General features: G+C 32.6%; 12 protein-coding genes, 1 long non-coding RNA gene and 1 pseudogene across 16 annotated transcripts in view; 7 read left to right on the forward strand and 7 right to left on the reverse strand.

The window, feature by feature from the left end:
* The first annotated feature begins 10788 nt into the window (after positions 1-10788).
* Positions 10789-16714, forward strand: LOC130820945 (eukaryotic translation initiation factor NCBP). The gene is made up of 6 exons (XM_057686508.1): positions 10789-11094; positions 13779-13874; positions 13970-14074; positions 14223-14300; positions 16194-16313; positions 16394-16714. The coding sequence occupies exons 1-6, from the start codon at positions 10957-10959 to the stop codon at positions 16523-16525; spliced, it is 669 nt and encodes a 222-aa protein (XP_057542491.1). The 5' UTR covers positions 10789-10956; the 3' UTR covers positions 16526-16714.
* Positions 16715-18799: 2085 nt separating this feature from the next.
* On the forward strand, positions 18800-21753 carry LOC130808861 (uncharacterized). Its single transcript, XM_057674391.1, has 2 exons — positions 18800-19670; positions 21221-21753. The coding sequence occupies exons 1-2, from the start codon at positions 19026-19028 to the stop codon at positions 21335-21337; spliced, it is 762 nt and encodes a 253-aa protein (XP_057530374.1). The 5' UTR covers positions 18800-19025; the 3' UTR covers positions 21338-21753.
* A 3013-nt stretch (positions 21754-24766) lies between these two features.
* LOC130810683 (uncharacterized) lies at positions 24767-27359 on the reverse strand. Its single transcript, XM_057676823.1, has 3 exons — positions 26979-27359; positions 26911-26937; positions 24767-25195 (listed from the first exon to the last, which is right to left on the reverse strand). Exons 1-3 carry the CDS (start codon positions 27285-27287, stop codon positions 24857-24859), a joined length of 675 nt encoding a protein of 224 aa, XP_057532806.1. The 5' UTR covers positions 27288-27359; the 3' UTR covers positions 24767-24856.
* An 875-nt stretch (positions 27360-28234) lies between these two features.
* On the forward strand, positions 28235-30686 carry LOC130815387 (uncharacterized). The gene is made up of 4 exons (XM_057681849.1): positions 28235-28977; positions 29049-29243; positions 29322-29759; positions 29839-30686. Exons 3-4 carry the CDS (start codon positions 29661-29663, stop codon positions 30178-30180), a joined length of 441 nt encoding a protein of 146 aa, XP_057537832.1. The 5' UTR covers positions 28235-28977; positions 29049-29243; positions 29322-29660; the 3' UTR covers positions 30181-30686.
* Positions 30687-30706: 20 nt separating this feature from the next.
* Positions 30707-33842, reverse strand: LOC130815368 (superoxide dismutase [Cu-Zn] 2). Of its 3 annotated transcripts, none has more exons than XM_057681828.1 (7): positions 33615-33842; positions 33443-33544; positions 33258-33353; positions 32840-32871; positions 32290-32365; positions 31678-31731; positions 30707-31025 (listed from the first exon to the last, which is right to left on the reverse strand). In XM_057681828.1, exons 1-7 carry the CDS (start codon positions 33697-33699, stop codon positions 30997-30999), a joined length of 474 nt encoding a protein of 157 aa, XP_057537811.1. In that variant the 5' UTR covers positions 33700-33842; the 3' UTR covers positions 30707-30996. The 3 variants fall into 3 exon arrangements, with proteins under 3 accessions (XP_057537811.1, XP_057537803.1, XP_057537820.1); XM_057681820.1 differs by having other exon boundaries at positions 31627-31731; positions 33615-33794; XM_057681837.1 differs by lacking the exons at positions 32290-32365; positions 32840-32871 and having other exon boundaries at positions 31627-31731; positions 33615-33795.
* A 912-nt stretch (positions 33843-34754) lies between these two features.
* LOC130815359 (mitochondrial dicarboxylate/tricarboxylate transporter DTC-like) lies at positions 34755-39528 on the reverse strand. Its single transcript, XM_057681808.1, has 6 exons — positions 39114-39528; positions 38862-38945; positions 38487-38548; positions 37177-37538; positions 35312-35526; positions 34755-35112 (listed from the first exon to the last, which is right to left on the reverse strand). Exons 1-6 carry the CDS (start codon positions 39231-39233, stop codon positions 35056-35058), a joined length of 900 nt encoding a protein of 299 aa, XP_057537791.1. The 5' UTR covers positions 39234-39528; the 3' UTR covers positions 34755-35055.
* A 3757-nt stretch (positions 39529-43285) lies between these two features.
* LOC130826558 (alpha-mannosidase I MNS4) lies at positions 43286-72878 on the forward strand. Its single transcript, XM_057692142.1, has 18 exons — positions 43286-44215; positions 44945-45093; positions 46857-46976; positions 47653-47745; positions 52323-52409; positions 55972-56062; positions 57319-57374; positions 57628-57700; positions 60862-60971; positions 62301-62351; positions 63921-64009; positions 64097-64178; positions 64317-64430; positions 64836-64915; positions 69470-69605; positions 70415-70485; positions 70653-70905; positions 72129-72878. The coding sequence occupies exons 2-18, from the start codon at positions 44965-44967 to the stop codon at positions 72453-72455; spliced, it is 1962 nt and encodes a 653-aa protein (XP_057548125.1). The 5' UTR covers positions 43286-44215; positions 44945-44964; the 3' UTR covers positions 72456-72878.
* A 7622-nt stretch (positions 72879-80500) lies between these two features.
* Positions 80501-81636, reverse strand: LOC130825600 (uncharacterized). Its single transcript, XR_009046907.1, has 3 exons — positions 81507-81636; positions 80796-81239; positions 80501-80711 (listed from the first exon to the last, which is right to left on the reverse strand). It is a non-coding gene; the product is annotated as an uncharacterized LOC130825600 (long non-coding RNA).
* Positions 81637-82027: 391 nt separating this feature from the next.
* On the forward strand, positions 82028-84932 carry LOC130820849 (GDSL esterase/lipase At5g08460). The gene is made up of 5 exons (XM_057686392.1): positions 82028-82542; positions 82851-82978; positions 83332-83571; positions 83901-84156; positions 84550-84932. The coding sequence occupies exons 1-5, from the start codon at positions 82179-82181 to the stop codon at positions 84768-84770; spliced, it is 1209 nt and encodes a 402-aa protein (XP_057542375.1). The 5' UTR covers positions 82028-82178; the 3' UTR covers positions 84771-84932.
* Positions 84933-88666: 3734 nt separating this feature from the next.
* On the forward strand, positions 88667-92428 carry LOC130822081 (tubulin alpha-5 chain-like). Its single transcript, XM_057687635.1, has 5 exons — positions 88667-88986; positions 90140-90354; positions 90439-90638; positions 91054-91562; positions 91857-92428. Exons 1-5 carry the CDS (start codon positions 88874-88876, stop codon positions 92167-92169), a joined length of 1350 nt encoding a protein of 449 aa, XP_057543618.1. The 5' UTR covers positions 88667-88873; the 3' UTR covers positions 92170-92428.
* A 5182-nt stretch (positions 92429-97610) lies between these two features.
* On the reverse strand, positions 97611-98517 carry LOC130810687 (ethylene-responsive transcription factor ERN1-like). The gene is made up of 2 exons (XM_057676826.1): positions 98233-98517; positions 97611-97715 (listed from the first exon to the last, which is right to left on the reverse strand). Exons 1-2 carry the CDS (start codon positions 98515-98517, stop codon positions 97611-97613), a joined length of 390 nt encoding a protein of 129 aa, XP_057532809.1.
* Positions 98518-121345: 22828 nt separating this feature from the next.
* On the forward strand, positions 121346-124215 carry LOC130820987 (zinc-finger homeodomain protein 3-like). Of its 2 annotated transcripts, XM_057686584.1 has the most exons (3): positions 121346-121588; positions 122242-122754; positions 123689-124215. In XM_057686584.1, exons 2-3 carry the CDS (start codon positions 122244-122246, stop codon positions 124078-124080), a joined length of 903 nt encoding a protein of 300 aa, XP_057542567.1. In that variant the 5' UTR covers positions 121346-121588; positions 122242-122243; the 3' UTR covers positions 124081-124215. The 2 variants fall into 2 exon arrangements, with proteins under 2 accessions (XP_057542567.1, XP_057542559.1); XM_057686576.1 differs by having other exon boundaries at positions 121375-122754.
* Positions 124216-129977: 5762 nt separating this feature from the next.
* LOC130823214 (uncharacterized) lies at positions 129978-141454 on the reverse strand (annotated as a pseudogene).
* Positions 141455-143802: 2348 nt separating this feature from the next.
* Positions 143803-144179, reverse strand: part of LOC130814730 (transcriptional repressor ILP1) — a 14847-nt gene continuing 14470 nt past the window's right edge. Inside the window, exon 8 of the mRNA XM_057680902.1 lies at positions 143803-144179. This exon is cut by the window's right edge and continues 576 nt beyond it. The gene's annotated coding sequence lies outside the window, so the exon portion shown is untranslated.

Consider the following 144179-nt stretch of genomic DNA (forward strand, 5'->3'; position numbering starts at 1 on the left):
TTTTATAATATTTTAACCAAATTTTGTTTTCAAGGGAATTCAAGAGGAACTTTTAAGTATGAGTCGATTTATGGTCTAATTTTGGATCAAGTTTGATTTAGGGTTAGAGCTAATTCGGATTTAGGAGTAGTTTGAAATTTGAGTTATTTTCAAATTGTAGAAGATAAAATCAAAGTCAACTTAACTTTTTAATTGAGGATGATTCGGATTAGGGAAGATCATAGTAGATAAAATCAAAGTCAACCTAGCTAGACCCGAATTTCGAATCCGTTATTTTTTTGTGGATTTATATCTGAATATGGATCCTTAGGGCTGGAGAACCATGACTCAGACCCGTATGGTCTGATGGGTCTAAGGTTCTAAATATGTCTTGATTTAATTATTTATATTTCAACTTTTTTTTTAAAATTTGAAGGTTTCATTAGTACTAAAACGGAACTATGAGTTATATGTAAGTCTAAATTGAGTCCATATAAATATAAAAATAGATTTAAAACGAATTTAAAATTGCTATTGGGTCTAAGTCTTAAATAAGTTTAGAGAGACTTTGGATTTGAAGACTATAGAGCCAGACAATTATTTATTTTTGAAATTGGAATCGGACTCAAATCTGCTGAATTCCAAATAATTAGACCCAAACACTAAAAATAATGACAAATCTAAAACGAGTCCAATAATATCTTGAACCATAATTATCTCTAATTAAGACTTTCTTAGCATATTTCAAGTCATTACTTTTTTATCGTTTTATGTTTCTTGTTCTAAAATAGTGTTCTTTATTTGACTATTTTAATCATTTGGTCTTGTTTCAACTTATTATATTTTTTTTACATATTTTTCAAAACTCAATGATTTTCTTCCCGTTATTCAATTTATATACAAAATCTCACTTTTAAATAAAATAGATAGATTGCATAGGAGCAAGATATAACAAAATCCCCGACATGTATAAAATGTTCAAATATATAACGTCTCAAAATTAGAAAGTCTTGTAAAGTAGATGATACATAATATATTCAAGTATATTAAGAAAGAGCATGCTTTTAAAAAAAAAGATACGCAAATTGTAAAAGCCGTTAATATAACATAATAAAGGTCATCAAATATTAAAATCGTATAAATTTTTAAAATATTTATTAATTTTTACTTCGTCTCTAATTAAAATCTTGAATATAAAAAAAAGGAGTATACCACCATCTTACCCAACAACTCTTAAGCTATTAGTCATTGATTATTATTCACTAAAACAACGATGTTGAATTGTGACGCGAGTCTTGATAAATGATATATTGGAGTCGGTAATACTAATCTTGACAGAGGACAACTGAATTTGGGTGCATTATAATATTTACTCTAATCCTATGTTTTCATAAAGAATAATATACACAGAAATTAAGAAAAAATACTGAATTTTTTTTACTAGGGAAAAATTAAGGATTATATATATATATATATATATATATATATATATATATATATATATATATATATATATATATAAAGTTTGTGGCATGTGAACACCATAAACATTATAAACATATTAAAATAAAAGTAGTGGAAAATATGTAGGTAACATAACATAAATATTAAATTTAGAGTAATTAAGGTAATTATGTCTAAAAAAATATAATACTATAAATATAAAGATTTTATTTTGGAAACAACAAATGAAATTGCCAAAAGCAGGGATAAAGTAGTTGTTTATTATGTTAGAGTGTATAACATATCCTAGGGCTTTAACCATCAGCTTAAGCATTTGGTTAAATTGGTTTCTTGACATGCGCTGAATATTCCACTTTAATGAGGGGTGGTTGAGATTCGAACCCGTGACCTCTCACGTTGGTTTCTAATACCATGTCAAGGAACCAATTTAACCAAAAGCTTAAGCTGATGGTTAAAGCCCCAGGATATGTTATATACTCTAACATATTGTAAGTGATTTGTAAATTGTAACTACTCTTTTTTATCTTAAGAAATGTCTTTTTTTTTTCTTTTTAATTCATCCCATAAAATTTGCTTATTTTTTTTATTGATCATTATCAACATTCTTTTTTATTTACATCCTTACATTTAACTTGTTTTTTCTTTTCATCTATACATTTTTTCTAGAATCTCTTTTTTTTTTTTTTTTATCAAATGCTTTTGAGACATATTGGATGAAATAGAGGTGTAATTGTTAAGAAATTAAAAACTTCTTTCGTAGGGAAAGTGTTCAAGATTTGGCAAACATGACCCCACCTAAATAATTGAATTTAGTTTTGAGGTGTTGGTTAATTACGGTTACATAATTTGAGCATACTTGTTATATTAACAGTCGGATTGAATTGAATATAAATATTTAATGTGGTAAATAAAAATTAAATTAGGATAAATTAATGATTAAGGAAATTTAATTGTTAGAAAGGTAGAAGAATTGTTTCTAAAGTAATAACAAATGGATAAATTAACAATTAATTTCTTTATTTTGGGTATAAATTTACCTTACGAGATGGTGGAGGAATTCCTTTTCTCCAAATGAGAAAATTATTATACCTATTTGACAATTATTTGATTTTCATCTCTAATTACCTTTGTTCCATTAATTTGATTTTTTTACCCTTTTAAATATTTATTCTCAATTCAAGTGAGCCTTAAAAGTAATCTGAATATAGTATAATTTATAACTAATAATCAGTAAAAATTATTTACAGTAATTAAAAATCAATTGTCATCAGTTCAATTAAGTTATAATTTATAATTAAAAATTAATTACACTAAATTAAAATTAATTTCAATTATTAATCCACTACAATTAATAAAAATTAATTTTAATTAATTTTAATCAGTAAAAATAAGTTGAATCGTGAAAATAGGGACTAAAACAAAGGATGATATTGTGATAGAGCATTTTGCTTCTTTGTGAAAGGTTTATGATTTGGTGTGTCATGACGATTTAGGTAAATTCAACTTTGAAGGAAGGAATCCCATGAAATTAGGTAACAAAGAAAGGTTCTATTGGATGGGTGTTTAATGGGGTGGGCAATGGCTCATCCTCCCTTGGTTTTTAATGAAAAATTAACATAATTTCGTGATTAATATAATTTTTTGTTAATTTTTCTATAATTAATAACAATTTTTGATTAATAATGAGTAATATCAATTTAGGACGGTTTTTTATTAAAATAATATCAACTTTTAATTTATTAGTTAAGGGAAATTGCATATGGTAATATCGAATTTTAATAAGGTTAACTTAATGTATTTTATGTACTTAAGCACTGAAGCACATTACATAAACCTTAATACATATGTACTTAATGTACATAAGCCATAATGTTAATATCATGGAAAAAGTGTCCTAAGCTCATGACATAAGCTATAATGTTTACTTAGTGTATTTAACTAGGATTATAAAGTTTAAAAGACGCATTTCAAGCACTAATACATATGTATTTAACTAGGTAAATTATAAAAACAACAATTTGAATGAAAATAAAATTGTTACAATATTTGAGAACGTTGATAAACTAAACGGTGAATTAAATATAAAAAATGGTAAATTAAACATTTGAGAACATAAAAATGATTTAGGGCAAATTATAAAGACAACAACTAACACTTAATAAGGGTAGAAACATCAAAATGGTGAATTAACCGGAAATTACCAAGAATTTAACGAAAAATGCTACGACAGTTAGATAATGCATAAACTGGATGCTACCATGTGGAAAACTCTTACAAAAATGCTACAATTCGCGTTTCATGAAAGTTCGACGCTACCATTGGAATTTCCCATTAGCTAATTTACTAATTTTTTGTCATATAATCTTCTATAGTTTGATTTTTAATATGTTAGGAATATTCTAGGAAAACACCTCCTTATTAATATTATTGACGATTAATCAAAAGTTGATATTATTATTGTAAGAAAATAAACAAAAGATTATATTATTTTTATAATTTTTTTTAGTAGTGAGCTAATAGTATTAATACATTATATCGATTAGAACAACATCGATAATACACATGGGATCAGTATTAATACATTATATCGATTGGCACCCAATTATCGAAAACCCAAATATATTTGCAGAAGTTGACTAATACAAAGATACAGAATAACTAAGAGTACTATAAGAATTTGTGTGTTAAGTTTGTTTTTCAAAACTTGAATATTTACTATTTATTATTACTATTATAATAATAATAATAATAATAATAATAATAATAATAATAATAAAATTAGATGCCTAATACGAGTAATCATATACTAATTATATACTAATACAACTAATATTATACTAATGATACACAAAAACGACTAATAATAATAATACTAATAATAATCTTAATAATTATAATAATAATAAATACGACTAACTACACTAATACAACTTATACGATTAATTACATACTAATACTACTACTACTACACTAATACGACTAATTACATACCAATACAACACTAAGACGACTAATCATACTAATACTATTAAAATACACTAATACGACTAGTAATAACTTATAAAGTACTAATAATGTACTAATACGAGTAGTAATATACTTATACAACTAATAATAATAATAATAATAATAATATAATAATAATAATAATAATAATAATAATAATATGATAATAATAATGCACAAATACAATTAATACGAGTTATAATATATCAATATAACTAATAATAATACTAATAGTACACTAATACGACTAATCCATACTAATAACATACTATTGGTATACTAATACAACTAATAATACACCAATCCAATAATAATAATAATAATAATAATAATAATAATAATAATAATAATAATAATAATAATAATAATAATAATAACAATAACAATAATAATAATAATAATAAAATATACTAAGTGGTAAAAGTGTTATGTTATAAGTATATTAACATTATTTAAAATATCATATATTAACATTATTTAAAATATCACAAATTAACAAATGGCCTATTGCTTGGAATCTTGGTCTTAAACCAAGAGGTCAGAGGCTAAGCATTTGTTGAGGGAGGTAATTGTGCTGATCGTTGAGGTATGGTGTTGGTGCCACGTGAGTGCCAGATGGACGCCAATTAGGCATAACGTGGCACTTCCATTTCAACAATAACTTTTTTTTTCAACCAATCAGGTGGTAGTAATTTGGCTGGAAAAATTTTTAAAAATCTTTTTCTTGTCATTTTAAGATAAATTATGAAATAGTGTTTTCCAACTAATTTTCTGACTATTTATTAGCAGGAAATTTCTTACTAATTTCAGACTAACTTTTCGACTAACAAATGTTAGTCGGAAATTCCGACTGTTTTCCTACTAAAATGAAATTCTAACCATTCTGAACCGACTATCCCAAAATAGTTGGAAATCAGTGGGTATAGCTCTATACCGACTGTTTTGGGTGGTCAAAAATGTGTCTTTTTTTTGTAGTGATGATGAAAAGGAAATGGATGAAGGGAAAGGAAGGAAGAAGAAATGATAGAAAGGAAAATAGAAAGAGATGGAGTAATTATTTGTTTGGTTAGAAGGAAAATGAAAGAAAGAGAAAAGAAATGAGGAAGATGAAATTTTGGAATAAAAAATCGTGAGGAAAATGAGTAAATGACATAGTTTCATCCAAATTAAAAAGCAAAATGATAAGAGAATGTCTTTTTCATTATTTTGATAATCAATGTACTCTTTTTCCTTCCAAATCATTCCAAAATTAAAGAGATTTGATTATTAACAAAAATAAAAGACTAAACCTCTTCAAACCCGATTAAAATTCTTTCTTCCCAAATCCTTTTGCCTTTAAAATTGCTATTCAAATAAAGGAAAAGTCATCCTTTCAAATCCTTTCCTTTTCTTTTCTTTTAATTCTCTCAATCCAAACATAATATCAGTGTTTTATATTATCATGAATAATACAAATTTTTCCTAATTTCTTTACAATAATAATAATTCTTAATTAACCATGAATAATAATTCATCTGACCTTTAATAGCTGCTACAGTCACTACAGCAACTAATGTTCATCAACAGATCTTATTTGACATATACTTATCTATGTATAATGTAAAACATAGTCAAGTGAAATTTGTTTGATTCTCCTTAATGCCTATTTTTATAATATTAAATTTTTAGATTTTTTTATCACATGAAATTTAAGATATTAAAAATTAAAATTATGCATTATAGTGTGAAAAACAAAAATGTAGCAATTATTAAAATCAGAGGAAGTATACACTAAGGAGTATTTGCCTAGAATAATAGTACTTCATACTTTTTTTTCATAGTAGGTTATTTGACAAAAAACAAAGATAAATTATGGGTTAAATAAAAGTTTATGGAGTATTATTCTAGAAAAACATCTCATAAGTTGGTATTATCTATAGTTAATCAAAAGTTAGTATTATTGTACTCCTATTTATTTTCAACCTCCCCTCAAGTCTTCATTCAACTGGGCTAACATATCATGAGCCTCAAGTCTCAACGATAAGCTTAAACTTTTAATGAAAATTTGAAACAATTAAGTAATTTTAACAAAAGATAAAAAAATGAGCTTCGGGTAAACTTAATTTAAAAAATAAGCGTCTTCATATCCAAGCCTAAGGCCAGAGACGTTCGCACTTACTAACATCAAACAAAAAAATTGGTCAAAATTGTTTGTTCGTAGTTATTAACTGCGAACAAAAGAGAGACAACGTCATAATGTTAAATGGGACAAAAAAAATCGGAAAACCTTGTTCACAGTTTGTAATTGTGAACAAAACATGACTTTCATTTTTTTTGTTCCATTTAACATTATGATGTTGTCTCCCTTTTGTTTGCAGTTAATAACTACAAACAAACAATTTTGACTTTTCTTGACCGATTTTTTGTTCGCTGTTAGTAACTGCGAACATACCTGACCCGAGGCTCGGATATGAAAACGCTTATTTTTGGAATTAAGTTTACCCGAAGCTTAATTCTTTTATTATTTTATTGTTAAAATGACTTATTTGTTTCAAATTTTCAACTTTTAATTGAGTTGGTTTTTCACAAAAACGTGGACGAGACGGTCTCATTATGAGACCGTTAATTTGGGCCGGCCAAATTTGCGCGTGTAACAATATTTTAATTTTCTAGATATTTATCAATTTTGAACCTTAAAGATATCAATTTTGAACCTTTAAGATCAAAATTGAAAAATGCCCAGGTTGTCACACGCACAAATTGCGCTGATCTAAATTGACAGTCTCATTATGAGGCCGTCTCGTTCATAATCAGCTTAATTATTGGTTTTTTAACAGTCTCAACATAAGATTTATCAATATCAACGTAATTTTTTGTGTTATATACTCCCTCCGTTCCTATTTGATCTTTCTATTTGGGTTTTTCACAAAGATTAAGAAAAAGAGAATCTTTGGTGGTAGTGGGTATTATTTTAATTATATAATAGTGGGAAGTAATGATTGTATTGGAATAATGAGAGAGCAAATAATTGTAGATATAATTAAATAATCATAAAAAAAGTCTGATTTTATTATAGAGAGAGAAATTACATGGAGGGAAAGTAACCACTTTCCAAATTGAGAAAGTTTACATTTTTGGTTCTAAAAAAAAAGGAGGGAATAATTACAATTACATGGACCAAGTACATAATAACAGCCATCCAGAACAACAAAATTTGGCCTTGCATTGGCCAAATTAGAAATACATAGATTACTAAAATGAATAATTACAAGTACAATCTCCAAAAAAATGACCTTACAAATTCCTAATCATCTTATTTAAGCTACTGATTTAAGGCTTCAAGCATCAAAATCAAAACAGTAACAGAACAGCAGCTTCAAAGAACCAAAATAACACTGTCCAGCCACGATATTAACCCAAACAGCAGCCTCACAGTACCAAAAACAACTGTCCAGCAACCTCATTTGCATCATTAGCCTTGTAATGGCTTCAATTAATAACGATGAGCTACAGGGGGCTTGTTATTTTGGATCAAATGCATACGATTCACAGTCTAGCTCCAATTCTAACGAGGAACTACAAGAAATTGATACACAACAAATAGAACAGCAAGATCAACGTAAACCAAGGCTTACAAACGAGTTGAGGCATCTCATTTTACATGAAATGTTGTCACTTAAAGTAAGTGACTCACTCCCACATGGTACATTCGTACGAATAGCAAACAAATACGGTTACACACCAAGATCAATTCGAAACTTATGGAAACGTGCAATTGAAACCAAAGAAGAAAACAAGCCTTATGTTGTCGATTCAAAGTACAAGAATTGTGGAAGAAAAAGAGTTCAAGTGCCACCAAACGTACTTGAATCAAAACCAATGGGTGAACGTACATGCATAAGAGATGTTGCAACATGTTTAGACTTGGCACATTCAAATCCATTACACCCTTCTTTAACGGATGCAAACAAGGCAAGAAGGGTTGAGTGGATTTTAAGTCTCATTCAAGAAGATACAATTCATCATCATCCAATGTATAAAGGTATGTATGACTTCATACATATTGATGAAAAATGGTTTTACTTAACCAAGAAGACACAAAGAGTTTATCTAGCACACAAAGAAAAAATTCCATATAGGGCGGGAAAGTCATCAAAATTCATTCCAAAAGCCATGTTTTTAGGGGCGGTTGCAAGGCCTAGATGGAATCAATATGGCCAATGCACATTTGATGGGAAAATCGGAATTTTCCCTTTCGTAAGTAGGGTTGCAGCACAAAGAAATTCAATTAACCGTCCAAGGGGGTCTATAGAAATTAAACCAACTGAGTCGGTTACTCAGGAAGTTTATAGGAGCATGCTCATAGAACAATTAATTCCAGCAATTCTTAGAAAATGGCCAAGTGATGGTCCATCGATAATTTTCATCCAACAAGATAATGCAAGGGTTCACATAACAAATGATGATCCAATTTGGCAACAAAACAACAGGCAAGGGGGCTTTAGATTCATTCTAACTCAACAACCACCAAATAGTCCCGATTGTAATATTCTAGATTTGGGTTTTTTTAGGAGCATACAATCACTTATGCATAAGAAAATGCCAAAGAACATGAATGAGTTAATAAAAGCAGTGGAAGATGCATTCGAAGAGTTACATCCAAAAACTTTAACAATGTTTGGATTTCATTACAACACCACTTAAATGAAATCCTAAAGGTTAAAGGGTCTAATGACTATGTTCAGCCACACCTAGGGAAGAAAGTTCAAGAAGACAATGGAAGGTTACGAATACAAGTGCGAGTACCATCACAATTGGTTAGGGAATGTGTACGTTTCCTTAACCCAAGCACAAATCAGCAAGGCACACAAACAGAAAATGAAAACGCTGCACAACATAATCAACAAATACTTGAAGCATATGATGAAGCAGTGGAAGAATCTCAAAGATGATTATAAATTACAGCCCCTCAGTTTATTTTTTATCATCATCAAAATTGTTTCTATAAAACTTAGGAGCAACTAATTATGAAATCAACATCAAAATGGAAATTTAAGGTCATGCATATGTATTTACGTCATTATATAATGATCATTTCAGTTTTTTTGCCCCCTGATTCATCATTGAGGTCTTTGAACCTCTCAGCTTTTTAAAATTTGAACAAGAAATGACGCAAATTACGGTACATGAAAAAAAATATCATATGATGTGTCGATTGTACACAATTGCTACTCAACCAAGTAATTATAGATAATTTTTCAGATTTTAAGTCAAGTAATTGCATAAACACATCACAGGGGTTTAAAAAAAATTTCAAGAACAGACTTCCAAAAAAAATAAGACGAAATCAAAAAGGTTCAGAACAAATCCAACATCAAACATCACAAAATCAAACAAATCCAACAGCAAACATCACCAGCACTTATCATGAGTGTACAATTAAAAGGAAATTCAAGAAAACCTTACATAATTCACGTGCGTTTTTTAGGGTTTTTTTTACCCCTTGAAGCAATAACTTCCTCAGGAGTGTCAGGGACAACCAAATTAACTTGGTCTTCATGAATCTTAGATGGAGTTGAAGGATTAACATGAGATGTAGACTCCAAATAATACTCAAGAACACTTTGTGGTAATTCTTCTTCAACATTAGGAGAAGGGGTAGAATCACGAAACCTAGATATAGCATCATCCTCCATGGCCTTTTGATATGCCTCAAGATCTTTTTTAGTCCATTTAAGAATTTCATTTGAATAAGAGTGTGACCTCCCATTAATGGAACAAGAACAAAATTCTTCACGGTCACACAAACCGTCATAAAGGTATGATGGTATGGTCGAATCACTCTTAGATTCGACGGTTTTCATGGACAAACAAAAGCTTCAAACAGTAACAATGGAAGTCGAAGAAGAAAGCAAAACAGAGGGCTTGAAAAAATCAAACTCAACCAAAATTCACAAAACGAACATCAAAATGAAGACCAAATTCCGATCTACATTTTAATGCAATAAAAATGGAGTAAAAATGAGGAATGAACAGGGGATAAAAGCTAAAAAAGCCATGGAAGAAACTCAAAGAAGAGAGAGAAAGCAACCACTGCTTTTGGGAGAGGAAGCAGAATATTCAGTAAATTAAATGACACACGCTGCTCCCAAGGGGAGTAAAAGAATCCAAAGGGTTAAAACAGATTTATTTAGGGTCAAAGAGGGTATTTGAGGGGTACAAATGGGAAAAAACTTTTCAAAAATGAAAAGTATTTTAAAGTGGAAAAACTTATGGAACTACCCGTTTTAGTAAGGTGGAAAAACAAAAAGGAACGGAGAGAGTAGTTCTTTGAGGATAAATACACTTTAGTAACTCATAAAAATCCTCCGAGTTTCCGAGTTAGGGAGTGAACTGGAAAACGCGTCACTCGTCTTGTCCTCCTCGTTAATTTACCTTCTCCAAAAATCTCTGTCGTCCATTTTTCTCCCGATTTTCAAAATTGGGGATTCAGTGAATTAGGGTTTCAGACGAAATTGCTTCTGAGAAATGGACATGGTAGAGAAGAAGGATTCACAAAACAACAACAATAATCAAGGTGCTTCTGATACTTCCCTTATCGATCGTGAAGCCGAAGATCGTGAACGCCAAGCTCGCGACCTCAAAGCTGGACTCCATCCTTTAAAGGTTTATCTTTTTCTCTTCCTCTTTTTTATTGTTTCAATTTCTTTTATTAAGACAGATAATTCTAGTTTGGTTTATGATTTGGGAAATTATTTGTGTTGTTTTACGATCAATTTTTTGTTTCAGTTCTGTGGTAATTTGGTCCAGTGTTTTACGACATATAGGTTTTAACACTTAGTATTTTTTTCTTCTTATGTATCTGGTTTTTAAGTTGTTGCTTATTGGAACGGATGTCTAGAGGTGGTCTGTGTACTATGTAAGCATTTCATTTTTTTGTTTTTTGGATTACACGCATCTACTGGTCTAAATGATACTTATTAGATACCAGATGGGTGACTGCTAAAAGATATTATCATGTTCTTGAAATAGTGATATTTTACTTGTTTGGAGATATTGAAATAGTTGTTATAAAAGATAAATGACACATAGGTTACAACTTACAAGGTTGGAAGCTGCTGTAATGGAAGTGGATATCAATGTTTACTTCAGATATGCTGAAAATACTGGAGAGCGCGTCTTATGTTAAATGTACTATATAGTTCTTGATCGATGTGCAAATCAGATTTTATATGTAGGATATAAACCATACCAGTATTATTACCCAGTCGTCAATGTTGTCTAAGACTCGTGATGTTAACTTATTTCCACCTTTGAGGATGCGTTATGGTTATGTTGGATCTTGATACTTGAGGAATAGCTGAATAGGATTAACCACCACAATGACTCGATGAGATTTTAATGGCTACTTGTTATATTGAATACAACTTGAGGTTATGAGGGTAGTGTCTTCTCATCAATTGCTTTGAGTTCGGTCTTCTGTATTATAGGATGTGATAACTTTTTTCTCCTAGTGGAACAATTTATCAGGAACATAGAAAGTTTCTTGCAAGTTTATTCTGATGAGAATCATAGCTATCTTAATTTATTTTTTTTGGCAATTAAGTTATCTCATGATTTCACGTGATGAAATGGTTGAAATCACAACGGAAGAAAACTTGGTATAGACAACCATCTACAATTCTTTACATAGAAGAGCTATAATCATGTACAGATTTTGTGAAATTACTAGTTAATGCTGCCGTTTTTTGTGGTTAGTAATAAGGCATTTGTATGAAAAGACACCAATGTTAGCTACATAAACAAGTCCTTAGTTTCTAACAGGCCTTAAAATATTTAGGGTAGCTAGTAAAAGTTCCTTTTGATTTCTGAGCGACTTGAGCTCAAATCCGGAACAAATAGTAACAACAAGGCTTAGGAACAAAGGTTACAAGCATATCAGAGAAGCATAACTTGTCATTTTAATTAAACTTTGGTCGTCAATATTTTTTGTGTGTGATGATGATAGAAGGGAAAAGTTTACTGAGATGTGAACTTTACCATCTTCTTAGTTAATTAGTGACCTATCAGCAATCCTGTTTGGAAGATGGGGAGGCAAATCTGCTGTATATTTATTACATTGAGTAATTTGAAGAGTATAAGTTTCATTTGCACCATTAATAGGACTATGCATGGGTATCATTGGCATGCTTTGTAGACTTAAGTATATGAAGTTGTCAATGGGAGTTTGATTTGTTTGTCACAGAGCTTGTTTTTGTGAATTATATTGATGCAAGTTTTGTTTTAGATGAAAAGATTTGTAGACTTGTGGTACACTTGTTTGGTTTTGTGTAAGTGAGATGTGATGTTATGTCATGGGACTTTTCAAGTTTTTGAAGAAGTGATGTTAAGAAATGCTATTGAAAATTGGTTTGAATTATTAACCATAAGGAAAAGGAATAGCTACTATTGAGTTGGTTATTACCATGCTTCCCCTTTGTGTTGAGGATGGGCTGGCCAGTGATGGGGGGTAAATACTCTAATATATTGAATTAGTGCCACCTGTCACCTGGGTGTTAAATTTGATTCAATTCCGTCATTTTTGCTTCTTTCTGTTGCAGTATGTCATTTCCATGTTTAGGCTTTTCCTATTTTTAATTTGCTGTTGATCATAAACTCTTGAATCTTGATTTTCAAATGTAGGAAGTTTTTTCTTGGATTACTTAACTTTCCCCCAATAAATTTAGCAAAAGCATTATTAAAGCAGTAGATTTACTAAATGTTTCATTTGTTAAGAACTAAGAATTGTAGAAATAGTATAGAGCAAACCTAAAGTTCTGTAGATGATTTAAATTGTCCACCACAAGTATTTTCTCATTCTAGTTTTGAGGTTGTTAGCAATTCACAGTCTTACTAAAAGGTTTATTTGTGTGCAAAGTAGTTAGCAATGCTGCAGATCTAACCAGGTTCCTCAGATTACTTGACTCATCTATCTTAAGTATTTGTTGTTTTATCATATTTATAAAAGTAAATCATCCAGTAAACTGCACAGGAGTTCTTAATTAAGCTTATAGGTCAAGTCTCAATATTGGAATTCATTATTTCTTCTTGACAAGTCAAATCTTTTTTACTGCGGAGTCATTTAGTAACAATGAGGCCATAAGCATATCCTGGATTTGAGAATATCTTATTCAACATTGCGTTCTTTTACTTTTCCATTTGTGCACTATAAGTGCGCAAAGGAATTCTTTTGTTGACTTAGTCCCATGTACTTTTCTCCACCCATTCTATAATCCATGAGCGTACTTCTTTGTATTATTGTTTATTATTCTACATTATATTATGACTAATGCGCTGAACTCTGCAAGCAGCACAAGTTTGTATTTTGGTATACTCGTCGAACCCCTGGTGTGCGTACACAAACAACTTATGAAGAGAGCATAAAGAGGCTTGTGGATTTCAGCACTGTAAGATTCTTACCTGAAGTTAATTGAGTTGTATTAAGGGTCTTTAATTAGAAGGATATATGTTGTTGATTCTTGATTTTTCTTGATGTACACAGGTAGAAGGATTTTGGATCTGTTATTGTCATTTTGCCCGTCCTTCTAGTTTGCCGAGCCCCACTGATTTGCATCTTTTCAAGGAGGGGATTCGCCCGTTATGGGAGGTAGTTTCTTGATGCCCTATTTTGAATAATTATCTTATGATCAAAGTTCATGATAGTGCTCCATAATTTGCCTGTGCTTTTTGTTTCAGTGTATCATTGCTAGGAATTTTTCCTTTTCTGTAGTTGACAAATGTGGCCATATTGTCAGGATTCTGCTAATTGCAATGGTGGCAAATGGATAATCCGATTCAAGAAGGCTGTCTCAGGGCGATTCTGGGAAGACCTGGTTAGTAGTTCAATATTGAAGCTGACTTGATGCTTTTTCTCATTTATTAGTTACTTGATGATTTTGATGATTGCGTTCTTTAGACTGCTGCGATGAAATGAATCTTGGAACAAATTGCAGGAAAGGGAAATTAGTGGAGACTTTGCTTTAAAGGAATTGTTGAGATTGTTAAAACCCTAGTCTCTTATTCAGTCTATCGTAATTATGATATAATTTTATTGATGGACACATTACTTTAGGGGCTTTTGGAAATTTCAATCTATAATCAATATTGACTACTAGGACTAAAAACTTTTTCTTTGCCTTGGACCAAGGTTAGCCAATTAGTAAAACTTTCTACTCACACAGTCGCTAGAGCAGAACACCACAAAAACTTGTAAGAATGGATTTACAGGACAGGCAGGAATGCTTGCAGCAGAGGGCATTTACATTTTCTTCATCTCTAATTAGTACATTTTTCTTATAAAGAAAACTTTAATAGTTAAAGGCATCGATACAAAGCAGATAAGGAATCCCACTGCATTATCTTTTAGTTACAATATAATCTTCCTATCACTTATTAATAGCAAAGCTCTCGAACAAACAATTGGCCTTAACCCATAAGCTTGCTTAGTATTTTGCCTTATCCCAAACATCTAATCTAAGGAAATGATCGTTGAAAATGCTCCTAGACCATATTGCCCAAAGTGTGGCTAAAGATGCAGCAATGCCATAAAGTCTTGAGCTTCGTCTACTTTCCAAAGCCACAAAATTTAATCTGAAGGACCAATACTTACCGGCTCAATCCAAGACTCACCAATGATATTAAACAAATTAATCGACATCCCTTTTGCAAAATTACAATGTACAAAAGATGGTCGTTATCCTCCTTATCCTTGGAACATATGATACCCTATTGTGGGTGAATAGAGTGATATAGTTTGCCCAAAACCATTAGTCAAGAGAAAGCTCTTAAGTTGCAAGGAATTTTAGCCTTTTAAATAAGCTTGGCCAAGGGAAATGTTGTGGATTTGAAGGAGGATAACAAGAAGGGAATTGAGTGAGGCACCTAAAAAGGATTTAGCAAGCCTTGTACGAGAGTATGAAACTGTCTCACAATGAGACGAGCCCATACAATTAGCCTATTTCTTTAATTGATCACTTTAACATTGTAAGTGATCACTTTAAGGTTAAAGTGATCACTTTAAGGTTATAAGTGTACATTGAGTCACCCAATAGAGATGGTCTCACTGCTAAACCGTCTCATTTGAGAACTTGTGAAAAGTTTTTTGAGGAGTCAGGGTTTCAAACTCTCCTATCAGGATCGAAATTGATCGGTTAGTTATTAAGCAAGGAAAACAGTTCTTTTAACTGACTCAATCTCTTTTTCTTGCAAACAAATATCACCCTTCCCTATTTTCATGCAATCTCTTAAAGTCCTATATCTTTCAATTCAGAGAAATAGGAAATAGAAACAGGAGGACAAGGGAAACGAAAAATTGTCTCTATACCCAGAAGCAGACTTTTGAGCAACAAATTAGGACTTTATTGCCTTCATAATTGAATACTGTAGAGGCAGGTAGTTGGATAGGAGTATTAGTTTCCTGTTGGAGTATCAAGGAAATTGCTTTGGTACAATTTTAACGGTAATTGAAGATATTATGGAGGATAAAATGGTTTTATAAAAGGATGTTCATGTCACCCACTTTAGGCTTTTGGCTAATTGGTCACCTGCACTTAATTTTGAAACTTACATGTCGCCTGGGTGTCTCATTAGACCAGTGTGTCTCTGATTCTCTGTCTTATCAACATGGTCAATTGAGAAGCAATAAGCTTGTTTGAATTTCAAAACTGCGTATCACATTGAAGAGCATTTTATCGTGCTCACATTTGCCTTGTTTGTTTAACTTGCAGGTTTTAGCGCTAGTAGGCGACCAGCTTGATTATGGGGATAATATATGTGGTGCCGTACTTAGCATACGATTTAGTGAGGACATATTGAGTGTCTGGAATAGGAACGCGTCTGATCATCAGGTTTGCATTTTAAATTCTATATCTGTTCTATATTCCTATGTGGGTAACCTGTATGACATCTATTTTCGTATCGGTTGTAGGCTGTGATGGCATTAAGAGATGCAATAAAACGTCACTTGAAACTTCCACATAGCTACGTGATGGAATACAAGCCCCATGATGCATCGTTACGTGACAATTCTTCATACAGGAACACATGGTTGAGGGGTTAACTTAGGTGTGACTCTTTCTCGCAAGAAGGAAGTTTATCTTGCCTTGTAAGAAAAATGCTGGATGTACTTTGATATTTTTGTAATTCAGAAGTTGCGCTTTTCTTAGTTCCTCTTCATACTTTCATAGTGTATGAGAGCTACTCCTTTGTTATTATCAATCCCTTCAAAATAGTGCTTCTACTTTGGTCATCTCTTTGATCGTCTCTTTGATTTTGCTTTCTTCTACTCCCTTTGTTCATATGAAGTTGCTTTTTATGTGTTGTATTTGTATATCAATAGTAGTTGGAAAAGAAAACAAAATGGAATAAAATAGCAGATTAGATGAATTAAGAGACGGTCTTATCGTTTTAGAAGAACACAAATTCTTGTATAAGACGGCCTTATCGAAAAAATGCGCTTTATAAATTAGTAGCATATAAATTTATTGTTTGAGGTCTTTTCACTGACAGGCAGTCTTTGCTTTATACTTGAAAGCAGCTTTTAAATTGTGAAGCATGTTAAAACATTAATGCGTTTTACTCCAACAAAAATAAATTTGTTAAAGAGTATAATAATTGCAATTATAATTTTATCTGGCCTCATCTTTAACAAATTTAACAATTCACCATTAACTATAGATACGTATATATAAAAAGATCGAATATATCTTTGAGACGTAAAGAGTATATATAATTTAATTTTATGTACAATATTAGATTAATGTATTAAAAAGAATTTTATTTATAAAATAAACAATGTAAGTTGGATTGATGATTTAATTTTATGATTATTTGACTTGCTAATCCCAAAAATAATCTAGATATAAAGCAAGAGATAAAGATATATAAACTTGCTAATAAAATATGCGCTAAGCTAAAAAACTATTATATCCTTAATACATTTTACCCCAAAAACCAACTTAATGATCCAATCGCCAATCTTTGCAAATCGTACTTCTATATGAATTCAATTTAAGTTTTTATTTATGAAATGAGTAACCACATAATTTGATTCAAATTCAACATTATCCAATTCAAACTCATTGTAACTTCATATGACTAATCCTATGTTAATCTAAATCCAAAATGATCAAATAAAATTTTATCCAAAGGGAACTTATGCTTGGTTTGGCTTGGCTTGATATGACTTTGAAATGGAATCAAATATAATAACCAAATAAAATCATCTGTCTTTTAGTACAATAATGTGATCAAACTATATAAAATAGCTAATTGTATATTCTTTTTATCCTCGAGTTTAATTTATATGCTAATATTAAAATATTTTATTAAATCTATTACTTTTTTGTTAAAAAATTAAGCTCATAATTTTTTCATATATTTCAAATTTTCAATTTATTTTTTCTAAATTATACAAAAGATATTAAAAATTCAAATTCTAAGAGACATCATATGAAGGATGAGTATCTAACCAAGATATATAATTGATGGTATCAAACTTTGACACAAAGCTGTCCCTTTACTCGAGTGCACAAAGGCCCCTCTGAGGGCAAAAATATTGGGAAAGAACATCATAAATAAGTGATTTAATTACTCCTATATATTCCATTATTTATCTGTCTCATCCAATATGGATGATTTTGACTCATAAATCATAATATGAGTTTTTTCTTCTAAATAAGCTAAAATAAGTGGAATAAAGAATGTACTATTATTGAAATTATCATTATATAAAAATTAAAAAAAATTGATCCATTTAAATTGTGTGAATAATATTAAAAAAAAGTTTAAATATAACGCAGTTTAAATAAGAATAAAATAGAGTATTCGAGACATTTTCATCCTTCCTCCATCCCATAATTCTTACTATATTTTCCATTTTCATCCATTTAACACTACTTGCTACATTACTATTTATATATGTCATACATAATTTATTTTGTTCTTTTCACCACTACTTTATTTTTACTTCATAGGTCAAAAACCCTTACACTTTTATCATTATTTGAGGACTAATAGCATTTTAATGTTAACTAATCATTTATCAATACGTGTGTCAAATCAAAATAGTGCAAGTATTACGGAACGAACTCAAATTGTAACAAATTAAAATGGACGAATTAAAATTAATACAAATTTTTGTATGAGACGGTTTGATCGTGAGATGTGGCTCATACTTGGTATAAATATCCCAATAATAAAAACTTTTAACATAATAACCTTTTCATATGAACTCATCTCACGATAAAACGATCGCATACGAAAGACGCCCTAAAATTAATACCTATTTAATTGTGATGGGCCTTAAATGGACCAACCTATGATGTGTATCTTTTGCCAAAGATAAGCTTCAATTTGCCAATAGTCTTTAGATTGTGACAAGAAATGAATCTTCTCTTTACACAACTTAATTAGTAAACAAAAGGGTCCACTCTTACCCCCATTCACTACCCTTCTAAGTTCTAAGTTCTATGTTTTAACACTACACTCCAATGACAAATCCCTCTCTTTTTTGAAGTATATGATCTAATCTTCTCTTCTTTTTCTTATTGATCAAAAGAATGGATCTTGAGGAGTGGGATCTTCTTTCTGATGATGGGTTTTTTGATCAAAATAAAGATGATATTGGGGATAATTTCTGTTTAAAATCTATCCAAAATACTACCACTATAATTGACATGAACTATTTCCAAAAATTTGATGAACCCCAAGAAAAAAGTGAGGAAATCCCAGAAGAAGTAACTAAGTTTCCAATTGAAACTGTAAAAACTGATTATCAGGAAACAGTTTCCCAAATTTTCTTCAAAAAATTAAAGGAAAATGAATTTGCCGACATGAAAATGGACTCACCCAAGTCTTTAAATATGGGTAATTTGCCTCAAATTGATGTGGGTACTTATCAATTTGAGGAATTAGAGAAAAAAAGTGTTGATTGTGAAGAGAATGAATCACAATTAGAAGAATTATCAATCATTAACAAGGAGGAGAAGATCAAAATTGGGGATGAAGTTTCAGGTGATTGTGATGATGATAAAGTTGAAGGTTTGAATATTTGGAAATGGGCAATGACTGGAATTGGTGCCCTTTTCTCTTTTGGGTTTGCTGCTGCTACTGTTTCTTTCATTGTTTTAGGTAATCATCATAAGGGAAGTTCCTGCAATACAAACAAGCAAGAAATTCATTTCCAGATTTTCTCCCATGATAAGGTCTGATTTCTTTACTTAATCCTGCTTCAGCTTTTTTGCGTATTACAATCTTAATCTTTGTTTTTTCGAATTAGGGTTATCAAAGTATTAAGTATACTAAGTTCAGGTTAAAACACAGCATAAGTAATCGTGGTTACATCTTTTGTCTGAACTTGTAAACTTTGATACATTGACGATCGTAATTCGAAAAAAATAAACATTGACACTATAATTCGCAAAAGTTAACGCGGTAATTTACAAATTATTTTTTTCCAATATTATTTTATTGATATTTTTTTTTTGTATTGATTAGTTTGGTATACATAATTCGCCTTTTAAATTTGCAATTTGCTCAAATTTGCCGATAAATAGCCTAAAATCTATCATAATCTTTTTTATTTAGTTTAGTGACGATGGTTTGGTTCTCTACTTTCATGGTTTTGTATTTTGTGGTACTTCAAGGAAAAATGTTGCTCTTAAAATGATCCAAAAAATAGGCAATTTATATGATTTGATTTGGTAAGTTTTGAGAATTTAGAACATGAGATGACCATAATGCCTACAATGTGTCTATTCAACAAATACGTCTCCAACTGATATATCGTGGTGCTACAAGAAATATTTAGTTTTTGGTTAAATTGGTTATTTGACACGGTATTTGATAGAGTATGTAACAGATCATGGTGGTACAACTAGTAGTTGTAGCATCGGATATATTATATGCTCTATCAGCATTATCCCATTTGGGATAGGCACTCGGTATCTGATAGAGTATGTAACATATCATGGTGCTACAGCCAATGGTTGTAGTATCGGATGGGATATATTATATACTCTATCAGTATTATCCCATTTGGGATACACATGGCCAGGGAGGGATGAAGACAAGTAGACTTATCCTTACAAAAGGACCTTTTTATTAACCTTGAAGCTATTTGGTTGATTTGTGCTTAGTTGGTTTTGCATTTATTGAGGATATGTAGTATTTAAGATGTTTCATGGGGTTATTTTGATCAACATGAGTAGATATTTTGCAAATTTATTGTTCATCTAATGTGGATAATAGACTTTTTTATCCGTATCTACCAACTTACTCCTATGGAGAGATTCAATGATTGTATAGTTGGCAGACTAAAAATACATATTAAAATCTATGGTCCTTTAGAATTTTCATGTTTTTGTAATTTTGGAGACTAAAAATAAGTTATTGAACTAAAGCAAAAGTGATTTAACCTATGTAAACTAAATTGATTTGAGGCCCTTTAGTTTAGAAGGTCTTGTGCACTCAGAAACCTTAGATAATTCAGATAGGCAAGTAACAACACTTTAAAAAGTGAACTTGATTAAGTTGGTTAGGTAGTCACCTTCTACACAAGGTGTCGGTGCTCCGCCATGGCCCACGGCCCAGAATCATCGTTGATTCTAGGTAAAGTTGTGCATTAGTTTCTCATATCTTACTCTAAAAACTGTCAAGCCACTTGACGTTAGGATAATAAAATTGTATTGTTGATTTTGAAATTTTCTAAACATGATATCGGAGTCGAATGACACATCATTTCGCATTTCATCAGAGAATGAAGCAAATGGTGCATCGTGCCACAAAGCTAAACGAAGCCATCACAGTAATAAGAGGAGGACCTGGAACAAGGGCTCACATAACCATTGGTGGGTACTACGAAGGTCTTTGAAGGGGTCATTCGCCCTCTACTAAGTCAGGTTCAAATGCTCGGCAAATCTGGAATCAAACGGTAAATGTTTCGTTGTGTTTTGTTTTATTATTAGTACTTTTCCGATCTTATACCAATTATAGTCCATATGAAAAAATATCGGTGTTTGTACATGCTACTATAAAATCATACGTATAACGTATTCGGGATCCTTACTTGTACACTCTACTTTAGTAGATTATATAGCTTCATCGGACACCCCGTTGAAATAGTTGGGTTCAAACTGCAGGGAAGATTGTGGTCCTTTGTAAATGTACTAGGCATTATATGCTTGTTTTCAGTTTATACTGCAAATTGTGTGACCATGAAAGAAATACGTGCTTATAATTTGGATTTTGTTGTGATTCAATATTCAATGTTGTTGGTTTATTGTGGGCGATGGCGACTCGTGTGTCTTTCGTGTTTGATCGAAACACCTTCAATTGTAAGTCCTCGTATATTCATTCTTTTCATTATTAAAAATGAAAATTTCTCGTGTCTTAAAATATTCTATTAGCCCGATGCTATGAGCTACGTTAAATTGAGACTTTTCGTGGCTTGTTCTGCTTGTGCATTAGCTATCCGAAATCTTTTCTCAAATGGGTTGTGTTTCGTCATGCCCATGTTGATTTCCTCGAATGAGTTATGTTTTGTCATGCTCGTGTTGCCTGTGTGCTAGCTCGGCCTGAATACGCCTTTTTTCAGATCAAAGGTGGGCACTCGACGCAACTTTAAATGAGACATATGTGTATATAAGTTACAAACATGTGGTTTTTGTAGCAAACACATCAAGGACTATATGCAACAATGAAAAAAAGGAACGAACACAATTATTGCTACAATTTCATAACCTATGTTAATGTGATGTTTTTTATTAGTATTATCATTTTAAGAAGTGTGTTAGGGATTTAATATCTATTGATGCATTTCATTAAAGAATATAAAAAATATATATTACAATTTAATATCTATTTATATTTAAACTTGCAAATATCTATGAAAAATTATTTACAAGTTTATCTCTTAAATTTTAAAAAATTTTAGTGGGAATATAAATTGAGAACAAGGGAGTTTTTATCATTACTAGTTTGACAAAGTTTTTGAAGGAAATCTAGCAATTGCGAGTATTTTGCTTTAAAATTGAAAATTAATTACTTTACATTGTTTCAGTGCCAAGATCGTGCTTTTTACACGTCTTAGCATGATATTTTTTCAGTAAACCAAACAACATTAAAAGATAACTTTTAATTATCAATAGTATTTCTAAATTTTTGTAATTTATTAATGGTATTTTAAAGTTTTTTCGATTATTATGGTACTCTCGTGTTATTAACTGTCTTATAATCGTAACTTTTCTATTTTTTTCATATAATATCGTCCAAAACTGGTAACTTTTTCTTTCTTTTATTTTTTTAATGTTTTGAATTGAAAAATAAATGAAAAAGGAAAAAGTTAACTATTTTGGACAGAAAAAATTAGAAAAGATTACGGTTTTAAAACGTTCAATGACACGAGGGTAGCATTGATAATCGAAAAAACTTAAGAGTACCATTAATAACCGTACAAAAATTTAGAGTTACCATTGATAATTTGCCAAAAATTTATAATTTAGAAGTATATTTTTTGTTAGAAAATAATTTTCATAAGAAATTGGTTTGGATAGAACGCTCTTCGTCAAAGATCCCTAAATGTTCATTGCTACTTAATTGTCTTTTTAATTTTGTGATATTGCAAAAATTGAAGAGAAGCAGAATAAAAAAATAGACGGATTTATAGATAAACAGTCAACTTTGATCTTTCCCATAAAAAGGTGTAATGGTTATGTTTCTTTTTTATATTTTGAAATTGTAAGAGTTTTGAAGAAATTAGTAATAAATGAATAAAGAAAATAAATTGTACTGACGAAATTAGAAAAAAGTCAAAATGTATAGATAAGATTAAAAGAAAATAATAGGACATCGTCCAAAAATTAAAATGATGCAAAATGAGTAGAATGGATCAAAATGACAATTGATTACAAATTTAAGATGTTAGTGAAATATAATCAAATTTACATTTATATGTGTAAAAATTCGGTTATTTTTTTGTATTATAAGGTACAATTCAATATTAAATGGGTTATTAGCCTAATAATTAACTAACATGAACAATAAATTAACTTTCTTCTTTAAATGCCGGGTATTTCCCTTCTTATTTATATGGATTCTTTAGCCTACCCTCAAATCAAAATAAATGAATTGGAGTTTATAATGACATAATTTGGTCACAAACTAGGCATATCTAAGCCTAAATTCTTATGTAACTTACATCATTCACTTGTAATATGAAAATTGAAATTGGAAGATTTCAAACTATTACATAGATAGTACTATTGACTTGTTCACTAGTCTATTATAATCACTGAAGGCCAAGCGGATAATTTTTTATTTTTGAAATGTGGTCATTCCAAGGTATTAAAAATAATTATTTTCTAATTTTCAATAATAAAATCCTTTTTAAATAGTTTTTAAAATATATTTTAAATTTCATCACTATACTCAGTATATTTCATTTATAAGAAACTAAGACCAAAGTCTTAACGACTCGTTTAGTAGATGGTAAAATAGTGGTAATAGGAATGAAAAATTAGTATAATTTTGATTGAAAAATCTCTTGGCTATTTTAATGGTCATGCTTATCCAACTTCAATCATCTTATTTTCTTCATAAAATTCACTTCATTGCATTATCATTAAGAAAGGTGGTATAAGGTAATAATAAAAATTTGTAAATAAAAAAACTTTTTTATGGTCAAATTTTCATTACTATGAAAATGATATAAAGTTTTACACTATAAATTATTTTCATTACTATTTAGTACCATTAACCAAACATGCTATAAGAGTTATAAAGTGGCAAGCTCACATCTCATATACATGGAAATAGTGTGTTATGATGTGATGGCATTTGCTAATATCTTATTGATGGAATTATGTATTTTGTTCGTTGTATTGCTGGATTCATCAACCACTCTAAATTATTTTGTTTGATTCGTAATTTTTGCTATTCAATATAGTTCTAATTGGCATTATTTCCTTAGTTTAAAATCAAAGAAAGAAAATATTGAGAAAAGAAACGTTTGAAATTATAGGTTTTGAATTGAATTGGTCATTTAGCAAATTCAATTCATACACAATTATAATTTTAATAGTTGATGGTGTATGACCAGTTGACCATTAATAATTACTCATATTTTATTTTACTTTATTTTTTTCTTTTTCTGTTTTACAATATTATCATATGCATAAAACATGATGTTGTATCATAAATGCTGCTACAATGCATTGCGTTTCAACATTCCATTGATGAAGATGTAAAATGTTGCAAATTCTTGGAAGTGCTACGCAGTTATACACAAGAAACACATATTTCATACGATCGATCGAATCAGCAATATATATCATAAGATCCAAAATCTTTATCTAACTACTACAAGATTTTACAAAAATTCAAAAAACAAGATCTAACCACCAAAACCATAGAGAGTCCTGCCCTGTCTCTTGAGAGCATATACAACATCCATGGCAGTAACAGTCTTCCTCCTGGCATGTTCAGTGTATGTAACTGCATCTCTAATCACATTCTCCAAAAAAATCTTCAAAACTCCACGAGTTTCCTCATAAATCAGGCCACTAATCCTCTTAACTCCTCCTCGTCGAGCAAGACGACGAATTGCAGGTTTAGTAATGCCTTGAATGTTATCCCTAAGAACCTTCCTATGCCTCTTTGCTCCTCCCTTTCCCAGACCCTTTCCTCCCTTACCTCTTCCTGACATTTTTGAATTTTCGTTCTCTATCCAATTCTTGAAACTTCAGGAAATTGATTTTTAAGATAGTGAATGGTTGATTTCTGAATAAAGTGGGAAATCCAAATTTATATGAGGAGGCTGATTCAACTTTTGAGGTGTTCGGAAAATTTTGATGTTTTACTTTTGGCGGGAATTTGTTTGAAGTATTAAATGACTGGAGCCGTGGGATGTGCTTTAATCTAACGGTAGATATAGTCAATCCGTGTTAGTCCCTGTTAGTTGTGTAAGACCGTCGATGATTTAATCTAACGGTCATTTTTAGCAGATGTAGTTGACAAGGGAATCGAAGAAATTCTCGGTTCACAATTAGCTTTGGTGCTAAACTATTGGTTTTTTTTATAATCATGTTATATACAGAGTACTACTTCTATATGAAGTACTCCTATTTTATAAAGAATGTAAAATTATTTAAATTTATGAAGAATATAATAAATAATAATAATAATAATAATTTTAAAATAAAATCAATTAGGTAAAAAAAAATGGTTGTGTATAAATTAACTCTGGATATATAACAATTTGAATATATTTATAGGCTAGCAAAAATACCTCCTCTATTTCATAAGTTCATAACACTTGCACTTATTATCTTATTTTAATTACTTTAAAATACGTGCACTCCGTCACTTATAACAAAAGGGAATTATTTATTCTCTAACTTGGCCTTATTTTATTATCATTCATTACATCACTAATTTTTCAAAATATTACCAAAAAAACCTAATAAATTTTTCTTTTTCAAAAGGTATCTAATAAAAATTTATTGGCTAATACTTCCTCCTATTTAGCTTATATGTCCCATTTACTTTTATGCTCAAGTCACCTTAGTTGTCCCATTTCTATTTTTAATGAGTTTTTGACTTTTATGCCCTTAGTAGCTTTATCCTATTTTTAATTATACCCTCCATTACCCATACTAATTTTTCTCGCTTACATTAAAAATCTATAATAACACTCTCTTTCCTACCCTTAAGGTTTCACTTTTGACTCTCTTTAAAATCCATAAAAAAATCAAATGGAACTCTTAAGGTGAATAAGAGAAGTAATTACCTAAAAAAAAGCTTCAAACTAAATTTGACATCATTTGACGGTCATTTTTATGATTGACTGGACATGTGAGTCATTAAGATGATCCTTTTTTCTAACTCGCTCCATTTGCATATGAAGGATGCTTCTTCTTTTCAAAGTTATTTCTTCCTCTAAACCTCAAATTGATAATTTGACATTTAATTGGGCATCAAATCAATTGAATTTTTAGGTAAGTAATTAGCATCCTCATTTAAATTAAATGCATGCATGCCTCTAATTTAATGTATTCTATGCTGATCATAATTAAATGTTTTGAATCTCATAATGATCCTACTTACTTTGATGAAGAATCATAACTAAATTAGATTTAGAATGGTAACTACTACATTAAATTGTATGATTTAACAATCAAACCCAGAAAACACTTTCAAATAAAGAATCAATGAAACCAATTTAGTTATGAATGTTTGTCAGTCTTAAACATAGCCACTCTTGAAAATTTATTACTCTAAACTCTACCAGTTTGTCAGTCTTAAACATGTCTCAGGTATGATTGTGTCATTATTAAGAAATATCATTATGCATTAAAAGAAGAAACAAAATCTACAAATTAACAAAAACAACAGATCGAACAGTTAAAAACCCATATATTTCAATTCATCAATCCATTATGCAATTACATTCATAAGGTCATAATCTTCAGCTACCTACAACCAAATTATAAACCAAGATCCAGAAAACAAGATTAACCACCAAAACCATAAAGAGTCCTGCCCTGCCTCTTAAGAGCATAAACAACATCCATGGCGGTAACAGTCTTCCTCCTAGCATGTTCAGTGTAAGTAACTGCATCTCTAATCACATTCTCCAAAAAGATCTTCAAAACTCCACGAGTTTCTTCATAAATCAGACCGCTGATTCTCTTTACTCCTCCTCGTCGAGCAAGACGACGAATTGCAGGCTTAGTAATACCTTGAATGTTATCCCTAAGAACCTTCCTATGCCTCTTGGCTCCTCCCTTTCCCAAACCTTTTCCTCCCTTTCCTCTTCCTGACATTTTTCTCTCGCTGTGATTTTAGGTTTTCTGAGATTTGATTTTGATTATGGTTGTGGTGGGAAATAGAATGGGGGATTAGGGTTTATATAGCGAGGAATGAATGGGCGAGGTTCAAAGTATTTGAGTTTTGGTTTTGGCGGAAGTTTTTGGATGTTGTGCCTGACTAATTGTATTCGTTGATTTGTATTTAATCTGACGGCTTAAAATTTCGATCCGTGTAACTGTTCTTTAACGTTTTTGGACCATAGATGGCTTTAATCTAATGGCTCTTGATGCGCCCTAAAAAAGTAAGTTTCTTCTGCTATTTGGTTTGGATATTAATTAAGCAAATTAATATTTAAAATATTTTGATTTAATCATTTCTATTAAAATGAAGAAATTAAAGTAAGAGATTGTGTACAAAGTGAACCTAATATAGATTGGGGATTTAATCATTCAAGAGCAATTTTTAACGTCAAATAAATATATAACAATGTCACATTTTATTATTAAACTATTGATTGGATTAATTTAAAAGCGATTTTTAAATATATAATCGTTTTGATATAAAAATTATAAGGAAATTGAGTTATGTGTTTCTAAATTTTTATTTTTAAAAGTTAATTAATAATTTGAAAACGAATATATAAAAAAAATTATATGATATTGACTAACTTGATATTCGTAAGTACATGATTAAAATTATGATTTTTAAACTTATTTACTATTTACAACATATAACATTGTATGATTTCATTTAATAAAAACTTTTTGAAGCTTACCTTAAATACTTAAATTATAATTAATGTAATAAAATTATTGAGTATCACGTAATCAATTTGAACCAATAAAAATGCTCAATTTGGCAAAACTCTATAAAATCGCCACTTAGATTTTTTCAATTCTTTTATAGTATTGTACGATCTAAATATATGATCATTTTGATGTAAAAACTATGAGGAAATCGAGTTATGTATCTCGAAAAATTTATTCTTAAAAGTTAATTAATAATTCAAAATCAAATATATAAAAAAATTATGAAATTGACTAACTTGATATCATTAAGTAGATGATTAAAATTATGATTTTTTTTGCATGAACTGTAAACTTACTTACCATTTACAAAATATAACATCTTATGATTTCATCTAATAAAAACTTTTTAAAAACTTACCTTTAATACTTAAATCATAATTAATTAATAAAATTTTTGAAAATCACACAAACACATTTGAACCAATAAAAATGTTCAATTTGGCAAAACTCTATAAAATCGCCATGTGGAAATTTCCAGTTCCTTTATATTATTGTATAATATAATATGATTGTATGCTATGCTATGATTTTAGTTACTTATTTTTGTCAAATATAATTAGACTATTGTCAATTAAAAAACTTTAGTGATGTATCATAATTCAAGAAAAAAAGCCTGTTTAAGGCCTCATATAAAGCTCGTTTTATATTAGCAAATGAAGGCCAAGTCAAAATCGAATTTTTGAAATTGTTGAGCGAAAAAAAAAAAAAAAGTAATTAAATAAGCGAAATTTTAAACAAATCCCAAAAGTAAGCGTCCAAACCCCAAAGATGTGCTTTTGAGCGCATCGCCGAGTATAGCTGGGGCTCCGCAGCCCTAGGATACTTGTACAGGAGGCTTTGTGGTGCTGCCCATAAGAACGTCAAAGAGATTGCAGGACCACTAGTCATATTACAGGTAATAACAATAACATTTAATTCTCATCCACATTTGGTTAATTACATATTAATAACATTTGCGATCGTTAGTTGTGGGCGTGGGAGCATATTCTTATCGGCCAACCTTACAGAACCGTTGGTCGTGGTGATACTGCTCCTCCACCACAACCAGCCCCAGATGTTGCGTACGGTTCGAGGTGGAATTTTGCCCGCCGGACGCGCAAGCACACCGGCTGCGGTCTTGGATTCTACCGAGATCAATTAGACCTGCTACGACCCAACCAGGTAAACATTTCAGTACTCATTAACATTAGTACAATTTAATCAACATATCACTTACCTTTTTCATAACATGCATTTTAGTTTTTGTGGGACCCATACCCAGCGGAAGCCTACGCAGCTGTACCCGAACACTCGGGGATTCATTCCGGGGCGTGGAGGGCTTTTGTGCCACTCATATGCTTCGACATTGTCGAAGTACATCTACCAGAGCGCGTAATGCGCCAATATGGGTTGGTACAGGGCATTCCACCGCCTTGTGACACTGAACCCCAGCTGCACCTAATTTCGCGAAGAAATCAAGCTGGGGCAAACTGGATGGAGATCAACGGGCGCCACATCGCTCGTTGGGATCATAGACTTGAGCTGCTGGCATAAGGTGCGCCGATCGATGTTGTCGGTGCACCTACTACACCTGACTATATGCCATGGTTCCTCTCCATCACGCGCCGATGGATGACACCACGTGCCATCTTGGAAGCAGCACATTACGCACCTGCTGCGCCTACGATGACCCAATTTGTAAGTCTTCATTTGCATTTATTTGATTAAGTTGCCAATTAAATAATAAAATGTTACATTATCTAAATATTAATTGCAGGCACAAGGTGCGGCAAACGTGATGCAGTACAGCCAGGAGGAGCCGATGAGGGAGATTGCGCATGGCATGCTCTTCGGCTCGCAGTTCCAGCACTTCATACCGGAAGTCGCTCCACAGCACTCACCGACTACCTCCCATACGCACATGGCATGCTCTCCTTCTTATGACTACAATTTGAAGGAGATGGATCATTCATATCCCGTTGACGCTGCGGGGACCTCGCAGGCTGGGCCATCACAGTATCAGTCCCCTCCACTGCCAGAGCGTCACGCGAACGCCTCTTTCTATCGTAGGAGGCGAAGGAGACCAACTCAGTTGGATAAGGTAGATGAGGGTTCGTGAGCGTTAACGATTACCTTTTGTGTATTTGGATCGACTATGTACATATATATATATATTTTTTAATTGACTTGTATATTTCAAACATTTGTATATATTTTGTTGTATATACATGTTTAATTACTTTATCATAGCCCCCAAACTTTGACTTATGAATGATCGGAGTTTTGGCGATGAATCATGCCGCCTTAAAGATACATCGACTTGTAATTACCTATTCTAATGTCTCTAGTGCAATTACAACAAACAACAACTCAAAAATAAAGGAAAAAAAAAAATTAATTAGCTGTTCGCAGTTAGCAACTGCGAACAGATATTTTGTCTTTTATAGCTGTTCGCAGTTACTAACTGCGAACAGCTCTAAAGCACAGCTTTGGGGTTTGGACGCTTACTTTTGAGAAAAGTTTAAAATATCGCTTATTTGATTAATTTTTTTTATTTTTTCGCTCAACTTTTTCAAAAATTCGTCAAAATCCGACCTATTCAAGGTCCAACTTGTATAAAGCCCACATAATTAAGATTCGGTCCATACCCCAATGCAACCCAACCCGTTGCACAACTCTAATCACAACCAAACTATCATACATTTATCAGTAAAATACAATGCCTCGTACAGCGGAACTTCCCTAAATCACAGATTACCGGCCACAATGCTATACAAGCTACTTGCATATTTGAAGGATTAAGCTCATACATATAAGAACAGAAAATGATGACGATGATGATGATAAGCGGGATACACTGACTATGATGATGAAAATATAAGAACATCAGATGGGCCATCAACCATCAAGACTTAACACCGTATATGCGTAGGATCTAAACAGACGATTGCAGTCCGATTATACCTGCAATATGTATACAGCATGAACATCAGTCTCGCATCAATACGTTTACAACATGAACGTATTTGTAGTTGCTTTAGATTAATGTTGTTATTGAACCAATTACCGAACAGGGAAGGAGCTAAATAATCGAGTGTTAATTGTGACAAAAACTTTGGCTTTAAGATCCGTTGGTATAGGTGAAGTTGTACAGATGATATTTGCCACGGAAACAACTTTAGTTTACAAGTGTAAGGTTGCATATTGCATTGATCCGAAACCAAATTATGTCTAAGTGAATGCGTAAATGAGAACCACAAAGGTCGTGATAAGTCGGTTAACATATCTGAAACGAGTGAACTAAGTTGGCATTATATAGGCTACAATAAAATCAAGGCTGTAACCAGGGTTAACTTTTCGGTATTTAAACTTTAAGGTTATAAGTGATCACTCTAAGACTATGAAAAGTAATCAATTTAAAACTACAAGTGATTATTTAAGATTATACAACCCAATAGAGATGATCTCACCGTAAAACCATCTCATTTGAGAATTTGCGTTAAACTTTTGAATTTGGAAAAAACATCATGCATAAACGTAAATCTTGTTTCTTATCATCTTTTACCAGATTAAGACAGAAGAGCAAATACGAATAGCAAGAGCCGACGATAATTACCACATCCTACTCTAGCACCGGCATTCCCTGTTGTCTTGCTGAGTTCATGTCCGCCTGTTGCATCGGTGAATACCATTAGCAAAGTGAAGATTACATATGAAAGTCTAACAAGAAGAATTGCAGTACAATCTGTTTTTAAGAGCAACTGCCCGACCAGAATAGGCGAGCAGCCGAGCACATAGCAAACACTAAATTTATATATTTGAAGCCTTTACAAAACGAATCCATGGCTGCTACTGCAAGCGATTACCAAGTATTTCAGAGATTACTAGCCATTAGATCCCACATGAAAACAAGATCTTCAAAGATACAATGAGCTTAAAATTATCGACTAAAATCATCCACAAATGATTGTAAACATCATCATTAGTTTGCTCCAGTGAAACATAATCGCTACTTAGTTCACCTTGATTCACGATTTGCTCAAAATCGTTCAAAAATAGCCTAAAATCGACATTGATTTGCTTTTTTCGATTAGTTACTAACAATTTCCAGACAATGTTACATTTCAAGAAGACATAGGAAACGGAGTATTGCATAGCAGGAAAGTGAACTGCAATCATTTAAAAGGGGAAGTAGGAGTCATTCACACGAGCCAAGACCCACGCTCACCTCGTCCAAGATCATCGGGATCAGCATGTACCACAACAGCTCTCCCAAGTATCGAGTGTTGCCCACTAAGTGGTATCTAGAACACCAAACACAACAAGGTAGCTTATAAATGGCTCATCCTAACTAGGTATAGCTCTACCACAATGGAATGTTGGAAAGCAAGAACATTGTAACAAAGGAATTTCACTGAAAAGTAGATACATATTCCAAATGGCCAAAATCAATAAATTTGAATAATTGAATATAATGTTAAATACCACCAATTCTAAGTCATACTCCATCTTTTACATTATCAACTTCTTATTGTGTTTACAAAGCATAACTAAAGATACTAAGTCGAAAGTTTTGGCGAAACTATCATGCATATCCTGGAATACGACCAACAGCTTAAGCCGATGGTTGCACCATGAAATCATGATTTGTTATATACCCTATCATCAAACAACCAATTATTTTTCATAACCCACCTAATCTATCAAATAATATTGCAAATTCAACTAGTGCAAGAATAAGAACAAGGGCATTTTAGTTAGTAATCACAAACAATTACCTGAGAATCACTAATGGAGATATCAGCAACCCCTAATAATAAAAAATAAATATATATCCCACATTACAATTATAAAAAAAAGGAAAAGTTATACTAAACAATCACACATATTGCCCATATCTGCCGTAAATAATTCATACTATAGATTATTTCTTAATATTAGAATCTTTGTATATTTTTTGCTTGACAGCAACCGTGTCAAAGTTTAACCGGCTACGGTCGTTAACTATTAGCCGTTATATTCCCTTCTTCATGAGTGGTGGTACCTATAATAACCGGTTTAAATGGCAAATGGTGTTGTATGTAAAAATGGGATTATTCACGGTAGATGGACAATCATTGGGATTATTTAGATAATTTTTCCAAAAAGAATATAGGTTTTGCAATATACCCACTAAAGAACAAATAGTAAGCCTACCATCTTTGGCGGCAACAATGTTTCCCAGGTCACCCGCATGGCGTTCGGCATCAAACGGAGCTCCATGGTCCTTCTTCATCGGATTAAAATGAGGCCCTTTTCCAATTTCCACCATTACATCACACCACCCATAATCAATTTTCAAAAATAAAAAGCAAATTGAAAAGGGGGAAGTGAGAACTAACCAGTGGAGTTGCAACCATTAGTGGTATCACCAAGAGCATGGATATGAAAACCATGGCGGCCTGGAGTGAGGCCTGTAATCTTGCCTTTGACATGTGTAACCCCTGTAATTTCATAACAGTTAAGTGAATCGAATTCGGGATTAATAATTGAATGGAATTAGGGAAGACAGACCAGAGGAATCTTGAATGAAGTGAAGAGAGCCTTTGATGTTATCAGAGCCAGAGATTACAGCCACTGCCTTCAAAGTGCCTACCATGGCTGATGTTGCAAATTGCTAGTCACCAAAATCGGATAGAGATTCAAAATTGTACAAAAATTCGAGGAGATATTGATTATTTTATCGTTTTATTGAGACTGTAATATTTTAGTTTTTATCCTAAAAGCTTTTTAGATATAGGTATTAGACTAACCTCAAAAAAATATAGTGGAATAATTAAAAATAAGAGAGAAAATATAAAAAGTAAGTCGTAAGATGATAAAATAATGTCTAAGTTTAAAAATATAATATAAATGTGGTAAATTCATTAAAATAAATTAATATAAATGTTATGGTAAACTCCTTATAATATTATTTACATAATATATTCTATCTCTTTATATAATATCACAATTTTACAACTTTTTATACTTTTCAAAAAAGTTACTCTCTTTCCTTTTGATTCAATCTCACTGAGACACTGGAGTAATTTAAAAAAATTACGAAAAAACTGGCCCGTTAAGAAATCTCATGAGAGAAAGATTAAAGTAGCAGAGATGCAGATATCGAAATGGATGTGCGACCATATAAGGATGAATATGATTAAGAATCAGGTAATCAAAAATAGGTTAGGGGATTTGTTTAGATGAATGAAGGTAGATTGAGGTGGTTTGACCATATGCAAAGGAAGACTAGTGATGCACCGATAAGAATGGTAAAAAGAGTTATAGTAAATCTAAGAAAACTAGGGAAGAACAAATTGCCAAGGACCTAAATGAATTGTGGCTCTCGACGGACACGATTTGGGATAAAGTAGTGAATACGCCAAATTCTTACCAAAAGTCTCGTTAGCTTCCTTATAGTTACTCAAATTTTCCCTAGTGGTATTATAGTTTTGCTCTTTTTATTTTTTTTTTTTAATTTTTTTTTATTTTGGTAGTTCTTATTTCCTAGATTGTGCTTTATTTTGTGTTCTGTATAGGTCCTCAGTCCTCACTTAATTTGCTGGGCGTTTTCCGAGTCGAGGGGCTCTATTGAATCCCGACCTTGACCACTCCTATAGGCAAAATAACAAATATAACATACCATGACAAGTATTTTAGATAACAAATTAGTAAGAAGGCAAAATAACAAACCATACCACTATATGGTTGAGGTTACAACTTACAATTTCCAAAATATCCTTAGGTCTCCAACTCCTCACAAGTCTACCATAATATTTGGTAACAAAACCAACTACCATTAGGATACTTCATTCTACCCCAAAAGAATCATGTAAATAATCTAGTACAAATAGTTTTTGCTAATTTATTTTAATTTCAGCAAAATTTGGTAGTTTTGATGCGAAAAAAAAGACTCATGCTAAGGCTCGAAACCAGCAACCAGAGTCGTAAATCATGAAACCTTGTCGTTGATCTACAATCCAATCTTCTTCTCGAACTTCTGAATTTGGTTCAGGAATATCCATGTCATCTGAAAGCAAATACCCGAAAAGTATTAGTTTATGTGGTCGAAAAAACAACCAAAAAACGTACCACAACCTATCAGTGTGCCTAGTTCCGTTCTTTTATATGAAAGTGAAACGATAACCAGAAAAGCGAGATTCAACAAGCAACAATTTCGTCTACAATATATCAGCCGGGGAGGGGCGGGTGAAAATGAGAGATTGTACCATGACATGAGGGGCGATTCTAACACAGTAGACAGGAAAGCCTGTGTAGAATTTGAAGGGTCCACCAGCTTTCAGTGTTTTCATGGCACAGTCCAATGAACCAGTATATGGGTACTTTCCATCAGCATCAGGCTGCATTTTCTGAATTTGGGTTTTTACATAATCAAAAGGTAGACTGCAAGCAGAAGCGAAGAATCCAGAAACGGCACTAGCACCTGTGAGGCAAGATAAAGAAAGGGTTAGATGATGTACATATGATATGACACTTCATACATTTTGGTTCAACGTTTATTTCAATTTTAGCTAGACAAAGTCATGAATTGTTGATAGCTGAAAACAGTGTAGCATAATTCACCAGTTAATTCGCTTTTTGCCCAAAATGATCCTAAAATAGCCCAAAACTGACCATAATTTGCTTATAAAATTCACAAGGAGAATAGTGAATCATGTGATAGTGGTTGAGAGCATATTAGTGTCCCATTTCAATAGCCCCAGTTCATAATTCACTGGATGAGCCACAAATTCGGCCAAAATATACGTACTGCAATGGATAACAAGGGAAGAATGGATAAAGGGTGGTAGAGATAAACATACAAGAGCTAATGAAAGAAATTATTAAGTATTAGGGAGATCAATCATTGCATCCACAATCTACATAATAGTACGAGACAAGTTATTTGGACTATTATGAAGAAATAATTTCGAAGTTTCGTTGGACTAATTGCAAGGTAGGAGGAAGTTTCTATCATCAACCAAAAGCTTATAGTAAAACAAAACCGATGATACAAAAATAATAATGAGCGAAAGAATGCATATGCATTCTATAAAGACGAACACGTAACAGCCATACGAAACACTATGAAAATCCTACCTAAAGTTTACTTCCGTCCATAATAAATTTTGAGAGAGCCTTTGGTTAGTTGAACCAAATTTCATATATTTTACTTGCCCATCACTTATGATTTTATACAATTCATATATTACTTTTATCCGATTTTCCATACGAAGGCCGAAGATGACTTGGAGGACAGGTGTGGAAAAGAATATAAAGATCTAGACTTACAAATTAAGATTGTAGAAAATCAAAATGAATGAAGAATTTATGTGACGATCATTGAAACTGATATATTGGTTAATGGAGCCTCGATCTTTGGGGATTAAAGCTATGACATAGTTGTTGTACTTTATCTTATTAGTAACTAAATTTGTATATTTCTCATAGCTTATCATTTTTGTACTTATATTTTGATTAATAAGATCTACACAAAAAGTAAGTAATAACAGTTGAACAATTGTTATGTAACATTTGTCAAATAAAGCAAACATCAATGAAATTGTCTACAACGTGATGCAAAATTTTTGAAAATAAGAACCCGTTGAAGACTACAATAAAAAATTAGTCAAGTTGTTTAATGAATCAAAATTTCTTAATTTTTTTCTTTCAAAAAAAAAAATCTTCATTTTTCAACAAAACACACACTTAATAATTTTGTAAATAAATTGCACGCATACACACACATATGAATTATTTTTGATAAGAAAATTGGATAAGTAATTTATTTAATTTTATTACTTTTGACCCTAATCGACAAAAAGCTTAGCCTTACGCAAACTCCAATCAAATTAATGTGACTATAGACAACACTACCAAACCTTCACTTACCCATAAGACAGGGCTCAAAGCAAAAGCACTACGACAAAGCCAATGCCTTGGTCCTAACAATATGGGATTGGCTAAATTGAACAAAATCAACTCAAAAAATGCAATGAAGTGATAACGACTTAAGCCAACCATACATTTATAGCAAAGATAATAATGCTTCGGTGCAAAAGGCTCAATAACAAAAACGAGCAAATAATCTTACCTACAACAGTAGAACCTTCACCCAAGCCACAAGTATCCCTAAAGAATTCCACAGATTGATCATACGAAGCAAGCATTCCCATGTTCAGTGCCATAGCTCTTACGACTGTTGGACCTGCACCTTTCCAGAGTGACAAAACTCCTTCATCGGCAACAATTCTGTAAAGAGCATGAAATGCGTTCTTGTAGTTTCTCCGTTGTGCAAGTGGCAAAGTCGCATCAGCTTGCATACGAATAAGGGCAAGATCAGCAGGACTACCAAAGGATGCACCAATAGCACCAGCAGTTAACCCACAAAGAGCCTTTTGGTACAGCGGCAAAGGCTTCCCATCATTAGCAGCTACAGCTTTGTTGGTCAAAATCCTGAAAGGAAAAAATATTTCTATACCATGAATATCGACACACGGATAGAATAACAACTCTCCAAACAATGAAATCTGAGACACTCGATAACATGTACAACAAAGTCTCTCATCATGAAGGCATCATATACACATTTCCTCTTCAAGGGATTCATTGCTACACTTCTTGTTTTCACGTTATCCAATGCTCTATTTTGAACCTTAATATCTTAAATTGTGCATAGTTAAAAACTACGTTACTTGGACTCGGAAACTGATGTCGGATACTGGTATGTGTCCAAGTGTCGGATACGTCTAATTATCCAATTTTACGCCTAATACCAATGTCTGAGCATCAAGGATAGAACACGGGTACGTGAAGCAAAATGAAGAGTCCGAGTAACATAGGTTAAAAATAACAAGAAGTTGACATTATGAAAACATACATCGAGATATGAGATGAATCAAGCAACAACCCTCTTGGCTATGTTTTCTCATACAAAAATAATAAAAAAGTTAAACAATACGGATCAACGAATAATAGTTACTACATAAGTGTAACAACAGCCAATATAATGGAGGTGGGACACAAACTCGCCAATATCATTTGGCTCTAAGTGTTTCATATTCATCATGAGAGAAGGGATGTCAACCATCAAAGGGATCGTATTACATGGTGCATACATCAAATCCTTACAAAAGAAATTCCAAGTTCCAGCCGATGCCAATAGTAACCACACAACATTTCATTTCCCCCGTTTTTTATGTCATTACCCCAATGCCATTAGTAGCTCAGCTCCTACCTAGTTTGGATTTAGGAGGTCAAATATACGCAACATAAGCCCAGTTATTGATAATAACTACAAGTTTGTTTCCGATTGACCCTAATAGAAAACATGTCCGCACATGACACGTAAAAAAAAGTGCACATGAAAATAGTAATAACACATCAACCTTAAAATAGTCTTACTTGAAAGTCCCAAGTCTGGCCGTCGTATATGTGGCTTGCCTGAGCAACCCAGCAGACAAACCCTGCACCCAAAAGAGATCATAATGTTACAAAAGCCAAACAAATAAACCCCCTAACAAGCAGATAAATCACATCTACAATGCAAATGAGGTCTATTTCCATCATAAACCCATGTCCCAATCGTCTCAAGAACCAATCTTTGTTAGTATATAAAGCCAGACAAGATCATTTCATCAATCACTATTACTAAGCAGCAATACAACAGTGTAATGCACAAAATCAACAAAAGCAACCACTTTTCTAACCCATTATTTGAAAGGTAGATCTAAAATGACTTTCTACATATTATAAAGCATAGGAAGGAAGAAAACAAACCTTGTAGAAGGCACCCATACCCTCATTTGCAAGCATGTTCTTGGTAACTTGAGCAGCTGATCCCTGACCCAGTTGAATTCTCACCTACCCAATTCAAAAATCAATCAAAAACATGAAATACAACCCTCGATCACAAAATTTCAGCTGAGAAACAAAATACAGAAAACAATTCAACATAAAATTGAAAAAACATCGAAATATGGCGTAAAATAGGAAAAGAAAATGCAGAATGAAAGATCCAAAAAGGGGAACCTTGATCATATCGATGGGTTGAATGACGCAGGTAGCAAGCATACCGGAAGCACCTCCATTGACAAATGGCTTAACAGTGGGCCAAACTCCGGCAGGACTAGCTGATTTCTGATCTGCCATTATTGATGGTTTAGTATATGTTCTCTATCTCTCTCCTCAGTGTAAACCCAGGTAGAAAACAGAGATCTAATGAATCTCTCAATGTATGGATGGAAATTGGTAGGAAAAGGAGAGAGAGGAAGAGAGTAGTTCAGAGAATCAGAGGAGATGGGAAGAAAAACTACGCTTTCTTGCACTTATAAAAAGTGTGACGAAACGAGTAAGGGAGGGATTTGAAATATGTGTAAGGAATCAAAAGAGAAATTTAAGATGTTGATAGAAGTTGAAGAAAAAATAAGGTTATTTATTAAAATATTGAAAATTTAAAGAGATGGATGGATAAAAAAATTAGCTTAGCACATATTGTAGAAAAGTTAAGTTACTTTTCTTTAAGGGTTGGTTGGTTTTTTAATGAGAAATTAAGATAAATATTTTCAATAATTAGATAAAGTTTTTACTCAATTAAAAAGATAAAATTCATTCGGAAATGAAGTAAAGAAAGTGGTGACAAACTTATAAAACAGCTCGTCTTGTATGAGACTGACTTATATAATTAGTCTATTTATTTAATTGATTGCTTTAATATTATAAGTGATCGTTTTAAATTTATAAGTAATCACTCTAGGATCATTAAAAATGATTATTTTAACATATTATAAGTGATCACTTTAACGTTATAATTGATCATTTTATGACAGAAAATGTATATTGGACCAGCCCAATATAAATGGTCTCACCGTAAGACCGCCTCATTTAAGAATGAGTGCTTTTAATATTATAGCAAATTAACTCGTATAATTAAAAATTATAAATATAATAAATTAATAATAATATATTCTCATTGTTCCAATCAATTTGTTTTAGTTATTTGGAAATGGATCTCATTGTATTCTTTTATTCATATATAAACTCTTCTTTAGTATCATCATCATAATTTATCTTTACTATCATTTATTACAAGTTTTTTAAAATTTTTCTTAAAAATCACCTCATTTGCAATTAATGTAAAATAATGGTGTTTGGGAGCCTAACTGGAACAGAAGTAAATGAATTCATCTACAATTGATGCATATTCATGATTTGATATCATGGTTTGAAGATGCACTAATGAATTTGACTAATTTGCATGTATTAAAATGACTTAACATGTGAAATAAATGCGGACAATAACACAAAGATTCAAGCACCATAAGTCCGTAGCAATTTGTAAGAGCAGCCAGGTTTTGGTGCCTTATGATTTTGATGCTTGCTCTTCCGTACATAGTCTTGCTCCCTCTTGCGTCCTAAAAAAACCCATACAGGTAGGGGCGGAGTAAATATTTTTGAGACCCTATTTATTTTTGCGAATTTTTTTAAAGAAGATAAAAAAATTCCACTTCAAGAAAAATTGTTCAAAATAATATATTGTAACAATATCAAAAATTACTTAAAATATAGAAAAAAATTTACAAACAAATCACTTAAAGTCCAGATTTCTGATTTTGCATTTAACCAATTAACCCATCTGATTCATAAAGTCCAGATTAATAAACAAAAAAAAAAAAAAAAATTTTGAAAATTAAATCTTACAAGTTTTAATCAATTATCAACAAAGAATTAAAAACAAAATCAAATAAATAAAATACCTTTAGTTGAAGATCTGAAGTAATTTTCTCTTTGATAATTCAATTTTGGGATCTAAAAATTGTAATTTGTAGATCTTAACAAATATATGGAGTTATAAAATAATTCAAATGGTTTAAAAACTGATTTCATGAAGAAATCAATTATTAAATTGGAGATATGAATAAAATTCTCCTTCATCTTAAATAAAAGTTGATTTACCAAAAAAATATTATTTTGTTAGATGGAGAAATTAATGGAGAAGTGGAAAGGTTAGAGGGAAGAAGATGAAGGTGAGGCGTGAAGCATTAGTGACTGCAGAGTTCAGAAGACAAATATTACATTTACCAAAAATAAAGTTGTAGTGTGATTTATCAGTGGGGCCAATCGTGATTGATTTGCATTTACCAAAAATAAGGCCGGGCGTGATTTATAAGTGGGGCCCACCTAATTTATTTTCCAAAAACAAAATTTTTGTCTTTAGTCAAACTTGATCCCAAGTCCCATTATAAAACATATAAGTCTTTTATCAACTCTTCCAATTATATTTTGTTTTACTAATACCATTATTTAATATTTGAGGCCCCTTATTTATGGGGGCCCTAGACGGTTGCCTACCCAGAATGAGCTCAGAACCGGACCTGCATAGAGGTGTTTTATTGTGTCATGCATGTCTTGATCACCAAGGTTTAACCTATACTCTAACCAAAGACATACTCTTTACCAAGTTGTGTATGCTCAAGACTTGCCCATTGCCACAAAGTTACTACACTAACCATTAGTATCCAAAATTCCTTTTACCATAACATGTCATGTAATCATTATGATCAAAACTACTAATCTCAAACCACACTCCTATCACATTGAGACATAGTAGTAGAGGAAATAATGAGAGTAAGCCAAATGACCATGTAAGGTAGGTAGTGATTTAAGGAAGGTGGCATGCGTTTTATGCAAGCTACTTAAGGGAAACTAAAAGGAGTTAGTTGGTGAAGCTAACTTTGGGGTAGTTAGCATATTAGATTGCACATGTTGGCAATGCTTCACGTTCCCCACGGGGGCAATAATACATACTACTATACTTCTCTGTCTATGTCAAATACAGGGTGGAGACCGCCATAAAAAGGTATTCACATGTACAAATTATCAAGGATCATTACAAAAAAGTGTTCACATGTAGAAATTGTAGAGGAACTACAATAAAAAGGTGTCAATATGTGTACAAAATCATTACTAAAAATAGAAATAGGGTGAATTGACCTAAAAGAAAATGAGATATTTGTTCTGAATCGGATAAAGTTGTAGTCTTTTTTTTTTAAATGGTTTCACTATCTTTCTTTTAATTTTATCTCCAAATTTATTTTCTCTCCATTTTAATCTCTTATTCATATCATCTACTTATTTTTGTTTTATTCTCCAACCCAATTTTTCTTTCACTGATTTTCACCTATAAAACAAATGATGTTAATTTAAATGGATAAAGAGAATGTTACTTCATCGATTATAGTCAATATTCTCATTGTTTTCCCCATGAATTTTCCGATATTTATATTTTTACATATTTTACTTTGTAACACTTTTTTTTATTCTAAATAATAATATCCTCACAACTCTCTTTAATTCATAAATACACATTTTCTCTATTTTTCACAACTTAAATCATATTCCAATAATTTATTGTTCAATACCATTTCTTAATCTTTGTACTATTTAGTCTACATTGCTAATTCACGGGGATTGAGATAGTGCACAGTTCCAACCATTTACATGGAAACAATGTTGGTTCGTATTTTAATGAATTATTTTGAAGAATCGTCGCCTATCATAGTAATTTTTAGATTAATAAAAAAAATTAAATTTAGTCATCCATGCCTATGCTCGCTTGTGACTTATAGAATAATATTCGGTCAACGAGGGTGGGGTTCGAGAAATTCATATTTGAAATTGAATTAGTGTCAAATATTTCCTTAATATCTTTGTCTCGGGCTCTCAAATCGACCACTCACATTACAAGTGGGTTTCAGACTTAAAGCACCAACCCAAAATACTCAACGTGATCCACGATCTGTACAACAGTTAGTGACTTGTCAACCAATGTCCAACAGTACCAATAATAAAGACTAAAGACGATAACACATATATGTAGTATGTACCAAACATGCACCTGAAACACAAAATTGTGCTTCAGTATGAACACACAACAAGGTAAACATTACTTTTGCCTCTTTGATAAATAATTAATTAAATAAGATTCAAAGATGTTTTAGGATAATTCTATATAGTGATTTTAAACTTTTAAAATACGGAAAATCACAATAATTTAAAATCTATTAAAAATCAGAAAAAATTGTTGAAAACTACCTCTCACTTTTATGAAAAACTACCTAAAATAAATTTTTTTGTCAAAAAATACCTAAAAAATTTAATTTGTTTCTCAAAATACATACTAACAGAATTGTTGTTTTTTCCATTAGTTTTTTCATATACAAGTTACGTGCCCAATAAAGATCTCTAATAAGTAGCCCTCTCATCATCTTCCCCATTTAACAAATAAGAACCATAGGTTTGGAAAATAATTCTTCACAATTAAAAACTTGCGAAAATCTTCCTAACTAGGTTCAATTGCAAAATCAAGCTTTCAAAAACAATTGTTTTTGTGGTGTTTGAAAATCAAGCCTTCAAAATTAGCTTCAACACAAGAACAGTAGCTTTTGAAAATACCACATTGTGCAAAATCCAGTAGCTTTTTCAAATAAAAATGGCGTTTATGGCTTGATTTTGAAGATGGAGAATAATGGGTTTATTTTACTGTTCGAAACCCTAAGTTAAAAGCTGTATGTTTGTGTTTGATTTGGGGAAAATGGTTTTGGGAAGTTTCTAACATTTGCATTTATTATTATTTTTTCTGTTATTTGAAAAACTAACGGAGATAACAACGTTTCTGTTAGTAGGTATCTTTGAACAAACAAATTAAATTTTTTAGGTATTTTTTTTAAAAAAATTTGTTCTAGGTAGTTTTTCACAAAATTAAATTTTTTAGGTATTTTTCAACAATTTTTCCAAAAAATTAATGTGTTTTCGATTGTTGATTATCATCAAGCCGATCTCATCACGACCTTCTTACTTAATTTTTTTTATTAATAATATAATCTGCCATCATTTAACTCTTTTTGAAAACAGATCATAATTTTTATGAGCCTATCTACCTAAACTATGTGTTAAATTTGCGGATCACCAAAAAAAATTATTTTCCAGTTGAAAAAAAAGTGAATTTCAAAAAAATTGAAGCTAAAGTGTTAAGACGCTTACTTAGCAAGTGTGGAGTGAACTAAACGACGTTGCTCACTGGCCGCCGGACCATTTCCGACACTTTGGACTTTTTCCGGCGCTTTCATTCTCAGGTAAACATTTCTCAATTTCTCCATTTTTAGATCTGAATTGTTTCGCCTCCATTAATGTCTTGTTTCGGCAAATGTTTTTGTGCAAATGTTGTGTTATGGATCTTTCAGAAGTCTTTGATCCATAACATGTTAATTCGTAGTAGAGGACTTTTGAAGTCTTCTCGGTACTTTTGCTTCATTGGTTCTAATTGAAATTATTATAATGATGAAGTTGTAATATTCTTTTAATTGCTCTAGTTTTAATTCGATATGAAAGGAACTTTTAAATGCTTTAGTTAAGCAATTGTGATGTTATGAAATTGATGTGCTAATCCGGATTGGTATGGTTGGAAATAATCCATGGCCCAACTCATTTAATTAAATCCCCAATTAATATTGAAATGTGTAACATATAATACATAAGAATGACAAGAATGACAACCAGCTGGTTTATGAGTGTTCGACCCATCTGGATTATGTTGAATTCACCACTGATTCTACTGGTTGGGCTGGTAACTAATATGCTGAATTCACCACTGAGGCACTGATTATGTTGGTATCTTGATTTTATTTCATGTGGAAAATACCGGAGAAAAAAATTGAAAAGTTTCTCTATTGGATGATCATTGTGCTGAAATTTGTACATGGACTTGTTATGCTCCAGCATGAGTTGTAATGAAAAGCATATGAATTGGGAATATTGAGTATAATTTTGCAGTGGCACAACTGATTATGTGTTTTTTTTTCAAGGAAAGAGAGGCCTACAAGTCATGCGAAGACCAACAGTCATGTGTTTCAGGTTATACTTATGGGTTTTGATATCTGTATGTGGCATTTTCATTGGCACATGTCTTGCAGAAAGCGTAACTCCTGATGAAGCTAAGCAGCTCAGAGATGAGGTATTAATTTTCTAAAATTTTGAATTATTGGCCACAATCCTTTGCAAATTTAGTAGGCATTCTTGCGTAATATGCATGTGTGAACCCTTGATACTGAAGGTATCATTAAACATCCTAACCATTTAGTGTGATAGTATGAGTTATAAATGTTCTGCTTTATGAGTTTTGGGTGTTGATTAGAGGTGTTTATTGGGTGGGCCCGTTAAAAGCCCATGAACTAGCCCGTTTTGCCCGTTAAAACGGGCTTGATCCTTAATTTTTAAAAAGTGGTGGGCCTTTAAAGGGTCGTTTTACTAATGGATATTTAACGGGTCGAGGCGGGTTTCTAAAGGGTCAAAGGTATTATTTACAAGATGTGTTGACATGAATTTACAATTAGCTCGAGTAAATGTTATCCAGCCACCACAAAGAGTATGCATTTTAGAATGGCATTTTATAGTTGGAATAGAATTTACAATCCAACAATCTCGATTCAGATTCATGAGGGTCACTTGTATTCGCGAATTTGGAAGGTGCAAAGTTGAAAATTGAGTAGGATTTTTCAGCATGGTAGAATCACACAGAATAATAACAAGGGTAAGTTGCAAAAAATTAGCAATAAATATTTATAAAATTGATTCATAATTAGTTAATGAAATGAGAATTTTTATATAAATGGTTCGGGTTGAGGCGGGTCAAATGGACTTTTGGCCCTGCCTGACCCACTATAAAAATAATGTGACCTAGCCCGACCTGACTCGTTAAGAAATTGCCCCGCCTCGGCCCGACCCGCCCCATTGAACATCTCTAGTGCTAACGAACTCACTGTTGTTATTGAATGTATTACTTAATTAATTGGGATTTTAAAGCTACCATTGCTTGATGTCTTTTTGAGTTTTTCAACAAATGAAAATTAAAATTCATAGTCAATATGAGGTTGAGAGGAATACTCATAGGGATTCCATATGTAACATTTCCAATTATGCAGTAAAGTAAATATTGTTATCTTAATTTGAACAACTTTATAATATGGAATTCAGACATTGATGTGAATAATGATAGCAAATTTGTGAAGGTCTAAATGTCACACAGATTTGATGAAGAGGGGAGGCGTGGTGCAACTTATTTTGTGCACTAAGGAGCAATGTTGTTCGGCGCCTAGGCACATTTACGATTTTTTAATCACATCAATGGTTTTCAAGAGTATATTATGTTTTTCAATATATGACATGTAACGTATGGAAAGCACTAATATTCTTTTAAAATCAATTGGCTTGCCTTTGCACAACAATGCTTTGCGATGCATTAAATAGTTACTAAGAGGCATGGAGTTGATGTCATCAAAACAATTGTGCGTTTTTTCTTAGCCAAATATTAGCAATAGGCATTGTAGAACAAGTGAGTCATCCAAGCATTAAGTTGCAATTACGACTTATATTATAGGATCGACCAATTTTGATGTTTTTTTGAGTGATCCCGTGCGATTCCATTGTGATTTGACTAATCTTGCATTCTGTATATTGATTCAGACAATATCTGATCGTTTACTATATTTCAATCTTAGTATTGTAAAACTCTACAATCTAGATCCACAATTTTAGTAGCTTTGACTTATTTTTTAAAGTGCAGAATATCACTTCTTAATGCTTAATATGTTTATTTTGTTTTTTGTTTTTATTTTTGACATATGTTTTTACAAGTGTTCTATCTGTTCTTTATGTTGAATTTGTTATTAATATTCTTACCTATTGGTTCACCAATTATATTGTATGTTATATTTTTAGGTTAAGGGGATGTTTTTCCATGCATTTAATGGATATATGGATTATGCTTTTCCACGAGATGAGCTGAAGCCGTTGTCATGTGATGGGGAAGATACTCTTGGTGGTTACGCTTTAACTTTGGTAAGAATATGAACTCTCCGGTATCTCACTTGTAGGGATGGAAAAATGGGCAAACAAATATGGATACGTCTCCTCCATACCCCTACCCACCACCTATGGCATGGGCGAAACTTTGTGGCCATGCCTTCCCACGTAGGTTAGTATCGAAACCCATCCTCACACCACTACCCATCATGGTTATACACATTTTATACTAGCATAGCCATTCTTTACAAATTTGCATTTCAATCTTTATCAAATCATGAAGTGTTATAAGACAAAATCAAAACTCGTAGCCAATGATTCACCATATCATTTGCAACATTTAGACTTAATTTTAGAAAAGTTTTCATATATAATTAAAATAATATACTTATTAATTTGGCCATCTTTAAGAAATTTGATACTTATGACATTTTACCAATAATATTTGTTAAATTGTATATAGAAATATTATGATGTAGTGTATTGTAGGTATAGAGGGGTTAAGTATGAAGCATACGAGTGGATATGAGGTGGGTGAGAGCCATCTACCCACCGGTAATTTCATACCCATACTCGCCTTAACTTGGCGGATGCAGTGTGAAACTCGATAAATTTTACCCACCTTATACCTACTCACATGCTAATATTAGATTTGTACTTGTAAACTTTTATGATATTTAGTGGTAGACTTTGAATTTTCTTTTTGTTGTAGATTGACTCCCTTGACACATTGGCTTTGCTTGGCGATAAAGAGCGTTTTGCTTCTTCTGTCGAATGGATTGGGAAAAACCTACGATTTGACATTGTGAGTTGGTAATAATTTATGCTAATTTTTAAATTTTGAACTACAAGTCTTTTTTCTATGAAAAATCAATTAAAAGACTAACCTTAGTTTAACAATTTGAATTTCTTTATTGTTGATTGACTATTGTTAGTTTATTAGGCCTAAAAGTTAGTTGAAATTAAGAGTACAGTGCACCAAATAGAGAGAGAAATTATTGATTCCTAAGCTTGTATGAGCAAGTATGAAAATGAAATCTAAAAAAAATGTATGGTGTTTGACGTCAAAGTAACCTTGTTCCTTCAAACAGTGTTTGGAAAGTAAGGATTGTTACCCATCGGAAAAAAGAGATTTGGTTCCAATTAAATTAATTAACAAAAAGGGGTTATTAAAGGTAAACAAGGAACACTTAAAAAACAGAAAAGTGAAAGAGTTGAAAAACACTAGTTGAATTAAGACAATCTATTATTTGATCATTGTAATATTTCTTTAGTAATTTTTTGAGTAACTTAACGTGGAATTAAGACAATTATAATTCCTATTACTTCTTAGATACTATCTTAGAATCGCGATTGCATAATCCTAACACTAGAACAACGTAAACAATCGTATTAAATTTAATCCTAGTGTTACATTAGGTGGAGCCGTGGTGTAAAATCATTAAGAACAATCAGATCCAATACAATCATATATTACCAATAGAGCCTAATATTTTGGTATGATTAATTATCTCAATATTGTTCAATTATTAATTATATTTACCACTCATACTTCGATTGGTCATATCCTATGTTACTCGGACCCTCCATTTTCACCGACTTACCGGTGTCTGGTGCGGCTGGTACGGATACCGGTGCCGAACACGTGCCCGGTACGCTGGATTGCACATGGGTACTTCACGTTGTCATTCAACAGACATTGAAGCTTCAAGGTTTTCTTCTGTTTTAGAAATGGCTTTATCTTTTGTTTTAGAAATAAAGAAGAATGGGTTGAAGGAAGACATGCGTTGAAGCATGTAAAAATTTGATGCTTAAATAATTACAAACAAAAAATTAAGAAATGAATTAGAAGATGAAAGTAATGAAACAAATTTTCTTGAAGATGAAAGTATGTAAAGGGAAGAAGAATAAGAGAGAAGAAGATGAAAGGTTACCGTTCATATAAGATGTAATTGTACAATTTTAATTTTTTTACAACCAGTACATGCAATGATGCAAGAAAGTGATAACTCAATTTTGTACTAATAAAAAATGCAAATTAATCTTACTATACCAACTACTAAAGTGTAAAGTGTAATCAAGAGATAATGGTGTGTTGTCAATTGTCTGACATGCAACAAAAAATGTGTACAGCTAGTAGATTTAATTATTAGTTAATAAAAAACTCACTTTTTAAAAAAGGAAGCACATCTCAAAGTTTCAATATAATAGCTAGTAGGTGTGTAGTAAAGTAATAAAAAAACTTTAATTTGATTGAATATTTACATTTTAGATAATAGACTATTTTAATTATATTTAAGTATATTTAAGCCGTATCCCCGTACCTGTATCCAGTATTAGGACGGTATCTGCATATCCTACTATTCTAAAATTGGTCTACTGGATCCTAGGATCCACACCCGTATCTGATACCCGTACTCGAGTCCAAGTAACATAGGTCATATCAGATTCAGAATCTGATATGGCGGTAGCAAAATCTAAATAAGTTCATGACTCTAGTAGAAATCTATACTTAGGAATTTGAGAAAAGGAAAATAACATACTTAACAAATAGAGATAAAGAAATAAAACTCACAGTTTTGTTTAAGAGAACCTTTGATTTCCTTCACCAAGAATTCAAGAAAAGAAACTTAGAACAAAAGGTAGAGAGAAAAAACTTTAAAAATTATATTACTTTGTGACAAAGGATTATTTACATCTGATAATCAAATGACCTTATTTATACTAAAATTCTTTTGAACTAATTAGGATAGATAATCCTATGAAAAGTAGGAGATTTGTGCATAATATGCATGGATTATTGATGTGGTGAAATTTTAAGACTTGTTGGTCGAGTTGTGCGCGCACCCACGCGTGGTAAGGATAAATGCTTTAGAATGTCGACGTCATGTGTGGATGTGGAATCTTGGGCTTTTGAGTGGTGCACGCCCGCGCATAGTATAGGAGATGTGGGGACAGTGAACTTCAAACGACCATATCTCCCTATTCGGTTGTCTTATTTGGACTTGAAGTATACTGATTCAATTGTAAGATCCTGAATTTTAATCTCCAGTTGAAATCTTGGAAGGAGCTTTGACGGTATGAGAGATATGCTTGTTTTAGTGAGACCTTTTGATTTCTCTTCTTAATTTTCCTGTTTCTTTGTTTTTGATCATCTTCTTTTCCTTCATTTTCAAAAGTGCTCTTGATTTTTATGCCCGATTATCATTCAAATCCATATAAATGTACTTAGGGATCCTAAATAAACTAAATATAACATTTACTCAAAGAAATCCTTTATACAAAATATCTAATAAGGATTAAAATTTTTACTAATACATGCAGTAATAAAACAAAAAAACTACTCTTATGTAGCATAAACTAATGTCAATCAGTGTTGGAAGCAAGGAATAAATGAAGTGAGGGTGAACATTCCTCCGTTATTTTAAACTTGCAACTCAATTTAGGTACACACTTTGAGAAAGAGCTTATACTTAGTAAAAGGACAAACTGATCAAATAAATCAAACCATAATAATGAACAATTTTCTCTAATTGGTGATTAATTGAGATGGAAGAAGTATACTTTATTGCTGTTGTGTTCTTGCTAAAAAAACTATAATTGGGAACAATGTCAAAACTAATAAGCATTAATTCCAAGCATTTACTTGAAGTAATGAGATTTGTGTCTTCACTAAAAGAAAATAATTTTTGGTTATGGGCCGATGAATACCCTATAAAGTGCTCCCACTTTAAACATGAATTGTCATTATCTTTTGTTACTCTTTTTAATTTAGTTTTTCGATAACTATCACGATGTAGCTCAGTTTGATTGAAGTTCTAAAAGATGGAAAAAGTAAAGGTGATGTTTACTTTCTAAATTGTAGGAAGTTTCTCGTGTTTTTAGTTTGCAATTGTAGTTATCATTTAAGCTTCACATTCTTGTCGTTGAATTTGCTTTTCTTGTCTTTGGTTAGCAAACTTGTGAAATGAGATTTTCCCCCGCTTATTTTCATGGACTTTCTGAGTAATCATTGAGATGTAACACTCACATTAATTTTCCTCCAATTCTTGAATCTCTTTTTCTACTTGCGGTTATGTTTTCTCTTTCCCCTTCATTTCTCTTATGGGTGCATAATACAATTGCAATAAGGTGATGCAAACTAATTTCTACCCACCGTAGTTGTTTTCATTCCCTCCTTCTATTTTGATGATTGCTAGTGTGATTCTGAATTTGAGTGTATGGTGAATTGGTGATTATATAGATTAATAAAAAGGGAAAGAATAAAAGAGGAGGTAGGATTTTAGGAGGGAAGTTAAAGGGAAATGCCTCTGAATAAGTACCAAAATGGGGGAGGGGGAGAGAAAGAAAATAGAAATAGAGGAAATGCACCTTAAACTACTCAAAAATGCATGAAAATTACCTAAATGCAACTAAGCACAAATAAAAAAATGTGCAAAAACGGGCCAAAAATGTCTTAAACGTTTCAAAAATAGTCTCATTTACTACCTTAGGTGTGTTCCTTTTTGAAGATCTAAGCATAACAAGCTCTTGAGGCCCCTATTCACCAATGCCACAAATGCAGGGTTTAACGACCATAATCTCCATTAGTCCTTCAATAAGCTAAAAAAGCCTACATATGTTTTTACCTAACAAACCTCCAATTCCTTTTGATCTTTATATTCTAGTGCTTCACATTATATTTTCTTTAAACAATCTCAAAATTGTGCACATACATAAGCGAAACATTTACTTGGTTGAACAAAGTTGAGCTAAGGTTGCTATAGGTATTACACCTTGCATGTGATGATAACTTTTCATTTCAGAAAGAAAAAAGCAGTATAATGTTGGTGTTGGGGCCGACACTTACGTAGATGCAAGACAATGTTTAGGTGTTCTAAAATTTGAGTCATGATGAGTTGGACTTTTAGATATGTACTTATATTGACACCTTAATCCGAGTCTAGATATCATATATTCATAGCTTATACCACGTAAAATTAATAGATAAATTGCTTTGAATGAATATTTACAGCCAATCCAAAGTATATTTTCATTCTCTATCTCTTATTTAATTCTTTTATGTATTTGTAGACAATTATTTTGACGAAATGTACTACAAAACATGTTGTGGAAAAAATGTTACTTTTTCTAAGAACTAGTAAATATTGCATTTGTTTTGATGTAATTGATTTCATTCCTGACTACATTTTGCAGTATGTAAACAATTTTTATTTTCCATGGTCTTGTAAAATGTGTTGATAATCTTCTAAGCTTATTTCTTGTGGTCCCATATTGAGCAAAATACAACCAATTTTGGTTTTTTCGTGTTTTTTTTTTATTTTTTTTAATCTAATTTTAATATGAAATTTAATCTTTGACAATTTGTTGTAACTCATGTAGAACAAAACTGTGTCCGTTTTTGAAACTACAATTCGAGTGCTTGGAGGTTTGGTATCTGCGCACCTTATTGCAAGTGATTATGCTACGGTATTGTTTTCCTTTCTTGGGCTACACAGTTGGAACATGCATTATGTATTTTTGAATGTTATTCATTTGCATTTGTTTGCGATTATCAGTAGGATTGTGTGCTTATATATATTTGGTGTATTTTGAGCAGTTTTGATTGAATTTTTTCTATGCTATATGTTGGTGATCAAGCACTTAGAATCTAGACGAGTTAAATTTTTGTTGGCATGTATCTCACTAGACAACTTTGATGTACACCATGGTTATACCATGTTTGAGAGAATGTCAGCTGATAAAGCAATGGTCTATTTTCGTCCTAAGGGAATTGTAATGGATTTATGCCCATTGCAAAGTTATGGGACTTTTCGCACTTTGTTTGTGTGGGAAACTAATGTGGGTTTTTAGATCAAATGGACTCTCTCACCTGCTAGACTAGTCTTTCGGGATGAACTCTCATCTAATTAGAGTCCTAGAAGGAGGATTTAGGAAATAGAACGAAACTGTAGTTGTGTTTATGTCGGGTATAGCAGCTGTAGATGTAGATATGACGGTATTTTGCGAGTGTCGCACCATAAGTCAAGCGTGTTTATTGTTTTAGCTTGTATAGACTTTTTTGCTACCTTTGATGTTTGGGCGACATCATATTCAAATAGAGATCTAGGATGACTTCTCCTTTCTTGTAGGGAGGGTTGAGGCCATAAATCAGATTTGTGGTCATGGTGTGTTTGGGGTTGCAGAACTGCATAAGAATGCCTTTTGTTGCAAGTGTTTACTATTGTGGCATGAGCATGGCAAAATTTGGAACTTTTTCCCGGACTTGTAGTTAGTAGTGAATGTAGGATTTTTATTTGGGACTGGAATATTTATTTATTTCTTCCATATTTTCTCTGTGGCACCAATAGGAGAAACTGTGCAACTGTGGAAGTATTATTTTTCATCTGAAACTTGAATATGCATGATACAAAGAAATATTCCATTGAATACTCAAAAAAGGAAGGAGTGCCATTTTACTATACGCATAAAGGCTTGCTCACAACTTCTAGGTGTTATCCTCTTAGCACTTTAAAGCATTGTTAGAGGCCACATAACTTTGTTCCACTATTCCAAATTATGTCTAAGGAAATTTGAAGTATGATCGATAAGTTGGGCAATTGTTCCTCTAAAAAATTATTTCAATATCCAAAATAAGTTCTGTAAAAGTTATTTTTGGAATGTGTACAATGTTTTGAATTTTTATTATGAAGGATACACATTAGAAGATGACTGTTTAACACTCTGTTATTGAAATTAACCTAAAATAGTGGTTATGTTTTGCAAAACATTGATCTTTTGGTGGTAAAAATATGTAATTACTAAATATACTTTCCCCATGACATGGAGGTGACAAGATATTTAGATTTAAGTGAATATATGGTAAAACTGTAGAAATTCTTTAAGGATTTTGCGAATCAAATTTACAACCTTTTTACCAAAAAGATTTTTAGTAAATGTTATTCCATTGCTCTTTCTAATCCCAAAATAGATCAACTTCTTGGGATAAGGGTAAATTTACTAGTTGAAGAGTTTTTGATTTTGATGTTTCCAATAGAATGCACTTTGACAATGGGTTCCTTATAAGAAATCTTGATTATTGTTTCTATATATGGCTTTTGAAAAGAAAGGGGTGTAATATCAGAAACCTTTGAAAGATTTCATTTTTTTATCCGCTTGGAATAATTGTGGCCAATTTTTGTTTATAGCACAACACAATACAGTTTGGCCCTTGGCATGGTTGTCAAAATCTAGGTTCTTTGAATCGTATCGTAAAATATAACACGGTTCTATGAACACACATAACCAAGATATCTAGTCAAGAGAAATTTCTAGAATCACAGAAATCAATCGAATCATATGCCATATTTGGACTCTAAAATCGTACTATCAATAATGTCTATTCCGTAGCAGTTAATGATTACTCTGTAGGATCACATTTGGACTTGAAAAATGCTACTGCTTTCTGATGTTTTGTCTAGCTGAAACTTGTTGTGGAACAACTAAATCGAAGTTTGTAACAGCCTTGATTTTAATTCATGGTATCAAACATTTTGTTTAAGGTCATGTACGTTGAATTTTTTGTTGTGTAAATGGCATATGAGGCCATGTTTTTATGGGGTATTTGAGCTGTATCTTGATGTGTGTCTTGACGCTCATAAAAATGAAGTAGTGTCATCCTTACTTAAGATAATTCCATAATCTGATACTGTGGCTTGCTGAGATATAGCATAGAAGATGCATTATCATGAGGAAATTAAGTACATTATTGCTTATTTTCATTAGATTCTTTGCAAAATTTTTGTTAAGGAATGGTTATTTTAATTGGGAATTATTTTTTATTTTTGTAAACATGTACTTCTCCCTGTATGCAATGATGCTTACCTTATTCCATGCCTTTTGAATGTTAAGCTACTTTATCAATTTCAAGTTGGTTCTCGAGCAAGTAATTTGTTCCCTTTCACCAATTTCTTGGCGCTACCCTTGTTCAGTTTGATGTTGGTGCTGAACATGTATAATTTTTGTAATGGGATATCCACAATCCTTATAGGTTTTGGATGAATGGCAGGAGACTATTGGGTGAAAATAGCTAGGCATTCTTAAATGATATATGTTACAAGGAGCTATAATGGGTTTATGAGGTGAAATTAAATTCCAAGACTTGATGGGTTTTCCTTTCAAATTGTAATAATGTTGTCTTAGTAGGGGACATGGGATTGAGGATCATCCTTCATATGAAGAATGGGAAGAGTTCTCGTTCAATGCCCATTTACTTGTGGAGACATTTTGTTTCTTTTGCTTCAAAGATTTCATAAGTGGACTTCCTAGATGTTCAAAGTATCTATAGTGTTAAGGACACTAACATTATTTAAGTGAAAGGTGTTTGTTTGGGAACCTAGGTAGGTGCTTGAATCCTTAACCTAGAGACTTCTATCCGTATTGAGAAAGATGAGATGCGTTTTCCACGGCCAGCGGACTGATTGAATCTCAGTGATGGGTAAGAAAAATGATGAACTTACTAAGTTCTTCTACTAACGCCAGCAGTCTTTGTTCATTCTAAGATTGGTTTTCAAATCTAAACTCTGGTCTTCTGATTGAATTCAGTGATGACTTTTGCTTTTTTGTTAGGACTAATGAGTTGATTACTTGTTTGTGGAAGATTTTTTATTCTTAGGTACTTCTGGTTGTATACTTGTATCTCTTTCATAAATCCTTTATTATCTTGAAAGAAAGGAAAAATTAAATAGAAGCCTAATGCTAATACTTGTCTACTTTCTCGCTCCTCTTACTTAGAAAGTAAAACTTCTAATAATCTTGTAAACGGTAGACCTGAGCTTGCTCCCACTGATTTGCTCTTAGCACACAAAAAAAGCACTCATAAATTGGAAGGATTAGTAGGCAGGACTCAGGAGGAGTATAACATAGGCTTTTCATTTAAAGATATCCTCTTTTTTCTTTTCCTTATTCTACATCCCGCTAGTATGCAAAACTAAAGGTCTGTTTTCATTTTTTCTTGTTTATGATTAATGATTTGATTGTTTATTAATTTCAGGGCATGAGGATTCCATCATATGAAAACCAATTGCTTCTTTTAGCAGAGGATCTTGCCAATAGAATGCTGCCTGCGTTTGACACACCCACAGGTTTGCAATTATTTTTTCTCCCATTTTGCAAATTGTGAATGCTTATGTTGAAGTAGTTTGTTCTCTTTGCTTAACTGGAAACAATTGATGATACGGATTTAAATATATTAGTGTTGAACTAAAATGAATTGTAGTGAACTTATTAGTGCGGGAATGAACTTAATTGAATTTGACAGTTTGACTTATAAGTATAGTTAGTGTGAGAGTATAAGTATTGATCTACCAATTGGTTGCACGCTAAATATACTATGATTTGTTAAAAATATCAAAAGAAAAGTATTGAACTAAACTAAACTTGTTAGCAACGATGTGATATTAAGTACACTTAAGTTGAAGAGATTAAACCATTTGTGTGCTACTGAAGTTAATTTGGTCTAAGTATACACTTGGCAGTTGGGACTAATATGCTATACTTCTTTAGCTGGACTTTTAAAAGCGACATAGTGCTTTTGTGATTGGTAACCAAAACTTTGTCACAACCCTTGTATTCCCTTTAAGTGAGTTGGATTATATTGGAGGAAAGGCGTTTGTTTTAGATCTGTAACTTTTTGAATTTTGTTTTTTTGAAACATTTGTGTCTAAAATGCGAAGAGATACAATTGATGTCTCAAAAATAGGTTATATAGATCAATACTTGTTAATCAGTATAGAAATATTTTACCCTCATAATATGTCAAAAACAGCTTTTGTCATTTTTTTTGTTGGAAATTTCTGTGTATTTCACTCTTAATCAAGTCTTACAAAGTTTAAGTCTTGGACTAAACTTTGCTAGAAATTCGCAGGCGTTGTTAAAAATAAGTTTCCAAGGAATTTCTATGTGTGTGAGGCTTCCACTTTCATTTAGTTGGGTGTTTTTTTGTGTGTAAATGCATGGATGTGCTTGTTCTTGGGACATGATGCTAGGTTTTTAGGAAAATTGTTCTTCCCCAGATGAAACGTATCTTTACTAAATGATACCCTAGAAGAATTTTTTGATAAGAAAAATTAGATTAATGGAGCAAAAAAGGTACAACAATAGGAACCTTAGCTTTCTGAATTAATCTTTCCACCGAAAAGAAGGAAGAGCATTAAAGGAGGAGGCCAAACAGGAATAAAAGGTACATGAGAAAGTGTTTGATGGGTCAGGAATCTACACTCTTTCTGAAGAAATTAGTTTTTCTGTGTTCATGTTTCATCTGTTGAGGATCAGTTTTTTGACTATTATCCCCAAGAAATTGAGTACTTCTCTATTATGATCAATTTACTCTATGTTTCAGGCATTCCATTTGGATCCGTGAATTTATTGGATGGAGTAGATGAAAATGAAAGTAAGGTGAAGTCTCTCTGCACCTTCTTGCGCTTTAAAATAGAAGTATCTAAGTTTTAATGTGCCTCGCGGTATGGTGTCGTAGCGATAATAATATCTGAGTGATCATGGCTATGAATCTGATTACCAATAGTGCGTTGCATATAGTAACACATTTTGTATATTTTTGTTCAACTGCCTTTTGACTGTTTCTCCATCTATGATGATTTTTTCATCTTATTTATATATGCTAAAATTGATGACACATGGACTTCTTCAGATAACGTCAACTGCAGGTGGTGGGACTTTGACCTTGGAATTTGGTATTTTAAGCCGCCTAACAAATAATCCTGGTAAGTAAAAATTGTTACTTTTGTAGTATTTCAAACTTCAGTTTTTCTTGAGTGTCTAAAGAGCAGAATATAGAAACTGAAAGTTATATTCAAGATGAATTAAATCCATCTGGTTGGAGTTTGGATAAATGACTTCTTCAGTGATAAATGATTTCTTAGAAACATATTGCCCGAACAAATCGTTGTTGATCAATCCTTTTTTTGTGTGGTTCCTTACAAGAAATGTTAAAATGATGCCCTAAACAACCACAGCATAAAAATGGAAATCACATTTTCACCAACCAATTACTCTCTGAGAATGCTTGCTGTATAAAGGCAACATGGGTCTTGATGTTTACCTTTGTAGGACTCAAATGGCCTTCTATTGTGGCTATGCCTATGAGGCTATGACTCATATTATAAGTTTTCCTTCTGACTATATTTTTGCATATTATTTGTTACTTTGCTATGTTGATGGAGTCAAAGATTTACATTTCTTTGGTTTCGGATTATAATGGACTATAGTAAATGACTCATTAAATCATGTGCACTTATTGTTTATGCGAAGTTGTAGATGATATTTGCCATCAACTATCAAGGGTCAATAGGAAGTACCTCTTTGTTGCTACAAGGATATTAGGTTACTGTGCCTAGGATGGTTGTGGGAGCCACTAAGTGGCATCAATTAACATTATGGATTTGAGTTTCCTACTTTCCATCCTTGAATTTTTAAAAAATTTGGATCAAAACAACCATTTTCCACGAATTTCTAGGGTTGTGAAATAGATGCTTAGGCAACATTAGGCTTTTATGTTAAAGCAATAAGTAGCTAGCTATTGACAAGAAATTTTTTTCTGTTGAGAAGGTTGTTATTTTTGTCATTCTTTAAAAATTCCCTACTTTAAATATGCATATGCATCCACGTTTGGAGGCTTGGTCATTCTATGATATACTTGAATTTCATATGATATGCAGTGTTGAGTATGCATCATGGATATTTGAGTGTATCTCAATGTAGTGTCACATTTCCATTGTTTCTAGAATTACTTGTTTTGATATATTTGTCCTTGTTTTATTTTTCCCCAAAACCTAAAAATTCATGTCTTTTGATTTCAAATATTGATTTATTTTCGTTTACAAGTAAAACATTTGGTCACACCGAAAATATTGATTGTTGTAGAATATCCATTCCATTAATGTTCTATTGTAAACGACTTACTTTTTGTGTATGATCTTGTTTTGAATACTTCAATTAAATGAGAATCAAAATAATTGCATATCTTATAATTTAAATTCAAAAAGTTACCTTGATGACCATTTAGACAAATGCCTTTTGAGTTTTGAGCGGCAACAACACTTGTTGCCAACAATAACCAATGATCTCTTTGGGGGGGTGGTTCGACTACAATAGGGGGTTGTGATCATCATTTTCATCATCATCTTATCCAGTGTATCCCGCCCATAGGAAACTATGATAAGGGTTTTGGGAAGGAAGCAAGGCGACAACCCATACCGATAAAGGAGGATATGACCAAAGTCTCTCGGTTCGAGAAAGATCCTCAAAAAGAGAGATTCCTGCAACGAAAAGGACCGAGTGAAATAGGGGGTGTTGTTTGAAATTACAGATGTAAAAGTTGACCCAATAAACCTTGAAGGTTGTTCCGAGGTGTGCGGCCTACTCAAGCCTAACCCGCTTTATAGTGAAAATGACCTCAGCATATAAATGACTCCGAATCAACTTGTTATCAGTTTCTCTTGATCTCGACAATTGCCTGTCTTGAAACACTGTCACCCAAGCATGACCCCACTCGAATGCCCACCACTAAAACTTCATGTAAACCCTTGTAAGACCCAACATGAACTTAACTCAAGCCTAACATAACTGGAATCAAACTTAATTACAACCTGATATGACTCTGATGAAAAGACAATCTGACAAAAAAATAACCGAACCAAAATTCAACTCGATCTTGTATGTCTATGAAGTGTAAACAACTCTGCAGTTTCGTCTTGATTTGAGTTGACTTGAATTTGACAGGAACCAATTACAAATATAACACAACTTGGTGACTTGGCTTAGTCTCAATTCCAAATACGAAATCACCAAATCCTTGGGTTAAACATTTTGTTCATCCAACATGAGCTCGACATTTCACATATCCAAAACAAACTGAGTAACCAAATTTAAAAAGGTGATTATTCCAATTACTGCCCAAAAATTATTAGCATTTCAACTGCCCGAGGTATGATGACTCTTGATGATTTTTGACGTCACATATCCCCGACTACTTGGGTCTTGAAAAGTTATATTGACGTGCCTCTAACGTGGGAATGACCAACACATGAAATCAATTCATTAATGTGGATAACCAAACTTGACCTGATCGATTAACCTGCCTATCACTTGATATAAGTTTGAGAAAGCCTATCTCAAAGTGGCTAAGATTCGATTGATCTATCTTGTAATCGATTCACTATCCAATCACTTGACGTAACCCGACTGTCTCAACTCCACGTAAACCTCATATGCCTCGACTTGAAGTATTTGAATCCTTAATAGCCCAAATTGGAACAAAATTTTACCTGAACCTAATATGGCCCGATCATCGCAACACATGACATAATCCAACATGAATTTGTTCCAAACTGGACCTAAAGTCAATACTAACTCTAAAATCATTTGAACTCAATTTAATATTAAACATAGCTGACTTGGAGGCATAAATTATTATATTGATATAGACACGACTTGGATTTGGCTCAACTTAGAACATAACTTGAACTTGATCCAATAGCGCAAACCCCAACCCAATATGATTTGGACGTGATTTGACCCAAGGTAGGATGAAAGCATGCATGTCTTAGGCTTTATCCTTGTGAGATGAAGATATACAAGGCACATATCATATAACATTTTAAAGTAATTTTACTTTGTCAACTATGGTAGTATTATGTATAGAGCATCCTAAACTTCCGTTGAATATTTCTTCTGCTTTGCTATCCTCCAAAGTCCTACATCATAGGAACACAGAAAAATAAGTAAATTTGAAACTAGGTTTCTTCTTAGTATTTAAATGCTCATTCATTTGGTAGGTTCAACTGTGAACCTTAATTATGAACCCGTTTTATTTCTTGCATATCTTTTTATTGAAAAGAAGCTAACTGCAGTCTGTTATATGCAGTATATGAGCAAGTGACAAAGAATGCTGTTCGTGGATTGTGGGCCTGTCGTTCTAAGCTTAATCTTGTTGGTGCTCATATTAATGTCTTTACTGGTGAATGGACACAAAAGGTGCTAATACTCTGAAAGATCAAGGATCTAAATTCTGTCTCTTTGATACTTCTTTTTGCACTGTTTTTGAATGTCCAATGTTATTTTGAGCTTGTTGGTATTCTCACTTTCTCATAACCAAAGCTTTTATTTTCCTACAAATCCATATTCCATCTACAAATGTCGGAATAGGGGGCACAAATTAATGGAGCTTGGTGGATATTTTATATGGTTAATTTGGTGGTGGGAAGGTAGGTGGGATAAGAATGTGTCATGCGTACAAACATCAAGGAAAACACCAAACAATTGGTGGTGTATCAAAGGCGCCACTAAGGAGCCTTAAACCAAACTTAATAATTCCATCTTTGTCTAAGTTGAATCTGCATTCCAACTAGCTTCTTCAATGATCGGATTTACATTTTTTTTGGCATTTCTTCTTTTAGGTTCCACCATTTGATGCTTCCTTATAATTTTTTTTTATTCTTGCGCGGAATTGATTGTATAGAAAATCAAGAACTAGGAGCTTGGTGCTATATGACTACACATACACCTAAAATGATCATGGAATTCAGACAACTTCTCTTATCATTTTTCTAGTCAATAAGTGATCGATTTGTGTAGCATTTGCTCTAGCTCTATATGTCACTAAATGATTTCACGCTTTCTATACCACTTGTTAATTACTAACAACACTTAATCAATTCAATGTGGATTTATCCTTTATGTCTCAGGATCCTCTGATGGATCACTTGCATGTTAGGTTTTGTTTGTGGAAGTGTTCTCTTAGTTTTTGTCTTTAGAATCCTATTCCCAATAACCAAATACAATTTTTAAGGCTAATTTCATAGCATTCTGTTCTATGGTCCTGATGGAATATATTGTAAGCAGACTTTTAAAACCACTATCAACATTCAACTCCTTTTTTCACATTAGATAAACATATTCGAACTAAGAAAGTTCTTGACATTTCAAAAGATTTATCTTTGCTTATTCTTTCTTTTCTTGATGGAAATCTACGAATCTGTGCAGGCAGACTGGCTGTCATCTTTAGATGTTAAATGAGCGTAGAAAAATGTTCTTGCTACTATCACTTTACCTGTATGACTTACTTGGTAAACATTAGTCTCTATCAAGTCTGACAGTATCTTGGGCTAGGATCAAAGCTCCTTGTTACCCATATGGCCAGTCTTTGCATTAGCGATTGGATACATGAGTACATCGTCCTCCCTTGTTAATTTTGACATCTTTTATCTACAATTACATTAAATCAATATTTGTATTGTTCTGTTAATTGCATTGGACCATGAGACACAATGGTGACAACATATTAAACACACTCTTCCGTTTCAGGATGCTGGAATTGGAACAAGTATCGATTCATTCTATGAATATCTTTTGAAGGTTGGTATGGATGATGTCTTCAAAGCTTCTAATGTCGTTGAACTTGTTTATTGAAAATAATATGGTTGTTCAGCAATTTACGTCTTATATGTGGTTAATTTATGAACTTGGAAAATTTATGCTGTAACATTGTTCTATTATTACAAAGAGAAAGTGTGAAATCACATTTGCATCCTGCTAACCTTTTTGTCTAAGGAAATGTCTAGCATTGAACAGTGTTTATTGGAACATGATATGCTCCAGTTCATTGAACAGTTTAAAACTTGTCCGTACACCATTAGTGTGCCCAGGTGCCATATATATACCAATTTGCACTGCAATATGTGATACTGAAGTCTTATGGTACTTGTGTGTGTTGGGGTTGGGGTCGGGGTCATACCGTCATAGTGCAAAAACAAGGCCACACCGCATCACATCAATTTCGTTGTAAGGTTTTCATAAAAAAATCGAATTGATGTTTCCCGCGTAATAAAGATGTAAAAAAACTGCATTTTGGGCCGTATCAAGGATATTTCATGCTTTTGATTGATATTTAGGCATTACGCTAACCGCATCACTCTTGTAACCGCATCACCGTTCCGTTGCCGCATTTTCATTTTAGTTGGGGTTGGGAGGGAGAGTTGATTGATCAGGGAATTCGGATTTCATACTGGAGTGTATACCGTGTTAGAAATCTTGTTAGTCATATACTCAAGGGTTAGTGTATGTTAGCACTTTGTCATGTTGCAGCCTCAGATATTTGCCTAAACGGTATAAACTACAGATGTTGGCCTGTGAACTATGTAATCCAAAATGTTATGTTGTGATATTGTTGTAGAATTCTATAATGCCAAAAGATGATTGTTTGACTGTCAATTGTTTCAAAAGGCTTATTACTAGCTGTCGATCTGCCAGAATTTGTTAACAAGAGAGTGTAAAGCTTTCAGAGCGCGCATGAGAAAATCATGGTATTTATGAATATGAAAACATGTTGTACCTCACTATCAGATTTTTAAGAAAAATTATATCTCACGTAGCATAAGAAAGACACTTGAAATCTCCTGCATATAGTAGATTTTGGTCAGAATTAAAACTTAAGTAAGGCATCGTGATTCAGTTTTCCAAAATTCTGGGAATAACAGAATTTTTCTGTTGGCGAGTGCCATCTTCGATTTTCTTTCAAAGCTGTTGCTTTTTTAAGGTGTGGAAATTAAGCATTAATGCATGATTACCTCTTGAAATGAAGTATGGCCTTAAATATTGATAAAAAAATTTGTAACTTTTGCTGAAGAACTTGTGCTCATTGTTGCCTTTTCCATAATATATGCGAAGGTTTTAGTTTTGTATTTAGTATTTGGCATTTGTATTGTAGATTGCTATCATTCTGTATGGACCAATATTTTTGTAATATTGACTTTTGTCGAATATATAAACGTACTTTCCATGTGATGTCAAATAGCCACCTTTGAACCTTTATAGGACTTAATGATTGATGATTTAGTAAAACTTTGAGTAAGTGCTTGTTGATTACTTAATTATGAAATGTTTGTTGATCAAAACTGCTAACTTACTGACAACCTAAATTGTCAGGCATTTTTACTGTTTGGAGATGAGGAATATCTTTTTATATTTCAAGAAGCTTATGGGGCTGCAATGCAGTATCTCTTCGCTGATCCCTGGTGGTTTTCTACAAGTTTGGCTTTGATTCAACCTGAGTTATTTTCTAGCATTGCTGTCTTGCTGACATGATGCGGAAATCACTGCAGGTATGTCGAAGTAAATATGGACTCTGCTGCTATTGTATGGCCATTATTCAATAGTTTGCAAGCATTCTGGCCTGGCTTACAGGTAAGATTTTTATTTAATTTCTTTGTTCTGACTTGACAAGGATTTAATATCTTTATAGATAGGTGGTTTTATTCTTCTCCAAGTTGAAATTGCTTTGATCATATGGCTACAAAGGATTTATCTAAATTTTGTTGGAAGGTATTAGCTGGAGATATTAATCCTGCTATTCGCACACATGCTGCCTTCTACAGTGTTTGGAAAAGATACGGATTCACCCCTGAGGGCTTTAATCTTGCTACCCTTAGTGTTCAGGTAAACTCTCAAAGCTTCTAGTTCTAGGTCTGCTTGATTACTTCAATGAGTTTTCTTTAAAAATTGAGAGATTACCAATTCAAATTATTTGCAACACTTCCATATTGGGCACTGTTATATTGGAATGAAATTATTTTTGGAATGTGACCCCACCTACTCACTTTTTTTCCTATCCTCTCAATTGCTCTCACATTTTCTTCTCTCTTTTCACTTGCCTCACTTGGTTCTGCTCTCTCTACCTTTCTTAATGTTTGTGCAACTCCTTTGTTTGCCCTCATTAGAAATTGATCAAGTTTTTAAAAGAAAAAAAAATTAATTCATAGTTTAAGCGTGCCAAAAGTATGAAGATTGTTTTTGGGAAAGAGGCAGATGTGGCAGTGGCCTGATTGTGAATCTTTATTTCAGCAAGGTCAGAAAAGTTATCCATTGCGTCCTGAGCTAGCTGAGAGTACATATTGGCTTTACAAAGCTACCAGAGATACCAGGTTAGCATTCAGTAATATTCCTGTTTTAGTGTCCTTATTGATCTTATCCTCCACCCGATAAATGCTGTTCCTTTCCTCTTTCTTTTATTTTCCAATTTGCTGCATGTTTTGATACATTTTCTTCTTTTTCGAACACAACTGCTGCTTTTAATGGTATTTGTTTCAACTATTGTTTGTATAGTGACAATTAGGTTTATGAACAACAATATTTAACAGAACCTTTTCTGGATTTTTTGTTTTTTGCTTACCTGTTATCCGAAGAGCTTTTCTGGAATCTTTATCCTTTTGCTGATAAGCAGTGGCTTATTTTTACTAATTAATACTTTTCATTACAGATGCAAGTTTGATTTTAATGATAGACTATATTTGCTTATCAATTCTGCTGTTTACTGATTAACACTGTTTGTTCATGAGTATTACACTCTTGAAGAGAACTGGGTATAGTGAGGTGAAATGCACACAGGTTACAGCTTTATTGTTTTTTGTTTCTTAGCCCAGTGCTTAAGCTGGAGCACTTAATCAAATAAGATGTCTTTTAGTGATAACTAATGAGGGTGAATCAGTAATGTATAAATCATTAGTAATTTGTTTGGGAAGATCATGATAACCAGTTACTGTGCAATCATCTTATCTTTCTGCCCATATATATCAAAGATCTTCGCAACTTCATTAGTGTCAAAAAGTATCTTGAGTTTACTTCTTTGTTAAGAGACGAGGTTCTGTTTGGTACTATGATCCGGTACAAAGAAGTCCGTTGAAAACAGACTAAGGATTTTTATTAGCTTCATCATTCTATGACGTTTGAGTCCTCAGTAGAACTTCTTATAGTCTTCCCTTCTTAATCATGCTCTGCTTTCACTTTCATTTGTTGTTCCAAACCTCTACTCATTAACTGCTCCAAAAGTCAAGTCTGTAACTATTCAAAGTGTAATAGGATAACATAAATTGCTAAGTAGATGTAAACAGATTGGATTTTGTCTCAATTCCAAAATGTATTGGTGTCTGACTCTCTTAGTGTTTTCTCAGCAAATTATTTTTTGCGTCCAATCTTGTTATTGTGTCATGTCAGAGATTGCAGTTGTATTTAAAAGTGCAGACACAACATAAGCACATGACTTAGTTGTTAACGCCTCAAATCTCATGTGCAGTATATAACGATTGCCTTTTTGTCCTTCTAACTGTTCCTAACTTAGTACAGTTTTATTTCATGGCTCCTTAAAGTGATTCTTGGATTTGTACACGAGCTTAATCTCCTTGCCATTTCTGAGTCAATGCTTGTCCATGTTAAGTGGTCGAGTTCTTTTTCTGTAAATTCAGAAGTGATTTTAAGACTCTAGGATGGCTGAATTTGGAGTTAAAATTGCCAAATTATAGTTGTTAAGATTACAAGTGTCAAAACATCATAATTTTAATTCATGAACCTTTTTACTTTGCTCTTGCATTTGGATCAGAGAGAAAAAATGTATCACGTTTGTTTTTTGGATATTAATTTGTGGAGTAAAAAAATGGAGGCGAAGGATCACAAGAAATATGTTTTCCTTTTGTAAAATATATAATCTCTCCATAAATGGGAAGATTTAGATGAAAAGAAAACCTATGGATTGTCGTCAGATCAGTGATACATAATTTGCTAGCTAGTTCTCTTTTGAACTCACAATTAGCTCAAAATGGCCTAAAAATTGCCCAAAACCGACCACAATTTGCTTTTTTAATTTGCGATTTAAGAGAAGAGTAGCAAATCATGTGAGACTGCGTCAGGTTCATAAATTGATGAGCTTAGCCGTACATATGTTGAATTAAGAAGGTTGAAAATAAGAAGCTTGATAACTTCATATTAATGAAATAGCAGTTAGCAAGTTGAACTGAATATTAAAATTCTGATTGGCATACGGGAATTGTATGTTTGAACATAAATAAAAAAATTTCCACTTCTTGGCCAACATATTTTCTTTATTAGTTATTACTTCTCTTCTACCTCTTTTGGTAGAAGCACAACATATTTTTCTCCCTACTCCTTAGTCTCCTTATACATCTAAATACTGAAAGCATGCTTTTCCACTTTCACGTCCATATTTACTGTCACAGTATCACTTTTCAGTTGCTTTTAGTAGTTACATTTTGTTGACAAGAAACAACATAATATCCATCAGATTGGGCTAAAATGTAATTAAGTGGTTTGTTCAAATTTTTGGGGGTTCATTAACCAATGTTCCTTCTACATTTGTTTTTAAAGAGCACAAATATCAAATTTGGTCCCTTTCTACTTTTATTTGGAGAATTATGGTTTCAAAGTGGGCGAAAACTTTTGTTTTGATGTGCATTGTTCTTGAGGAACAATTTATATTTTTGATAATACATTGGCTTCGAAACTTACAAGGCTTTTCCGATATTGTGCTTTCTATTTGTTGTTATTTGTCAATGATTAGACATGGAATTTTATTCATTTTCTCGTGGCAATGCTTTGGCAGAGGTTATTTCTTTTACTTTGGATGGCCCCTTTTATTTGAGTCATATTCAAATTCAAATGCAATATGTTAGGTTAAAAAGTAAAATCATTGGGTTTTTTGGCAGGTTAAGTTTTTCTTCAATATGTGAGTGCTTAGGTTTGAGGAATGTGTTCAGAAACTTTTGTTGATTGCTAATATATAACAAAATTGATTGGTGTATCCAGCCTCCCTGACGTATTGAGAGGTTGGAGTTTCTTTAAATTTTTTTGCTTTCAATTTTAAAATTCTGGTCTTGGTACTTTGTAACATTTTCTTTTTCAGTTAAATGAAGTATATCTACCTGTAAAACGAAACTATTGAGTCCTTGTCACTTGGAACTTGTTGATGTGTTGGGTTACTTCTATTTTGCGTTATGTGCCTATTGAGGAATTATGACTACTTACCTTTCTTGTTCCCTTCTTATTTCTTCCTATCTCCAAGCACTGATATTATCACACTGAGACAAAATAAACATTATCTTGCTTATCAGTAACAATTGATCAGTGTGACATGGGTCTCTAATCTCTTCGCGAATCGCGAATTGAAAAAATCGAATTATGGTTGATTTTGGGCTATTCTTGGGCAAATTTGAGCAAATCGCAAATTCAAAAAGCGAATTAGCTAGCGAATTATGTTACACAGCGTGTGACTTTTGCTGGAATAGGTAATGAAATTTTTGTCGATTAGTTCAAATGTAATATTGATTGTAAGCAGGCATATGCCCCCTTTGGGTGGTCCAAATTTGAAATATTCGTCCTGACATTCATTTTCTTAAAATCCCACCTTACATTACATCTTCCCTGAAGGTGTAAATGATTTGCAACTTGTGTGATTTAATTAAAGATCCCATGTGCTTGCTCTTGGTTTTGCTCCGGTCTGCATTATAATTATTTGGATCACTTCAGCCAAACCTTAAAACCTTTATGGAAGGTATGTTTTAAGTAGGGTTTTAAAAGATAAAGGAAAGGTGGTTTCTAGATTATTTTTCCTAAAACTATTCTTTCTCAGAAGGATGGGAAAAAATTATTGTTTGCTATGTATGAATTGCTTTGCAAGTCTTAGGCGGATAACATTCAGAAAATCGTAGCAAAAGCTGGCATCTACTTAACCTTTATGATTATGTACAAAAGTTGCCTGTTTTTACGTACTTTTATAATTTTGCATAATTACACATTGCTTTTTGAAGTACTTTTAAGACGTCTGCTGTGAAAAAAAGAGATAATGAGATGGTCAAGTGTTAGTTGTCATGTAAAGGAGGTCATCATGTATGAAACAAATTAAAATGTATGTTTTCTTGAGCTTCTATAGTGAGAAATTTTGGGCGCTGGGCCTTCCGCTCTCTGCATTTCTGAAAAAGTTGATCTTTCTCAAAAAATGGGGTGCAACTGACTGAAAACTTACTGGTATGATTTTACTTGTAAGTTACGAAATGGTTAATATTGTCTAAAAATAGAGTTAGGCATCTACAACAACAAAATTCCATTACTCCAATGCCATTAAGTGGCTCCCACCTAGGGTTTGATTTTAGGGGTTGTCAGGTGTACGCAACCTTACACTTGTTCGTGACAATACTAACAAAGAGGTTATTTCCAATTGAGTATTGACTTTTGGTAGCAAACATTATGTGCAACTACACATAAATAAGAAGTGCACATGATTTAATGAATCATTTTACTATAGTTCACTATAATATGAAACCAAAGAACTATATATCTTTGGCCCTATCACAATAAAGGACACAGAGTCAGGCATCTGCGTAACTTTTTTGGTTATGTATTGGCTGGTATTTTTTTGCGTATGAGAGATGTGATTTGCTAATTGTAGTGTGTGTAAGGCACCTTTTGTGAAAGAGTTGAGAGAAGATAAGATGGTCAAGTACTTTTTATCATGTAATTTAGGTGAGTATGTATGAAACAAATCGTAGCCCTACCTGTTTTCTTAGTGAATTATTTGATGGATAGTTTTTAAAAAAAATGCCAGTTGATGTCTTGGCTGTGCTTTTTGTACCATTATTGCAATGAATGTTGGTTGGTGCTTATCTATATTTTAATTTGTTTTATGCTTGAAGGTATCTCGACGTTGGACGTGACATTGTTTCCAGTTTGCAATACGGGGCACGTTGCCCTTGTGGATATTGTCATATTACAGATGTTGAGGATCACAAGCGTGAAGATCACATGGAAAGCTTTTTCCTAGCTGAAACTGTGAGTTTTAAATCTTGTTCAGTGTTTGTAGGCTGCCATTAATTTTTCTCTTTTGTATGTTCTTATCAATATGCTCATGTGCTTTAACATGTGTTTTTAAAAATGTAAAAAATTTGAAGTATCATATTATATTGGTGCTTGAAAAAAATAAAAGTTCAGTACTGATAGTTTCTGCTTGTTTCTTGAGGATAATTGTGGGCTGTTGCGTGAATTTGACCTGTTTCCCTTCAGCTGTTTATGTGGGACAAGAGGGTGGGTTTATTGTTTTTTGTGCATGTCTCTACAAAATCGTCATTATTGTATTCTGAATTTTTTTATCAAGTCCAAAAGAGAATAAGAGATAAACTTTACCATGTAAACAAAAATGTTTCATGCTTGCTGTCAATAAGGCTCAGTGGAAATCACTATTGTAAGGACGCAAATTACAATTTAAAGTTTTGTAAACAAAATTATGTGTATTATCCAGATGAAACCCTTATACAACTGAAAATTGCGATGGTAGTTTAACTCGTGGGGCATTGGTAAAAAAATGAAGTATCACATCTGAGTTTGCTTTTCTTTTTTTTTTTAATTTTATTTTTAATAAAAAAGGGCCTGAGGTTCTTATCATGTTTGTATTCTGTAAACCTCTATTTTCAGTTCACTGTATTATAATGTGATATCCTTCTAAACACGCGGCTGTGAGACTGCAACCACCTTTATTTTAGGCTAGGCTGTGAGATATGTATGATTCATTCTGGCGCTTCGGCATCATGTGTGGCATTGTGGAATTTTATCTCACATTTAATGAAATTAACAATCATTCACAGGTTAAATATTTGTGGCTGCTGTTTGATTTAGCTGTGGGTCCTGATAATCTTGTTGAAAGTGGGCCATACAAGTAAGTTTTCAGGTTATTGTACATTAAAGTTAATTTGGGGGGATAAGTTTGACTGAAATATTAGTTTTTCCAGTTCATAATCAAATAGGAGTATAAAGGTGATAAGTTTAAAAGTTCCATTTTTACTTTTCATTTTACCCATTGCTTTGTTATCTGCTCTTTTGCAGGTATATCTTTAGCACTGAAGGTCACCTATTACCTGCAACCCCACAAATATCTCTAATACGTGAACATTGCTCATATTTTGGTGCCTATTGTAAGAGTCATAATAGCAGCTTGAGACAGGATCTACATTCTCCAGATATGTACAGGAAATACCAGGACTCAAATGGTAGTGCAGTCCATAGAGGTTGGGGGCCCAGTGTATTGTCATCTGTTCCACCTGATATGAAGGCCAGCACTAGTGCTGGTTTGGTTAAGGTTAGTTTGGTTTTTTTTCCATTCATATCTTAGACTTGATGCTTGTCTAGCCTATACACTCATTTAAATTAAATCTTTAATAATTATCAAAGTCTAGAGATTCATAGTTCTTTGGTTCCGATGGGCTATATTAGAATGACTCATTAATTCATGTGCACTTCTTATTTATGTGAAGCTGCAGATTATGTTTGCTACCGAGGTTTAATAAGGTTAAGGTTGCGTTTATCCGATTCGCCTAGATGGGAGCCACACAATGGCATTGGGGTAATGGAATGTTGTATAATCAAAGTCTAGAGTGCACTCAAATTAAATGTTGAGTGAGGGGGGACCAGGATCATGCTCCAACTCTGAATTTTTGGGTGAGCTTGTATAATAGGCTGGATTGTTTCAGCTCAAACCTAACAAAACTTGAGCTTAGGATATGTTTTAGAGAACAAAATTTGGACAAAAGTTGTCTTGGAATTGGACTAGCTGGGCTCTTTGGACTAATGTTTTTGATTACTTCTACAAAACGGCGACCCTAATATTTTGGGGATTAAGGCTTTGGCATTGTTGGATAACATTTCTTGAGCCTTGATGACATTTCACTTAAAAGAGAAAATTATTTGTATAATAAGAGAAAAATATCACTAAAAGGATAAGGTTGTTTATATCCGACCCACCAAAACCCCGCCTAGATGGAAGACACTTAAAGGTCGGTTGTTTATTTATGAAACAAAGTTACATTGAAAGTGAGACAATCTTTTAGGGGCAAGGGGCAAAATATCAATGGAATAATATGATATTTATTCTATAAAGAACTATGCATATTATTGCTGGTAGTTCTAACCCATGGAATAATTTGAGGTTGTTGCGTTACATAACGACCGCTTTAGAGCATATCAAACCGCAAAGCCCTGTTACTTAACCCACGATTCAAAATTATATAGTAAGAACCATTATATGTTTTTATTTGAACATATTAGCCATTATTATCTTTTCTTTAAATTCTATCTATGAGGTTCCAAAATGTTCATTATAAACTTTAATATAAATATATGTTCTAAAAAACATGAAAAATTATGATAAAATGAATTTTTTTTTTCAAGTTGACGATTCAGATTACGATGTTGCAAGACGAGTCGTAACACCGCAAGGTTCCGCGTCCACATTTTTTTCTGTGCTCTAACCCCACTTAACAAGATTCAGATATCTGTTGTTAAAAGTTCTTGTATTCTTTACAGGGTGTTTGTCCTGGACTAACTCATGAACAAAAGATTGGTGTATCATATTACAAACCTCAGTATGAGACTCAAGAAACTAGCTCTGTAAATAAAAGGCCTGCTTCTCCTAAGACTAATGTAGTGGTAATTACTCCTGATGCAAACCCTCCAGACCTGGTAAACGATGGGTCTCTCGAAGAGTCTAACAAAACTGAGACGGGAAATCTGTCTCCTAAGACCGATGTAGTGGTGATTGCTTCCGATGCGAATCCTACATACCTGGTAAATAACGAGTCTCTCGAAGAGTCGGAAAAACCCGAGAAGGGAAATCCGACTTTTGAACAATAACAGTTGGTTAGGAGGATACCAATGTGCCGATGTGTGCTAGATTATTTGACTGTTCAATCGTTGAGATATCGAGTAACTCGTTTGAGTATGTTGGGAGTAATTGGCTCATCGATATGGCATGGTGGATTATAGTACTTGTAAAACGACTCGCTCACCAGTAAACCGAGGATAGATTACATCATTCACAGTATTGATTACACAGATCCAACAGAAGAAATAAGGAATGTAACTTTATTTTGTAATTCTCACAGATAGTCATTTGTGTTATAGTGTCAAGAAAATAAGTTTTTTGGTGGGTTTTTATGTGTAATTTAAACATATTTTGTGTTTCTTGTTTTAAAATCTTCAAATGTATATACCAGATTTAATATTTTGATGAGTTGAATAGCATTTATAGCCAAAAATTGCATCTTTTTGACTGGATAATTAATACAGTAAGTAAATGTAGTCTACTGTATTCTGTTCTTGAAGATGGAATTGAGGGAGGGAATAGAAGAAGATAGACAGACAGAAAGGCGAAGGATGAGACAGCAAGAAGAGAGAAGAGAGGAGAATAAGAGGAAAAAGAATCTTGTTATTTCATTCACTGATTTTCAATACAAGCTGGGAAAGATATATATAGGTTAGTTATAATAAACTAACCAACTTTTCTGCCAAACAAACAACTTAGAAACTAAACAACTAAATCAATTAAAACAGCATGTGCCCAGCACATGACACCAGCATAACCTCCATTACGATCCATCCCCCTTAACAAATGACTTGTCCTCAAGTTAGTAAGAGTTCAGGCAGTCAAAGTGTGGATAGCGTTGCTTAAAGTCCACTGCATTTTCCCAAGTGGCAGCCTCCTTGCCTAAGTCCTGCCATTGATCTAGATATTGAATTAGACGGGAGTTTTGATGCTTGATTACTCTCCTATCCAAGATAGATTCAGGGGGAATAGGGGTAGAGACATCTTGACCATGGAGCTAATCCGGTATGTGAGGGACAGTAGGCAGTTGAGCTCTGAAAGGCTTTAGCTGAGAGACATGGAAGACTGAGTGTATCTTAGCAGAAGTAGGAAGCTTGAGTTTGTAAGCAACTGCCCCAATCTTGGCTTCGATTTGAAATAGCCCATAAAACTTTGCTGAAATCCTGTCATTAAGGTGAACTCGGATAGATTGATGTATGTAAGGTTGAAGTTTAAGCCATACCCAACAGTCCACCTCAAGTTGTCTCTTGGTCCTGTGCTTGTTACCTTGCACCTTCATCCTATTTTGAGCCCTCTGCAAATGGAACTTCAGTAGCCTAATCATCTCTTCCCTTTTGGTCATAGTCTTATCCACACTGGGCTTAAGGCTTTCCCTTGGTAAATAAGGCATATGATGTGGGGGAGGTTGGTTATACACCACCTCATATTGTGTGATCTATGCAGAGGTATGAAATTTGGTGTTATACCAACACTCAGCTACTAATATCCAAAAGCTCCACTCTTTGACACATTCCCCAGTCATGCATCTCAAGTAAGTCTCTAGGCACTTGTTGACCACCTCTGTTTGGCCATTTGATTGAGGATGGTAGGCTAAGGACAATTGTAGGGTAGTGCCCTACAAGGTAAACAAAGCTTTCCAAAAGTCCTTATAAAAATAGAATCTCTATCAGATACAATTGACCTGGGCCACCCATGTAATTTAAATACATGGTCAAGATAGACCTAAGCCACCTCCTTAGCTGAGTGAGGGTGCTTTAGGGTCATGAAATGAGCATACTTGCTCAGTCTATCAACAACTACAAATATAACAAATTTACCAAAGGAAAGTGGTAATCTTGTGATAAAGTCCATGGATATGTCCACCCATACTTCCTCAGGTATGGGTAGGAGTTGCAGCAATCCAAGGGGAGACTGAGTCTCATGTTAGCTAGCTTGACAAGTAAGGCAATGTCTAACAAATGGATGACAAACTTGGTCATGCCCCTCCAATAGAAGAGGTGTTTTTGAACCTCCTTAAGGTGGCATTCCAGAGTGACCCCATGGGAAGAATTTTGCAACCAGTCAAGGATAGCAATTTTAAGATCCTTTTCAGGTCCCACAACCAGCTTTCCTTTGCTTTTCAATAATCCATTATGCAAAGAGAAGTTAGACACAGATTGGCCTTGGAGTAATGCACTAATCATATGAGTCCGGTTGACATATTAGCCTTTGTTCCATATCAGAATGCAGGACAGAGATGGCCATCAAAAGTAATTCAAAATTGGTAACTCTTGAGAGAGCATCAACGACCTTGTTTTCAAAACCTGATTTATACTGTATTTTATAAGAAAAGCCCATTAGTTTAGACAACCAAAAATGTTGGAAAGGGTAGAAATTTTCTGCTGTAGAAGCCCATTAGTCCAGAGAGGTATTGATCCCGTTTCTGGACAGCTGCTACCACATTCAATAGTTCGTCTCATAAACTGAGAGCTTCTTCCATTTTGGTCCTAAAGCTTTGCTTAAATAAGCTAAGGGGTGATCTTGCTGCATTAGAATAGCTACTATGCCCTGTTGAGATGCATCTGTTTCTATAACAAAAGTCTTAGAAAAATCGGGTAAAGTAAGAACAAGTGCTGAACTTAGAGCCTGTTTCAAGTGGTCAAAAGAGTCCTGTGCAGTAGGTGACCAACTAAATTTCCCTTTTTTTTAACAATTGGGTTAAAGGTTTACTTATCCAAGTATAATGCCTAATGAATTTCCTATAGTAACCAGCCAAACCTAAGAAACTTCTGAGTTGTTTGATGCTTAATGGAGTAGGCCAGTCTATAATGGCTTGTATCTTCTGAGGATCAGTTCAACCCCCTTTCATGAAATGAAATGACCTAAATATTTCACTTTGTCAGAGGGAAAATAACACTTACTTTTCTTTGCAACAAGGAATTGTCATTCATCATTTGGAATACTTGCAATAAATGTTGAGCATGAGATGCGATGTCAGGGCTGTATACGAGTATATCATCAAAGAACACAAGCACGCACTTTCTCAATAGAGGTTTAAAAACATGGTTCATCCATGACTGGAATGAAACTGGGGCATTGTTCAATCCAAATGGCATAACTAGAAACTCAAAGTGACCATTGTGAGTTTTAAAAGCAGTTTTGGAAACATGCTCAGGGGCAACCCTCAATTGATGATACCAGACCTAAGGTCAATCTTGCTAAAGACCCAACTACCTGAAAACTTATCAATTAACTCATCAACCACAGGTATAGGAAATTTATCCTTAATGGTATTATTATTTAAGGCCCTATAATCCACACACAGCCTCCATGAACCATCTTTCTTACCAATAAGAACCACAGGGGAGGCAAAAGGGCTTGAAAACTCTTGAATGATCCCATTATCTAACATTTCATAAATGATCTGCTCAATAATATCTCTTCGTTGAATAGGATACCTATAAGGTTTGACACTAATTGGGTTGGTGCCAAATTGTTAAGGTATTTTGTGATCTAAATGTCCTCTAGATGGGGGTAAAACCTTAGTTCCTTAAATATATGTGCATACTGGCTCAATAGCTTAATGATACAATCTGGCATAGTCTCAGGGTTAGAATTCATCTTCATAAACTTCATTGACTCATAGAGAACATGTTCCTTAGGGTCCAACAAATGTAACATGAATAAGTGTGAAGAGGAATCTTAGAGTTTCTTGCTTATTAGTTCAGTAAGTGTTCTAATTTTCTGTGTATGCAATCCTGTCAAAACATGATGAGTGGATCCTATATCAAATTCCATGATGAGTTTATCAAAATCTCATTTTACAACATCCAACCCCTTTAACCATTTGACTCCTAACACCATGTCACAGCCACCCATAAGGAATAACCCAAACATCGGATTTGAAGGTAGCATCTTGCAACTTCCACTCAAAGCCTCTACATATAGACTGACACTTAAGATGATTGCCATCTGCTATGGTTACCGACCGAGGTATTATATATAGTTTCTTAAGGCAAGTGCAGTTTAGTGGCCAAGGGTTCATCGATGAAATTATGTGTACTACCTGAATCAATAAGGATATGAATAGGTTTCTTTCCCACATACCCCACTACTCTCATAGTATGGAATCCACTGTTACCAGTCAAAGCATTCAATGAAATGCAAGGCTCATCCTCAAAGGTTTCGTACACTATCTCCTCCTCATGTTGTGCATACTCAATCACTTCCTCATTCTAGGTTTTAACCGATCAATGAAGCTATCAAGAAAGTAAGAATCAGGGATTTGGGGATTTTTTTGAATCATAAGGGCCATAAGTTCTTCAAATCTGTCAAGATAGTCTTCTAGGGTGCCTAATTGGGTCAGTTTGTTAAATTCTTCCACTACATTTTCACACCCATCATCCCTAAATCTAACACTAAGGTCTAAACATAAGGTACCCCAATCAACATTATGTCTGGCAGTGGTGTAAGCATCAAACCATGCCTCAGCTTTCTCACACATGTAAATAGAAACACAACTCATTTTTTGGTCATCATTAATTTTACACAATTGAAAATATTTTGTTAGCCTTTTTAATCCATGCTCTAGTATGATTCCATCAAAAACAGGGAATTCTAGTTTAGGGAGATAGCCCAAGGGTCTTGAATGTATACCTTGATTTGGAGGAGCATCAAGAAGACTTACCTCACCATGATTCTTTGAAGATTGCTGCTCCTCCATACGCCTCATCTTGTCTATTAGTTGGTCAAATTTGGCCTCCAAACTCTTCACTGATTCCTCCATGGCACTCAGTCGCGTTACCATAGTTGTCTTGGACTTAGCCAGGGCTAACGTGGTCAAGAATCTTGATGATTCTGTGGGTCAGATTCTAGGCTAACCAACTTTCACGCCGAACAAACAACTAAATCAATTAAAACAGCATATGCCTAGCACATGACACCAGCATAACCCCCCATTACAATAATATTGTTGCTAGTAATGTTTGGCATTACTACATTTCTCTTCTACAGTTTTATGAATTTTGAGGAATATATGCACATAATTTCTTAAGAACCCATGCATCCTTTTTAAAGTTACATTAGGAAATTGCACAATTATTTCTAAATACATGATCTTAGAAGAAGTAAAGAGTCGGGTTTTATTTTGATGTCAGCAAGTAGCGATGGCCACGGTCCGGGTTGGGCCGGTTCCGTCCCGGTTCCATGTGGAACCTGATTCGAACGTTCCGGGTGGTTCCAAATGGTTCCTTGGTGATTCATGAGGCGGTTTCAGCGGTTCCAACTCTCGGGTTGGGCGGGTCGGACCATCGGTTCCATTCTTATTTTTCCTTTAAATATAATATAAAAATACTATAATAATGCGGACGTACCTTTGATGATTACTTGATTATTAGCGAAATTCATTGCTTGTCATCGTTATCAAAATATTTACTTAAAAGAAGAAAAAAAATAAATTAATAAGAAACGATAAAAATGATTAATAAAAAAAGAAGGAGAAAATGAATTTGAACCTAGTACCCGAAGGAAAACTAAGCTGCCTACGTATCCCGAAGGAATCAAAGCCCACGTAGTTCTTTGTCATACCTTGAACCTAGACTTGAACGGTTCCGGGACGGTTTCAAGCGGTTCGGCACCGGTTCGGTTCCGGGTAACTCGCTCTGTGGCCATCACTAAGTATCATCATGCGAATGTTTAAGAAAATGATAAAAAATAGTTATACATTCACTTATTACTAAGTGGACGTTTGGTTCGTAAACATATGAAAAAATGTTTGTTAAAAGATCCCGTACCACCACCTAACACGTATTCACAAAACACAATAAACGAATTTTTAATACATTCTTGATTTACAAAATATAAAAAAACTTAAAAAGTATTTACCTCTGCTGAAATTGTATAAAACTAAGGGCTTTACCCCTTGACTTTCACAAATTTGACAAGTGCATAAAAAAGCATCCGGATTGTCGGTTGGTTCTTTTGTAAAATACGACCACACATGTGAAACAACTCTACCACTAGGAAGCGACATCGTCGGAAAAGGTTGTCTTACTAGTTCATCTTCATCTAAATTTGAATATAAAGACATACTCAAATACCACAATATATATATAAATAATAATTTAAAATTTAATCAATTTGAAGAATAAAATTATAAAACTAACCGATATTTGGAAATTGACTCGTTTACCACGAGCTTGTCTTTGTTGTTGTTGTTGTTGTAATTGTTCTTCATGTGATCTCGTTGATGACTGTCGAGATCTATGTATTCCAATAGGGGTCGTTGGTTCCTCTTCTTGTTCTTCTTCTTCCATTTGTATTTCTCTTTCCACTTCTTCTGCATAATCGTGTAATTCTTGGTCGTACCCTTCTGGATAATTTGCTTCAAAATTATAATTACTAACCGAAGGTGTTGTTGATACCGACGGAGTTGAAGTGACCTTTCTTTTGGAGCTAGAACCTCCCAATGATTTTGCCACTTTAATAACTTTTTAGAGGCTTTTTTCAAAAAAGAAGACATGATAATATTGAAATAATAATGGAATTAAGAAATAAATAAATAATTAAAAGACTAATTATGTAATTAAGAATAATTAAAACACTAATTATGTAATTAAGAGAATAATTGCATTTGCGTAATTAAGTAATTAAGTAGAGAGAGTAGGAGAAGAGATGAATTGTGAATGAAAATGATTGAAAGTGTGGAGTATTTATACAAAAAATCCCCAACGGCTAATTTTTGACAGGTTCCAAAGAACCGTTGGGCCGGGTGAACCGCCCGGCTCCGGGTCCGATTTCGGTTCCGGCTCCAAGGAACCGTTGGGCCGGGTGAACTGGTCCAGTCCGGTTCCCGATTCCGGGGCGGTTCCTTGGAACCTGTGGTCTGGGTGAACCGGGCCGCGGTTCTTTGGTCCGGTTTAGGCGGTTTTTTCCGGCGGTTTCACGGTTCCGACAATTTTTTCCCGGCGGTTTTACGGTTCCGTGGTTCGGGCCGGTTTGGAACCTGTCGCAAACAGTTCTCGTTTCGGGACGGTTTCAAGCAGTTCGGGACCGGTTCCGTTCCAGGTAACCCGCTCCGTGACCATCACTATCAGCAAGTATCTAGGTGAGACATGAGTTTGATTTTTATTGAATCTTCCTTTTAGCCTATCCTGCAACTAAAGAAAAATGAAGTTAATTTGATCATGTAGTTGCTAATTTTTCTTTTTTATTATTTTGTGAAATTAATTAAAGTTAATTTTGAATTTATTTTCTTAAATAAAAAATCATGACCAAGTCGCACAAAATATGCAAAATGTGTTGGCACATTTTGTGTGACTTGGCCATATTTTTTATTTTAAAATTTAATTTAAAATTAAATTGATCGACATTTTTAGATTAATATTTATATTGTAACTATGTTAATCAAAACGAAAATATTTTTTTCATTTTTTAAATAAATTAAAATTAATCGATCGATTTTAGCTTTGCCAACAATACCCTTAAATTGATTTAAGCGAAATTATTTTTTTTTTTATAAATGATTCGAAATTAACATTAACATTTTTGATTTGTTTCTACGTTATGCTCAACTTAATTAAATTGAAATTAATATATTTTTATTTATTTAAGTAACTTAAAAGAAATAAATGAATCAAGATTTTAAATTTGTGAGTCTAAATTTAGAGAATTTTTTGAAAAGAAAGTGCAAAAATCAAAATTTCATAAATTGAAAACGTATTGAAAAAAGTGGAATCTTTTCCCATAATATTGCTTAAAAAAAATTAATTCCCACTTTGCATTATGTGGGAAAGTATTTTACCACATTACCGTCCACGTGGAATTTTTTTAAAAAAATTTTTTTTTAGACCAAACCGCCACTTGAGATGGCGGTTTGCCTTAAGCAGTAAACCGCCACATGAAGTGGCGGTTTGCTCAAGGCAAACCGCCATCTCATGTGGCGGTTTGGTCTTGGTTTTATATTTTTTTTTTGTTTCATTTCCCTTAAATAGTGAACGCAACGTGCATTAAACTAGTTCAATACCATTTATTCTATAATAATCAATTACGAACCAGCTTGATTTGAAAAAATTAATTATGAAAATAATGCGAAGATATATTATAATCATGGAAAGTCATACAAGAAGTTCAAATCATATAAGAATATACAAAGTTTGTTACACTACAACCCTCGGCCCCTTTTGTTTTGCGCATCGGTGGATGAGTAACTAATTGGGCAGTGGAGCCCTCCCACGCAGCTATGCTCCCGTGTGTTGTCTGAAGCGTAAGCACTGATGGATCAACTGGGCTCGGCATCGCCATGATCGCTGTTACATACATAAGTGTTATAAAAATCATATAAATATTAGGTGAATCAACATGATATTACAAAATATTAAAAAAAAACATACTTTGTTGACCTTCGAGGGCATGTTTTCTTATTATGACCACTAAATCCACGAAAGCTACACGTATTACGAGGACGCGTCAACGGTGCATCCATTTCGTTCCGTATACGAGTTGATCGCGGACAACCCTTTCCATGCTTCGTTGAAGGATCTGGAACAACTGTAGGACCGTTCCAAGGATCGCAGGTGAACATGTCTGGAACAGGCATGAAAGTCTTTGCTAACAAACACCTCAAAAGTCACCGGGTATTTCATCTCCATTTTTAACATAAAAGGGTTGCGATCACAACCAATTACATCATAGACTTTGCTAAGAAACACCTCAAAAGTCGTATTTTGACGATGGATAAACATCACTGTATTTAATCCTCCATTATACCCAACATCGGATCCAGTATAACTTACTTCCCCACCCCAATACACTATAACGGGATAATGATTCATATTCTGCAAATGCAAATACCATGAATATATACTTAAACCATTAAACTAACCCTACAAAGTAATAAACTTTCATTGAAGCATTTCATCAAACACTTTATATGCATACAAACCAAATCCTAAAATTCAACTACAAATAGGTAAAATGTAAGCTTATATCATGAAAACAAGAGAATCTAACAAACAATCAACGTATTTATAACTTCAATTGAAAACAATAATGAACAAAAAAACAATTTGCATATTGAAAAAAAATTAGGGTTTTATTCATACCTTAAATGAGGATGAAAATGATCTACTACACAAGGAAAGGATGGGAATGTAGTTGATTAGTTTAGTTGAATGAGAGGAATTGTATATTTGAAGTAAATGAGAGTGAAGAAATTTTTTTTTTTTAGAAAATACCGGCACCAAGAAGCAAGAAGCAAAGAGGATAATGGAATGAAGAACCAACCTCGACATTCTGTTTTGTACTGCTACAAAACCGCCACTTCAAGTGGCGGTTAACTCAATATATATATATATATATATATATATATATATATATATATATATATATATATATATATATAACAAACCGCCATTTCATCTGGCGACTTACTTCAGTTCCCTACACAAAACCGCTACCTCATGTAGCGGTTATATTAAAAAAAGAAAAAAAAATTCCTCAAAGCTATCCTACGTGAACGGTAATGTGGGAATTAGCTTTCCATTTCGAGCACAAAGGGAAATAATTTATAAAAATGCATTATTCTGGAAATACATTCAAAAAAGTGACGGACAAATAAAAAACCATGTTCAAAATGCATGAAATGACAATCATCCAAAGGACATGCAGCAAATCTATGCCATGGATCAAAATCGTCTAACTAACTCAATCTCAAAACTTCCCGCTCAAAACGCACTCTCTCTCTGACCTTCTCCCTGTTTCTTCCTTAACCAACAATGGCGGTCGAAACCTCCATTTTCGTACTCCTTACTCTCCTCTTCACTTTCCCCAGTTTCATTTTATCGTCAAATACCCATAAATACCACCCACAACAAGCAATCGACCAAGCTTACTTCCAAGACTTGTATAATTTCCATTTTCCTTTCAATTCAACCCCAAAGTCATTCTCCTACACCCCAAAATTAGATTCACCTTTAGTTCCTGCATTCTTCGTACTCGGAGACTCGTCTGTCGATTGCGGAAACAATAACTTTCTCGGTACTTTTGCTCGGTCCGATCATCCCCCTTATGGAAGAGATTTTGATACACAATTACCTACTGGGAGGTTTTCCAATGGCAGAATCCCTGTCGATTTTCTTGGTTAGTAAATTTATTTTGATAATGGCGGAGATTTTTTTCTTGATTCTCATTTCTTGATTAGAATTATCACTTTTGGGGCATTTCTTGATTTTGGTTTTTCGCTGTGAATTTTGAATGAATTATCAAATTTGATTTCTTAGGTTTTTTATTTCTTGAATTTAGCTTAAAGAAATTATATACTATATGTTCTCTATTTCTGGGTTTTGTGAGTTTATTGTGGGTTTATGCAATTGAAATGAGTAAATTAATTTTTTATCAAATATGCTTAAAAGTATGACTGAATTGGGTGTTTTTTTTTTGTTCTTAAGCAATGAAATTAGGGCTTCCATTTGTGCCAAGCTATCTAGGACAAGTAAGGACTGTTGAAGATATGATTCAAGGAGTGAATTATGCTTCTGCTGGAGCTGGAATCATTTTCTCAAGTGGATCAGATTTGGTAAATATCCCATGTTTATAATCTTTTAAAATTTGGGTTTTGTATATGATTTGGTCATGATCAGTACTGGTGTTCAGTTGAATTAATGAGATATTGTGGTCTGTGGAGTGTATAAATCTTGGCTGACTATGTGTTTGATGAAAACTGCATAATTATAGCATTTATACCATAAACTTCAGATGTGATTTTCTTTCATCATAATAAAATAGTTCAAAAATTCGGTTTCGGTCGGGATCTCAATGTGGATGGTTTTGCAACTATCGGGCCTATAAGCTCAAAATTGTAATAAGTAATGTGACCTTTCGTTTTCATTTAAAATCTTTATCCAAACACAGTGTACATGATTTTTGCAGGGCCAGCGCGTGACCTTGGCTCAGCAAATGCAGCAAGTTACAGACACAATTCAGCAGTTCATGCTCACCATGGGTGAACATGCTGCAATTCATCACATTTCCAATTCCATTTTCTATATTTCTGTTGGAACCAATGACTACATACATTACTACCTTCAAAATGTATCATCTGTCCAATCTTTGTATACTCCCTGGAGTTTCAATCATTTCCTTGCAACCTCATTGAAGCACCAAATCAAGGTAATTCTTTAAACAATCTTTATCAAACTTGTGTATTTTGGCAAGTTAGGCGACCCTAGTCTGTTGGGATTAAATTTTCTGCATTGTTTGTTAGAGCATATAATATATCCTGGGCCTCGATTATCAGCTTAAACTTTTGGTTGAGTTTAAGGAACCAATTAAGGAACCAATTCAACTACCATATTTTCTGCATTGATACCATATTAAGGAACCAATTCAACTAAAAGTTTAAGCTGATGGTTGATGCCCCAGGATATGTTATATACTCTAACATCGTTGTTGTTTTGAAACTTGACATACTTCCTTTATATGTAACATCTGGTTGACAGAATTTGTACACTGCTCATGTGAGGAAAGTGGTGGTAATGGGGTTAGCACCTATGGGATGTGCTCCTCACTACTTATGGAAACATAGAAGCCAAAATGGGGAGTGCATCAAAGATATCAACAACATGATAATAGAATTCAATTTTGCAATGAGACACATGATTCAAGAGCTTAACTATGAGCTTTCTGATGCCAAATTCATCTTCTGTGATGTGTATGAAGGTGCTATGGATATAATCGAAAATCATCGACGTTATGGTAACCACAAAAATTTCTCTTCTGATTCATCTGTACAATCATACATCAATATGCTTAATTCCGAAAGTAACTATTCATATCAAAACTTGAACTTGATCTTATATACTCTATGATCCCCAGTGTAATATAATTCGCCAGTTAATTCGCTTTTTGAATTTGCGATCCGTTCAAAGTGACCTTAAAATAGCCCAAAATCGACTATAATTCGCTTTTTTTGATTCGCGATTCGCAAGGTGATTAGTGAATCATGTGACAGTGATCATGCCCCGTCATACGAGAATCCTTTGGCTTAGAAGTGTGGATGCTTTATAGGCCTTCCTCATAGTTAGTATCTGATACCGTGTCAAAAAACCATCTCCACCAAAAGTTTAAGCTGATTGTTGTTCATTGTAGGGCTCGAGGTTACAGCTGAAGCATGTTGTGGATTTGGAAAGTATAAGGGGTGGATTATGTGCTTGTTACCTGAGATGGCTTGCAAAAATGCCTCAACTCATGTTTGGTGGGATCAGTTTCATCCTACTGATGCCGTAAATGCAATACTGGCTGATAATGTTTGGTCAGGATTGCATTCTAGAATGTGCACCCCTATCAACATGAAGGATATGATTTCATAGATAAATATGATTGCTTTTCAAATTACAGAAGTCTGTAAATGTTAATTGTACTGAATAGCTTCAGAATATTGATACTGTGATACTCATCACCATTCTCTCATATAAGAGAATTTTGTGTAGCTTGTTGAAATTTATATTAATAGATGAAAAAAGTACATATATTCTTTTCATGATTCTTTCCTTTTGCACAAAACTTGGAAATTCTGCTGTATATCCTTGCAATTATGGACATATGCAATATCCCTAGATGAGGGTCGACTCTGAGTTTTAAAAGGTCCGGGACAAGATAATAATTGTGTGCCCTTAATTATTATATAGAAGTGAAAGAGTAGGAGTATCAAGATTAGATAAATATGAATTTGAGTTATGCTTGTTTTAGCTTTTTTGAATGGGCTCGAGGTGTAGGCCTCTTTTGCCCCTAGGGCGGGCCCTGCCCTGGATTGCTCTTGTTTGCTGCTGCTGTTGTTTCTGTTTTAGCAGGATAATATAGAGAGAAAAATGAGGGAGGTGGTCAGTGCACATGTTGGTTAAGCTGGAATTCAAGTGGGCAATTCTTGTTGGGAGCTTGTTTGTCTTCAACATAAAAGATATTTGAGGTCAGATGTACGATATCTTACCAGTGATAATAAAATTATTTTAGATTGACCTTTGAGCACCTTTATGCTTCACTTTCGCTCCCGTTAGACCTCCCTAACACTAACAATATCAATTATTATTATATCTTCTATTACATAATAGAATATTCACCAAAATTTCAAGTGATTACTTGCGTTTTTGACTTTTTAAGTGGTAGGTAAACTTTTTTTAGTCTACATGGTGATCTTGAACTTTTAAGTTTTTCATGTGTTTGACAAATTTTAAGTTATTTCTTAAATTAAGTACTCATTTTGAGCATGTTTTCGAAAAATGTGCCCCATAAGGTTGATCACGACATTTGTTTTAATGAAAAAAAATCGTTATAATGGATAATAATAACGTAAATTTAACTAAAACTTTAACCTTTTGTCTTCCATACAAAAAAGTTAAAATTTTATTGTCACCATACAAATTTTAAAAAACGTTTCCCAACCACACAAAAAGAAAAAAAAAAAAAATAAGGACCAATAAATAAAATTTTCCAAAATAATAAATTTAAACATGAAATAGGAATTGAGGGTCACTTCATTAAATAATGTCTCAAACTTTCTAATTCAATAAATATATGTTGATTAAAGGGAAGGACCTTAGCACATGCCATGACTAAAAGATAAGAAAAGGATGAGTTGTATAAGAAAAATGTTTAATGCTCGAAAAATGTTTAATGCTCCACGTCTAAATTATTAATTATATAAGCCCCCTATTCTCTTATTATATATCTATATCTATAACTAAAACAAAAGACGCTGACATTATCTGACCCCAAACTTATGAGGTGTCATTTTGTGGAGTAAATTTTTCCCTCCAATATTAGATGATGATGTCATCTTAATATATATTGATTAATCCCAATGAATACATTAGCATAATAATCAATACATTGAATTTGGTTAATTTTTTCAATAATGCCTAAATTTGTACATTTGAATTTTGACAAAGTGAATTGGAATCAACGTAAAAAAGCTATTAACAAAGTGAATTGGAATTATAATGGCTATTTGAATTTTGACCTTTCATTTTTACATTGCAATATAAAATAATGTAGGACATGATAATAAATCTATACATTTTATATTAATAAATATTATCATAACAATAATAAATCTCATTTCTCCAAAAAAAACAAAAATAAATCTATACATTTTATACAAATAAATATTATCATTTTTACATTGCAAAGTAAAATAATGTATAAGTAGGACATAAAAATGAATCAAATATTAGCTATTATATGCAATTATTAATTCATTGAAAATCATTAATCAATAATTTACAATTCATTTTCTTTATTTTTTAAAAATTACATAAAACAATAAAATGAAAAAAAACCGTGCACGGGGATTGTATCTAGTTACTCCTATATTAATACTCCCTTTAATTCACTAGTAATGTCTCATTGGCTTTATACACTCTATCCAATACACTAATTCAATCCTTAATATCTCTAATTGTGCATAATTAAAAATTATGAAAAGTTGATATAAATAATCCTTGCATTGAGACAAATCAAACAAGATTTTATTGACTATGTTTAAACTTATAGATTAATAACAAAATATAATTTAAGAGTAACAGATGAATAGTGTCCAAAAAGCAGATGAGACATTACTAGTGAATTGAAGGGGGTATGTTTTATTAAAAAAATATATATAATGGATCTGAATTCTTATATAAAATTTGTTATATAACTAAATTTCGTGACAAAAATATATTTTTTCTTTTGATACAATCAAGGCATTATTGAAGAATCAAATACAAAACAAAATCAGATAAAAGTTTCATTAAAAATCAATATGGTTAATTCTTTTAGTTCTATAAGTAAGCACAAAATAAAGTATATTAGATGTTTTATACAAGTAAAAAACATAAATGTTTAAAGCGAACATAATGCACAAATTCAATGAAAATTTATCTTTTGATCTTTAATTATGATAATCTTCAATATTACAATCTTAAAATACCAAATTTTAAACGTAATAAGAAATTTAATATTATTCAGAATATCATATGAAGTCGTTCGAAGAACTTTTGACTAAAAAGCTTATAAAGAAATTCTACAACATATTCGATACTCAATATTTGATATTCATATTTTAATTGCTTCAAAGATCAAAAACAACACATAAAGTGCAAAATGGCTAAATAATATACATAAATCTAAATTTTAAAGTAAAGTGTTTTATCTAATTGTTACAAAAAGGAGAAGATAGAGAAATGAAAAATCGATAAGAGTATAAAAATAAAAAACTAGAATAAAAATAAGTAAATCAAAAAGGAGAGAAGTTAAAAGAAGAAAAAATAATGAAAATTATAAGAAAAAACAAAAATTATATTGAAGAAAAGAAATTTAAAAGAAGAAAAATCTAAAAGACAAAAGAACACAGAAAATCGAAAGCCAAAATACAAAGAAGAAAATAGATGAAGATTTTTTTTAAAGAAGAATTTTTTTTGTCTAAGTCTAATGAAAAATTATTTAAAAAATTTTATTCCATTAAAAAATAAAAAGCGCATAATATGAGAGAAGTCCAAAGCACCTAAAAGAGCAACATGCATACAAAATTGCATACCTTTCGTATACCACCGATGGTAAGAAATTTGATTTTTCTAGAGCCTCTAATCGAGACATGGTTAGGTGCACGTTTTCCATTGTGTCTTCTATACCTAATTTTTCTAATTCTTGGTAGTATCGATTTGTCATTTAATATAACATATCACCCTTATTTTTGCTAATGTTACTTGCCAAAATATACTTATTCGATAATAAATGCTGACGTAATATTATTCGATACAACTTAAATGATCCACTTGCTTGTGTCGTGTCACATGTTGTTGTTTGAGAGCAACCATTGCAACACATGACAACCCAATACAAAAATAGTTACTTGTCTAAAATCATTTTTACTAAACACATTTACAAACATATAACTCGATCAATTCCAATTTAAACTACTTGTTTTGGCATTAATTGCTATTCAATCCTTCCCACTCCTTTTGCATCATTTTTATCTTTGGATAATAATTCTTTTTATTTTTCTACACAATTCAACTCCCCACATTTATTATCAAATATTCGTATTTTCTTTAAAATATTTTATTTTCTCTTTAATGCTAATTCAAATTGCCAAATCACAACCCAATATAAAAACTTGATTAACAACTAACAAGTCAATTGAATTACAAGAGTGATCAAATCATCAACCACTAATATAATATTTAGGGTTTATTTAGTGAATTATAAATTGTAATGATGCAAAATCATGATTAAACTTGAAAAGCAAACAAAAAAAAAAGAAGAGAATAAGCAATCAACCAAACGTTGCCTTCCTGTCCTGTCCTGTCCTGTCCTGTCCTGTCCTGTCCATATTGAACAGGGCTGCTCTCTCATTATCCAAACAAACATACAGAAAGGCATACACAGAGAGAAATATATACTCTAACAAGGATTATTATTGATCATACAAAGAAAAATGAGGGAAGTAATAAGTGTTCATATCGGTCAAGCTGGAATTCAAGTGGGAAATTCTTGTTGGGAGCTTTTTTGTCTTGAACATGAAATTCAGCCTGATGGAATGATGCCCAGGTTTTCTATTTTCTTATATTTTTGATTTTGTCAATTGGGTTTTCTTCAATGATTGATTCCCCAATGAATAAATTAAGACTTGGGTTCTTTTATTATTTCTTGATGGTTTGATTTCTGTGATGGGTTGTAACTTTTTGGTAATACTAGATGATCAATTAGTAATCATGTCTTAATCTCTCCATTTTGTGATTTGGAGAATGAAGTTTGTGTTCTTGATCTTGGATATAATGGTATTAGTAGGGCCGTCTTGAACATTTTTGGACGGTGAACGAAAGGAAAATAATGGGTTATTAGAATAATGGGGCCTAAGCCGTCGCTCATGGTGCTCTTGTAAAAAGCATTGGTATAATAGAGCGAAAAGTACATTTTTTGGTTTCGATTTATAGATCATGTATAAGGAGAGCATGTGTTATGTGTTGCATTCACCATTTAGGATGACTCTTGTGTCAGTGGAGGTGATAAAGTGTATATTATATCTTGGGTTTTTAACCATCAGCATAAGTTTTTGGTTGAATTGGTTCCTTGACACAATTTGCCCTCCTTATTTTGGGGTATATTTGACTCTAAACCTCGCCTAAGCCGGAGAAACTTGATGAAATTGCAAATTGGGGTAGTTAAATAGTGTAGATCTAAAACAAGGGACAATGTCTTAGAATTTGAGATATGTTGTTGATTTAAGAGGACTGTGTGCTTATTTGTAAATTCTTACAATTCTCATATCCAAATGGCATACATGTAAACATAAAATCACATTGATATGCTCTTAACTTTACATTCTACATTACATTTTTTCATTGCAAATAAGTGAATGAATTTGTGTGTATCTTCAATGGAGCAAAAAATTATAGGTTTTGGTCTTGAATTAGAATGGAGCATAGTAAAATGACTCGTTATTGGTATGCATTTATTCTTTATGTTAACTTGCGGATTATTTTGCTATTAAGGGTCAAATGGAAACAACCTGGATAAGTTTGCTTGCATTTGACTCCCAAACACCACTTAAGTAGGAGCCAGTAAATAACATTCGACTACCCAAACAACCTGTGTAACTATTAAGTATAGCACACCAAATGAAGCTATCATTTGAAGTATCAAAGTTTCGACTTCCCAAACAACCTCTGTGTAACCCGATTTTGTTTCTTGATGAACTCAGTGATGCATCTATAGGTGTTGAACATGATTCATTCAACACCTTCTTTAGTGAAACTAGTTCAGGGAAGCATGTGCCAAGAGCTGTGTTCATCGATTTGGAACCAACTGTCATCGATGAAGTCCGCACAGGGCCTTACCGACAACTATTTCATCCGGAGCAGCTCCTCTCTGGGAAAGAAGACGCTGCCAACAACTTTGCTCGAGGACACTATACAGGTGATCGACTTATAGCTGCCTAATAGCTCAATGTTTGTTTCGTGCTTCGGTTATCTTAAATGAATTGAATATACTTTTTTGCAGTTGGAAAGGATATGATCGAAGTGTGCCTTGATCGGGTTAGGAAATTAGCCGATAGCTGCACTGGACTGCAGGGCTTCTTGGTGTTCAATGCTGTTGGTGGTGGGACTGGTTCTGGTTTCGGTTCCTTGCTTTTGGAACGCTTGTCTGTCGAGTATGGTAAAAAATCCAAACTCGGATTTACAATCTATCCTTCTCCTCAGGTACTTCTTTGTATCCACCGGTTACTTACTCAATTAGTTTCGATTTTCTATGTCGTAATAAGATTAAATAGCGGCTACAAAAGTTCATGCCACAACTAACAATAACCTATGAGTTTGAGGGGTCAGATGTACGCAACTATACTCTTGTTAGTGATCATTAAGCAGGTTGTTTCTAATTGAGTCTTGGTAATAAACATGATCTGAAATTACTCATGAATAAGAAGAGCACATGGTTTAATGAGTCGTTTTAATATCGTCCATTATAATCTTAAATCAAAGAACTATGAATAATTGGACTCATTGAAATAAGGGGCGTGAATTTCATAATGGCTACCTCAGTTTATTATGAATACAATATGTTAATGAGTCGTATTAATATAATCCATTTCGTGTTTGTCTCGTGTTTTATGATTAGGTATCAACAGCCGTCGTTGAGCCATACAACAGTGTTCTTTCCACTCATTCACTTTTGGAACACACCGATGTCTCTGTGGTCTTAGACAACGAAGCAATATATGATATATGTAGAAGATCCCTAAGCATCGAGAGACCAACATATACGAACTTGAACCGCTTAATATCCCAAATAATCTCTTCGTTAACGACTTCTTTGAGGTTTGACGGAGCCATCAATGTGGATATTACCGAGTTCCAAACTAACCTCGTGCCTTATCCTCGTATACATTTCATGTTATCATCGTACGCACCAGTCATCTCAGCTGAAAAGGCTTACCATGAGCAATTGTCAGTACCTGAGATCACAACCTCTGTGTTCGAGCCTACGAGTATGATGGCGAAATGTGATCCTAGACACGGGAAATACATGGCCGCGTGTTTGATGTATCGCGGTGATGTTGTTCCTAAAGATGTCAATGCTGCTGTTGCCACCATCAAGACGAAAAGAACGGTTCAATTTGTCGATTGGTAAGTAGTTTTCACAGGTGTCCATACTTTCCTTTTGTTCAATTACTAGTACAGACAAACGAAAGCAATAGTGAGCCCATTTTCGACCCTACCTTTACAAAGCCCTTCTAAAAAGGGACCGGATAAGGGCTCAAAAAGGTGGCCCGGCCCATTGAACATCCCTAATCACAACCGACACAAAACCTCTTGCGGTCTTGCCACATAACTGACACAATAAGCCAATTTTAACCGAGACAAAAGGGTATTTTGTACTAACGATTCCTCGTATGTTCACTAACACGAGCTATGTGACAGGTGCCCGACTGGATTCAAGTGCGGAATCAACTACCAACCGCCAACAGTAGTACCGGGTGGTGATCTAGCGAAGGTACAACGCGCAGTATGCATGATCAGTAACAATACTTCTGTAGCTGAAGTATTCGCGAGAATTGATCATAAATTCGACCTTATGTATGCAAAAAGAGCGTTTGTGCACTGGTATGTCGGTGAAGGTATGGAAGAAGGCGAGTTTTCTGAAGCTCGAGAGGACTTAGCTGCCCTCGAGAAAGACTATGAGGAAGTCGGTGCTGAGGGCGGTGGTGAAGACGACGATGAGGAGGAATACTAAGATCAAAGATGCATGAGTAGCATCACATTCACATACAGGATGGTGTGTTGGTGATTTACTCTGTTCTATCTGTTTTCTTGTATCATATTTTTTCCAGTGTGCATTATTATTGTAATTATATTATTTTTGTTGAAAAATTGGTTTTGCATTGAATTTCTTGAAAAATTTATCATCTAATGCATGAATATGTAATTGTTTAGGCATTCAGATTTTTAAAAATGTTTCTTGTATTTGAATAAAATTTAAGTTTTCTTGTCCATTTTTTCATTATTGATCATAAATTGTGGTGCGAATATGAATATTTAATTATTTTTCACTCACCTAACCTCTATTTTGGAATTTGGACTATAAAATAATTATACCTACCATCAAAATTATTATGTGTTTAGCGAAAATAATTTCACATCCTCTCAACAATTCTCATCCGTAAAGTCTCACAAGTTTAGTTTCTTTCTTCATTTCATTTATATATTTTAAATATTATTTTATTCTCTCAAAAATAGTAGGAAAATTAGGAAATTATGCTAGTAGGAATATATACTACTAGTATACTTCATAAAAACAAAGGAAGTAAATAGGAAGACTAAATTAAGAATATGACGTTGTCTTAATTAGAGTATAGGTATCGTTTTTTTCATATAAGATTTTAAGTTCGACTCTCAATTCTACATTCTTTTTCTCAGCCTATTCTATACGCAAAAAAATATATGATTAACGGGGGCTTGTCTTGTGAGATCATGTGTGATTGTGTTGTTAGTTAATGCTATCCATGACATAAACAACAATAATTTGACAAATTATTGAGGCCATATATTCTTTATTTGTAGCTCTTTCCTCTCAATGAATCTTTCCAAGGATGCATGCACCTAGAGCCTAGAGTTACCTTCAACTACAAGGGTACCATTATCTCACGTCTTCATTTTTCTAAGTCCTCCTAAAGAAAACTATAAACTTGGTCATTATCCCATTTATTTATTAACAATGCAAATAACTACTACGTTCTTTTTTGATCTTTCACTTTGGGTTTTTCACACATATTAAGGAAGATAGAATCTTTGGGTTGTAGTGAGTATTATTATAATTAAATAGTAGTGTGAAGTAATGATTGTATCGGAAGTATGAGGTTGTAGTGGGTATTATTTTAATTAAATAATAGTGTGAAGTAATGATTGTATCGAAAATATGAAAGAGAAAATAATTATAAATAAAAGAAAAGGGGTACATTAAAAGAAAATGGGGGTTTTAAGGGGTAAAAGTGGGATAATAGCTTTCTAAAAATAGAAAGTATTCTAAAGTGGAAGAACTTTTAAAACTACCCGTTATAGTAATGTGGAAGATCAAAAAAGAACGAAGGGAGTATTATTTAAACAACTAATAATGTAGATTTCAAAGAACTTCTGACTATTCCAAGCTAAGTACTTAAATATAGAACTAGTTTTAGTATTGGTGTGATATACGGTGATAATAACTTCTTTTTAAAATATTAAGCTTGTGAAAACTAAGAAAATAATATTATTAACACGAGATAAATTAATGTATTAATTACTTTTAATTTTAAAAAATTACCTAATATGGATAATAGTGAACTCATTTAAATCATTAATTATATGATATTCAATAAGAATATAAAGCTGATAATGATAATGACATTTAGAGGGAAAATTTCATTATAAAGTGATACATAAGTAGTTTTTGAGATAAGAAAATGCCAGTGTATTTCATTTTAGTTATATTTATTATACTAGGAGTAGCTCGGTGGATACTTATACAATGCACAATAAAAACAATTTAATTTGAAATAAAATTAATATTTTGAATTTGATCGTTTATCTCTTTAAGTATAAAACATATCTAGCTTTTACTCCTATGATTTTTAGCAAAGGTCTATTAATGTTAGTACGTATAAAATATAGCACTTTATGAACTTTTTAATAACGTGAATATCTATTTTCTTGCCTTATCAAAAGTTAATAAAATTTAAGAACGCTTATTTGCATATTTGCTTGAAACAAATTATTAAAGAATTTTTATTAAAAATGGAAATATTGAAGGACTTCTTTTTTTATAGAAAAAGTTAAAATTTAGGAAACACTAAATTGTTATAAAATAATATATAGTATTTTAAAAGCTACATTTCATAGCAGAAAATAATTTGTAGTGGGAGTATTTCTCACCTTAATTGCACCCATGATTAACCGCCAATAGTTGGACTTAATAACGAGTGAAGCTACAATTTTAAATTAAGTAATGTAAATAGTTGATTTATTATCAAAATAATTATAGTTAAATAATTGATATATTAAAAAAATAATAACTATTAAAAAGCAAGTTAAAATTCAGGATATTCCACATAGTATAGTAGTCAATTTTGCTAAAACGTCAATATTAGCACAAAAAATTTCAAAATTCAGAAAATAGCATCAAAATTGTAATTTATGTACACCATACCAAAAAAGACAAAAATTTTACTCATTTTTTTATATTTAAAAATTATCATGCAAATAAAATGAGGCTATTTTTGTTTTTTTGTTATGGTGCGAATAAAAATTTCTTTTGATGGTATTTTTAAAAATTTTTAAAACGTTATACTATTACTAGCATTTTAACAAAGTTGGATGCTATTATGTGAAATATCTATTAAAATTATAATAATTTTAAATGAATAATGTTGGAATTTAAGAAATGAGTAAGAGTGACCTAAAATAAAAAGGAGGAGAATGGATACTTTTAAGTCCAAAAAATTTTTTTACTAGAACCAATTGATGGTAGTTACTCTTTAAGTTTATAAAGTAGTATACTCTATTTTTTTTCTTCGATGTGAGATAACTCATATGTGGGCAACAATAGATACTTTAACACTTTACTTTACATGTTTGTGTCATTTAGAATTTTAGTCCACCAAAAGATTTCAAACCTATTGGAAATGAACTTTCAATTCAAGGCTTCTTAATGACTAATGAGTGATTTGATTAAATGCTCATTGTAAATAGCCAATAATAAATTAGGCTCTGATAAAACATTAATAATGGGTTTAAATAACACAAACAAGTAGGAGAAGAAGCAATTTGTTTACAAGTCCAAAGTCTATTAAAATATAACAAAAATAATGTTCAATTTATAGATTATGTAAAGATTCGAACCGCAAACTTTAAATTTTATTTCTGCGCTATTGATTGGATTTGGATTAGGCCCAAATCGATTCAAAATAGAATATGAATCGAGTTAACTAGGGGCCCAAGTTTATAGATTATCTTGATCGTATTTTAGTCTAAAAATTCGGTCTGATTTGAATATATCAGAATCATACTTTTATATTTTTTAAGATTTAAGATCAAGTCTTGCTTATTCATATGGGGTCCAAGTCTATATATAAGTCTAGTATGGATTGTATACTTGGATGTGCTTATATTGGTTTGGTTAATTAAGTATAAAAATATTAAAGTTAAATCTAATTATTTTGATTGGGCTATGACTCGTCAAATCTAAGTCAATGGATCTAAGTCACTTATACTTTTGTATAAAGGTGGAATTCAAAGGACGAGATTAGAGTGTCCAACTAGGCACTTATTAGTGCATGATTATACTTAGTTGTCATGGGATTGAAGGAAATTTCTACAATTAAAATTATAAAACCAAAAAAATGTACTTTTTTATTTTTAACTTGTGTTTTTGCAAAAAATGAATAAAAAATGTTTCAAAACTATTTTTGCCAAACTAATTTAGGATTTTTTTTTAAAATAAAAAGCCCGTAATGATACCAAACAATACCCGAAATTTTAGGGAATCACTACTAGTCTATCATACTAATATTAGTGATTAGAATTGATTTACTCGTCATGACTAGTAAACAAAATAGTTAGAATTAATTTACTTTAGAATTACTCATCTAAGGCTATGCCAATTGGCTACTAGTCTAAGGTTTTAGAAGATATTTTTGACATTATTCACTATGATTCTTAGTTTGTACAACCTCCATTCCATTATACTTGCTATATTTAATTTTTTACGCAATTCAATGTGTTATTTTAATCATTTATATATTGAATATACACATTAAAGATTATAATAAGTTAATATATGAAAGTATGCAGTTAGATTTTCGAAGATTTTAATCATTTATATATTGGCCTGTAAAGAAGATTTTCGAACATAAAATGGAAGTTACAGAAATGCGTATGCTGAGATGGATGTGTGGGCACACTTTGATGGATAGAATTAGGAACCAAGAGTTTAGGGACAAACTAGGGGTAGCCCCTATATCTGAAAAAATGCGAGAGAATAGATTGAGGTGGTTTGGTCATGTGCAGAGGAAGACTTTCGACGCCCCTGTGAGGAGGGTAGATTGCATTATAGTAGATGGTAAGAGAAGTCGAGGTAGACCAAAGAGAACTTGAGATGAGCAAATTAGAGTAGACTTGTAGAAGTTAAACCTCTCTGCGGACCTGACTAGGGATAGGAGTAGTTGGAGACGTCATATCCACGTCTTAGATTAATGATGTCTGTCCTTTGACCTCTTAGTGCCCTCAACCCCTTGCCCTTACCGTTTCCTTTCTATTTAGTTCTTTGTTTTCTTTTGTAGTGGTCCTTTTGTCTATAGGCCTTTAAGTTGTCTTGCTTGTGTTTTTCGCGTCTCTTTATCTTTCTCGAGTCGGGGGACTCCTTTGGCCGCGCTCTTCTTTATGGGTATGAGTTGCCGCCGTCCTTCCCTCCCCAGACCCTGGCCTTAGCTTTCTAAGAGCGGGATATACTGGATATGATGATGATGATGATGCGGCTAGATGATTCAAACAAGATCCCACTTGACTATATTTTTTCTTACATATTAGCCGCAATATATAAAATAAGCTTGAATGATGAATAGTATCAATAAGAGTAAAATAGCGAGTATTTTAGAACGGAGGAAGTATTATATTCTCAATTTATAAGTTAAAACATATTTAAATGAGATTTTATTGGATTCGTTTTTAAGTAAATTTTATCAATATCAATTTTTTATAACTTTTAACCAAACACAATTACAGATTTTTATGATTAAAAAGTATCAATAGGTGTGCAAACCTAAATGCTAACATTTGATTAAAATAAGGAGTATAATATATCCAAGTGTAATTTTCTATTATGTGATAATGAGTTCTAAGACTAATGTTTGAGCAATGTCAAAAACAAAAGATTATACAATACAACCACGGAGGAGATAGGAGCGGACATATTCCATCTCTCTTAATTCACCTTTTAAGTACTCTACAACAACCTCAAAGTTGTTCAATTCTTCTAAGCCAAAAGCATTGGTTAACAAATTTATTATGCTTTGTTTGGATCGAAGAAAACGACAAAAAAAAAAAAGACATTGTGACAAGTTTTCCGATAGCAAATGAGGAGGAGAGGGAGATAGAGACGAGAGAATTATAAATATGTGTGACATTCTTTAGGTTTTATGTGCGTCAAATATTTTCTGCTATGAAGAAATTTAGCTGGAAAGCTAACTCGCCTTTCTTTTCCCTTTCTTTTTCGATCACTTTCTTTCCTTTGCTTTCCTCTCTATTTATCTATACACACTCTTAAGAAATAATCTAGATCAAATTGAGAGAAGAGAACTATCAAAATGAGCAAAACGAAGAATAAAAAGGAACATCCCAAAGAGGATCAACGTTAAAATCATAAAGAAAATTGGAAAACTCATATGGCCCGGTACTAGACATGTCCATCACTTCATTGTTAGCCATATCCAAGGTTGGACTAATGTTGTGACATTGTAACAATGAAGAGTAATCAACCATGTTGTAATTCCCCACAACACCATTTATTTGGGGCCTATATACATCTTGCAAACAAATATTATTAGGGTTATGAAGTTGGGTTGTGTTTGTAGTATTACTATTAATAGTAGGAGTAGCTAAGTTAAAAATAGGGTTAGAAGTAGTTGGAGAGGTTTCTAATAAATTACTAGTAACATGATCATGATTACTAATAATGTTATTTGATTTTTGGGATTCTAACTTTTTATTTTTTTAGGATATTTTTTATTCTAGAAGTAAGAGGAGAATCAGAAGAGACATGAGTTACAACAAAATTGGTTTTGGTGTTGAAACCTCGAAACAGACATGCAGCTTCATCATAGGCACGAGCAGTAGCATCAGCAATTTCAAATGTTTCGAGCCATATTCTTATTTTCTGGGTCGTATCTTTGATTTCAGCCACCCATCGCCCACTAGGCCTTTGCCTTACACCTACAAATTTACTTCTACTATTGACATTGACATTGTTTTTGCTTGATGATGATCTTTTTGGCTTTCCTTTGAATTGGGTGACTTTGTTTATTGGAGTTTTGCTCATATTATTTGTTGCCATTTGCAAATTGTGTTGGTTTTTGTTGGTAAAGTTTTGTTGAAATGAGGTATTATACATGAAAATTATATATGATATACTTTTGAATATAAGATATTTTTAGGATGAACATAAAGGAGTGAAAGAATGGACATAAATGTTGTTATTTAACTTGGGCTTGGTCTTCTTATGTGTTAGTGGGGGAGCATGTCAACTTGTCTTTGTTTGGTAAATCATTTCAATTTATTTATTTGTGCTGATCGTGAGGTTATTGGTATTTTATTTTAGAAGTTGACTACAAAAAGTTTAAATAAATATAAATAATTAAATTTTATTTCTATTAGAAAATAAATATCACTTTTCAGAAAAAGTTTTAGGTTCAATACTTCTCTAACTCACCCATTCCCTCAATCTACTACGTAATAAAAGAAAATATATATTACTTTTTTGGTAAAGACTTAAGACTAATGTTATTTAATTAATAATGATGTGTTACATGCTAAAGATGTTTTTTGTCCTAATCAAAGTGAGATGATGATAATTGTCCTTCAATAGCTTTAGAAAACGGCTAATCATTTTGTTATTGTTTGATGTTGTTCTCTACTCTTTTGTCTCTATGGTTAAAACTTACTTTTTTGATGAAATAGAAAATGACCTATATATCAATCCTATCAAGACAATATCGTAGAACAAATCTTATATGTGACTTGTGAGATTCGCTCATACAATTAATTTATGTTTTCTTATTACTTTAAGATTATATGTGATTTCTTTAGGACTTTATGTGTATATTAAGTGAGCCCAATAGAGATGGTGTCAGTAATTTATTCGCTCACCATGAGACCATCTCATTTGAGAATTTGTGCCAGTAAAAATTATATTTAAAGTCTTGATAAAAAGAAACTTTTTAAAATGAAAGTTTCGGTCATATTTTAAATAATTTTTTGGGATATTCTACATTGTAAGCACCAACTATGGCGAAAGGCAAGTAGTAGCAATTTTTAAATTTTTTTCTACAAAATAGCACTCAACTCTTGAAAAAGTCACTGCCGTAACATTATGACGCAAAAAACATTAAGTTTCCGTTAACTATTCTATATGGTAGGCACTAACTATTGCAAAAGGCGAGTGGTAGCAATTCTTAAATTTTTTTCCACAAAATAGCACTCAACTCTTGAACAATTAACTACCGTAACATTATTAAGCCAAAAATGTTTGATTTTCCGTTAAATATGGAAATAACCATTTTACCCCTGTTCCTTTTCACTATAACTCAGTATCTCCTTCCTCTTCCATTCAACATTATTAAGCCAAATTATATAGATTAAGGTCTGCCCAAACTGCCTCTACTTCATCCTCGTCAGTAAGCCACAATCTTAGCAGCCCTGGAGACTTATATACTTGTGTTGATGAGCTGCTTTACTTGCCCATCAATCTCAATTCTGTATTGAGTACCCTAATTCCCAAAAGAATAAAATCAGCATCAATATGATGCATGTAGACAGCTTAATAATGGAGCATTGAAATTCAAGATCTTGAAGGAATGGAAGAACATGTTGAATGGAAGAAGAAGGAGGTACTGAGTTTTAGTGAAAAGGAACAGGGGTAAAATGATTATTTCCATAGTTAACGGAAAATTAAACATTTTTGGCTTAATAATCTTACAGTAGTTAATTGTTCAAGAGTTGAGTGCTATTTTGTGGAAAAAATTTTAAGAATTGGTACCACTCGCCTTTTGCAATAGTTAGTGCCTACCATATAGAATATTCCTATTGAAATTAAACAAGGGTATTTGTGTTATTTCAACAGTTAACGGAAACTCGACGTTTTTTGCGTCATAATGTTACAGCAGTGACTTTTCCAAGAGTTGAGTGCTATTTTGTGGAAAAAAATTTAAGAATTGCTACCACTCGCCTTTCGCCATAGTTGGTGCTTACCATGTAGAATATCCCTAATTTTTTTTTAAAAAAAATCTCAATCAAAACTTTTTGGGCATTATTATTTGTCAACACCTTTTCATTACATCGCCACTTCTTTATTTATTATTTTTCCCACAGATTTTATCTCTCTAACATCTCTTTAATATAAACTCTTTGAACTCATTCAATTAGTTATTTGATCTCATCAAACCTAAAAGTAATTATTAATATGACGAAATTATTATAAAATAATAAAAAACAAAGATAAATTCGATTTGATTTCAAAAAAGAAAAATGTGCAAGTCGTACATTTCTATGTTGCGCTAATGTTAATTAAGAAGAAATTTATCTTTTTCTTATATTTTAATTCAAACTAAATTAGTTGATCAACATTTTAGATTTGTGTCCACATTGTACTTACGTTAATTAAAACGAAATTAATCCTACTTTAGATTAATCAAAATTAATTAATTGGCATTTCAGATTTGTGTCTATGTTGCTTTTACGTTAATTAAAACAAAATTAGACTTTTTTCTAATTTTTTAAAGTAAAATCAAATTAATCTATCGACATTTTAGACTTGCATTTATGTTCCATTTACAATAAACAAAAATAATTAAAATGAAAATTCATATGTGTTAGCTAGTGTTACCTTTATGTGATCCTCCGGTGTTGAGTATATGAGATTTATAAAGAAATAAATGAGTTGATAGCGATTTTAAAGAAGAAGGGATAAAATTAAAAAATTATTAAAAAAAGTGACGATACAATTAAAAAAAAAGTAAGTCTTTATATATGGGCACCCGGAGTCCTTATTAAGTTATATGTGCATTTTTTTATTTTAGCTATGGAAATGGACTTGTAGTTGTAATTTTGTGCATTTATATTTTCCTTTTGTTGTTGGTACTTTATATAATTGTTCACAAATTAATTGTGTGAAGCGGTATTAATACTCAGATCGAATAGCTTATCTAATATATATTATGAGAATATAGGCTTTCTATTTGAGGTTGTCTCACTAAAAGACGGTAATTGTCAATGAGGAACTCCTCATTAGTAAGTCTAAGATATGATTGCACAAGGGAAAACAACAGAACTAGAGGCTGCATTTTGTGATGATTATAGATTCCAACATTCCAAGGATCGTATGATAGCAGTTTGCGAAGCATTAAGGTAAGTTTAGTGGTTGAGAAATTTAATGGTTAGAGAAAATATGTACTTTATGAGGAGTTTAGCTTAAATTAAGAGAATCTTGAATTAGTATAGTGGTTAGTGACTTTTCTTCTCTTAATATGATAAAAATATAATTCTTACCAGTTATTACAGTAAAAATTAATTTTTTTTTTTCCTTATCTGTAGAAATTCTCAAATTTACTTTTGAATAAAAAATTTAAAATATAGCTTCAACCAAGATAAAGTCTCATTAACCTATTCCAATCATGTTAATAAATTTCATTTAGGAATGACATGACCTCGCAAAACAAATCCAACCTATATATGGCGCAAGATCCATGTTTTTAGGACTTAAAATATAATGACGTTAGACTAAAAATGATGAATATTTGAAAGAAATAAAAATTTTTAATAAAATATTTTAAAACAAAAAACAAAATTTAAAAATAATTGTCAAAATAAGTGTTTTCTTGTTCGAACTTATGGTCATGTTTTGTTTGATGATACTAACAGTAGATAATTCATAGTATGCTGAAAAAATCAAGAGCTTCATTCGCTATTAGCCTATTATTAGTAACAGCAAACAACCATTTACGTAAGTTTTGACCAGATTTTAACTTTGCTCGTTATTAGAAAATTTGAAAACAATAAGATTTTTTAATAACTTAATTCCAAAAATAAGCTTCGTGAAAACTTAATTCCCAAAATAAACGTCCGTACATTCAAACCTAGCCTTGTAGTAAATCGCTGTTACTAACAGTGAAAGACAAAAAAATAAATTAATTAATTAAAGCCATAAGTCGCTGTTACGACTTAGGGAGTTGACCAGTCAACTCCTTAAGTCGCTGTTAGTAACAACGACTTTAAAGTTAACTGATCAACTCCTTAATCTCGTAGGTTGGAATGAGGAAGTAACTGAGAACTGGAAACTTGAAACGCATTAAGTCGCTGTCACTAACAGCGACTTAAAAAAAAAATTTCGCTATTAACTATTAGCCTAAATACTAAACCGAAGGTGAAATGAGGAAGGAGGAAGAAGACTGCTGTATTTAGGCACGCATAAGGTCGCCGTTACTAACAGCGACTTTATAGTTGACCAGTCAACCCATATGTCGCTGTTAGTAACAGCGACTTTACCCTTGACTAAATTTTTTGACCATTTCTTTATACTCGCTGTTCGTAACAGCGATTACGTACCGAGCCTAGCTTTGGGGCCAAAGACGCTTATTTTGGAAATAAAGTTTGGCCAAAGCTTATTTTTTGATTAAAGTTATTAAAAAATCTTATTTTTTTCAAATTTTCCTCGTTATTACTAATAACTATCTAACCCAGATCAGAGGCTTTGATACAAAGACACTTATTTTTTGAATTAGTTTCAAATAAGGCTTTTTTTAATTTTTATTAAAATAAGCTTATTCATTTCAAAAATTAAAAATGACTCAAATTGATTATAAACGACCCAAATAACCCATATTTGAAGTTGATATGGGAAAATTTGAATAAAATAAGATTATTTAACAACTTAATTCCAAAAATAAGCTTCGTGAAAACTTAATTCCCAAAATAAACGTCCATACATCCAAACCTAGCGTTAGAGTAAATCGTTGTTACTAACAGCGAAAGACAAAAAAAATAAAATAAAAGCCATAAGTCGCTGTTACTAACAGCAACTTAGGGAGTTGACCAGTCAACTCCTTAAGTCGCTGTTAGTAACAGCGACTTTAAGGTTAACTGGTCAACTTCTTAATCTCGTAGGTTGGAATGAGGAAGTAACTGAGAACTGGAAACTTGAAACGCATTACGTCGCTGTTACTAACAGCGACTTAATTTTTATTTTTTTTTAAGTCGCTGTTAGTAACAGCGACTTACTTCAAGGCTAGGTTTGGATGTACGGACTCTTATTTTGGGAATTAAGTTTTCACAAAGCTTATTTTTGGAATTAAGTTGTTAAAACATCTTATTTTATTCAAATTTTCTTGATATGGCCTATGAATGTTTGATGGGCCCTAAATAAATAAAATGAACTATACTATTTTCAATATAAAACAATGTTATCATCATTATACCCAGTGTATCCTACTCATAGAAAATTATGGTCCGGATCTGGAGAGGAAAGAAAAATGGCAACTCATATAAAACAATGTCAAATTCTTAATTAGGATACATGAACCAACATATCATTATCAATGATCTTTTAAATGAATTTTCTTTTATTTATTTTGATTTTTTTTAAACTTTCGTATTCTTTTCTAATTTTGTCCTTCCATTATTTTCAATCTTTAAACCTCTGACGTTTCAACTTTCTATCTTTTTTATTGGTTCATCTGATATTTTTAGATTGCACATTCTCAAAGCCTGTTAAAAGACTTTTTTTATTGTATGTTTAATTTTAGTGAGCACAAATTTTTTCTTAAATATTTATTTGAAAATTTTTTAAAAATTATTTATTTGTTCAATCATCAATCTAAGTAATCGCATTTTGGCCACCCATATATTCCTTCAACGGCAATAGTCCAACGTCCAGATATAATAATAGTGAATAGTGATTGTTTGATGGTCTTTGACGAAAACCTCCCTTCAATTTTTAGGGGAACAACAACTTGATCACATAATATTTTTTTTTTAGCTTATTTCTATCATTTACACTTAATCTTATGAGTCATATCATGTTGAATATTTGTCAACTGACCAAATCAACTAAAGTTTTATAAATTTCTTATTGAATTGGCTTATTGACATAATAAAAATGCCAACATAATGTAAGGTCATAGCTTCAAATCTCATTTTAAATAAAACTTTTATCGTTAAGTATGCAGTGGGCCTGTGTTACATCCACATTTTAATTTCAAAGAGCCCTTGCATGAGGGTTATGATAGACTCTATAACATATCTTAAAGCTTTAGTTATAAACCACCTCCATCTTCTGGTTAAGTTGATTCCTCCATAATACCATTCAATTAAAAAGTAGAATGAGAGAGTTATTTAAAACTTTCATCATCATCCTCATTCTAATGAGTCTTGCCCAGAATAGGGTTTGGAGAAGGTGGAAAAGAAGGAAAACCAATACCTCATCACGAGGAAAAGCCTAGCATATGAGATCTCTAGCTACAAAGGAAAACAGAAAACAAAAAGAAGAAAATACAATACATACGAACACAACATTCAAAAAGACAAAACTAACCAAACTACAAGCAAACAAAAGCAAGTACGAAGAAAAAGGTTGAAAGTGGAAGAGTGTAAAGTAGGTGAAATGATTACATGTTAGCAATCCATTAAGTATGAACAAGTATAGTAGTAGATGTATATGAAAATGTAACGAGCAAAAGTAAGAAGTAATACTTGAAGAGGGGAGTATGAATTAATATGGTGGAGAAAAAGTAGATAGTAAGTTTCTGCAAAAAGGGTAGCAAACAGGGAAATAAGGAAACAACTTACCAATGAAGTAAAAAGAACGTGCATACCCATGTTAATATGTTATGTGCTGGTCAGCTCATTGCTCTCATTCCTAGTCTATTGCACGTTGCAGCCTGCTCTGTGCTTACTTATTATTATTCCTCACTTTACTATTTAAATTCACTTTTATTAAAGAGAAAATTTTATGAAATTTAATATTTTTTTGTTTTTTAACTGAGATAAAATTTAATTTTGGTTTTTAATTAGTTATATATTAAGTTATTTAACTATCAATATAATTTATTTTAATGTGTTTTAATATCTAATTTAATTATGTATATAATTGCTTGACTAAATTTAACAAACTTTATCTTATCAACTTTATCTTAACAAACTTTATTATGTGCAATTATTTAAACTATAGTACATGTTTTATACTCCTTGGATGATTAGTGGTGATTTTAGGGCAATTTTAGCTAATTTGCTCCACTTCATGTGTTTGACATAATTCATGAGCAAATTATTAGCTAATTGTGGTGTTTTTAGAGATGTTTTTGGTATATGTATGGCTAATCGTATTTGCAGGGATAATAAAATTAAAAAGAGAAAAAGAAGTCCCAAAATCTTGAAGAAAAGAGTCACCGTAATAAGCATTTTTATAAAAGCCTACTCGGGTTTGACAAAAAAAAAAAAAAATCCATTTGCTTTATAAATGTATTTTATTAGGTTAAAATTCAGTTTCTCTTTTCTAAGTAGCCTCTCACATATAAAGAGAGGAATTAGGTTAGAGAAAACAGATTGGATTCTTATAAGTCTCTAATTTCCTTAAATTTATTCTGCTGCCATTTTATTTCTACTATTTTTATATTCATATATTAAAATTTAATAAAAGTGTGTGAATTTCGTCATTCATTGTCTTATTGCTTTAATTGTTCTCAGTCGTTGTTATTCACTAGATTTTAATCATCAATTCTCGTAGATTATGTTTGAGATGAATTGGTTGATTTAATGTATTGTCAAATGATTTCACATGTAATTCATAGATTATTTGACGAGCTAATTTAACATGTTGTCAAATGTATAAAAAGTATTTTTGCTATATGTAGGTAACTCCTACAAAAGTATTTTTTTTTTCCGCTTATTTTTAATAATTTAAGGCTCAATACATAAGATGAACATATAACTCTCATCTTACAAATGTTTATGACAAAAACTAAAGAAAAGTAATTGTATTTACCGGTTGACCATATTTCTCATCAAGCTAATAAAATTTTTAAAAAAAAAAAAAATTTTAAATAAGTATTCTATTTTGGTATTGATTTAATTTTGAGCTTTATTATGTCGCCATTATTTTCATTTAAAAATGGATTCAAGAGCATTTTTATAATTTCATTAAAAAGATGGCGACACAGTAAAAAAAAAGACGACATTTAAAAAGCGGGTTAATTTTTTTCCAATTTGATCTCGACTTTTAATTTTCTAGCTTCGCCACGTCGAGAGTATGAGGCATTGGTGGGATCAACCCTAGCAAAATTCTTGTGTGAGAAATAATAATGGGATCCCAATGCCCTTACAAACCCAATCTTTAAACATCGCCACCCTTTTCATTTTATCGCCATCCCATAATGAAATTACGAATTTGTCCCTAGACTTTAAAAAATTACGAATTTGCCACTGGACTTAAAATTTCTTATTTATACTCTAACCTCACTAAATAACTTCTTTATCACACTTAAAAAACAAAATTACAACATAAAATTTTTGGAGCAAAAACTAAGAAATTCAATCCGCAAACAAATAATCGAGTTAATTTTTATTCGAATCGTATTATTTTAAATTTTAAAAAAAACGAAAAAAAATAGGCCAGTCGCACGAAATCCGCGAGCCCACTGCGGGTTAGTGGCACGAAACCTGCGACTCGATCGCGGCTCAGTCGCGGGTTTCGTGCGACTGACCCGCGGTGGGCGCTCGCGGATTTCGTGCGACTGGCCCATTTTTTTAATTTTTTTTCGTTTTTTTATGAATATTATTATTAATTTTATTTATATTATTATTGTTATTATTATTATTATTGTTATTATTATTATTATTATTATTATTATTATTATTATTATTATTATCATTATTATTATTGGGATTGTTATTATTATTATTAAATTTTTATTTTTGTTTTAATTATTATATTTAATTTATTTTTTTAAATATTATTATTATTATTATTATTATTATTATTATTATTATTATTATTATTAACTTTTTTATATTCTTTTAAATATTATTTTTGTTGGTGATGTTGTTGTTGTTGTTGTTATTGTTATTGTGAGTAAATTTTTCTTTAATTTTTTTTAAATATTGTTTTTGTTATTAGTGTTATGATTATTATTATTGTTTGTGTTATTATTGTTATGATTATTATTAATGTTATTATTTTTGTTAATATTATTATTATTATTATTATTATTATTATTATTATTATTATTATTATTATTATTATTATTATTATTATTATTTTATTATTATTATTATTATTATTATTATTATTGTTGTTAATTTAGAAAATTAATTACAATAATATTAAAAATAATAATAATAAATATGTTCTTACATTATATTTGTTGATAATGATTAGTTAAATATTGTTGTTGCTAATTAATTATTGTCTTTTGTTCATATGGTTAATTTAACGTAACGATTGATTATGTTTATTTATTAATAATAGTTAATTAAATTATCAAAAATTGTAGTAAATGGCTGGTACTCACGGGAAAGGAAAGAATTTTTTTAGAAACTTGCTGAGCGGGAATAGTTCTAGGCCTACCTTGCTCAGATGGGACCCTCATGAGAGGGGGTGACGGGTTCTACTAGGAGGGCTAGGCAGGAAGAGGCTGCCAGACACAGTGAGGCCCAACGGTCGAGTACGCTGAACCAAGTGCGTACTAGTTTTTATGACCAAGCTAGCAGCCTCGAGAGTAGTTGGGAGGTTTCTAGTGATGATGATAATGATGCTGATCTTTGCCCAGTGGACTGGACTGTTGTCCAGAAGCCTGACGGGAGATTTGCACGTGCCGGCCCTAGTTCTTCAGGCACATATGAGCGTGCCGGACATAGTCTCGTTGATAATGAGCCGCCACGGGGGAGCAGGCGCTCACAGTCCGCTGGAATGGACTGGTTAGTCACATTGCCACAGCCCGATGGGCCCACAGATATGTGCCTGATACCCAACTATGGCGGGCACATAGCTAAAGTCATTTTTGACGGCTCTGAGCGTACGCCTCCGGTTCTGGAATGCCGTAGTAGAAAGAAGCCGTTGGAGGCGATCATCGGACTGCGGGATATTACCGATGCGCTTTACGATGTTCTACATGCTACTCCCCTCGGCCAGCTATCGTACGTTATGCACCAGCACATCGACTGTGCTTTGATATCGGCCTTCGTGGAGAGGTGGCAGCCGGATACGAACACCTTCCACATGCCATGGGGTGAGATGACGATTATGTTGCACGACGTGCAACGCATATTGGGCATAGGTATTGAAGGTTCTCTATCGGCTAGGCCTTCTGAGGGAGAGTAGCAGGTCAGTATTACTAATCTGTTTGGGGAGCCTATGTCCGAGCTACGACGGAAAGGGATATTCATCAGCGGTTGCGTCAACGTTGCTGAAGTGATGCATTTGTGTCATCGATCCAGGCTATGGAGACCCATTCGACAGCCTACTACATGGCTATTGTCGGCTCTACCCTGCTGGCGGATAAAACCAGAACCGACATGCGACCTCACCCGATACTTGCCGTCAACGTCGATCAGGATGAGATCGCCTGGGGTGCGGTGACGCTGGCCTACATGTATCGCCAACTGGGAATGGCATCTAGGGCTGGTTGTAAGACCATTGCGGGTTGCCTCACATTGCTCCAGACATGGATTTACGAGTGGATGTGCCTAATAAGACTAGGGCGGAGATGTGGTCCACGCCCAAGCCAGGTCGTGAGATGAACAGGCTAAGGGACTGCAGGAGTATACTAGACTGCATAACGGAGACTCAGGTATTGTACATCACATCACACTTTGTTATGCATGTTATTTTAATTTTAAATTATTTTTATATGTTAACTTGGCTTGTATGCAGGTGGAATGGACTCCATACATGACTTCTCCAAGGGCATTGTTGAATGAGCACCCACGCACCACCTTCATCGGGGGTATCACTTGCTTTGATATCGTCGAGGTGTATTTGCCGGAGAGGTCAGTGCGACAGGTTGGCTTTGTGTAGGCTATTCCCCCCTCCCCCCCCCCACCTCTGAGACCAGCCCAGGTTGTATGACCGGCACACAGTACCTACTGAGTGACCTTTGCTTCTCCGCCTGTGTACTTGAAGGCATGGAGTAGGTTCCCCTATAGTGCCCGCCTTGGTGATTAGGCACTTCGTCGGGCATCTGTTCCATCAGAGGCTGATCCTAGTTACGTTGACTGGTTCAGAGTGTGCTCCCACCCATACGTTGTCCCCGGCAAAGGACCGAGTGCAGGTTTTGGTCCAACTGAAAGCAGATTGGAATACGTTAGTTTTTTGAATTTATTTGTTTTCTATTATGTTGTTGTGTTAGTTAGATATTGTTAATATCTTATTCACACCCTTTTTCCTTTTTTTTTTTCAGTTACTGAATGAAAGGCCGAGTCGAGTCGCTCCATTGGCGAGATTGCCTGCTGTTGCGGAAATGACCCCCCGGGAAAGACATGCTTTAGATGTATACCTTGGTGATGTTAAAGATTTATTTGCCGAATGGCAAGCTTTTAAGGGGCATGGCCCTTCATAGTCTGTATTTAAACTAATTTACATTAATGTGTTTATTTATTTACATCAACTCTTTTTACATTAAATTTAATTCATGTTTACATCAATGCTTTTATTAATTTACAATATTACTATACATATTGAATTTCATCTACAATTTCTATAGTAATGACGTACACAATAGTATAACTATAGACTATCTACAAATTGAATCCCATCTACAATTTCTATAGTAAAACTGAATAATGATTTACACATCACGTTACACTATGGACTATCTAAATTTACAGCATCTTCAGCGGTGTTATTATGTTGTGGTGGTCATGGCCCGCATAGTTTATTCCAAAGCATAATCCTAGTAGTAAAATGTGTTTCTATATGTCTGAAAAAATTGTCAACTGCTTCTCTCCAACGTTGATGGACTGGCTGCAGTGGAGATGAATCGTCGTTCATTAATAGTTGAACAAAATGATTTCTATTCACCCAACATATATGTATAACTTTATTTACACTATGCACGCCCGATGCTTTCCTTAACGGAAGAACCAAACAGTTGTACAGCAGATTGCCTTCAGCAGAACCATAATAAGCAATGACAATGTTAAGAAGTCATGATAAAGGCCGGTTGCATGCCGGTTGCACTAAGTTGTCGTATCCCGAATATCTACATTGATCCTATTTGCCCTTACATGACCATCTCTGTACACTAAGAACGGGTGGTTATGTCTTCCTTTTTCACCAGGACACACCCTTACCGTCCAAGGTCTTTCTCCTGGTTTACGACTACTTGCTACAATCAAAAATTTACACCCACAACTTCCACTTTTAGAACCAGGTCGGGCATCATTATCTAGATTATATAAATCACCCCTAATATTACCATAGCGGTGACATCTTAAATACACACTAACTCTAGAACGTCTTTCTTTTTGTTTATAAGAAGCACGTGTAAATTGAAAACCAATTGTTATTGCTATGGCATCGGCCCAACTATGTAATTCATCTAAGGAATCAAATTCCCTATTCGTAACAAATCTACCGGAGTAATCTAAGTTGTCTCCTAAGTTTTCAAAGTCCTGCAAATTTGAAATATGAAACAAACCATACATTAGGTCTTTAAAAAATTATACATACAAACATTAATAATAAAAACATTCAATAATAAATAAAATTATAAATTACTTTAATAATTAATATTTTAGTACTACAAATTAATATTAATTAAAAATTATAATTTACTTAAATAATTAATATTAAAATAATAATAATACAAAAAATATAATAAAATAATTGTAATAATAATAAAACAAATTAATATTAAATAATAAGAAAATAATAATAATAACATATAATTATAAATTATTTAAATAAATAATAACAAAATAATAGTAATGTTAATAATATAAATTACTTACATTAATAATAATAATAATAATAATAATAATAATAATAATAATAATAATAATAATAACAAAAATTAATAATAATAATAATAATAATAATAATAATAATAATAATAATAATAATAATAATAACAACAATAATAAAAAAATACAAATAATATTATTATTAATAATAATATTATTAATAATAATAATAATAATATTGTAATAATATTAATAATAATAATTTACTAAGACGTATAATAATTTAATTAATAATGTAAATAATAAAAAAAACAAAAAAAAAGAAAAAAAAAACCAGTCGCACAAAAACTGCGAGCAGACCACGGTGGAGTCGCACAAATCGTGCGAGTGGACCACGGTGAAGTCGCACAAAACGTGTGAATGGACCACGGTCCAGTCGCACGTTTTGTGCGACTGAACCGTGGTCCACTCACACGTTTTGTGCGACTCAACCATGGTTCATTCGCCCAGTTTTTGCGACTTTCTTTTTTTTTAAAAAAAAATACACCGAATCGATTAACGTACGTACCGGATCTGATTCATAATCGCTTTCGTTAGCCGTAGTTAATCGATTCCAACTAACAGCTTGTTTAAAATCGAATAACGTTTTTAGAGAGTTTTTTGAGAGATAGTACCGTGTTTGAATTCGTATAGCATACAAGGGCGCGTCTGAAAATTCAATATATATAGGGTCGCGATAAAAATGTTCGGGATTACATTTAAACTTTAAATTTAATGTTTTTAAAGTGATAATAGTGTTATTAAGTGCGATCTACATTTGTTAAACAAGTTATAAATCTAAGGGCAAATTCGTAATTTATTAGAAGGATTACGATGTATAATAATGCCCATTACAAATGGATGTTGCTAAACTTCGCCACCCTTTTCATTTTTTCGCCACCCCCCTCCAAATGAAATTACGAATTTGCCCCTGATTTTTTAAAAATTACAATTTTACCACTCATTTCAAATTTTTTATTTATAATAATAATAATAATAATAATAATAATAATAATAATAATAAGAAAAAACAACAATAATAAAATTAAATAATAATTATTATTATTCAAAAAAAAAAAATATGAGTCGCCCAATTTTGGGCGACTCAATTTTTTTTTTTTTCTTTTTTGGAAAATAATAATAATAATAATAATAATAATATTAATACTAATAATAATAATTTATAGATTAATGTGGTCTATTAGCTCAGTTGGTTAGAGCGTTGTACTATTAACGTGAAGGTCACAGGTTCGAGACCTGCACAAGCCATTATTTAATAATTATTAATTTTTTATCATATTTATAATAAAAAATTAATAATTATTAAATAATGACTTGTTCAGGTCTCGAACCTATGACCTTCACGTTATTAGTACAACGCTCTAACCAACTGAGCTAATAGACCACATTAATTTATAAATTATTATTATTAGTATTAATATTAATATTATTATTATTATTATTATTATTTTCCAAAAAGAAAAAAAAAAAAAAAATGAGTCGCCCAAAATTGGGCGACTGGACCATGGTTCAGTCGCCCAATTTTGGGCGACTCCACCATGGTCCAGTCGCCCAGATCTGGGCGACTCGACCATGGTTCACTCGCCCAATTTTGGGCGACTCAACTTTTTTTTTTTTTTTTTTGAATAATAATTATTATTATTTAATTTTATTATTGTTGTTTTTATTATTATTATTATTATTATTATTATTATTGTTATTATTATTATTAATTTTATTTATTATTATTATTTAATTTTATTATTGTTGTTGTTATTATTATTATTATTATTATTATTATTATAAATAAGAAATTTGTAAGAAGTGGCATTTTTATAATTTTTTAAACTACATGGACAAATACGTAATCTTAGGGGGAGGGGGGTGGCGAAAAAATAAAAAGGGGTGGCGAACTTTAAGAACTGGGTTACAAATAGGTATTGTGAGACAACAACGCAAAAATATCAGTCATATTGAGTAATACTACTGACTACTGTAATTATATTATGCTACGACAAGGGAAATACTCATCATATTATGACGCTAAAGTTAGTGACACTTACTGCTGCATATCTCTTTCTCTCAGAAGCATGCTTAAACACTGTTATCAGAATATACACTGTTACACTACAATACTCCTTTTTTTTCTTTTTCTTTTTTTTTTTTACATTTATTTTACTTTCAGTGTCAGACTCAAAGCGACCTCATCTATCACCTCACTTTCTCCCTGCTGTATGTAAGGATGGCAAAAGTTGATCCAACCTACTAACGCGACCTGAACCTAACTCGAAATAAGTGGGTTTGGGTTGAGACTTTTGACCCAATTAATTAAATGGATCGACCAGACCTGATCTGTTTATTAAATGGGTTAGGTTCAGTTCAAAATTTTAAACCTAAAAAAAACCTGTATAACCCATTTAATTTAATGTATTAATTTCTAGTTAAATCAATAAGTATAAGCTAAACTTAGTTTATTTAATATTTTCTTATTTTTCATAGTAAATACAAAATAAACAACAAAAAAAATATAAAGTTAAAATTAAAGCCTAAAAAATTAGATTTAATCAACATTAAAAACCTTAAAACGAAAAAAAAATTATAAACGGGGTAAAGTGAGTCAAAATCAGGTCAACCTGATCTGTTGCAGGCGGGTCAAGGTTGTGATTTTCAATCCAATTAACTAAATGGATTGGGTTTGGGTCAAGGTTTTCTGACCTGTTTATATATGTCCCAAACCCGAACTTGGTCCAACCTGAGCCGTTTGACAGGCCTCTATATCTTTTCGAAAAATATTTACTATACATTACGGTTATCAGTACTATTATGGCTAACGTATAATGAAAATATATAGTCAAATGGAAGTCAGCTCGTTTTGTATGAGACCGTTTCAATATGAAATGGGCTTATATAATTAATTAGTATATTTCTCTAATTGATTACTTTAAATTTTAAAGGATCATTTTAACACATTAAATGTACACGGGTCAGTCCAATAGAGATGATCACCACGAGACCGTTTCATTTAAAAATTTATGAATGGACTTGTATTTTAATCTTCTAATCATATACTTTATAGTATTAACTTTTTTGTACTTTTTAGCTATGCATAATTTAACATATAAACGATCAAATATAACGCATTGTATGTGTAGATGAGGACTACATAAAGTAAGGAGAGATTATCAAAAATAAAAATATTGCAAACTAAAAGCAAAAAATTAAAATGATGTTTCTGCTGAGAAACTGGTCAACTTGATTTGAGAGGGGAATGTTTGTTGATGAAAGGGATTTTGCTACTTGGGGTCCGAGTATGAAAAAACGGGTTTTGCCGTTGACCTGCAAAACAATCAGCGGGTTACATGTCCGGAGATTGTTTCTCAGAAAGCCCCTCCAAAACTCAAGTCAGTGATCGGAAATATTAAACGTGAATTGAATGTGAGTAGTTGAGAGGATTTAAGGCATATCGGATTTGGTAATAAATGAAGGTGTTTATAAACTAGGTCATGAAGGGTATTTTGGTAATTTCACCCCTAGGGTTGGGCTTTTAAAGGTTCTAACTAGCCAAAAATTTGAAATGAATAAGTAAAAAATTATAAAAAATTCAAATTATAGTAAAGTTTTGAAACTATTTCCCAAGTTAAGCAGTTTTTTCCCAGACTTGAGGTTAGGAATGTTTGAACTTACTAATAGCGAACAATGGCAGAGGGTTTCAAAAAGGCAAAGAGTCTGTTCGCTATTACTAACAGCGAACAAAGCTAAAACCTGATCAAATAGGTTCAAAGCTCTGTTCGCTGTTCGTAATAGCGAACAAAGCTTTGACATTGTTTGACCAGGTACTTTGTTCGCTGTTACTAACAGCGAACAGGTCCTTGACATTTTTTTGACTTTTGTTGGTTGTTTTTTGTTCAAAATAGTCGTTGTAGCTTTGAAATATAGTTGTTGTAGCCTTGAAATATAGTTGTTGAGTGAAGATCTATAAATACATCACCCTTGTTAATTCTATTTTATCCATCCGATTGCTTTTGAAGTTAAGTTGAGGTATGTTCTTATAAATTATGTTTATTTTGATATATTCATTTATAATATTGATATTAAATTATTTATTAATTTCAAATTAATGATTTATTTAAACTTAATTATATATGTCAAAGCATCATTCAATGGAAGAGTACTATCATTGTGGTCATGAAGTTGAATACGGTCGCGATTGGAGCAATTTTGATCCTGGACGTCAATATGTTGTCTGTCCACTATTCGAAGATGAAGGTTTGGGATGCACCTACTTTAGGTGGGTTGATCCGGAGGGCACAAAATGGCAAAAAGACATCATTATTAAGCTCGACAAAGAGAATGAGGAGCTTAGAACCGAGATACATAACTTGAGAAGGGAAGCAATTGATAAGGCGCGTAGGAGTGAAGAAACTGAGAGGCTATTGAAAAAGTTTAATAAGCGTTCTTAAGTTATAATGATTATATTTCATGAATGAACAATGTATTTGTAATCATTATTAATGAAACTATGTTGAATTATCGGCATCGTCTATTTGCAATGAAGTCATCAACATAAGTCATAAAAAGTCTGAGCATGGATGAAACTATGTACTAATGAAGCTTAACAACTTCGATTCATATTCAAAATATGATAAAAACGATAAACATATATACATACATTACAAACTATGTACAAATGTCAAAATATTGAAATCTTACAAAAGTTTAATATACACAAATGTTCAATGTACTACAAAATATATACTAATCCTCATCCTCCTTCTGCACCCTCTCCAACTGTGATGGCCTCTTACACCTCCTACGATAGTAGGAGGTGTTCGTGTGTCGCTCGGGGAGTGGAGGTGATTGGTATTGGGATGGTTCCCGAATCATGTTCGGGGTAGGATAAGTTCACCTCTTCCAAATGAACATCCTGAGGAGGAGACGAGGCTTGGACCTCGCCGACAGCAGGTGAAGCCTCTTCACCCACTTTCGATATGAAGTGCTGGAACTGCGTGCCATGGAGCATGCCCTGCGCAATCTCTCGTACGGGCTACTCATGGCTCTTCGATCACCGTTGCCACACCTTGTGCATACAATCAAATATTAGTTAAGTTAATATTATATTATGAAAGTTGTATTTGTAACCAATTAAACATGAAACGATACTTACGAATTGGGTCATCACTGGCGCGGTAGGAGCATACTGGGACGCAGCTACGAAACCTCGTGGTGTCATCCATTGCCGAGTGATGGAGAGGAACCACGACATGTAATCAGCACTGGTAGAAGTTTGGTTAGAAGTCTCTGTTCTATACTCTACATTCCTACGAATATGATAGACTCTAACAGCTTCCTTACTATCAAATATCATACCCTTTTCAAGCTCCTCATCTTCAGTGTAGGTGGTATTACAAACCCAAGTCCTCCAAGAGTTGTCCTCTACATATTCATCCAGAGGTAGACATAGGGCATAAGGTGTAGGAGCAACGATTGTAGAAATGTTGCTTAGGGTCGTGTAATTAGCTAGGGCATCCTCATCCACATTGACATCATCCTCAGAAGGATCATCAACAAGCTCATTACTCTCATTACCATCATCCCAAGATACCAACTCAGTACTTTCTCCTAAATTAGCAGTCGCATCATTTGGGACTTGAGTTTGACGCGATTCGGAAGGAGTGGAAGATGGGGAAGGAACAGAGGGATTTTGAGTTTCTTGAGTTAAAATAGGCATAGGCGTAGGAGAAGGATTGGAAGTAACATTCACAGCTTGATCGCCTAGAAGTAGCCCTTCTATGTATAACTCCAAAGAGGGAATAGATGTAGCCTTTGAATGCTCCCACATAGCATCTATAGAATCATCATCCTCAACAGGAAAAGCTAACCATTCACCACTCATGTAGTATTTAAAACTTAAATTAATAGTACTTCGTGTGGTGTCAATTTCAATCTTAAAACATACAAGAAGCTTACACTCATTGAAATCCATGTTCTAGTTGCATGCAAACAATTTACGTTTACCCCCAACATACGTAACCTTGCTACCACTTGTACGAATGGAACCATTCCAAAAACATGCAATAGTCACACGAAATGATGTCATTTCTACTTGAATACATACAAAATCAACTTCACCACTAAGTGCATTCACGAATATACACAATTAATTAACTACATTTATATAACTATTTAAACTAAATCAATTAATTACATATAATCAATATACAAAACAAAATCAACATGCATAATTAACTCCCTACATTTACATAAACTAAATCAATATAATCAACAAGTAACTAAGTACATTATTATTAATTCAAATAAGTTGTGATGAAATAACTAAGTAAATAATCCACCCAGTACATTCAATACATTATCCACATCAAAGAACTAAAGTTATTCAACCATAATAAAAAAAATGAACAAATAACTAAAAAAATAATGAATACATTACCTTAATCAGCTTAAATTGAACTAAATGAGTAGTGATTTTACAAGTAATGCCCTGCATTTGAAACAAATATTGAAGATTTCATAAAACCCTAATTTTCGTATAAAATAACAAAAAAAATAAAGAAATTTATACCTTAGACAACTCCAAGTATATGCTAGACCACTTTACTAATGTTGGATTGGGAAAGGGAGGGATTAATTGAAGGTTTGAAGGTGTTTTAATGGAGGAAAAAGAGGGAGGATTAATCGACTGGGTTTCAGGCTTTAATTGATTTGAGGGGAAATGAGGAAGAAAGGACGTTCTGTTTAATTTAACTCGACTCAGTTCGCTGTTACTAACAGCGAACAAGGACTTAAGTTCAGATAGTATTTGTTCGCTGTTGGTAACAACAAACAGACTCTTTGACTATTTTTTACCTCAAGTCTTTGTTTGCTGTTACTAACAGCGAACATATCCAAACACAACTTTGGAAAAAAACTGCTTATCTTGGTAAATAGTTTCAAAACTTTATCATTATTTGAATTTTTTATATTTTTTGCTTATTTGTTTCAATTTTTCTTGACTAGCCCACATAGATATTGAGCCTGTTGACTTGGCTCATTTAATTGGAGGCCCTTGACCCCGTAACAATAGAAATGTCAGCAAATTCATCAAAGTGTATCTTACTTTTTCACTGCTTGCTTTTGCTGCTATTTTATTTTTCTTTCAATTTACTGGTGTAATTAAGTGGTTCACTTGATAGTAAAGTTTTCCATCTAGGTTAGTCTGGTATCTCAAGTATCCAAACTAACCACTATGCTACTTATCCTTTTAAAATATTTAGACAAATTTAGTTTTAATTGGGTTATATTTGGGTAAAGAGAGCAGTGAAGTATTGTTAAAAATAAAAATAATGCTAAACAAGTTAGAAATACTACAATAACAAATAATACAAAATAATTAGAATGCTATGAAATCCGGAGTTGACCATAGGGGAAGAAGTTGTTGCATGTACGTCCAAGTTCAAATATTTGAGATCGGTGATTCAGAGTAATATTTGGAATCGGCTGGCTTAAGTGGCGAGCAGTAACCGGGGTGCTTTGTGATAAAAAGTTTCCGACGAGATTAAAAGGTAAATTTTACCGCGTTGCAATTAGACCGGCGTTGTTGTATGGGACAGAATGTAAGCCCGTAATGAAGGTTTTCGAACAGAGGATGGAAGTAACAGAAATGTGTATGCTGAGGTGGATGTATGGTAATACTATGATGGATAGGATAAGAAATCAAGAGTTCAGGGAGAAGTTAGGGGTCGCACCTCTCTCTGCAAAGATGCGGGAGAAAAGGTTGAGATGGTTTGGACATGTGCAGAGAAAGACCCATGACGCCTTAATAAGAAGGATCGAATACATTATAGTGGAGGGGAAAAGAAGTCGAGGAAGACTTAGGAGAACGTGGGAGAACAGATTAGAAGTAACCTGAATGAACTTCACCTCTCCAAGGACTTTACCAGGGATAGGGACAGTTGGCGGCGCCTTATCCACGTCTTAGATTACTAAACCCGTCCCTTTGACCCATCGTTTGTTATTGTTCGTGCCTTTGATTATTGCTCTTTACCTCCTTCTTTACTTTTATCTTTATTTTTAGTTATTTGTGCGTATTCTATTTATTCTTTTTGTAAGTTGCAGATTTCTCTATCTTTGAAGACCTTTCTCGAGCCGAGGGACTCTTTGACCGCACTCTACTCTATGGGTATGAGCTGTCGTCTTTCTTCCCTCCCCAGACCCTGACCATAGTTTTTAATAAGTAGGATACACTGGGTATGATGATGATGATACTTCTATAGAAGTGTTAAAGCGGCGTACTCCAAGATCATAGTTGAATACAAGAAACGATATTATTTACTCCTATTATTCAATTTTATTTATATATTGCGAATAGAAGTGTTGAAAACAGACTTCATAATCCGCTATTTATTTGACCTTGTAACCGAAACTGATTTAACCCGACTTAAAAATAGCTTTACAATTATGTAAAAATCAATGTGGATTGTGGACACGAGATTCAATTTTGAACCAATCCAAAAAATCTTATTAGAAATCCACTTGATGACTCAAACGAACGTCTCTAGTTGCAGCTAATGTGTAAAAACAAATATAGTAAAATTGGATCTTGTTTGACTAGTCTAATATTTTTGCACAATTAACTTTTTATAATTTTTAGTTATACATAATTTAATATATAAATAATAAAATAAGTATTAAATTGCGGAAAAAAAACCATTCTATATATAACAAGTATAATGTGACGGATCGGATCAGTAGATCATAAGTAGGAGTATAGATTGTCCTCTCAAGTACTCACTGACACAGCCCACGGGCACTGCCCTGATGAAATACTCTATAAAAATAGGAGTATGGCGTAAAACTTGATTTCTAATTTTACAAGCAAAGCAAACATCACCACAATTCACATCATTTTATTTATAGTGTTTTATTTTATAAAGTATTTTCTTTTGGTGTTTCATCACACTTCAAAATATGTGGTAGAAATTAAATTTTGTCTTAAGTATTATATTTTTTTGATAGATCCTAAATTTGATGCTTGTTTAGTCTTTTTTCCTCTAAGCATACTCTGTAATTTAAAAAAATCAAAATAATTTGTCAAATAACCCCTTTCATGTATGAGCAAATTTGCTTTTGAGTTTTAATATTATATCAAAAAAATCTCAATAAAAAATTAAATTAATAATTAAAAATATTACATAGTACATAATCTATCAAAATCACAATACTCAAGAATAGGGATAACAAAACGAGTTAATGGGTATAGTGTGTAGGTAACTCCCCACACTTATAGTTATACAGTTATATGCACCAAAATTTTCATACCAGCCACTTAACTACCACCTATTACGGTTAAAAGTTTTATACCCACGTCTACACACATTTTATGTGTCACATGTTAATATACCTACATTATATAAACTCATAGCTAAAGAAAAATAGTGTAATACTTTTAAGGAGATGATTTTTAAAAAACTTTGATGCTTTCAAATTTTATCAATAATTTTTAATGGATAATGTGTTTATAGCCGTTGAGCTATACAAAAAATTAACAAATCCTTTTTGATATTAATAATTTAAATTTTTCAAGAGAATGTTATATAAAATTAAAATCAATTCATATTTTATATAATTGTTTTAACTTCCAAAAAAAATAAATGGTAAACTAATAAAGTATAATTAAATTTTTATATTTTTAAAGAACATATAATATTAAATTACATAAATAATATACAAGATTATTTCAGTATACATCCCTTAAGGATTTATCATTTTTCATTTTTAATAAATAAAAATAATATTTAAAGTATTATAAAGTATGTCATAGTTTTTTTAGAGATCGTCTTAGTAAGACGGACTCAAAATAAGGAGTTTATATTATCTTATGGTTTATATTAGTTGAACTATTTAACTCATGTATAAGATATATAACACACAGAAATCACTTCATACAATAATTTGTAGATATGTAATTGAAGATATAGAGTATGTGGGGCTGATAAGGTCTTCTATCCACCACCTAATCATTAACCATTACAGATAAGACTTTTTATATTCATATCCATTAATTATCTATATTTTTTAACAGATAACTCATATGTAGCGAGTGCCTACTAAATTTATTAGCATATCTACTCTAATTGAGACCTTGCAAAATTATATTTTTAGAGCAAACTTTAGTATAAAAAGTGATTATAGAATAATAAAAGAAGCTACACTCACATTGTCCCTCCTCTATCACCTTTTTAGGCCTTTCATAACATTTTTAGAGCTTCAAAACATCTCAATCTTCATTGTTCCCATCCATTTTCTTTCAAAACTTCAATCTCTTTCTATCTCTAGCCTTTGCAAAACTCTTAAGCTTTTATACTATTAACAATCACAAAGCTAACCTTAACTTTTAGGGCTTAACTTAATTTATTAGCTAGGTATGCTTCTCTCTTCACTCTAATCTTCATTGCTTGTTTCCCATGTAATTTCTCTTTTTTTTTATTTCCTAATTATTAACAAAATATATACTAAATTATGCCATACAACTCTTCAATGTATACCATATGTCACATTGTCACTCTTCCTTATTTTTCTTGTTTTTTATATCATTATTTTCCTAATTAATTAATTATCATGTGACATGTGTTTTTGGTATTAATCACTAGGGTAAATACTTTTTGTAGTTTGTTGATTAAAGATAAGATCTAGGCAATCAATTAAGAGTATAAGAGACAAACAATTTTAGGCCATAATATTTTATTTTCATTTAGAGATGGTTGAAATTTTTTTAGTAAAACATATTATTTAATTTTGAGTAAGTCTTATATGAGATTGTCTTACTATGAGACGAGCCCCATATAATTAGATTATTTATATAATTAATTACTTTAGAATTATAAGTATACATTAGATCGGTCTAATAGGAAATTTTTAGAATTTATTATAAATTTTTATTCTACTTAAATTAGCATTAATTAATAAAAGGAAACATTTCTAAGAATTTAAGACCACCCAAAAAACCCATATCCTACTTTATCTTTTGATTAACTTAAGACCTTTGTTTGCATCCTCAATCACTTTCTATATTTAGAAATGGAAATTTCAGGGCATCATCAAGAAGAAGATATCCCCATGCCAATTAACAGTTCTTTTGTTGGAGTTCAGCATGCTCATAGTCATTATAGCCTCATGACTCATCATCATCATCATCCACATCACTATGATCCATCATCATCAACATCCCATAACCAACAACACAACATAATCCCATCAAACAACTCCAATGGGAACACTAGTACTACTGCTAATGTTACTAATATGGATGATGATCATCATCAAGTACAATGTAACATCAATGGTAATGGTAATGGTAATGGTAACAAGAATGATGATGGTGATGATGTAAATGATATGGGTACAAAAAAGAAGAGCATGATGATCATAAAATACAAAGAATGCCAAAAGAATCATGCAGCATCCATGGGAGGAAATGCAACTGACGGATGTGGTGAATTCATGCCCAATGGAGAACATGGAAGCATTGAGTCTCTTACTTGTTCAGCTTGCAAATGTCATAGAAACTTCCATAGAAAAGAAATTCAAGGTAAATACCCTATGTTATTCTTCTACTCCTCTTCCTCATCTCCTTAATGACAGCTTAGAAAGGTTATTTTCAACCGCAGTCAGTGTCGTTCCTGTCATTTTATGGGTAGGTAAACCGAAAGAAATGAATCCTCTCTATAAATGGTCGATTCTGGTCTTTAACTGGTGATTGGCAAAATAATGGATACGGACTCCCATATAAATTATCTTTATAAATGTAGACGTGTCTTATGCTTCTTAATTGCTAAAATAACTAATTATAATTGCAATTTTTTAGTGTCTACTTCATTAACCATAAACTTTAGATATAAGATTCTTTTTAGCTTTGAGCTTCAGACAAATGTCTAACTTGTCTATATTTAGAAGTGGTCATGACCGCAGTTTTAAACGTGTGCAAGATGAGTGAACTTACACTAATACAAGAATTAACATAGCCGATAAAACAATATTCCCTCCAATTCATAGCAAATATCTCATTTACTTTTTAAGTCAGTTCATCCTAATTATTCCAATTTTATTTTAAGTCATGATTTTTGACACATGTTGGATACATTTTTATTTTGGTCTCCTTCTTAATTTGTGCATGTAAACACTTTTTGTGGTGGCCGAGTTTTTAATTTGTACATCTGAAAATATTTTTATTGTGGTTCCAATCTAATTTATTGACGTAGACATATTTATGCAAATTCCGCAAATAGGATATTAAATAGAGGGAGTAAAATATTACAACATTTCCTTTGCTTATGATATTAAGACCAATAAAAATGGACTGATAAATTAAAGTTTATACTTAAAATTAAGTATCATTAGTTTAATGTGGCTCTAATTTATATTTAATCACTTATTTTTAGGCTTCTAAATTTTAAAAATATGTGTAAAACAAACTAGCCTTAAAAATTATTGAATTTTGCTCCTTTCATGTTGTGGTGTTGTAGGGTACCCAACAAATTCTGGCGCACTTATTCCATTTGCAAGATCAATAACAATGAGCATGCATGATGATCATCATCTTCATCATCATCAAGGGAATGGTATTGGGATGATGATGATAAAACCTCATCCTCATCATCATCATGATCATTATCATCACCATGATCATAATCAAATGGTTAAGAAGAGGTTTAGGACAAAATTTAGTCAAGAACAAAAGGAGAAAATGTTGGAATTTGCTGAAAAAGTTGGGTGGAAGATTCAAAAGCAAGAAGAAGATGAAGTGCAACAAATTTGCCAAGAAATTGGGATTAAAAGAAGAGTTTTGAAGGTTTGGATGCATAATAACAAACATACTTTAGCCAAGCACAAAACAAATCTCAATAACACTGATTAATCATCCTATAATCAATTGATTATTTTGCTTAATTAATTAATTAATTATCATTGATCATTCCTAATTAATTATGTCATGATGATGACTTGTTTGTTATGTAATGATCCCTTTAATTAATGTGTTCTTATAGTACTTTATTATATGTATTTTTATAAAGCTTTTACTTTGATTTGTGTAGAGTGGCAAAATTAAAGGCATACATGCACAAGAGTATTTATTGTTTGTTTTGTCTAAATGGGTGTGGTATGGTATGTATAGGCTTTAAACTTTTTTAATATTATTATGATTATGTCTAAAGATTAAAATTTTTCGTGATAATTATGAGGTTTTGAGTTTTACTTGAATCTTTTTTTAAAGTATTGTAATTTAGGAAAATAATTTTCACTTTACGTCAAAGAGAAAAATAATTTTCTATCTATCGTCCACGTCAGACAGATTTTTTTTAAAAAAATATTCAGAGCAAATCGCCATCTTACATGGTGTTTTGGTAATTTTACCAAACCGCTGTTTGAATTGCTTTATTCTATAATTTAAAAAAAGCAAAAAAAATGCTGAAAATGTGGGGCGCAGGTTTTGGTCCCATAACCTCACAACTTAACAACTTAAGTGCTTAGCACTGAAGCAAAGGAACTTCTATGAAGGAATAATACCTACGCGGCTACGCACTAATTTAACTTTGTATTTTGAGATGAGGTAAATCTCAAAATTATCACACGAAGCAAAAAGAATTATACTAAAGTGGCGGTTCGGTGTTTTTTATAAACCAACTAAAACCGCCACCTGAGATGCGGTTTACCTGGAATTTTTTATTTTTTTTAAATTGTAAAACGCCATTTCATGTAATGATTTTGTTTGAATTCCTCACTTAACCGCTATTTGAGGAAGCGGTTTTATAAAAAAAAAGGAAAAAAAAATAAACTCAACTGTCCTACGTGGACAGTAATCAAGAAAATATTTTTCCCTTTAAGGCAAATTAATACTTTTAAAGGATTGCATTATTTTGGGAAAAAATTCGTTTTTCTTGTGTTAGATAAAATTTTTTTTGTAAATTCTACATGATAGCTCTGTAGTTAGAGGTGTTCATTCAGGTGATCGAGTCGTTTTTGATGGGTGTCATTCGATTCGATTGTATTTCGGATCGATTATATTTCGATCCGTGTTGCTACGGGTCACACTCGGGTCGGGTCGGTTAGTCACGGTTCGGTTGAAGATCGGTTATTCGAACTATCGGGTTAGCATCAGTTCGGTGTCGGTTGAAGTTCGTATCGAGTTTCAATAGGTCTCGGGTTGTCATCCGTTGATAATTGATTCGGTTTTACCGGGTACGGATCGGGTTCGAGTATTTTTCAAGTAGAATTCGGCTATGAATTGCGAATTACTAATTACTATTGATCGAGTCAGTATCAGATTAAGTTGTTAGTCATTTTTAATTGATGATAAGATTCCTTTACTTAAAGCAAAATAGTGAAAATGCAAATCAATTATTGATCATTATTACATTGTTACTTTTACTTGTTTAACCAGAAATTAAAATTATAAAGTTCTATCAATTTTCATCTAATTCGATTAAAAGTAGTTAAATAAACATTGACCATTGATTATTAACTCTAAATATATGAAACCATGTATTTATAAAATTTATTTTATTAAAATGTTTACACTTTATTAAAATAACTAATAAGATGATTGAATATGAGTTGATCATATTTCTATGTAAAAAATTGGTTCAGATTTACAGTAGTTCGATCTAAACTTCGTTCGTGTTAAGTCGGTTTTAGCCGGATCGAGTTCGGTCTCGAGCATGATTCGGGTCGGATATGACTCGGGTCGGTCACTATTAGGTTCGGGTAATCTCAGTTAACGGTTATATGTCGGTTAGAATAATCAGTTACAGCTTGGGTTCAGTTTTAACTTATAGATTAAAAATTAATCACAAATTAAGGGAGCTAAGTGAATAGTGTATATACTTCCAATGTTACAACTAAATTGGAACGGAGGTAGTATGTAATCTTTTCTTTTGGAAAAATTGTTTATCTCCCATTAAATTACTTTAAATGGATATTTTAAATATCTTGGGCCCAAATTTCAGAGTAATGGGTGGCAAATATAGAGATTGAATATTGAAATATTATGAAAATCGAGTTGTGCCCTTAAAGTTATAGACAAGTTTTATCGAAGTACTGTTATATATATGAATATAATGTTAGACTTTTAGAAATGATTATAGTAGAAAGATGGGAGTAAATGTGAATGCTTCAATGGATGAGTGGATATACCTTGAGGGATACAATTCGAAACGAAGACATAAAAAAGATTATGAGTTGCAAATATTGAAGAAAAGATAAAAGAATAGTTTAAGATGGTTTGACATTTACAAAGACAGAGTATTAGCAAATCGATCAGGAAGATAGGAAATTTAGAGCTTGAAAGACTTAAAAAAGTTGATGAAAAAGACCAAAGATAACTTGGAGGACATGAATAGAAAAGATATGAAGAATCTAAACTTATAAATTGAGATGATAAAAATTAAAATGAATAGAGAACAAAAATCTATGTGGATAACCACTAGAATTAAATTAGTTCATGTCATCAACCTAAATCTTTTATAATTAAAGATCTGACATAATTGTTATTATCATTAAAGGTGCTCTTATAAAAACGGTGATTTTAAGAGTCAAGACTATTGGCAAACAATATCTATCAACATAATGACCCCACATAAACCCATTTTCTATATAATTTGGTATTTCTATCAATATTTATATTTAATACAAGGATTTTCATTTGGATGCTACAAAATGAAAGTAAAGCATAATATTAGAAAGGAGGAGGTATTATGCACAGGTATTCATCAACTAAAGAAAAAAAAAAAAAAGAAACCTCCAAATATGAGGGCATATTTAGCCAAACAGCAAGTCAGCACATAATAGTCTTCCCACTTGACATTAACAATATTTAAAAATGTCATTACTATATAAAGTGTGAATTGTCCATATACCATACATTTTTGAAGAAGTTTGTGCCTACTTTAAGCTATTTTATATTATAGACTTAGTCAATAAATTTTGTTAAATTTTATATAATTTATTTCAAATGAAATTTAGTTACAATTTACATAATTAAAAGAAGGGTAACAAATATGATGATTAAGGTACAGTTGTCCACATGTCAATACTTAAGCATTTCAACGCAATCAAGTTCTTAATGTTAGAACATGATAAAGATGGAAGATCTTCGATTCACCTCACAATTACTATTTCGATGGTGGCTCTACGAAATTTGATGTTCAAGACAAATAGGAAATTTGAATTGAATGTGACAATTGACAAAATATAAATTGCCTAAAAATAATTGAGCTCATATGATTTTATGAGGGTAATTATATGTGATTATTATTGACGGGTAATTTTATAATGTAAATTTGTTTTATGAGCATAGATATATAGATTGATGTTTGATCTTGAATTGAGATTGATACGTTATGGGGCTTTGACTTATTGTCCCAATTAAAAATAATAAGACAATAACTCTAAAACATTAGCCCCACCCACACATATAGGAAAATTTGAAATAAATGAGATTATTTATCTACTTAATTCCAAATATAAGATTCGGGAAAACTTATGTCCCAAAATAAGCTTCCGTACGTCCAAGCCTAGCCTCGGGTAAGTCGCTGTTACTAACAGCGAATAAGGGGAAAAAAAAAATAAAAAGCTGAAAGTCGCTGTTACTAACAGCGACTATCAGGTTTATAATTTTCCAGACATCTTCTTCCTCAGTTCATTTCGCGATTTTTTTTTTCATTTGCAATCCCTACGATTTCTCCTTCTTCATTCCAACCTTGTAAGAAACTTCAATCCTTCAACTAAAGTCCTCAAATTTCAAGTTTGTACCAGTAATTAGTGTTGTAGTCTTCCTAGATCGACCTAAGGTAATTTTTTTTGTGTTTTTTTTCAATATTCGAAAAATTAGGGTTTGTTGTGTTTTAATCAATTTTCACATTAATGTAGGTTGACAAGCTTGCAATTAAGTAATTCTTCTTGATCTACAGCTAATTGAGGTTCGTTTTTATTATAAATTTTTTCATTTGGTGGTGATTTTAAACTATATGTCATGTGTAGTGACTGCGCCCCACACCACTACGTACGAGTACGAGTCATCTCCTCATCACCCCGACGTTCATCTTGAGGAGGTTGACTTAACGTGCCCGGACTACGGTGTCGGGTCCTCACAGGGTGCCACATCATTACACTATCAATCCCCTCCCCTACCCGAGCGTCATGCGACTGCATCTTACTAACGTAGGAGGCGTCGTAAACCGTCAGAATTAGACAGGGTACAGGAGGAGGATTAGCATTACAATAGTTTTGTAATTATTGAACATTTGTACATACTCATTTGTAACTGTTGGTCTTTTGTGTGTAAATTGTAACATATATGTAGATGTATATATTTTTACCGTAGTATCACACGTTTATTATGAGTGAATTGATGTTAAGTACTCAGACTTTTGGGCGATGAATCATTCCGCGAACAATGCAGCATGAATTTAATCAAAAACAAACATACAATCATATTTAAATAAGGATGTTGCTATCCAACATTCAACACAATTTCAAGCAAGTTCAACAAATCCAAATCCAATTACATACTTCATGCATTAAGTTAAACTAGCGTCCGTAACTAAGAAGGCTTATTTAACTTTCTCATAATTCTTTCAGTCTCTTCTTTCCTATGTGCCATATCATCCATTTGTCTCTTTAGATTAAATACCTCATCTTTAAGCTCTTGTTTTTCCTTCTCAAGCCGTATTATTAAGTCCCTCTGCCATTTTGTACCCCCCGGAGCAATCCAGCGAAAGTATGTGCATCCTAATCCATCAGCCAAGTAGAAAGGGCAAGCAACAAATTCACGCCCTGGATCGAAGTTGCTCCAATCAGTATTAATCTCAACTTCATAACCACAATCACAAAGCTCTTCAATACAATGCTCCTTTGACATCTACATAATACATATAATATAGTAACGTAAGTGAACTTTCAAAAATAATATTTACATTTATAATAATAAAACTAACAAAATACCTTATGTTACCTTTAACAATTGATTGAAAAGAAGAAGAATGATGTAGAATGGATAAAATGAAGTATGAGAAATGATGGACCTATTTATACAACAACATTACAACGGTTATTTTCACATTCCTAACGGCTATTTTTCTAATTAACAACGGCTAGTTTAGTTTTTAAATTAAAAAAAAATAAAATAAAAACCTGATAGTCGCTGTTAGTAACAGCGACTTTCAGCTTTTTAATTTTTTTTTTCCCCTTATTCGCTGTTAGTAACAGCGACTTACCCGAGGCTATACTTGGACGTACGGAAGCTTATTTTGGGACATAAGTTTTCCCGAATCTTATATTTGAAATTAAGTAGATAAATAATCTCATTTATTTCAAAATTTTCCACATATAGAACGGCAAATGTCCAACAAGTTTCAATGCCAAACTTTGAAATATTTTATTTCGAACGAATCTTAGTGAAATATATCGAATCTTAATAATTTTAATCTCACTTTTAATATCTCCATATGTTTTCTCAACCTCCAACGATTTCCGTCCGAATTCTTTCTCCTTATACCTATAAACGTACTCTATGGAATGGGCTTTGGATGTGAAAATTTTTGCCTTTCTTTAAGATTTTCCATAATTGATGGCTAGTCTTAAGATTTAAAATGTTAACTCTTCCTATTAAAATTTTTCCGAGAAAATATTATATGAACTTGATCCATACTATTTTAGTTATACTAATCTTAATAGATATTAAAATAGTAAGTCTTTTCACTTGACAAGTACAATCAAGTACAATCATTAAATAATATATTACTATTAAATTGATACATACTAAAAAAGTGTGAACCGGGTCTGTTCAAGACTTAACAAATGCAATTAAGTACGATCATTGAAAAAATTTTTTAGGTTTTCATATTCAAACTCTTTGCTTTCCAAGAAGGGGCACCTCGCTCACCATGCATTGTATAGACAAACCTATTGCTCAAAGTGCTCATTCAAGCACCCACCATGAAAATTCTATTGCCTCTCTTGCTGCTCGTTTGAGCAATCCATATCTATTGATAGTCTATTATTAACTAGTTCCACATTATTGCACATTCGAGCAAGCTTCTACACATGTTAATTGTGTCACATTGTCTTGCTCATCCTGTACATATGATAGCTTGGCTCTTACAATAAATGTTCATTGCTCGTTATTCATTGTCAACAATAATTCTACAATGATTTCTCCCCAATACTTGTCACTTGTCAAAGGCGTAGCAAATTTGATGAGACACGTTACAAGAGGAAAAAATTAACACCCAAAAAAATTTTATTATAGAAATTATTTAGTACGATTATAATAATAAATCTAATAAACAAATATACCTCAACCTTAAAACTCAACTAAAAACAATAAATTGAGGAAAAAGAATTGTAAAAAATGCAGAAAAAGAGCTCAAAACTGCTACAAAATTGCTTCTAAAAAACTATCATCATCTACTTCCGCTTCTACTTCCTCTTCCGCTTTAATACCTCCGCAAGACCGCAACACAGCTAGATGATCATGGCAACTATGCTAATATACACATTGTAAACCAAAATCGTATCTTCCTCGGTTAACCCCCATCACTTTTATGATTTATCCACAGCTTTATGCCACCAACAAAAAATCAAAATTGAGGATGGAATATTATGATATAAGAATAATGAAATTGAAGAAAATGGGGCGGCTCACATCATGAGTGGAATCGCTCATGAAGAAGAAATGAAGACGAATAAATTATTGGGAGAGGATTGACTGCAATTCCAGCGCTTGCTGAGGTTGAAGGGAGGACCAGATTGAAGCAAAAGCAGAAGGGGGTAGAGTTTGTTGTAGTTGCCTCCATATATTGACCATTCTGCTAGCAGTTTGGTCTGTTGCAAGATCTTTACGCGCACACAACACCTTCAACCACCACAAAAGAACAAAAGATAAGCATCCAAAAAATGGGCTACTTCACTTGGTAAACTTTACTAATGAAATATAGCAAAACAGGAGGCTAATTCCACCGTACTCGATAATACTTTTTAAAGTTATATTCTCATTGATATAAGCAAGAATGACATCAGATCATGGCACTGGAAGAGGATCAGATATCTGAAAGATGAAGCTGACTTTTGGATGCCCAGTGACAAGGGTAACTGTTTCAAGTACAATACGTTTCGATGAAATATCAGGCAGAACAGCTTACCTCGGCGAATACGGCTAACATTTTTGGCAGATACTGATTATCAAGCCCAAACAAGTCTCTATCAGACCTACAGAACAAAGCGATGTGCTTTCAAATCTTTATACAATAGCATATTATGTAACATAAAGATCTAAATAATTGCATGCCTGAAGACAATTCAACTTGAGAACAGACCTTTTGTCGCTTCCATAACTTTAAGTAGATAAAAAGAATAACCTATAATGATTTCATTTTTCCTTTTTTTGATTTGATTCTTTCACTTTGCTATTTCATTTTCCAGACCAAACTTTGACCATTATATCTCATAAATACACATAAGTTAAAATTTTCAAATATATACTTTTATCAAAATTCTAGATACAGAAAATCAGTCCATAATATTACGGGTCAAGAAAAGTGAGAACAAGTGTACCTTTCAACCATGGAACAGAGTTGTTCATGCACAAGTTTGGCTTCTATCAGATCTCCTTTTATTGGCAAGCAATTCAACCACATAGGAATAATCTATCAAGTCATAATGAAATATTGTTACAAGAATTAAAATGAAACGTAGTTGGTATATATTTGAAAACAGCATACTTGTAAATTAAAATTAGCAAAAACGAGATGTCAATTCAGAATTCAATATCAGATTAAATAATATAATCTAATGCTTGACGATAATTTCGACCACTTAAGAAACAAGGGAGCAATAATCAACTGAAAAAAAGAATAGCACAGCATAACAGGTTTACCTGAGAAGCATTAACACTATCACGATGAAACAGACATATTTTCCCAAGAGCTGAAACAGCATTATCATATGCCATCACATTCTCTGAGTGAAGAGCATTAGGATGCCTTATCACAGCAAACAATCTTGAGAGTGCCTCTGAAAAAAATTCCAATTCACATGTCAACAGATAGTATGAAGTCCAACTTGAGATAGCACAACAAAGCAAGATAATCATACCTCCAACAAGAGGCTTGAGCACAGAACCACCGAACTCAGCACAAAAACCGAGACCATAAACAGCAGCCTGTCATACAATTAAATCATATTACTAAATGCAACTCTTGTGATTACACAAATACAACAGAAATTCAAAGTCACCTGCCGAACATCTGAATTATCATCATTGCAAGCTTCCAAAAGGAAAGGAAGGAACATATCGTAGTATCTGCATCTCAAAAAAAAAAAAAAGCAATAAATATGCCAGAACATAGACAAAAGATTGGACTTTTAAATGAAAATTTCCATTAAAGAATCCACCTAAGTGCTGCTTCACGACAATACTCCACAACGTCATCAAAAATACAAACAGCGATTCTTCTTTCTTCTGTTGTTTTATCCTTGCCCTGGCATGTGATTAAAACCTTACATGAGACGAAGCAAACATGAAAATAGGTACAAAAGGTTTTTACATTTTTACTAATAAAGCTCAATTTCAAGCTTAATCTCAAAACCAGAGGTATTTTTCTTCTCAAGCCCTGTCTAAATAGAGGGCTGCAATCCTAGAAGCAGATCATTTTTGGTGAATCTCTAGACAGTAATAATATTTTTTTTACTTAAAAGTTACTCGAGAACAGAAATCAACTTAGAAACACCTGCCGCAACAGGAACTTTAGCAACTAGGCAAAGGTGCTCAATTAGCATTAAAGCAAAGTTTGAGTAAGCCGCAATATCACATGATTATGAGCTGTGGAAAGAAACATGGCTAAACAAAATCAAATGATTTTAACTTAATATCACAAGAGCCCTACAAACTTCACTAAACTTCCCAAAATTTTAAAAAGAGGGGGAGGGGGGGGGGGGCAATCATAACCACCTCAACAAAAAGTGACACGAGTAAACAAGACAAAATAACTGCTTGATGAAGGCTATAGATCACAAAAGTAGAAGCTAATAACTGCATGAACAAACTGAAGTCTCTGGGAAAATCGAACTCACCCACATGGGTGTCAAGTAGGATAAAAGCTCATCAAAGAAGGGCAAGAAAGAAGCCTTCAACGTCTTGATCAAAGTGCCTCAGCAATCACCAACCTGTTTCAAATGACAAACAAAAAGTATAATATAAAAAAGTACATGTTTAAACCAACTAAACAAATGATTCTAAATTACATAAATAAAGTATAAAGGCCTAGAAAGCTATCAAAACTTCACCTGACTAAAAAGCTCTTCTTGTTCATTTTCTTCTTCAATACGTTCTCCTTCGTCAGCATCAAAATCCTCGGCTTTAGCCCTTTCTGCTCTTCCTGTCTTTCTAGAGGAGCTCGCTGTTATAATATGCTTTATCTCATCCACTATGCACCTTACTTGGCTTTCATCCAAAAGTGTTCCAGAAATCTAACAAAACAATTGAGTTAGTTTCTCTTGCAAATAAATACGCTAATCTATTATCAAATTTTAAAAATGGGCCTCTGGCAAAAGACTCTGGAGATAGATCATTGTCCAGTGTTACTGTGTTAGTGGGAAGGCAGAAAGGGAAAAGAGCTACCTTCTCAAAATTCAAAAAAAAAAAAAAAAATGTGTTCATAAATATCTGTTTGAATAAAGGAAAGTTCAAAGCTTAAAATATCACCGAACGAAAATACCTGTACACACTCATTAAGAGCGTCAAGCATGCTTGAACAAATCTCTATTTCAGGCTCCTGCGTAACAAGATTGGATATGTCAAATGAAAAACTTACAAAGTGACATAAACATTACCAATCAAGCTCATCAATACAACTGCAATATACCTTGTGTAAAGCCTCAACCAATGCAGGTATTATATAATCAGACAATTGCTTAACATAAGACTCATTGCGACCTTGGGCCAACCCTTTCTCCACAGCCAATTTAGTAGAACGCAACAACTCAGGCATGGCTATGCGCAAACGGAAAAAATATGTCAATAAAGCTGACAGTTGATGAAAATAAGAGCCTTAAAGCAACTAGCAACCCAAATACCTGACGCAGCTGCTTTTCTGACTTCATCGTGGAAATAAAATTTAAGAAGTGGTACCAATGTAGGTGCAACCTACAATAACATCTGTCAGCTGCAACTCCCCTAAAATAAAAGATAGAGGTCGAATAATAGGCATTTTAAAGAGCATCTAAAATGACCTGATCAATCCATGGAAAGAAACCTTCTTCCAGCTCGTCAGCATAGCAACACAACATATTGCAAGCTGTAGCTTTCTCTTCAAGAACACTGGTCTTAATTCCAATCCTTTTGTTCCCAAGGGTTATTGTCTCAATGCTGCAAATAAAGCATAAAAATCAGGATGCACTCTATATGTAGGCCAATGGTACAACTGTACAGAAGATACTCAAAGGGATATGTGAAGGCATAAAAATCAGGATGCGCTCTATACATATGCACATGGTACAACTGTACAGAAGATACTCTTAAGGATATGTGAAATTGTGAAGGCATATCATGAAGCAAATATCAGTTCATTCAAATAAGCAAGCCTAGTGAAATGAAAGGTTTCATAATTCATACTTTTATCAACATTTATGGAAGTTATACGGACGTGTAAGACATAGTTGTAGATAAATTCACATAAATCAATAGTGTCAACTACATAAACAGAAAATTGAATTCAAGTATGAAAGATCTCTAAGTAAAAAGGTTGAACATAAGCAACTAAGGTGTCATACAGTAAAATAATACTAGAGTAAATTCAGATAACATTACCTCTCATCGTCAGATTGGTCAAAGTCAATATCAGAATCTGCCGATGTGATTGTCACATCAGGCTTTAGTTGAGCAGAGTGAAGCAATGGAGGCATAACAACACTCATATAAGGAAGGAACTCCTGCCCCAAACATTTGCAAATTCTTGCCCATGCCTGAAAATTGGTATCCACACTTAAAAGGATATTTTTGTTTATGACTGCTAGAACACTGCACATAATACCAAAACAATGTCTGGTTACCTGAAGCATATAGCTAGGGGTTGGATCATCATCTTCCATCTGTGATCCTTGCAGTTGCATAAGAATATCCATGACCTGGAAAATACAGAAGAACCAATACCTTAGCTGATATGGCCAGTCGCAAACAAGTGTAAACACATGTACCACTGAAATGAATGGTTAAAAGACAAAAGCCTAAGATCATTGTGCATGAGCTCCTAGACAATGAGCTTCAACTACATTCTACAAGTACCACAGCAGTAACAGCAAGTTAAAATAAGGAACCCACTAGTGACACGGTAAATCAAGATGAATAAAGACTACCCAGTACAAGAATACCAATAGTAGTGAACATGGACATATGCATTCCAGACTACCTGCTTAGCATCATCTCTAAACTTCTCTTTCCCAACAGCCATTCCAACCAAACTGGTACATTCCATTGACTTTGCTCGTAGCATACGATTGGACTTGTCGTTTGCATTTATCAATATAGCTTTCAAGTATGGCATAACAGCATCGTAATATTTCTTAAAAAGCTCCTGCGATTGCATAGACCATTGTCAATAATAACATGATTACAAAAATGCATCTATCCATTATGACATTATTTTATGCATGGGTAGTCAGGTACCCGTGATGAATCAGCAACAGACGCTAATGCAGTCAAAGCACCTTCCTGGACCATTTGCTTCCCATTCTGGATAATATTGCACAGAAAATAAAGAAAATTAGTTTTAGCACATTAACAGAAAAACAGCAATACACAATTCTCATATGATGCAATTCTTACTACATAATGAAGATACAGATCAACGTTAAAAGTATGTCAAAAAGATACCTGCAGGAGTACAAGAAGTTTGCTCACAATACCATCTAAGTAAGGTGTCAAGATCTCAGAGGTGCAATTTTCACTGAAGTTCAACACCGCAGAAGCAGCATGTGCCTATCATGCACAAGATGGAGAAAATGAAGAAGACCAAGTAAACTAAGGTGCAAACATTTTCAGCAACATTTATTTCCAAAATTGTAGATGACTCGATGAGCATAAAAGAAAGACTAGACTAGACGAGAAAGAAAAAAAGTGGAAAGGTTAAGGCATTGTATTAGCTCTCTGCTATTAGAAAACACCATTTTAACATAAATCTTAAAATTTAAGCACATATTCATACTTTTCCTGGCACAAATTAAAGAACCTTGCTATTATTTATTCGTGTTTAGCTATCCATGTATATGCAAAGCAAGCCAAATAAGAGATGAAGAATGGATACAGACCTCCTAACTGATGCCTTCAACTTCTTATGTAGCATTAGGTCATTAATTATTTCACATGAAAGGCACGATTATGGTATTGTATAAGCTAAGACAACTCATATAAAATACTCAAAAACAATATTAATTTGCTATAGAACTAAGCTATAAGTATTCAGCAATTAGTATCCAACAATCTAGCAACAGCAAAACACATCTAAGAAGCATATCCACTATCCAAAACTTGTGTGTTGCTAGCACAAATTTTATTAATCGTATGCCATGTTGAAAGTTAATATTGCTATTACAGTACCAGTGTAAATATATTAGCTAAAACTTAGTTTAATGGCAACTTGTTTGATCACAAATATATACTCCCTCCAATTCTATTTAGATATCTTATTTTTTAAAACTATATTAATCACTCTTAATTTGTATATTATTCTTAATATACTCCCTCCTATTCACCATATGTGTCCCATTTGACTTTGCGCAAATTTTAAGAAAGTTGAATGAGACCAGATGGATAAGAGAGAAATGGTAGAAAGTTGAATGAGACCACATGGATAAGAGAGAAATGGTAGTGTTTTCAAATTTTGAGGGGGTAAAGTGGGGTTCCTATGGATAAACGTGTAATATAAGGTAAGTTTGTTAAGGGTAAATTAGTAATGTTAACAACCAAAAATAGAATTGGAACATTTAGTTTAGAGTGACTTAACTAAAAAAGGAAATGAAACACATGTGTTGAATAGGAGGGAGTATTAGTTTAAACATAGTCAGGTGGAATCTTATATGATTCACCTCAATGCAAAAATTATTAATATCAACTCTTCATAATCTTTAGTTATATTTTTTAAGTTATGTCAAATTAAATTAGAGATATTAAAGATTTAAAGATTTAATAAGTGCATTGACATGTATCCAAAATGAAATGGAACAACTAAATTGAATTGGAGGGATTATCAAACTATTTTAGTCAAAACTAGCCCATTTCCATGTTACAAATCCCACAAGACTTTCTCCTTTAAGAAAAATGTTTAGAGCACCGTCCCCTCTTCAAATTTATTTTTTTTGACATCAATAATTCAAACTTCAAATATAAATACTACTTACTTCAAAAATTTTATATCAAGAATCGCTGTATTTTAAAAACATCACAGCCAAACTACCTTTAGTTTGATATCAAATAGCCAAATTAACGAGACGGTCAATATATACCACTACTTTTATGACAAACATAACTCCTTTCATACATGAAACAACTAATAAGCAATCCAAGCAGATCCATATACAAACCTAGAGTAGCAAGTGCTACCCATCAAAAAATTAAGAAAAAATTTATAGGTTTTATGGTGCAATCCCCTTTAATTTAAGGATTTCTTATCTACTTCATCATAAAATCAAGTGTGCCCACAAACATGAGTTTGTTTCTCTCTTCTTCTTCTTCAACTCTTTAAGAGATTCGAGTATTTGACGGTTGATGGTGGTATTCGACAGCGTTGGCATTTGATGAACGATGATGGTCTTCTTTAGTCCTCTATTTTGTGACTATGCCTATGCGCCTATCGGTCGTGGACGTGGTGGCGTGGTGGAGTGTGGACATCAGAACGTGTAGTTGTGTAGTAGTATTGGGTGTCTTAAACGGTGGAAATCAAATCTCTCGTCTTTGTGCAATAGTCACTCATTTTGTTGGTTTACTTGTGTTTTTGTTTTGAGTATTTTCATGAAATCAATACGTAAAAAGAATGAAGCAAACAGTAATGCACAGTCTAAACTACACACTATTAGTCCTAACCTAGTAACCATTGAATGATAAGTCACTTAGAATACATTGATGCAATTCAATTAGAATGCAACTTTATCCTTTATACTTTTAGAGTAAGTTAATAAGTAGTACTTCTACTACTTCCTTCGTTCTTTCACTTGCACTTATTACATTTTCACATTAGACAATGCACAAATTTAAATATTAATTTATTAAAAAATGAAGCTGGCAACATAGTATATTTTAACTTACATATCAACGACAATATAAAAATTTAGAGTGTTTGATAAAAATTGCATCAGTATACCTTAGGTACAATTATAAAAACAACGGAAGTATTTGATTTCGTTCTCTGTAAAATTCCGCATAAATTTTTTTCTTTAAAGATATCTAATTCAAATTGTGTGTACTTTATATATTTTCTACCATACTTTTTAGTAGATTTAGATCTACCTTGTATTATTGATATTATTGGTATAATTTTGTTCAATTTCATTTAATATTTGTGTTATTTTCAAAATTATTGTGTTTTATGCAGTTAACAATTGTGTTTTGAGTTATTCAATTTGTGTTAATTTAACATTTACTAACATCCAACTTTGTTTTGGCTATAATCATTGGAGTGATGAAAATGTTTTGAGTAGTTATTTTACAAACAAAAAATTCCTTTATATTTTCTTATATATGTTGGTGCTACCCTTGATTTTAAATCTCACATCCGCCACATCTTGGGGGATTTTGTACAAGATCTAAGTTGAATCAGTCGAAATCACTGATCTTCCTGGTTTTCTGCGCAGAAAAACACTAGGCTATTAAATCATACAGCAAAGAACAATGAAGTGTAGATCCTGGTTTATACATTCACCAACATCTGAAAATTTTACCATTGCTTATTCAACTTATTTGGAGGACCTAATGTAATTTTTTCAAAGCACCTATGCTAGCTGGATAAAATTACATAATGATCAAAATCCTATCGCAATCAGAAAGAGAACACCTTTAGGGTTTTTCAGCATCTTAAAATAAGTAGAACAAATAGTTAACTCGTGCTTGATAGCAAAAGGACAACGATACACCCCCTCCCCCCTACACACACACAATACATCATTGTTTCTCTTTTCCATTAAAGGCAAGACTAAAAACCAAAGATCATTCGTCATAGTCAAATCCTGTTAGAGTATATAACATATTTTGGGGCCTCAACCATCAGCTTAAGCTTTTGGTTGAGTTGGTTCCTTGACATGGTATCAGAAGCCAACATGACAAGAGGTCACTGGTTCAAATCTCAACCACCCCTCATTTAAAGTGGAATATTAAGCGCCAAGCATGAAGAGAGCATGTGCTGCATCCACACTTCTAGCCCAAAAGGGCTCTCGTGTGAGGGGACGTGTTAGAGTATATAATATATTCTATGGCCTCAACCATCAGATTAAGCTTTTGGTTGAGTTGGTTCCTTGACAAATCCTACAAATACTACAATTAAAGCAGAAACATGTAACAAAACAATTATAGTCAACAAATCTACCTGAACACGAGGATTTTGGAAATCATCCATAGCTGACACCAAAGCAGGCAAGACAAGATAATGATATTGTGACTGTAGATCGGGCCCAAAGTCAGTAGACAATTGACCAATTGCACTAATGGCAGCCCAACGCACACGGGCATGTGGGTCTTGAAAGGAATTCAACACCATTGAAACCACTTGCTCTAAATTCTTTGTCATCACCTGTCCACTCAAATTACAAAAGCAATTGCAAATGCAAACGCAAGTCAATGACCAAACTCTAATCCCCAAAGCCATATGATCTTGATACGACATAAAAATGAGACGATGTACAAATCATAATCGAATATGAATGAAAAATTAATGCAGTTGTTCAAAATTAAACCTTTGAGCAGCCTTCAGCAATTTGGGCCAAACATATCAAAGCTGAAAGCAGCATGGTGTTTTTCCCATTCTGGAGCAGCCAAATAAGCCGGCAAAAACTCCGAAGCAACAGGTACAATCGTATTACCACCCAGCGAAATGGACAACCTATCCAAACACTCCTGCGCAACACTATAATTACTACTCTCCCCGGCATCCTCATCTTCAGTATCAGCATTATGCCATACAGGATCATCCTCAATATCAAGCAGCATATTCATTAATATCCCAAATAAACGGTGTATAAACTGGGGTAACTTCCTCATCATACCCGGCGCAATTTCCCTTGCTTCAGCAAGTGTAATCACAAACTCAATCGCCAAATGCATGGTTCCTTCCTCAAGGGACTCGGCCTCAGCAATCTGCAACATGGCTTCAACAACCTCTATCAATTGCCTTCTCAGAAACCGTGGCTCAGTCCCAGCCAATTCAATTAACAATTCTAGAGCTTCCTGAGCAGTAGCTTCCTGTTTGTGATTCAAAGCTTCAGTCAATGTCTGCATCATCGGAGGGAGCAAATCTTGGAACTTATCTCGATCAGAAGCCTTATTCAAGCACTGAATAAAGTTAATTGAAGCACCTAAAGCAGCAATTCGAATCTCGGACGTCGAATTCCCTCCAAAACACTGAAAAAATACATTGTGCAAAGTATCTAAATGTGGAATAAGGGTTTCACCAATAAACTGCGCCAATTGTGCAAATATTAACAACGCAGATTCTCGAAGTTTCAAATTATCCGACGTTACACATTGAAATATAAAAGGCAAAAATTCTGGCCATCCATTTTCGGGTAGAATTCCGGCAGCGAGTTCCGAAACGGTGTCACACAACTTCTTCAATATTGGCTTCGCATCTTCGCGTTGAAGACAATTCAAAAGAACCGTTTTTATAGTTGACTGAGTTGAAGCACTTAGTTGTGGCCATAGAAACGATTCATCCCGAGTCATAACTTTTCTGAGTAAAATCGCACCCATAGCTCGAGCTTCAGGGTGAGGAGATGACTGAATAAGATTAGAAAGTTTTAAAAAAAGTGCATCAGGTTGGTGTTGTTTAAAGAGATTGTATAATGACTCGGCTTGAGAACGCTGGTCGTTATTGGTGGACATCAGGTGAGAAATTAGGGTTTCGAAATGGGCGTGATCAGGGCCGATAATGGCTGCCATGTGAGCGTGTTGAACATGAGTCAACTCGGACGCCATTGGAGGAGGTTCGAGTTTTTGCGCCAAACAATAACAAGGGTTTTTTGGAATAATTAGGCACTGCAGATATATATAAGTATAGGGTAACTACTTTCCTTGTAAATTGGAAGTTTATCTTCTTTCTAAATTTGAATTGATCATATTTTTGAAAAATAAAATTTGAAATTTGTAAGATGAACTTTTTCGGAAAATTACTCAAATAATTTTATTTTTTACTTATTTTCTTATAGAAGTAATAATTTTAATTTTTAATTGATTATGAATAATATAAACTATCAAGTCACTTTACTAAAAATATTGTGCAATAGTGACTTGTTTTTAATTCTAAGGTAGGTTAAGAAAAGACAGGAACTCAACTCATGTCATAAAAAAGTAATATTTACTCTTTCTGATTTAAACTAGCGCGTCAAATCTCTTTTAGTTATTTCAAAAAAATTAAAAGCGATATTATAAAATTATTAAGTTATTTTATATTTTAAAATTATTTTATTGAAGTTATTTTTTTTTATACTTAATTATTTATCATATAGTAATTTTGTTTATTATCACTTTTGATCTTATTTGTTATTCTCATTTGGAATCTGAAAAGGAACCAAAGAGAATCATCATTATCACCATGATCATCATACGCAGTAGATTCTACTCATAAAATTATAATCAAGTCCGAGAAAAGATGGAAAACCATAAATCATATCGAAAAAGAAAAATGCAGCCAAAATTTCTCAAGTCGAGAAAAACATGTAAAGGAAAGCAAAGCAAGGCAAGGCCTTACAAAAAAACTCGATAGGCAATGTAAGATAAAAGTTTTTAGTTTTGCTAATAACATGACTAAAAAGATATGATAGCAATCATCGTAAACAACACATAGGTGTAGCCATGTAGGCGCAGTTGACTATCCAAGGTGTAGAACACAAATATGATGTCTCTAACTAGTTTTACCCTTAGCCAGTTAGTCATGTCCTCTCACTCAAGTAATTTCTAATTTGCTCTTCTCGTGTTTTCTAGTCCTACTGCAAACTCTCTTTCCATCAATTGTGATGTTTTCCACCCTTCTCATAGGTGCATTGGGAGGCTTCCTTTGCATATGTTCAAAACCATCTTAATCTACTTTCACGCATAATTGCAGAGATAAGCACAACCCCTAGCCTTTCTCTCAATACCTAATTTCTACTTTTATCCATCTTAGTGTGTCTACACATCCATCTTAATATTTGCATCTTTGCTACAAGCCTACAATCATTTTATGCTCATATATCTTCTTAATTGGCCAACATTCTCTTGTACAGCAAGGTCAAACTACGACTTGGTAGAATTTACCTTTTAGTCTAGTCGGAAAACTCCTATCATATGACACCCCAACAATTGCTCTCCATTTAATCATCCAGCTTAAATCTGATACATTACATCTTCATCAATTTTTCCAAGCATGCTAATCCTAAACATTTAAAATTGATCATTTTCGCAGCTACATCTTCGTCAGTCCTCACCAACAATTGCACCATATATAAATATTTCGTTTTTAAAGTGACTATTTGCATTCCTTTTCTTTATAAGGTCGCCCTCTAATGCACTAGCCTCTCACCACCTTATTCACTAGTCTTGATTACAAGTAAAATTTCGCCTGTAAATATTATGCACCAAAAAATACTTCCACAGTATATTTATTCAACTCATCAGGTATCATAACAAAGAAAAAATAAATATCATTAATATTCCATTAAAAGTAGTTATTGACAATGACCCACCACTAGTTTCACTCATTTAGCATCATTTGTTATTTTAGTCCGTCTCACTCATTTTGCATCATTTTATTCATTGACACTGGCCCACCACTTTTTTAATCTCATTTATACATTTTAGACTTTTTTTAATCTCATCTATACAATTCATTCTCTTTCTTCAGTTATTACCAATATTCACTTTTTTTTCAAAAAAAAACATTTGATTTCTCTTTGATGCAAAATCAAAAAGACGGAATAGTATGTGTGTGTGTATATATATATATATATATATATATATATATATATATATATAAACTAACATAATTAATTAAATTAATACAATTAATTAAGTTATTAAATTAATTATTTAAAATAAATTAAACTACTATATAGTTATTAATTTTTTATTAAATTATTCATGTTTTCCATCTAAACAAATGGATAACTATGTATCGTAAAGTGATGATTAAAATTAAAAAAATATAATGAAAAAATTAGAGTAATTAATGTGACAAAAGAAGAGAATGATTGGAAAATTGAAGAGACTCGTCAAATAAACCACCAAGGCACTAATGTAAATGTTTATACTTTTCACCACCCTAGAGATAGACGACGAGAGTTGTGTACTTGTGTCCACCTGAAAATGAGCCATTTGATAAGTACGAATCATGTTGTGTTCTACATTGCATCGGTGGAAAACTACTAATATACCTAAAATTGAAGATAAGACGTGCAACTTTCTAACATCATTTTGAGTCATTCACGTATAACAGTGGTACTAAAGGACAGCTGATAGAAGTTTTGAGCGCACGCAAAATTATAATTAAATCCAAATAAATATTGCATTACATTTACTGAATACAAATATTATCATAAATTGTACAAAAATATTTTTAATGGATCACTTGTTCCGCACCTATAAACTCTTTACTGATATTTATATATGACCTCATGTCTCACCGATCTCTCATATTTTGGTGTACACTCACATCCTCACTTTTTGCGAGCATATTCTTATTTTTTTGTTTTGTGAAATATGCCTAATTGATTTTGATTTTTTCTCAC

Source organism: Amaranthus tricolor, chromosome 1 (assembly GCF_026212465.1).
Source record: "Amaranthus tricolor cultivar Red isolate AtriRed21 chromosome 1, ASM2621246v1, whole genome shotgun sequence".
Taxonomy (NCBI): domain Eukaryota; kingdom Viridiplantae; phylum Streptophyta; class Magnoliopsida; order Caryophyllales; family Amaranthaceae; genus Amaranthus; species Amaranthus tricolor.

Bases quoted from the DNA above. Each gene is read 5' to 3' on its own strand.
- LOC130820945 (XM_057686508.1), top strand. From the start codon at position 10,957: ATGGACATGGTAGAGAAGAAGGATTCACAAAACAACAACAATAATCAA. The intron at 13,875-13,969 runs GTAAGATTCTTA...TGATGTACACAG, and splicing joins GGCTTGTGGATTTCAGCACT to GTAGAAGGATTTTGGATCTG. The intron at 14,301-16,193 runs GTTAGTAGTTCA...TTTAACTTGCAG, and splicing joins GGCGATTCTGGGAAGACCTG to GTTTTAGCGCTAGTAGGCGA.
- LOC130808861 (XM_057674391.1), top strand. From the start codon at position 19,026: ATGGATCTTGAGGAGTGGGATCTTCTTTCTGATGATGGGTTTTTTGAT. The intron at 19,671-21,220 runs GTCTGATTTCTT...GCATTTCATCAG, and splicing joins AGATTTTCTCCCATGATAAG to AGAATGAAGCAAATGGTGCA.
- LOC130810683 (XM_057676823.1), bottom strand. From the start codon at position 27,287: ATGTCAGGAAGAGGAAAGGGAGGAAAAGGTTTGGGAAAGGGAGGAGCC. The intron at 26,938-26,978 runs TAATCTTGTTTT...ATTTGGTTGTAG, and splicing joins CTCTTTATGGTTTTGGTGGT to GTAGCTGAAGATTATGACCT. The intron at 25,196-26,910 runs GTAATTGCATAA...TGAAGTTTCAAG, and splicing joins AAGATTATGACCTTATGAAT to AATTGGATAGAGAACGAAAA.
- LOC130815387 (XM_057681849.1), top strand. From the start codon at position 29,661: ATGCCATGGTTCCTCTCCATCACGCGCCGATGGATGACACCACGTGCC. The intron at 29,760-29,838 runs GTAAGTCTTCAT...TATTAATTGCAG, and splicing joins CGCCTACGATGACCCAATTT to GCACAAGGTGCGGCAAACGT.
- LOC130815368 (XM_057681820.1), bottom strand. From the start codon at position 33,699: ATGGTAGGCACTTTGAAGGCAGTGGCTGTAATCTCTGGCTCTGATAAC. The intron at 33,545-33,614 runs GTCTGTCTTCCC...ATGAAATTACAG, and splicing joins CTTCATTCAAGATTCCTCTG to GGGTTACACATGTCAAAGGC. The intron at 31,732-32,289 runs GTGAGCGTGGGT...CCGATGCAACAG, and splicing joins TCCCGATGATCTTGGACGAG to GCGGACATGAACTCAGCAAG.
- LOC130815359 (XM_057681808.1), bottom strand. From the start codon at position 39,233: ATGGCAGATCAGAAATCAGCTAGTCCTGCCGGAGTTTGGCCCACTGTT. The intron at 38,549-38,861 runs GTTTGTTTTCTT...TTTTGGGTGCAG, and splicing joins GTATGGGTGCCTTCTACAAG to GGTTTGTCTGCTGGGTTGCT. The intron at 35,527-37,176 runs GTAAGATTATTT...CTTGCCTCACAG, and splicing joins TGAAGGTTCTACTGTTGTAG to GTGCTAGTGCCGTTTCTGGA.
- LOC130826558 (XM_057692142.1), top strand. From the start codon at position 44,965: ATGCGAAGACCAACAGTCATGTGTTTCAGGTTATACTTATGGGTTTTG. The intron at 57,701-60,861 runs GTAAGTAAAAAT...TGTTATATGCAG, and splicing joins CCGCCTAACAAATAATCCTG to TATATGAGCAAGTGACAAAG. The intron at 64,010-64,096 runs GTGGTTTTCTAC...AAATCACTGCAG, and splicing joins TATCTCTTCGCTGATCCCTG to GTATGTCGAAGTAAATATGG.
- LOC130820849 (XM_057686392.1), top strand. From the start codon at position 82,179: ATGGCGGTCGAAACCTCCATTTTCGTACTCCTTACTCTCCTCTTCACT. The intron at 82,979-83,331 runs GTAAATATCCCA...TGATTTTTGCAG, and splicing joins TCTCAAGTGGATCAGATTTG to GGCCAGCGCGTGACCTTGGC. The intron at 84,157-84,549 runs GTAACCACAAAA...TGTTCATTGTAG, and splicing joins CGAAAATCATCGACGTTATG to GGCTCGAGGTTACAGCTGAA.
- LOC130822081 (XM_057687635.1), top strand. From the start codon at position 88,874: ATGAGGGAAGTAATAAGTGTTCATATCGGTCAAGCTGGAATTCAAGTG. The intron at 88,987-90,139 runs GTTTTCTATTTT...TGATGAACTCAG, and splicing joins CCTGATGGAATGATGCCCAG to TGATGCATCTATAGGTGTTG. The intron at 90,639-91,053 runs GTACTTCTTTGT...TTTTATGATTAG, and splicing joins CAATCTATCCTTCTCCTCAG to GTATCAACAGCCGTCGTTGA.
- LOC130810687 (XM_057676826.1), bottom strand. From the start codon at position 98,517: ATGGCAACAAATAATATGAGCAAAACTCCAATAAACAAAGTCACCCAA. The intron at 97,716-98,232 runs GTAACTCATGTC...GAGTGTGTATAG, and splicing joins ACACCAAAACCAATTTTGTT to ATAAATAGAGAGGAAAGCAA.
- LOC130820987 (XM_057686584.1), top strand. From the start codon at position 122,244: ATGGAAATTTCAGGGCATCATCAAGAAGAAGATATCCCCATGCCAATT. The intron at 122,755-123,688 runs GTAAATACCCTA...GTGGTGTTGTAG, and splicing joins CCATAGAAAAGAAATTCAAG to GGTACCCAACAAATTCTGGC.